Source organism: Diceros bicornis, chromosome 26 (assembly GCF_020826845.1).
Source record: "Diceros bicornis minor isolate mBicDic1 chromosome 26, mDicBic1.mat.cur, whole genome shotgun sequence".
Lineage (NCBI taxonomy): Eukaryota > Metazoa > Chordata > Mammalia > Perissodactyla > Rhinocerotidae > Diceros > Diceros bicornis.
The window spans coordinates 38,225,316-38,344,692 of NC_080765.1; the positions used below are offsets into that span (position 1 = coordinate 38,225,316).

At 47.8% G+C, this 119,377-nt stretch overlaps 2 protein-coding genes and 1 long non-coding RNA gene across 7 annotated transcripts; 2 read left to right on the forward strand and 1 right to left on the reverse strand.

The window, feature by feature from the left end:
* The first annotated feature begins 2,022 nt into the window (after nucleotides 1-2,022).
* TXNDC11 (thioredoxin domain containing 11) lies at nucleotides 2,023-61,163 on the forward strand. 4 transcript variants are annotated; one of them, XM_058570039.1, is made up of 12 exons: nucleotides 2,023-2,358; nucleotides 7,556-7,772; nucleotides 10,959-11,056; nucleotides 14,682-14,811; nucleotides 25,273-25,366; nucleotides 41,127-41,239; nucleotides 43,412-43,612; nucleotides 49,258-50,050; nucleotides 52,378-52,520; nucleotides 53,126-53,235; nucleotides 56,170-56,250; nucleotides 60,472-61,163. In XM_058570039.1, exons 1-12 carry the CDS (start codon nucleotides 2,117-2,119, stop codon nucleotides 61,112-61,114), a joined length of 2,865 nt encoding a protein of 954 aa, XP_058426022.1. In that variant the 5' UTR covers nucleotides 2,023-2,116; the 3' UTR covers nucleotides 61,115-61,163. The 4 variants fall into 4 exon arrangements, with proteins under 4 accessions (XP_058426022.1, XP_058426024.1, XP_058426023.1 ...); XM_058570041.1 differs by lacking the exon at nucleotides 60,472-61,163 and adding an exon at nucleotides 58,318-60,451; XM_058570040.1 differs by lacking the exons at nucleotides 25,273-25,366; nucleotides 41,127-41,239.
* On the reverse strand, nucleotides 61,157-71,549 carry SNN (stannin). The gene is made up of 2 exons (XM_058570043.1): nucleotides 71,479-71,549; nucleotides 61,157-64,374 (listed from the first exon to the last, which is right to left on the reverse strand). The coding sequence occupies exon 2, from the start codon at nucleotides 64,284-64,286 to the stop codon at nucleotides 64,023-64,025; it is 264 nt and encodes an 87-aa protein (XP_058426026.1). The 5' UTR covers nucleotides 64,287-64,374; nucleotides 71,479-71,549; the 3' UTR covers nucleotides 61,157-64,022.
* A 329-nt stretch (nucleotides 71,550-71,878) lies between these two features.
* LOC131422647 (uncharacterized) lies at nucleotides 71,879-90,176 on the forward strand. 2 transcript variants are annotated; one of them, XR_009224127.1, is made up of 4 exons: nucleotides 71,879-72,439; nucleotides 72,965-73,340; nucleotides 87,094-87,217; nucleotides 89,693-90,176. It is a non-coding gene; the product is annotated as an uncharacterized LOC131422647 (long non-coding RNA). The 2 variants fall into 2 exon arrangements; XR_009224128.1 differs by lacking the exon at nucleotides 89,693-90,176 and adding an exon at nucleotides 87,737-87,995.
* The last annotated feature ends 29,201 nt before the right edge of the window (nucleotides 90,177-119,377 follow it).

Here is a 119,377-nt window from a genome sequence, read left to right on the forward strand (position 1 = left end):
ATTTATCATTGTTTCAGAACATTCTGGTGCCAGAACAGAAGCCAGATGTCTAAAAGGGAAGAGGAAAGGAACCATCCTTTTACTAATCCAGGGTGGTTTCTGGCCTGTAATTACGATGCTGCCCTACATTGCCGCAAGGTATTATGGGTCTCATGAGATAACCCACAGGAAGAAAAAGTACTTTGAACCTTGTGAAGGCCTGTGCAAACGACAGGTGTCTAACAGAAGTGGAGAACAGATTCTGTCCTAGCAACCTACAGTGAATAGAGACTGGTGATTTTTGACCATATTTGTTTTCATTAGTAATATACCATATAACTCTAATCTACACAAAGAATTCAAGAGAACTAGAAATGGTAAATAAGGAAGTTAATATAAAAAAAGTATATTTTTTCTCTCTAAGCAAGATTATACAAAACAATATAACACTATTATTTTGTTACATAATAGATAAAAAAAGTAATCATAACACAAAAAAGGGAGGAAGGAACAGCTATATTGGAGCAGTTTCTATATCTTACTGGAACTAAGTTAGTATAAATCTGAAGTAGAAATTCTGAAATTCTCAAAAAATGTATATTGTAATCCCTAGAGCAACTGCTAAGAATATTTAAAAAAGTTTAAAAGCATTAAAGGAATTGATAGTACACTAGAAAATATCCACTTAATACAAAAGAAGGAAGTAAAGAAGGAACAAAAAAGACGAGAGAGAAAACACAAAGCAAAATGTTGGGTGTAAACGAGCTGGCAGCATCTCGGGTCTTGGTGGCTGACACTGAACGCTCTGGTCCAGCTAGCAAGGCAGCTGTTGGTAGTTGCATTGTACATTGCTGGAAACCTTGCTCCAGGGTCACATAGCTGACGGGTGGCAGAGGTGGGGTCTCACCCTAGCTCTCAGCCGTGCTTCTTGTTTGTTTCTCACCTGGCATCATATTGCTTTAGTTCCCTCCGAGTTTTATTTGCCTAGTTTGTAGTTATTGACAGTGGAAGTCTAGTCTTGATCTGTAGCCCCAGCAGCTGTGTAATCGACATTCACTTCACCCCAGCTACACTTGTCCCTCTCTCTCATGGAAACAATTCCTTCCTGTCACTCTCAAATCACATTTCATCCCTCACCGACTTGTCCTTTTCAATCACAAAACTTACTTAGGAAGGACTTCACATTTAGAGTCAGAGAGGACTGCGAGTCAGCAGTGGGTCGCTGGAACCGCTTCTTAGCCAGGGCGGCTTGCCTCTGAGTCTGAATTTCTCGCCTACTAGCTTTGTGGCCTCGCTCAAGTGACTTTCCCAAGCCTCAGTTTCCCCAACTGTAAAGTGATGCTCCCAGGGCTGTGGTGCAGGGAGATGCTGCTTGGGCACACAGCACTTAACCGATGCAGGTCGTGGACACCGGGAGACAACAGTAAGATTTCTTGAGCTCTCACGACGGGCCTGGCACTTCCCATGAATTACCTCATTTAATCCTCACACAACCCTGTGAGAGAGGTACTGCTGTTACCCCCACTTAACAGATGTGTAAACCGGGGCCGAGGGCCCTCTCCTGCCTCACTCCTGGGTCCTTGGGCACTTCTCGCCTCTGCACGTGTTTTCCTTCAGTTAAGCGATAATAAACAGCACCTACGTCCTCCAGAGCCTGTAGTGAGGCTAGTGGGTACGAGTGCTGTCATCACCATGGCTCTTAAAACCCAGGCGGCCAAGCCAGCACTCTCCCAGCCAGGCCCGAGACTCAAGTCCGCAACAGGATGCTGCCGGGGCAGGGGCGACCGGACTCTCTGGCCGGCCCTGCGCAGACTCGGTGAACGAGGGGCGGGGCCTTGAGACGAGGGCGGGGCTGCAGGCCGTGCGACAGGAAGGGAGTCTGCGCAGGCTCGGTGGACCAGGGGCGTGCCCCAGGGCGGGGCTTCCGGGCGGTGTAGGCGTCCGCGCAGACTCCGGGGGCGCGGGGGGGCGGAGTCACCTGTAAGGGGGCGGGGCGGTGGCGGCGGCGGGGCTGACGTGGAGGGTCCGGGTTAGCGGGCGCGTTGAGCTGCGGGATTGGGGAGCGACGGGCCGGGCCGGGCCCTCGGGCCCGAGGCGGCGGCGGCGGCGGTATAAAGCCGGCGACGGGGAGCATGTAATGTCGGAATGCGGAGGCCGCGGCGGCGGCAGCAGCGACGGCGCCGAGGCCGAGGGTGGCGGCGGCGGCGGCCCGGCGGGCTCCGGCTCCCTCAGCCCGGCCCCGGCCGGGGCGTCCTCGGCGGGCCGGCTCCGCCGCGGGCTGCGCAGCGCCTCGCTCATGGCGCGCCGGCGGCCCGAGCTGCTGTGCGGCGCCGTGGCGCTCGGCTGCGCGCTGCTCCTCGCCCTCAAGTTCACCTGCAGGTGAGGCGGCCCACCCCCGGGCCCGGCTCGGGGCCCTCCGATCGGGGGTCCAGCGGCCTCCCCCGGGGGCAGTCGGGCCTGACCCTCCCCCGCCTGCGGCCAGGCCCGCGCTTTCCCCTCTCCCCGGCCGGCCGGCCATATGCGAGGTTCCCTCGGCGCCCTTCGTCCCATTTTAGTACCGCGGGAGGTGGGCCAGGTGCTGGGCTCTCGTCCCCTGTTGTCGGGGTTTCCTGGGGGTGCACCTGTCACTCCTGCCCAGGCTGTCGGACCCGCATTTACCACCAGTGTTGTTTCCTTCATGCCTCGAATGTAGGATGCACAACCATTAGAGTCCCAGACACTTCGAGAATTCACGCACTGATTGATCTAACGATTATCTAGCAGCACCTACTATCCAGCTGAGCCGTGAAGATTAATAAAAGCCCCCGCTCTCCCTTCCCGTCGGGGGGACGGGCGGTAAATAAGTAAACTCAATGTAATTTCACAGGGCTTCTGTAAGTGCTGTGCAGGGAATAGAAGCGATGCGGGTGGGGCAGAAAGACCTTCCTAAGGAAGCGACATAGGAAGCCAGTGCAAGAAGGGGAAGGGGCCAGCGTTGGGAAGATCTGGGGGAAGAGTGTCCAAGGTGGAGGGAGCAGCAAGTGCAAAGGTCCTGAGGCTGGACAAGTCTGGTGTTTTCCTGGAATCCCAAAGGCCGGAAAAGGCTGGAGTATAGTGAGCAGGAAAAATGAAAGTTAATGTGCCTCTCTTTGGGAGAGTATACAAGTACAAAATTTACTTTAAATTTCAGGAGTCCATTTTGGCTTCCCAAATCAGTGTACCTCCTGGGACTCCAGTTTATAAGTCCACTTGGCCACTGACTGGCATGTTGGCCAAGAGGGAGATTTCAAGTCGAAACATTTTTATTGAGTATCTGAAGCACGGTATGTGGCCCCTGTTAAAGAGATGTTAAAGGACTGGGGATTTTAATGGAAAGAGGACAGATTCTTTGAGCATCTGTCATGTGCCAGGTGCCGTACTTCCAGCAGGGTTTCTCAGCCTCCGTACTGTTGCTATTTTGGGCCAGATAATCATTTGTTGTGGGGGGCTGTCCTGGTCATTGTAGGGTCTTTAGCAGCATCCCTGGCTGGTACCTACTAATGCCAGTAGCACACCCTTCCACATGTGGCAACCAAAGATGTCTCCAGACATTGCTTTGTGTCCCCTGGGGATCAAAATTGCCTGCTTGAGAACTACAGCTTACATGAGTGCGTTTATTCATTTAACACGTCTAAGAGCCTGGTATGGATCCCTTAAATCTCAATCCCGTAAAGTCTGGGTATACTTTTATCCTTCCTAATTTACAGATGAAGGGGTTAAGCTTTGGTCATGTTACAAAACTTGCCCCAAATCACGCCCGCCTGTTAAGTGGCTGAGCTGGAATTTGAATCCTCTAGTGTCAGGTACTAGGCTCTTAACCTCGCTCTTTGTCTTGTGCCGCCCAAGGAAAATAGACAAAGTATTTTACAGGGTAGAATATTGCAAGGTGGTATTGGGTTCAAATCAGGAGGAGAAGTTTTCCCCCTTCCAAGGGTGGGGAGCTTACTTATATCAGTTTGTCCATTTATAGATATAATGCTTAGTGTTGCTCTGAGAGAACGTGACTTCATAGATACGAAAGTCCTTTGAGATTTCAGGAAGAAGGAAGAGTGTAAATCCAGTTCCTAGAGCAGGCAGAGCAAGATCCCTGCCTGCTTCAGGCCAGGAGTAAGCCAGTGAGTGGCTGTCTGCCTGTCCAGCTCCTTTCTGTGTCCCTGGCAAATTTGACTGTCTTTTAATAGACTCAGATTGATTTTTTTAGTCTTGTTTGATTGAATGGTATCATGATACTATTTTATCACTGTGCAACTGACTCTGACATTTCTGGCCCCCTGTTCCCGTTTTACCTTTAACAGCTTCACGTTAATGAGGACAGAGGCTTCAAGGAGAGTAGGATTTTTTTAAATTTAATTTTTATTAATAGCTCCAGGCCTGAAATAAGTGACAGCCCTCTTCAGTGTCTGTTGCTTAGCAGAGTTCAAACCAGAGAGTATAAAAAAAACTTGATTTGGTGGGCCGGCCTGATGGCGTAGTGGTTAGGTGTGTGTGCTCTGCTTTGGCGGCCTGGGGTTTGCGGGTTCGGCTCCCTGGGACGGACCTATGCACAGCTTATCAAGCCATGCTGTGGCAGGGGTCCCACATATAAAGTAGAGGAAGATAGGCATGGGTGTTAGCTCAGGGTTAATCTTCCTCAGCAAAAAGAGGTGGATTGGCAACATGTTAGCTCAGGGCTAATCTTCCCCATACACACAAAAAAAGGTTGATTTGAGGTTAAACACAATAATTGTGCATTTCTGGGCATTTAATCTCTATCCTGCTTGCCTTTCTATGCATTGAATCTCTATGATTCCATCCTGCTCACTTGCCTTTTACCCTGATTTGGAGGGAAAGAATTATGTGTATATGTATCTATATATGTATGTGTATATATATTCATTTTGCTTTGTTGCATTTTGCAATTTCAGAGCTGCTTCAGATCCTCTTCAGAAGGAATGTAGGGTCTGAATCTCATCTAAAAATTGGGAGTTGCGACAGGCCTTTCTTGTTTGCAACCAACTCTTGAAGGTTTTTTATACCTAAAACTTAGACTTCAAAGCTGCAGGAAGTCCTTGATCTAGGTATAGTTTCTCAAAAATGTTTAGCAAATTTAAGAGTTAAATGGAAACTTGCGAATGTTTCTGCTGGAGCAGAGGCACGTGTCTCTCTTCCTTGGCTAATGTTTGCTTTCTGATGGGCCATGTATTTTATCTGGCCCGTTTACTTTAGGAACTGCTCTGAACACGCAGAACGACAATACCAAGTTGATGATTATCCTTTGTTTGGCTGTCACAGACCTACATTTTCCCTCAGGTTGCATTCTTTAACACTTACCATGCAGTTTGAATAGTAGACATATAATAACTCCAAAGAGCAGAATTTTGGAGCTCTGGAACATGTATCGCTTTTTCCTTTCTCACCTCTTTGCATGGCTGCCTTCTTGTCATTCAGGTCTCAGTTTAAAAGATACCACGCCGACCACCACCCCATGGGAGGAGCTTCCATGTCCCCTGTCACATCCCCCTGTTAAATTCTCCACATAGCAGTGATCAGTTTCTGTGTTTTTATTGTTTGTTGTTTACATGTTTGGTCCTTTGCCTGTCTTCCTCCCTGAGAAAGTAAGCCTCTTGAGAACATAGCATGCTCGCTGCTGTGGCCTCGGTCCCTGTAGTACAGTCCCTATAGTACGGTGCCTGAAGCACAGTAGCATTGGCTCAGTGAACATTTTTTGAATTAGTGTGTAAGTGACTGAGTTTTTTAGGTTTCGTAGATGTTTTACATGACAAAGCTCCTGATTGAGGGGTTAAATGTTAGAGTGAATAAATAGGAGATTTGTTCCAACTTTTAACACCACTACTTTATGATGTTAATAATTTTTGGTTAAAGTAGGGAAGTAATATATTTAAAAGTGTTATCTTAGTTTTTGAAGCCAACACCTAGCTGCAGAGGAGGGTGTGAGACTCTTTCCCCTGTACTACATGACCCAAGGCTCTTAGAGTAGCTTATGTCTTGGGTGTTTTTATGTGGTTTTTTTCCTTTGGTTCTAAACATCTGGCTGACTGCTGGATGTCTCAGAGCTGGCAACACCTTCCTTCATGTTCCTCCTTCCTGCTCCTTTGCTATTTTCTAAGAAACCAGATTATCAAGTTCATTTGAACACATGTAAAGTTAGAATGTAATTAGGTGGCCACTCGAATCATCCCTAATAAAGCAAATGGGCCTTCTGGCGCTTGGCTTCTTTCAGACTATTCTTAATAATGTATGTCTGGATGTATCTATCTTTAATTTGCTTTCACATACGTTCAGATGAGGTAGGTAGGGTAGGTTTGTTCATTTCACAAGTTACTGAACTTCAGAGTTCCTGGAACTGCACAACAGTGAGGATCTAACAGGGAAAAAGAGGCCAGGGTGCCCGCCTTCATGGAGTGGATGATGTGTAGAGCAGACGCATGATGAACAGGTACAATAGGTGAGTTACAGGTTGTGGTTGAGGGCTGTGAAGGCAACCAGTAGGGAGCTGAAAGGAAAAATGAAGGCTACCTGCTTCAGGTAGGGTCATCAGAGAGAGCCTCACTGAGGAGGTAACCGACTAACCAAGCTTTTTCTCGTCAGCTTCATTGTGGTATAATTTACATTCAGTAAAATTCACACATTTTACGTGTGCAAATCGATGACTTTTGACAAATGTAACGACCTCCATTTGCTCAATCAAGATATAGAACATTTCCTTCTTTCCAGAACATTTCCTCAGTTCCCCTCTGTAGCCAGTCTCCCTGCCCCACTCCCTACTCCAGACAATCACTGGTGTGATTTATTTCATTATAGATTAGTTTTGCCTATTTTGGAATTTCATATAAAGGCATTCATGGTATATGTATTCTTTAGTGCCTGGCTTCATTCATTCAGTCTGAGTGAGCTCACTGGTGGCTCTGAAGCCCTGGGCGTCAGTGGCTCCTGTGGAGAGCAAGGCTCCAAAGAGATAAGGATGGAGTCTTTTGGATGTGGAGGCAAGAATATGGATTATTCAAAGATATCCTTCTCCTCTGCTCTCCACTGCCCTCCCACCCACACCTGGGGAGAAGCATTTTCAACATGTTATTCATGTCTTGCATTCTCTCAGCCAGTGGTTGCCTTAGCACAGGATGTTACTTTTTTACTCTTGGACAGTGTTTTGGGAATTCCATTTTCTCAAAAGAAGACTCCTTTTTTTTTTTAATCATACCTACCTAGACCCACCTCCAGAGATTTTATTAGTTTGGGATGAGGCCACCAGCACTGGTATTTTTTTTTTTTTCCTTTTTTCTCCCCAAAGCCCCAGTAGATAGTTGTATGTCATAGTTGCACATCCTTCCAGGTGCTCTATGTGGGACGCTGCCTCAGCGCGGCTTGATGAGCGGTATGCAGGTCCGTGCCCAGGGTCTGAACCAGTGGATCCTGGGCCACCCAACTGGAGTGCACGAACTTAACAGCTACACACCGGGCTTGCCCCAAGAAGACTCCTTTTAAACTTCATTCTCCTTCCACACAAAGGTGTTGTTAGAAGATAAACTAAGCAATCTTGTTTGTGTTCACTCTTTTTCAGTCGAGCAAAAGATGTGATCATACCAGCAAAGCCACCCGTCAGCTTTTTCTCCTCGAGGTCTCCGGTTCTTGACCTCTTCCAGGGGCAGCTGGACTATGCAGAGCATGTTCGCCGAGACTCGGAGGTGGTGCTGCTGTTCTTCTACGCCCCATGGTGTGGACAGTCCATCGCTGCCAGGGCAGAAATTGAGCAAGCGGCGAGTCAGCTTTCAGACCAGGTAATGCTGACACTCAGCCTAAGAATCAAATGACTGTCAGTCCCCATGTGCAGGGCTGGTTTTCACCATAGAGACACCTTACCCAGCTGGCTAATTTTGCAAAGGTGAAGGCCAGGAGCCTTACTTTGTAAATTGTAAAGCTTTCTATAAAGAAACAGGATTTCTGACTGTCGTGGTTGTGGTTAGAGGCAGATTCTGCATCTCGTGATGCAGGCCAATGCTCATCTCAGGGTGCCATGCTGTTTGGTTTCAGTGCTAAAGGAGGAGGGGGACTGAAAATCCTAGTTGAATATCCATTTCATATTTGCTGATTAGTTATTTTATGTAAGAGAAATTTATGTATCACGACTACAGTGTAACAGGCCGATCTTTTAAATACTTGGACCAGAGCTATATTCAACTGATATTTAATGGGTGCCACTTTTGTGCTAGATAAGAGGGATATACAGGCAAATGAGTCATCTGTATGGCAATGTTTTTCAACCCAGTGGATCCTGATCGCCCTTTATAAAACAAGTATTTTATGATGTCCGTTTTTCTGTCCTGAAAAGGAATTCATAGATGATAAAACTTTCCTACACATATAATTTCAAATAATCAATGTAATGCACTAATTATAACATAAAGGTGGAGAAAAAAAGGAAAAGTAATGTATAATTAAATCCTATTGTGTTTCAGTTTGTAAATACTTGGGCAAAAAGGTCCTTGTACCTTTGTGTAGAAATACTGTGAATAGGAAGGTCACAAATGCAGACCAATAAAGGTGTGATGTGTTGGCGACTCAAGATACTACGGGGGCATTGCTCTCAGTGATTTGATTTTTCTAAATGGTGAACAGCTCTTGGTCAAGTTGTGACCCAAACAAAGTACTTTCTGCCCTCAATTTACACAGAAGTTGCCTTCCTGAGAAATTGAGGGAACACAAAAGCCATGCTTTGGATTCACATATAAAATGGAGGTAGATTCTGGGCTTGGATGATAACAAGTTTTCCCCGACATCAGTGGGCAGGGCATTTATAACTGCTCTGGGATGATACAGCTGACTCTTCCCTGGGCAAAGCAGTTCTGAGCATTGTAGGATATCCACCACAGCCCCTGCCCACTACGTGCCCTGCAGCTTCCCCCAGTTGTTGGCAGCCAGCAAAAAGCATCCCACAGATTTCTAAGAGGCTGCTGCTGAGAACCACTGATCAGAGGTAACTTGTGCAGGCAGCTGAGTTCCAGAAGTTCATTTAGAACTCTCAGTTGGCTTTTCTTAGAAACAAAGTTATAAATGGTGGCTAGGCTTCCTGCCCAGCCTAGCATAGCCTTTTGAACCGTAGAATATCCCTGAACTATACTTTTCATTCCTTGTAACACTGATTCAGAGGGGGTTGTGATTTTGTGTTCTAACTTTGGACCCATGGAATTGATCTATTCTCTGTCTTCCCTTTACCCTCCCCTCCCACCCCCTTTAAAATGACTGATCATAACCAAACTGGTAGATGCTCCAAGTAGGAAACAGGAACTCTTAACAGAGCAATGGGAGGCAAGCTGTATGTTAGCATAAAACCAGTCACCACTTTGTGAGTCATTCCCCGGGTTTTCTGAATTCAGAGAACAGGTGGGGAACAAGGGGAGAGTCTGTTGTATTTCACGATGTCAGTTAGTTGTTAACTGTCAACTGAAGCGTTTGTCCTTCAGAGTGATTACATAGTATCTTGGTGTGCCAGGCCCTGTGCTCTTCCTCGAGGCGGGTCTGCAGGCTGATGCTGGTGTCCCTGTTCTTCTGAAGCAGAACTTTCAGGCTTAGAGGGTGGAACAGTTTGGTAAAGATCACACCAGAAGTGGTGGAGGTTACAGTGCCATCCACAACTGATGGGCACTTTTCAGATTTCTTTTCCAGCTCCTTCCAAGTTGAAAGCTTTCTCTTCTGTGTTCTCGGTAGGGAAAAGGAGTGGATTTATTTTCAGAAACAGGCAAACATCTTTTTAGCCACATTGCTTAATAAAATGAGCAAACGTGGTAGATTGTGCCCTATTTTTGAGTAAAAAATGAGATGTCAACCTTAAGTCAAGATATTGTTGCTTTTCTTTCTCATAAATAGACTCTAAAAGGAGCTCTATAGAGTTTCCACTAAGTTTTGAGTAGTATTGCTATCTACTAAGTATAAGTCATTTGAAAGTGACTTTTCATTTGTAGTCTTCATATTTTTTCTATATTTTATTATAAAAAATTTTAAACATATAGCAAAGGTGAAGGAATTTTACGTACATCCGCCACTTAAATTCTACTGTTACCATTTTATTGTGCTTGTTTTATGGTGTATTTATTCCTCTTACCATCCCTCTAATCAATGGTTCTCAGCTAGAGGCTTTTTTGTCCCCCAGGGGAGCTTTGGTACTGTCTGGAGGTGTTTTGGGTTGTCTCTGCCTGAGAGGGGGATGCTTCTGGCATCTAGTGGGTAGAGGCCAGGGATACTGCTGAACATCCTACACCATCCTCCATCTAGTCTGTAGGAAAGCCTCCCCTAACAAAAATAAATAGAACTAAAAAACCCCGTAACAGTTCAAGCCGAAATGTCAACAGTGCCAAAGTTGAGAAATTCTGCTTCAATCTAACTATTAATCCAGCTTATTTTTGGTACATTTCAAAGTAAATTGCAGACATAGGGACGCTTCTCCTTAAATACTTCAGCATCCACCTGTAAATGTATCTTTAATCCATATTTTTGTTGTTCAATACTACATTTTAGAGTGTAGCTTTAATCATCTATTATCTTTATTAGTTTTTAATATAGTCATTAAAAATGGTCCTTTGAAATTTGTGATGTTTTATTTGTAGGTAAAGTTTTTTCATTCTCAGATGCTCGATTTGGCTATAAAAAGACATATCCTACTAAGTTTTAGTGTAATCATGCTTAGAAAAAGCTCATTGGTGCTCATTCACTTTAGGATTCAAAACAAATCATTTTCCTCTTGGGCCAGATTCCAAAATATTCAGAGTCCTAGCTAGACGCTATAGATGAGAGTCTTTCTTTTTTATTGTAGTGGTAAATGATGACCTTCTTTGAACACTTGAAACAGGTTTTTTTTCCTGCTTTCTGTTTCAGAGAGGAATAGTTCCATTTCTAAATTTTACCTTTTAAATCTTGGTAATTTTTCAGTTGTTATTCATAGTTGTTTGAAACCTTTTTTGGCTCTGCAGGTGTTGTTTGTGGCGATTAACTGTTGGTGGAACCAGGGGAAATGCAGAAAACAGAAACACTTCTTTTATTTTCCTGTAATATATCTGTATCATCGGAGGTAAGAAATTTTAAGTAGTGTTTCTAATTCCAATTAAGTTTTTCAGTTTCAAAGTGAATTTTGTTTTTTTCTGTTTAAAAGTGTTAGATATTCACTGTACAAAATTGAGAAAATACAGATAAGCAGAAATAAATAAATAAAAAGGATCTGGATAATTTTATCAGCCATACATAATTACTATGTGCTTTGATTTATATCCACCTGTGACTATATCTATCCATCCCCCTTTTTTAAAATTAAAAAATGGGATCATGTAATAATACTCCTTCCTAAACTGCTTTTTCTTTGTTTTGTGAACATTTTTTTATTTCGTTACATATTCTACAACATTGTGTTTAATAGTACCAATTACTCCATTGTGTGGCTGTACATTTCAGATATTCTAAAAGTGTTTTATGGTATAAAAATACACAGAAGTCCTTATCCTGTTACCTGCCAGCATAGCGTAGTCAAGAGGGTATCTTACCATCGTTTCAGTTGGGAAGAAAATTACTACAAGTCCACAATCCTTTATCCATAATTCTGAAATCCAAAGAGCTCTGAAAATCTGGAAGACTTTCATAAATTTTGTCCTCAAATACATTCATGTGGCCTGAAGTAACAGGAGGCTGCCTAGGTCTTTATCGCATTTTAGGAGCCACTGTATTCATTTTGCTGCAGAAATATTGGTGTTTGATTCTGGAGTACTGTGCAGAGCTTGCTGTGGGTGTGAATGTCTAAAATCTGACTTGAAGAGTTTTGGAGACAGGAGATGGGATTTTGGACTTTGTTCAATGTAATTGGCTTAAAGTTTGTTAATGAAAGTAAAATGGGTCAAGAAGATTTGATTAGTAAGAGCTTTACTTTTTAGGTTGTATTTTTTCCCTTCCTCTAAACTTCCTGGGCCTTAATCAATGGAGATTTATAACAAACATCAACAAACTATCATTTGTGGATTATCTGTGACATTCCATTACGCTTCCATGCCTCTAACATAAAATATTGTGTGGCACATAGTGTTGTTTCTCAGGAGCTATTAGATAGTATTTGGGCAAAAACATACTTTTCTACCCCATCGCCACTCTCACATTTTTCTCTAGATCTAAGAATATTTTCTCAGAGTAGCTTTCTCATGGTTACTTCGTTTTTTTTTTTTTTTAAGGTAAGTGTAAGGTGTTATACTTGAAGGTTCTAAAACTCTGTGCTCTGTAATGGGGTGATGAACTTGCTCTACTGAGGTCCCTTGCCTGGGGCACAGATGCTTAGTGGGGAGTATAGGCTTTGCAACTATATGTAAGCAAGCCAGCTGCCCTGAGGTGGACTTAACTTGATGTGACATTAAAATCAGACAAGTTCCCTTGGATTGAGTACAAAATGTCATTTTGGATATGCAGGTATACTATGTTGTCTTATACTGTTTGTTTTCTTAGTTTTATAGAAAGATTGAAAGGATATGAAAGAAATATCTAGTCCACCCTTCTCATTTTACAAATGAGGAATTTGAGGTTGGTACTCACTTTGAAATGCTTGCCCCTCATCTTTGCCTGTTCAAGTTTTACTTGTTTAAGTCAGTTCGGACCAATTTATACTCATTTCAACACTTATCATTTCCAGTGTTCCTAAAACAGAAGGCAGCACTGAAATACCTAAAAGGTAGCTTTTTCGTATTCTATTTAAGAATCTGCAAGCCTTCTGTTTTATACATGCACATATGAATGAATGTGTTCCTTCGACTAAACTCTGTTGTGAGCGTTTGGTGGTCTTGAGGTTCTTTGGTTAATAGTGCTTTTAATCGTGGCCCTTGAGTCTCCTCACTGGGCAGACCTGTGCTGTTTGTGTGTTGCTGCTGCTGTTTGCGTGATGGCTTATCTAGTAGCAGCTGCTTAAAGAAATTCATAGGCTGTTCTGTTTCGTGAGAGTAGCTTCCATTTCTTGGCTTGCACTGATATCAGTCACAAAGAGGGTTTATAAAAGGCTCTGAAGCAGAGAGTAGCTTCTCAAAACACTCTCTACGAAGCTCAGCAGCCCGAGAGCAGCTTGTGCTGTGGCGTGCTGGCAACCACCTTCCACATCCCGCATTTCTGGGACCTTCTGGGCTTTATGACAAGTCACTGGGACCCTTGCAACAGCACGGCAGGAAAACTCAGCAGGGCCTGTTTGCTTGAGTACATGAGGTGTCCACATTGGTTGCCTCCTTTTTGCTGAACAAAATGCATTATCGGATGATTTTTTTATTTCTTCCTTTAAATTAGAATTTGTTGGTGGTTGATGGGGTTAGTGGTGGTGGTAGTTTTTCAACTTGAATTAGTTAACTAACTAGTTGTAGTAAGTCTTCACTTGATAGAATTGTTAACTCTGTCTCCCAGCTGTGAATGTAGATGTTATTTTTCCTTTTTTCGTGATAATGCTCCTTTGTCTGGCTTCACATTCGGCAGTGCACACTGAAGAATTGTGTTTATCTCATCACATTATATGTGTTTGTGTGTTAATTTCTGTAACCATATATTATAGTATTGTGATCACAGCATTTATATAATTCTTTACTATGCTGTCTGTTGTTGCTATTAACAGTAAGCTTAATGTCAATTTCTATTTAGAGAGAAGAATGGTTATGGAGTTGCTGAATTTCATCATACTCCCCTACTCCTGCCACATACCATACAGTTATATTTGAACAATGTCTGTATTGTGTGAGAATTTTAAAAAGCCATGTCAAGATTCTGATTAACTGAAGAGGATAACTGAATGTTGGTAGTATTGCTTTGCAATACTAAATCAAATTCCTGTGCGTCCCCACGTACAACTGGGGGGAACAATATGGAAGCTCATTTATACAGGTTCCTGACTTTATACCTTCACATAATTTTTTTGTTACAATAAAGCTTTTTTTTTTTCCGAAGATTTTATTTTGTTTATTTTTTCCCTCCAAAGCCCCAGTAGATAGTTGTATGTCATAGCTGCACATCCTTCTAGTTGCTGTATGTGGGACGCGGCCTCAGCATGGCCGGAGAAGCGGTGCGTCGGTGCGCGCCCGGGATCCGAACCCGGGCCGCCAGCAGCGGAGTGCACGCACTTAACCGCTAAGCCACAGGGCCGGCCTGCAATAAAGCTTTAAATAGGTTTAAAGTTCATTTAGTGATCCTTTGTGTAAGTGCCTATGGGAATATTTAATAACTACTTTTTAGTAGGCCAACAGCCTACTGCTCCGTTTGTTCCTGATTTCAGAGTGATGTAAAGGAAAGTCTGCCCCTTACATCGAAGTGTGTAGTTAAGATCCTGGAATCCTTTAGCATTTGGTCAGTGTCCAGTGTCACCTTTCTGTTTTGTTTTGTTGTTTTTTTTAAAGAAATATTATTGTGGGAATTAATTTTTTTTTTCAGAGACCAGAATGAATATTCTTTGCTTTGAAATTCAGTTTGCATTTGAATTAAGCTCATAAAAGGGTAACAGCTGCTTGTACCTCTCCTCCCATAAAATGCTTATTCTTAATTGGCCCTGCAGTCACCTCCTGAGACAAAGAAGGCTACTTACCTGTGAACCAGTCAGGATCCTAAAGCAAGACATTTTCATTTTGTGGTGTTGATGATTTCAGTTATACATTACAGGTTTAATGCATGGTGTATTATTTTTATTTTTTTGGTACTAGTTTTGGACCAATCGAATACAAAGGCCCCATGAGTGCTGTTTACATTGAGAAGTTTGTCCGCCGGGTGATGAAACCACTTCTCTACATCCCATCTCAATCAGAATTACTAGATTTTCTCTCGAACTACGAGGTACCTGTCTTTCATATCTCCTCCTGTTCCCAAAGCTTCACTGGGTTGTATTGGATAGTTTGTATTAGAAGACTTTTTTAATACCTCTTGATTTGTAGCAATTAAAAAATCACATGACAGATAAGCCCCAATTAAATGCTTTTTGAGATACTTGATTATAGGGACCGTTTGGCCAAGTGAGTTTTAAGACAGTAGAATACTTGCAAAATCTTGTCTATTTTTTGTTTGGGAATTTTCAATAAACTTTCAGTTTGTCTCCCAATTAACTTAGAGTATGTAAGAATTAACTTAGAATTTATATGCTACTGCAAATTTCTAAAAATTTTATTTGACGCTTTATGGCATTTTGCTATGAGATATCTGGTTTTTCTTGTCAGTTGTAGTTTAGCTTTTTTTTAAAAAAACAACCGAGAATACTTCCTGTCTGTTTTTTAAAGTGCATAACTATTTCAAGGTCTTATTAACAGAAAGTTTCCTAACATGGTTTCTCTACTGCTTCCCCATTGCCAGCTTCAACTCCTGATAAATTAATTTTATAGGATATTCAGTGCACGTTTAGGACAGCTTATCATTGAGAGGCCATTATAAAGCTTAAAATAATTTCAATAAACTATAAAAATAGTTCCACAAAAAAATTCATTGGAGCAAGTGTAAAATCTTACTTAGGCTTAAGTAAAAATGATACTTAGATACAACAAAATCAGACCATAAGTACCTAATAGAGATAAAAACCGTATGAATCCAGACCTTACTAATTGAGAATTTAGTAATTGTGACTGGGTTGAATTTTACCTTTTGCACTATGTAGATTTTATGTAGATTGGATATGGATTTCTTTCACCAGAACATCATTTATAGCTTTTTCAGTCATGTTAGAAACACTATTTATGTGTCAACTATGAGCAGATTCCCCAAGCAGCAGTGTTAATATCTAGTTACGCTGCTTGTAGTTTTTAGATGTGCGTTAGACTGAATGCTTCGTTACTCTTATGTGGATAAAGGATGGATTTCCATGCCCCTCATGGGCTTGTCTCCTCTTCTGCCTGGACAGGCTGGTGGGCAGGAACTACACTGGAGGCCAGGCACCTGGGTGTAGACCCTTTGGCAGCACTGATTCTGACTTGGGGCAGGTCACTCACCTGCCAGGCATCAAGGGTCCGGACGAGGGTATTCTTGAGAGTCCTTTTAACTCTTAAGTGCAATAATTGTGTGATGAGTGGGTTTTCACATAGCTTTGCAGTAGGTGACAGGCGGAGTCACTGGAGGTGGTATAGCAAAATGGGGAAGAATCAGGACTCGGACAGATGCCAGTCCAGGCTCAGCTCCGTCACTTATTAGCTGTATGGCCTTGGGCCAGAAACCTCTTTAAGCCTCTGTTTCCTCATCTATAAAATAGGGATAAACATGACATGAAAATGCCTAAGATGTAGTCCCAATAAACGAAAACTTAGTGGAAGTGATGTCATGGAAAAATCCTGGATACTTAGCACTATGGAGAGAACTTAAAATGTGCATAATACCTGCCAGAATTCCCTGCCTGTAGAAAAAACCTCTGTGTGTTTTGTAATTAAGGTGATAAAAATGGCCTGCAAGGGCCCAGGGATTTGCCTCCACTTATGCTCTGTTGGGACTTTTATAGGACGCTTTGCTCAGTTTTGATTGATACTCTGTTTTTTCCTTCAGATTTTCACTCAGTTGCTTCTAAAAAGTAAAGAGAGAAATGGGAACATCAACAAATACCATATAGCATGTGTCTGCCCTTCCAAAAAATATGTGAAAACAGTTGAGATCGTTTAGCCTGATAGTAAGAGCACGAAGAGGCGGCTTCAGTGTTATTTTCAGCTCTATCAGAGATTTGTGTCCAGAGAGTTCTGAGCCAGTTTTTTTGCTTCAGTTCTTAGCAGTTCTTCTTTGCTTAGTTCTTAGAGGTCATGTGATAAGGAGAAGGACTCAGCTAGGATTCTAGAGACCTGGATTTTAGCCCTGACATTAACAAGTCTCTGATTTCTGAGTTTTATGCGGATTTCTCATCTCTAAAATATGGGAGTTGGCTCAGGTAATTCCTCCTGACTGTTTTGGCTTTGGTGAAGTTTAGAGGTTGGGACGAGGCAGACAGAAGAAGGCTTCTTAGTTTTTGGTTGGGAAAATATGTTTGAGACAATGCCTTTGAACATCTGTCTCAGAGATCTTGCTAATCCTTTTTTATTTATTACCTCTAAGATGTTTGCAGTGTTCTTTCTAGTTGCATCTGCAGGAGAGACAGGTGCATGTTTATGACTGAGCAGCAAGGATGAGTCCTTTCCTTCAACCTTTGCATTCTTCAAACCTGCTTTTCAGCAGTGCTTTCAGAGATTATGCTCCCAGTTTGACATTGAGTTCACATCAGACTCACTGATGTGCCAGTGGTGTTACTCAAGCCCACTTAAATTATAATGATGTATGACTATGATTAGACTGGGTTTAAAATGGGAAGCAAAAGAATGCTGCCAAGATGGGACCCCCATATAGCTTCTGTCAGCTTAAAAAGGAAGCCCTTTTTAAAAGGGCTTCCTCCCCAAAGCTGTAGATAGCTTTTACCCTGTAAGTATCATCTTTTGCTGGGCTTCTTCTCACTGAGATGAAATTGTCTGGTTGGCAAGAGACGGTGTTTGATTAATTGTGAAAGAACTCAGGAGTCAAGCCCAGCATGGCACTTGTGAAACCATTTATCTTGTGAAACATACCAAATACTGCCTAGAAAAAAGTGATGTCAATTTCATGCACACTCTCTGTAAGATAACAAAAAACAAAATTCCAGATCCAGAAATGAAAGCACTGTCATGGTTTTGACAGTTGACTAAATAGGAAAGTTTAAGGAATTTTTGGAGGCCCCTCTCTAGAGCACAATATACTTTTGGACATTCTTCTAAATCGAGGTTTCATAATCTCAGCATTATTGACATTGGAGTCAGATAATCCTGTGTTATGGGGGCTGTCCTGTCCTGTGCAGGGTGTTTAGCAGCATCGTTTGCCTCCACCTACTAGGTACCAGTAGCACTTCTTCTCTCCCTTAGTTGTGACAACCAAAAATATCCAGGCATTGCCAAATGTGGGGCAAAATTGCCCCAGTTGAGAAACCACTGCTCTGAATTATTCAGTTTCCCCAAATAAGGCCTTAAGATGATGCCTCATAAGGCAAACACATCTTTTTTTCATGTAGCACACAGAATGCCACAATAATTGTTGCAAGTTTATCTGCTTATAACAGTGGCAGTAGAGAGAAGAGGAAAATTAAGTTCTTTGACTAGAAAATTCTGGAGTGTTATCTTTGGGGAACTAGAGCCAGGAGTGAGTTCTTTTTTTTTTTGTGAGGAAGATCAGCCCTGAGCTAACATCCATGCTAATCCTCCTCTTTTTGCTGAGGAAGACCGGCTCTGAGCTAACGTCTATTGCCAATCCTCCTCCTTTTTTTCCCCAAAGCCCCAGTAGATAGTTGTATGTCATAGCTGCACATCCTTCTAGCTGCTGTATGTGGGACTCGGCCTCAGCATGGCCGGAGAAGTGGTGCGTCGGTGTGCACCCGGGATCCAAACCCGGGCCGCCAGTAGCGGAGCGCGCACACTTAACCGCTAGGCCACCGGGCCGGCGCTGGGAGTGAGTTCTATTGTCATCAATAGAGCTGTCCCTGATACTCAACTTTTTACTCAAATTGTTCGTCCATACCAAAAAAACCATGATTCTTAAACGTGTTAAGGATTTTGCTAATTAAAGAAATCTTACTATGAAAGATACTTGTTTTGATCAAGAGCCTTATTTCCTAGTTTATGTTTTTTATAAATAGGGGTTTCAATGTCAAGTGTGTTTAAATTTAGTTATACCAAAATTAAGCTGAAGTAATTATTTAATGTTTTTGTGGCACTTCTGAGGTTTGTTAGAATGACATTGTTTTTTGCTTATGTCTCTAGATGTGTTTGTGACATTTTGTAGGAGTGCATTTGATAATTTCCCCTCATTAAAAAAACTATATTGATTATGTTTATTTGTCTCTAATCCAGATATTTGTGAGCAGTTTAGACTATCATAAAATTGTGCAGTTAGTGTTTATTACTTGGAAAGTGATGATATCCTGAAATTAACGACTTTCTGTACTGACATAAACTTTTATTATTTGTATACTGAACTCTATTCATTTCTGCTTATATTGCTGTCATAAAAGAGGAATGCTCTCATTGTACCTTGGTTTGAATTTTTATGTCCTACAGGTGAATCCTTTCAAAAGCCTATTTGAGATGATTAGATATTGAATTACCTAGAAGAGTAGAAATTTTTAATCAATGGAAAATATTTTATTTGACTTAGATATCTCAAACCTACCCAAATCAGATTGCTAATCATTAACCATAGTTTTATGTTTGGAAAATATGACTCTGAGCCAGATGCAATTTTTAGAAGAAAACAGTTTTGCCTTTAATTTACTGAACATCACAGAAAGACATTAAAGGGTGACTATTATACATACTTGACTCTGTAAATTCCAAAATACTTTAGTCATTATTAGCAAGCAAATAATGAGTTAACTCTGTATTGGTAAGTGACCTCTAGTTTTCAAGTACTTTTCCTTCTGATCGTCCCAACAACCATGTGAGATAGATGGAAATGGTAGATTCTTTGCACAGATTAAGATAAGGTGATTTACCCTGAGTGGAGAGCAGACTATAGCACAGCTCTCCTGGCTGCCTGAATTCTTCCTTGTACACAAAGAAATGTTGATGGTCTGAGTTAAAACTTCTCTGTCTATCTAGAGGTTAAAATGTTGAATATTTGACTATTTTATGTCATTTTTCAACCTTTCTCTTTCATGATAGAAAAATTTTGAAGGTGTTTGTTTCTTAATTTGACTGTAACTTTTTTTTCTTCATTTTTACAAATGGTTTCAAGAGTAAATAGTGATAAAGGATGGGTCTGTGGCTATTGACTTACTGTTAAAGCAGCAGAGTTTTATCATTTCCCATTATTAATTGGCTCATTAGCATTTAATGCAGAACTGGGAGTGTTCTATGTATGATAATCACGATATTGAGGTAGTCTAGAATTTTTTTCCCACATATGCATTAAAATAGTAACCTGTCTTATAAATAATGAATATAGCTAAAAACTGAAGTGAGCTTCCAATAGATACTACAAAGGGAGATCAAGAACTTTAAGTCATTTCATTGCAAACCATGTTAAGAAATCCTGTTTTCTTCATTTACTCCAATTGTAGAATCCCTCTTACTCAAGGGGTCTTCCCACCCATTTAAGATACAGATAGGAAAATGTAGTTTCTTACTTGTGGACAACATAGTCAAACAGAACCTAGTGTCATTTTTATTTTAGTGGACATTAAGTTGATTGGACAGGGAATAGGACTAAGTAATGTCACTTTCAAAGTCACTAGTTTTATGGCTCTTCTGATTTTGATATTTTTTAGGCATCATTTGGTAGCTTCTATGTCATTAAGGCTTGTTTTTTTTATTTTTTAAAGCACATGGTAGAATCATCTGATTTGTACCTTGTACTTTTGCCCACCAAATGCCAACAGTATTATTTAGAACTCTTATCTGTATCTGCAGCCAAAATATTTTTTAAATCTTTTCACAAATTTCTATAATTTATCCATTTAAGAGCAGTGATTTAGCATACATCCATTCATTTATTCTTAGCAGTTTTGGTAAACCAAATTGTTTTAAATTTAAGTGGGATGGGAAAAGGATTGGGAATCTTTTGGAGTTGGGGAAGCAGGGTGTTAGGTAAATTGCCAGGTGACAGAAAACCTGAGCATCTTGGAGAAAAACATAATAGAATGCCTGGCACCTGGTATTATCCAATTGTTTGTTAGTAAAAGTCTACTCTGAATGTTGAGAAAATAAATAGATACTGTTTCTGTCAATTCATAGTTTTATAGCACTGTAAATGAGATAGTTTTAAATTTTCTAGGTGTGAGTTAACATTAATGCAGAAATATTTCAATTGCCATTGAGTAAAAACACACAGAGGTGACTACTCTCATGGCCACTAGAGGGGGTGTACACTAGCTACTGAAATTTATGCTACACGGCAGATGGTGCTCACTTAGGAAAGAAATATTTTATGCCGATTTGCTGGCCTCCTATAAATGTCCTATATTCAACCTCCTCATTATAGCAGATACTGAATATACTGTACATCATGGAATGGAGTTAAAAACACACAAACTGGGTCAAGTTATAATCCAGTACTCATCATGTTTTGTTCTTTGCTAAGTTGTAAACTTAGTAGAGGAGCTTTGTCTTATTTATCTTTTTATTCCCATTCATTCATTAACAAATGTTTATTTTGTGCCTGCTCTGTGCCAGGCGCACTCTGAGCTGGAAACGTAGTGATGAACAAGAGAGAGCCTCTGTTTCATGGAGTTATAATGTGGAGATAGACATCAAACAGGAAATAAATAAACAAGGTGTAGGGGTCTGAGTAGTGCCTTCCCGAAATTCATGTCTGCCTGGAACCTCAGACATGGTCTTATTTGGAGGTAGGGTCTTTACGGATGTCATTAGTTAAGGCTCTCAAGATGAAATCATCCTGGATTTAGAGTGGGTCCTAAATCCAATGACTGGTGTCTTTATAAGAAGAGGAGAAGGGCTGGCCCTGTGGCTTAGGGGTTAAGTGCGCACGCTCTGCTACTGGCAGCCCGGGTTCAGATCCCGGGCGCACACCGACACACCGCTTCTCCAGCCATGCTGAGGCCGCGTCCCACATACAGCAACTAGAAGGATGTGCAACTATGACATACAACTATCTACTGGGGCTTTGGGGGGGGGGGGACAAAAAAAAAGGAGGAGGATTGGCAATAGATGTTAGCTCAGAGCTGGTCTTCCTCAGCAAAAAGAGGAGGATTAGCATGGATGTTAGCTCAGGGCTGATCTTCCTCACAAAAAAAAAAAAAAAAAAGAGGAGAGGACACAGAGACACAAAGAAGGCCATGTGAAGACAACGGCAGAGATTGGGATGATGCAGTCCCAAACCAAGGAATGCCTGGAGCCACCAAAAGCTAGGAGAGAGGCAAGGAAGGATTCTTCCCTAGAGCCTCAGAGAGAGCGTGGCCCTGCTGCCGCCTTGATTTTGGACTTCTAGTCTCCAGAACTGTGAGAATAAATTTCTGTTGTTTTAAGCCACCAAGTTTGTGGTAATTTGTTGTCGCAGCTCTAGGAAACGAATATACAAGGTAATTTCAAATAAGAAGTGCTACAGGAAAAATACAGAAGGGTGCTATGATAGATTTGAGGATACAGAGGTAGGGTGTAACTATTTTAGAAGACAGAGAAGACCTCTCTTGAGAAAATGACATTTGAACAGAAACTTAAAGTGATGCGACCCAGCCCTTAGGAAATTTGGAGAAAACACTCCAAGAGGTAGGAACAGTAAGTACAAAGGTCCTGAGGAAGGAACAGGACTGGTTGGGCTAGAGGAGGAGGGAGAGTGGTAGGGGATGAGGTCACAGAGGTGTCTTGCTACCGTCATGTGTCCTGATTAAATTTTTGATTAGTTGGACAAATGAAGGAGTTGAGTTCCTGTGACTGTTCACCTAGTAGCTAGCTAAGCATCTGGGAGTGGACTAACAGGAACACTGCAGTTAGAACCTGGGGTTGGATGATCTTTATAGATTGGTAAGCATCAGAGTGAGGAGGGACATCTGTGTATCAGTAGGGCTTGCACCCTGACGTCAACCCAGTGTCAGGCTGGCCTTTGTGCTTGTCTAGCTCATCTGAAAGAGAGCCTCAAAAGGATATTAGGCAGGCTTAGAGTTGTCTGCTTTGAACCAGCCCCTGGGTTTATTTTCAGCTGAGCAAAGGGGCCTAGACCTGGAAAGGTCCATGTATGTGAATATGCATGCATTTTGTTCCCCTAACTCCCCTTTTTCCAGATTTAAGAAAGAACTGTGAAAGAAACTGAAATATATGATCGTTTCTCAAATACAGCTTCTGTTGGGGAGACATTGAAACTTTGGGGAAATGGTTGCAAAATTTGTCTTACCCAAAGTACAGCCAGAGCTAGTTTAGTAACTTTTAAATGATAATTTGCAATAGAAATAAATAATTATCACTTCATTTTATTTCCTCTTTTTATTATTTTGAAATACTAATTTTAAGTTACTTTGTCAAACATGCCAGTTTTCAAAATTTAATACAGACCATCACAGTGTTGTGAATATTTGAAAAATAGCACTGAAATAGTTTTAAGTGCCTTGTATTTTAAATAGTTAGTATTTTACAATTTATACAGCCTTTAATCATCTCATATAGTTGTTGAATCTTATGATCTTCATTTCTTTGACAATGAAAAGTGAAAATAATTTTGCTTGTGGGTTGTTTGCTTTGCATTGTTTGTGAAATTTCTTTGGTCAAACTCCTTGAAAATTTCGACACCAGTCCTTCTGCAGCTACATAGAGGTTCCTTCGTCTAAGCCACAGAGCCCCTTGGAAAACTGCAGCAGTGATGCCATCGACCAGAATAAACTCTTACACTGTAGGAATGTCCACAGTGGACCCCTGCAAACGGTCCAACCTTTATTCATCTTTAGAAGTTTAATTTGGGTTTCCCTTGAAGACTCAGAATTCAAATTTATTTTACTTCCATTAATGTGGGTACCTGTGTGCATATGTATACATAAACACATATGTAGTTGCATACATACATGTTTATGGACCATACGTCCACTTCTGTGAAGCCACCTGAGATAACATGGTGTGAGAAGAAAGCTGAAATTTACCTCATTTAATTTTTAGCCATGAAACATATATTAATGTTTAGGATGAATTTATTCCATTTGGTTTTGGTTTCGGAGATTGGTCAGAATTTAAAGAAACTTAAGTAAGTCTGTTTTCTTTCCATTTGTTTCCATTTGTGTTCTCTTGTGTCCAATATTAACTAAGTGACTAGAATTTCTAAAGATTTTGTCTGCCTTTGTTCTTGGTGGAAAGGCTTATTACAGCATCATAGCCTGGTTTGAAACCTTAAGAACCCAAACACTATGTAATTCTACTTTAAGCCAATTCTGGATTGGCTTGTTAAAAACATTTTGAAGGAGTTTAGCAAAAGAAAATCCTGTTTTCAGTAACTTTGCTTTCTGATATCCTCAGTTTGAGAAATTGGTTATTTCTTGGATTTTTTTTAGATGTTAGGATTAAACATTCTGACTATCTAAGTTTCTACCAGAATGAAAACCAATTAATTTATTTAAAATTGAATCTTATGAGAATAAGCAAGTGATTTAGATTTGAAAGAGATTATGTTTCACTACAGATCAGAAATTCCTCTTTTATACAACATACTGATTTTAAACTTTACGAACAGATTAAATTTCTACTTTACCTTTTGGATCTGATTTTGTCCCAGTGATCAAATCACCACAATTATTTATTAAGAGCATGGTGTTACGTGCTTTAGGGCTAGAAAGGATTTGTTACATTTGCCTAGTGATTTATAGTTCATCAAGCTCATTCTCAGTAACCCCATGATGAATCTTCTCCATTTGCCAGATAAGGAAACTGAGGCTTCCCATTGAAGGGTTCACCCAAGATCATTCAGCCATCAGACTTGAGCTTAGGTCTTCTGACTCTGAGCTTAGCACTTTCCTCAGGGACCTCACAGTTTGTCTTTTAAGACAGATGACAATTATTACAAAACAAAACCAGACAGAATGAGTGGCCCAGGGCCTTCAAAGAAGGAAGCAATTATTCTGAACAGGAAGGCAGAAAGTATCTGGTAGGGGACAATTAATTGGTTTGGCAGAACGGAGGGGCATTGTGTGCTAAGCTTGGAGGAATGGAACGAGCAGGTGGAGATAAGTTTGTGGGGGTGGAGGAGCAAGAGGGCAGGTTGGGGTCCTCTGCAGACTGACCTGACGAGAGAGGAGGGTTGCCATCGTGGAATGCTGGGCTCTGGGGGTGTGTGGGGGAAAGAGTCCCTGGAAGGATGCCCTTGGAGCCAGTCAGATTTAACCTGATTTCCAGTAAATGTGAAGATATGTTTGGAGTGAGTGAGAGGAAGCTATTGAGGAAGAAATCTAAGAAAGATTACAAAGAAATTATTGATATAGCTTGCCTAGAGTTGCTAAACAAAAGCAAGTGAGTACTTGAACTTGATGGTGAGGTTTCGAACTAGGGACCTAGGAGAACTGTCAGCAGAGGATGGAAGGACCTACTTTGGGAGAGAAAAGAAAGTTTCAGCTTTGAATTGTGCCTGTAAAAGCTGCTGCAACTCCATCCCTTACCCTGTTTGTTGTCTAAATGAAGGGAACAGTCAGCCCTAACCTGCAACTTTGTCTGTACTTAGGCTTTTTTAAAAAATGAAATGCAACAAATTGCCGTTGTTAAATTATAATGGCATGTCTTTCTTGTTTTAAAGTTTCCCCCCTTACGCAGTGACTAACACCTCAGTCACCTAATCCTGATCTTGTTCCTGCAGCCTGGAGTACTCGGGTTCTTTGAGTTCAGTGGCTCGCCCCAGCCTCCTGGTTATTTGACCTTCTTCACTTCAGCATTACATTCATTAAAGAAAGGTAAAAATGATCCATGTTAAGACGTTAATACTTGAACAGAAATGTATGCATATTGATATCTTCTTTTGCATATGTTATCTTTATGATTATATATTTTAATTTTCTTGATTCCTTTTCTCTGTATTTGTATTAAATAATTACACTGTTTTATGTTCTATTGGCAAACAGAAAATTCTGTGCTATTTCAAATACAGTCTCTTAAATGTTTAGCTTTTTAAAAATGTAGCTTGATCATACTGTGTCTGCAATTATATATTGTGCACTTTAAAATGTATCTTATATCTCTTTTTTTGTGTGTAGTTATAAGTTTTGGTCAAAGTTTTTAGTGGTTGTACTGTCAGTTGGATGTAACCACAATTTAGGAATACATTTCCTTCAAGGAGTATTTTTGCAAGTACAAAAGTCACGTCACATTACAGCATAAGCCTACTGCCAGTTTCACTTTGCTCAAAGCCATTTTTTTTTCTTAGTTGAATCATTTATTTGAGGTCCTACTTTGTAAATTATCCTGCCCATTTTTCCATTTGCTCCATGTTCTTTCTTCATATCAGTCATGACCTCCTGTCAGTTTTCTGTCGGATATGCTTTCCTCTGCTCACTTGTCTCCATCTCCTTTGTTACTGCACTGGTCCAAACCCCTTCCCCCACCCCTGGACTAGACCACTGGACATGTAGCTAGCATCCGTTCTCACGCCTTCTTCCTCACACCAGAGCCTTTGCATGTGCTAGTCCTTCTGCCTGAAATGTGCCCTCTGCCTCCCCAGCCCCTAGGGCTCAGCTCTCCACCTGTCAAACCCCTATTTATCCTTCAGGGTCCAGTTCAAATATCACTTCCACAATCTCCTGCAATCTCAATTGGGTACCCTGTTGTTTTCTTTCATAGCACTTAACATAGTTTGTATTTATGTATGTAATTATGAGATGATTTGTTGAGTGTGTCTTCAGTTGAGTGTTCTTTCTCCAGCGTCTGGCACATAGCAGGGGCTCAATCAGTATTTGCCAAGTGAGTGATCAGATTGATGGCCATATCATCTTTCCCCCAGTAGATCAACCAAAAATATGTAACCATCCTTCTGTTACTGGATATTAGATTGCTTCAGTATATATATATTTTATATTATAATAGTATAGTATTAATACATCAAACAATGGTATGACTGGCCATTTTAATGTATACATTGTCTTAAGGTTTTATGCATAGACAATCTATTGTATTCACATTTTTCATCCAGGGGACATTGGGAGAGGAAATCAAGCTGTCACATAAGTATGTCTTCTGTCCACTTGAAAGACTTTGAGCTTCACAGCCTCAGGTGACTAAGAACACTTAGTGAGTCAAAGTTTGAATTTTGAAAACAAAATACTGCCAACTTAAATAAGCTTAAGAGGCAGATATTCAAAGCTTTTCTTAGAAGACTAAATAAAGCCCGTTGAAGAAGATCTTCAATGATCTTCTTCAATGATCAATGAATGATGGTAGCATTCAAGTTCTTGAGTTGAAGAAGATATTTCAGGAGTGTGGAAAGATTTTTTTTTTTTTTTTTGGTGAGGAAAATTAGCCCTGCACTAACATCTGTTGCCAATCCTCCTCTTTTTGCTGAGGAAGATTGGCCCTGGGCTAACATCCACGCCCATCTTCTTCTACTTTATATGTGGGACGCCTGCCACAGCATGGCTTGATAAGCGGTCCGTACGTCCGCGCCCAGGATCCGAAGCCATGAAACCCCGGCTGCCGAAGCAGAGCACGCAAACTTAATCACTATGGCACCAGGCCAGCCCCTGGAAGGATGTTTTATTATCTATTAGATTATATTGTGTGCTAATAATTCATCTTAAATTCCTTTTTCATTCAAAGGTTTACAAAATATTGCTTCTTTTTGGAAAAACGTTTCCAAGTACAAGATAGTAGTCTTTTCCCCTGTTTTTCTTTTCTTTTTTTAAGCAAAGGAAGGTGATAAATGGGTGAAAACTACTTGAAGATACAAAACAAACCTCTTTGGTCAAATCACTAATTTTGACAAATGATTACATGAAATTTCTTCTAGGAATAAATCTAGTCTGATTTACCTTTACTGCGTTTCTTCCCTATCTTGTGTTTCTAGCTGGGTCTTGTAAAAATCTTGTTGCATACGAACATTGCAAGAGCTGAGATTCATTCTGATTAATCATTTTTCACCCTATTTTTGTGGGTAAGCTCCCACTTAAGCTTATGAATCATTTTTAGAAGAAAAAGATAAATTTGGAATGATGATTTTCCATAATATGTGCACTATGAAGGATTACCTAAAATAAATCTTGCCTTGGGCATTTGGGTTTTCTCCCCTTTTCTTTCTCCTATTCTGAAGTCAAATGGTATTTTACTTTTTATTAATAGCAGATGTTCTGTAAGAGAAACATGTGCACACTTTTTTTTTTTAATGGTACAGTTTGAAATGTAAATTCTAGTCAATGTTGTGTTTAGGTTGCATACACAAATTGAGGCCTGAGAAACATTTGACACACTTAACATTTGGTTACAGAGAGCTTAACTGAAGAAGTGTTTAGACTGTTGTGGTAGAAAGCAGATGTCCCAGTTCAGCAAGCCCCAAGCGTTTATAAATGCACGTGTCTTTCCGCCGCCTTAATGGTTTCTTTTAATTGTCTTAGAGATAGCCAGGACGCTCTCTGATATTTATTTCTTGAAGCTTGCTGGCCATTGTTCTACAGAGATTTTGAGAATGTACCGTGTATGAAGCATCACACCCAGGTGCTGGGGTGTGCTAAGAGGGGAGTGTGTTCCCACCCTCAGGAATGTGAGAGTTTAGTTGTAAAATCTGGTTCTTTGGTACTTTGCTGCTTCCTTAAGACTATTTATCTAATGTTTGATGTTTTTATACATTATAATAAAGGAAATTAAGGAACATTCCCTTACCACCTGAGCAGTTAACAATAACTGCTTTCTCTTTTTGTTGTTTTAACTATTTCCTGTCATCTCAGTTACCCACGTCCTTTACACGTTGATCTCAGTCTTGGTGTTGTTTTGTCAGTTTACAAGGTGGCTTGGGCACTAACCCTTTGTTATATCTCGGTCCATTATTTTCTTAACTGATTTACCTTTTTTTTTTTTTCCCCCAAAGCCCCAGTAGATAGTTGTATGTCATAGCTGCACATCCTTCTAGTTAGTGCTGTACGTGGGACTCGGCCTCAGCATGGCCGGAGAAGCAGTGCGTCGGTGCGCGCCTGGGATCCGAACGCGGGCCGCCAGTAGCGGAGCGTGCACACTTAACCGCTAAGCCACAGGGCCGGCCCAGCTGATTTACTTTTATCATTATTTTTATATAGCAATTCTATATTTGCATGTAGTTAAATCTGTGGTTCTTTTTCTTGATTTCTTCTATTTAGTTCTAAAAATCTGATGACTAATTGTTGACTTTCTTCTTTTTAAATTGAAATGTTTAGCACTTTACACTATGTGGATTTACTTTGACTTAAAATACAAAGCACAATTGATTTTTTTCCCGTCTTATTAGATTAGCAGTTAGCACCACTTACAAAATAATGCCTCCTTTCTCCCTCATCTTGATGATGCCTGCTTTATCACAAAATATATTCTTACATGTAATTGGGTCTATTTTTGCATTGTCTCTTGGTCTAGAAATCTCTTTTTGTATGAGTAAATATAATTGTATTTCTTGCTTTGTGAGTTATTAACTGGTAAAGTCTGAACTCCACCTCCTCTAGTTCCTGTGTTTTTAAGGAATATTCTTTTGTATCCATCTGTGCAATTGGCTGGATTTTGGTTGGAATTGTGTTAAATGTATAAATTGACTTAGAGGTAATTGACATGTTCATAACATTTAGCTTCCCTTTCTAGGATCACAGCATGATTCTTCATTTATTCAAACCTTTTAATTTTTTATAATAGGTCTTACACATCTCTCTTAATGTTTAATCTTTTCAAAGTGCTGAATGATTAATTATGGGCCGGCAGTCTGTGTATGTTTCAAGATCCTGAAGGAAACCAGCTCTCTTGTACTTCTCCACTCTTCCCAGGCTGCAAAGCCTATTTCTCTTTGAATCTTTTCACATTTGATCTTGACAGACAGCTTCTTTCTTCTTTTGCCTAAAGAAAATTTGGTGGAAGGGTCCATATTTTTAAGTTGCTTACTTGATTTTTTCCTACCTCATGATTATTTCATCATTTGCCTAAAAATGTGTTCTGGTAAAATGTTATATTCTGCTGTGACTCAGTGACTTGTTTAAAAGAGAAAATTTACAGCAAGTTTTGATCCTGTTTTTTATTTGACCTACAAAAGGGAAGGAGTGCTGTCTATGGGGGAGAGCAGTGACCTGGGAGCCAGCAGTGTCTGGTCCTTATCCTTTGTCTGCCCCTGACGAGATCTATAAACTTGAGCAAAATATTTAACTTTTCTGTATTTGAGTTTGTCTATCTGTAAAATTGGAGAGTAGAGATAAGGGTAAATGCTTGTTTTATAAGGCCACATCATGTGTGAAATACTTTGTGTGTGAATAAAGTAATGACCTTAAAATCTATAGTAGTTTAGTTAGAAACCAAACCACCTGGCTGAAAGCACTTAAAATAATAATTGTGTCTGTTTTCTTAAAAGCAACCACACCAGATAACATGTAACTTGACTGACCAGTGGACACAGGTCTGCCTCCTCCCTTACCTGTTGCCCTCTATACCCATTTCTGTTTGTGCTCTATGGTATTCTCACTGTAGAACTGACTGCATCTCTCTCCCACCAGAATATGAGCTGGTTTGTTCAGATAATATTTATTGAGTCCCTTAAGGCCAAGGTTTTGTCTTGCTCCTGTGACTCCAACACCCTGCTTAACCAATGTTGTAGCTAAAAGATTGAATGAATGACTAATAAAGAACACTTTACCTTGAAATTGCTCAAGTGAGAATATTTTAGCAGTGGGATATTAAATCATTTTGCACCCCCTACCACTTTTCCTCATGCCTGGCCTCTCAGCTTCCATAGACCAGTGTGTAGGAATCACTCACAACAGGACTGGATGGAGCCCCTGCCTGGTCCATTCCTCTTACTCTTTCTTTCCATGGCCTTCTCACTGTCCCCTGACACTAGAATCCTAATGAATTGAACTGAAATTCACATGACATTTAAATGTCACCTTGAAAATACACTAAACTATTAACCTAAGATATTGTTTGCTCTCCCTCCTAAACTTAGTTGACAAGGGAACCTTGTGGCATTAGTTTCCCTAAGGAACATCCTTTGGGAAACACTGTTGTAATGAAATTTTTTAAGAGGAATTTATTAGAGAAAGAACTAATTCCAGTGTAAGGTCCCTCTGCTCCACCAGGTGGCATCTGATGATGCTGTGATTTGCTGGTAGAATTAGGTGAGAACACATAAAAAGCGCCCTCCCCACATCCTTATTCATGAATAAAGCTTTTTTGGAGCACTTCTCTGTCAGATTGTGAAATTTTAAACATCAAGAGGTCTGAAAGGTAGAATTTTCTTACCCTGTAGGTGACATTCTTGAAGGCATTGAAAAAACAAGGGACTGACTTTTTAGGCAACGTTGACTCTGAGATTGCTTTATTTTCTCTGATTCCTGGGTCTAATTCTTGGGAATTTGGACCAGGCGTTGGGTTTAAACAATTTTCCATGAATGGAACAGATTCTAGGATTACTTGGTTTTCTCTGATACTCTCATTCGTCGTCATTATACTCAGTCATAGAGGGAAATCTTTTTCTAACTATCTGCCTGTGTTCTGAGTCCCTCTGGGTGCTGACTAATACACATTAGAATAAACATATTAGAAATTCCATACCTTTTTTCCCCATATGTAAACTGGCTTTTTAATTATGTTGCTATTATGTTAGCAAATATGTCATCGTATTTCATAGGAGATGCTTTTATTCCCATTATGACTTATCTCTTAAGCCTTGTAAATGATGCTAGATAAGAACTAAAGCCAAAACAGACCTCCCCATGCTTTAAGTTAGATTCAGAAACATGACTTAACTCAACAAACATTTGAGGATCCACTATGTGCTACAGCTATAAAGATGAATAAGACTTGTTTCCCACCATTAATAGTGCCACCTGCTAGTGTGGCCAATAAGTAACCTTGCCCACAACGTGAGTACAGTGACAGGTCTTTTACAGGCTTTGCTCGAACGTGGAGCCAGGACACTCAGATCAGATCAGGGAAGATTGCTTAGAGGAGGTGGGATGGAGAGGGTTCCCAGGAGAACGAGGGGTCAGCCTTCAGGTAAGTGTGTAAGGAACTAGAGAGTGGATGATAGATGGGGTTGGGGAAGGCAAAAGGCACGAGGGTAATGCAGAACCAAATTTAGTGGTCATTTGTAGATATTTGGATTCCGTGAACCCATGTATTTGAAATTTTGCACCATCTTTGCTTTCTAGTTGTTTTGTGATATTTTCTACCTTTTTAAAGTTGTCCTGTTTTGGGGGGGGGTGTGTGTGTTTTGATTATATTTCTTCAAGGTTTTTTTTTTTTTTCCTTGAAGCTGAGATAAGCTTCCTAGATAAAGAACCGAAAACATTAAAATCTTGAAAAACTCGGAGATCACCTTCTGTAATAAAGTCACAGCTCATAGTGAAATAACTCAGTGCAGACAAACCCAGTTCTGGTCTCTACTTGACCACTTTTTATGGAAAGTTGAGCATGATAAGCTGATACTGGACTGAGCCCTTCCGTGAGTCAAGCACTTTACCTGGATGATGTAGTCTTCACTGCCACTCTTTGAAGTGGGAGCTGTTATGATCTCACGTGAGCAAACTGAGGCTCTGAGGAGGTTGTTAACTGACTCAAGGTCACTTCAGTAGGCAGAATTAATGGATCTCTAAAGATGTCCACATTCTTATCACCAGAACCTGTGAATATGATACGTTATGTGGCCAGGGGGAATTGAAGTTACAAATGGAATTGGGTTGCTAATCAGCTGACCTTGAGAAAGGGAGATTAGCCTGGATTATCTGAGTGGGCCCAGTGTGATCAAAAGGATACTTAAAAGTGGAATTGAGAGGCAAAGAATAGTGTCAAAATGATGTGATGTGAGAAGGACTTGTCCGGCCATTGCTGGCTTTGAAGATGGAAGGGGCCACAAGCCAAGGAACGCAGGCAGCCTCTAGAAGTTGGAAAAGGCAAGGAGATGGATTCTCCCCTAGAGCCTCCAGAAGGAACGTGCCCTGCTGACACTTTGATTTTAGCCCAGTGAGGCCCATTATGGACTTCTGACCTCCAGAACTATTAAGATAAATTTATGTTGTTTTAAGCTACTAAGTTTGTGGTAATTTGTTGCAGCAGAAATAGCAAACTAATACAGTCGCATACCAGTTGAAGAGGAGCTGGGATAGGAAACCAGGACGACGTTACTCCCTTTACTGCTGTGCTTTCCTGGGATGAGGCAGGTGGCGCAGTGTGGGGATTCCTGCCTCCTGGCCTTTGCCCATGGTGCTGCTTTAAATATAATGCCTTTCCCTTGTTAATATCCACCTTCCTAATTTTTTTTTTTTAATTTTATTTATTTATTTATTTTTCCCCCCAAAGCCCCAGTAGGTAGTTATATGTCATAGCTGCACATCCTTCTAGTTGCTGCATGTGGGACGCGGCCTCAGCATGGCCAGAGAAGCGGTGTGTCGGTGCGCACCCGGGATCGAACCCCGGCTGCCAGCAGTGGAGCGCGCGCACTTAACCGCTAAGCCATGGGGCCGGCCCCACCTTCCTAATTTTTCAAGGTCTACCTGAAGTTCTGTGGGATTTATAAATATTGCCTAGCTAGCATGATGTCGGGTGCTTTGTGGACATCAAATGGAGATTTCCATACCCCTGGCTCCCTTCTTGAAACTCCCTTTGCACTGGTTGGCTGTGTCTCCTACTTAGCAACTAGCATTATTTTCTAATTTTCCCTTGGACTTTAGTGGTATCTTCCTAACAAGAAGTTCCTGTAAGCAGGGACTAACTCTCCTGATAAGTCATTTGTGGCAGGTGTCTTGTGTGACTGTGCCCACCTAGTCAGCCCTGCTCACTGGTCTTCAGGTTCCCCATCTGTAAGATAAGGGAGCTTTGCCCTAGTTGCCTCTGAAGGACACTTCAGCTTGATAATGCATTGGCCCTTGGCCTGTTTTTTAGGCTTGGGAGCTAAGAATTGTTTTTATATTCCTAAAGGGTTGTTTAAAAAAAAAAAGTGACCCTTGTGCTAGACCCTAAGAGCAGCCTAAAAGGGAGTGGAGGAGGGATTTCTAAGCAGGTGTATTTCTTTTGTGAAGTCCTTCCTTCCCTGAGGGTTTTTTAAAAAAGGAATTTAATTGAAATACAAGGAAAATATTTAAATTGATCATTTTAATATTGTGCTTTGGTTAAATGAAAGAGGATGGTGTGAGGTATTTAGTTTACTATCATGTTAGTATATGTGACAGTGCGTATTTAGCTCTATAGTTTATGTTCCCCTAAAATAATGTATTTGGAACTACATTTCTCTTTCCCTCCTCTCTAATGTACAAGAAAGAAAAAAATCACAGCTAAGCAGTTACATGTTTACTTAGAGTGTGGCAGTATCTTGGCAAGCACCAGAATGTGCACATTGTATCTATGGTGCCCAAATGCCAGACTTTTTTCTAGATAATTGCTTTGTGCTTTATATTAAGAATTTTGTAAATATACAAATCTCAATGTCACATTTCTAGAGAAAAAATGTAAGTAATAGCTATAGTTCAGACTTTGAAAACAAATATTTCTATAATATTTTACATTTCTCTGAAGGTTTTTTCATTTTCATGAGTGTATCATTGGAAATGTGTGAAGTCATCACCTAGTGAATGATTATGAATCACTATGTAAGTGCTAAGTAACATTGGAGGTGTTGTTGTTATCCTTCTTTATATAATCCTATTGTTTTCCTTTTTCTTCCTTGTCCAAAACCTTGGAAAGAAGAATGGGAAAGTAGAAGTTAATAAAAATGGCAGAGTATAGAGTAAAATGAGAGTTGTTTCCGGGATGGAAGGTACTATGATTCAGGTTTGCCTTTTGGCATGTCACTACTTCCCAGAGTAAGGAAGAGAGAGAAATTTTCCCCAGGAGTAAATGAGTTCTTAGCTGTGCTAAATAGAAGCCGTGTGACTTAAGCCAGTGGGTTTTTTTTTTTTTTTTGCGAGGAAGATCAGCCCTGAGCTAACATCCATGCTAATCCTCCTCTTTTTGCTGAGGAACACCGGCTCTGAGCTAACATCTATTGCCAATCCTCCTCCTTTTTTTTTTCCCCAAAGCCCCAGTAGATAGTTGTATGTCATAGTTGCACATCCTTCTGGTTGCTGTATGTGGGACGCGGCCTCAGCATGGCCAGAGAAGCGGTGCGTCGGTGTGTGCCCGGGATCTGAACCCGGGCCGCCAGTAGCGGAGCGCACACGCTTAACCGCTAAGCCACAGGGCTGGCCCAAGCCAGTGGTATTTAGTTTTGAAGTATGTCATGCTTTATTTGTTGCAGTTATCTTTGTGAGTATTTTTCTTGACCTGATATTCCATTTTGTTCCATGATCCCTGAGAGATTAGCTCACACAGAAGTCTCCCGGAGAACAGACGGCCAGTCCTGATGTAAAAATTTCCACATTGTTCAGCTCCAGCATTTCTGTTCATTCTCTCAGTGTATCCTTGGGTGCCTCACTTTGTAGTACACCAAGTGCTGTTTACTCTAGGCCTCTGGGAGAGAATTCGTTTCAGAAGCTCAGCAGTTTATACCTAGAGTCGCAAGGTCTAGAGCCCCACTTGTTCCTTTCTAAAGACTTTTTTTTTTAATAATTTTTATTTATTTATTTTTTTGCCCCCAAAGCCCCAGTAGATAGTCGTATGTCATAGTTGCACATCCTTCTAGTTGATGTATGTGGGACGCGGCCTCAGCATGGCCGGAGAAGCGGTGCGTCAGTGCGCGCCTGGGATCCGAACCCGGGCCGCCAGCAGCGGAGCGCACGCACTTAACCGCTAAGCCACGGGGCCGGCCCTGTTCCTTTCTAAAGGAGAGAAAAAGGCACATTCTTAAAAATAATCATTCTCTGCTGTTGGAAGAGGTTTCATGAAAAAATAGGAAAAATATTGTCCTATTTATTCTTTTCAGATAAATTGCCCATTATTAAAATTTACTGGCTACTGGATTTATTATTGCAGCCTAATTTTCTACCTGAGTTAAGTGAATCTCACTTTTTCATCATTATCACCCTGGCACAGTCCAAAGAAATATAACATGAACCACATAGGTATTTTAAAATTTTCTGGTGGCTGCATTAAAATTTAAGAAGAAATAGGTGAAATTAATTTCATAATATATTTTATTTAACCAAGTGTGTCCAAATTGTTATCATTTCAAATGTAATCAGTATTAAACTTTTGAGATATTTTACATTCTTTTTTTTGAACCAAGTCTTATACTTTTACACTTAATAGCACATCTCAATTCAGATCCTAAATTTTCATTGGAAATACTTGATCTGTATTTAGACGTCATAAAATTTACAGTTGAAAAAGTGATTTACATACCCAAGTTGTTTTAAACACACTTAAAAGTTTTCCAATAACTGTGTTGAATATCGCTTTAAAATTAAATTAATTAAAATCAAATAGAGTTAAAAATTGAGTCCCTCAGTTGCTCGTATTTCAAGTGCCCGTTAGCCATATGTGGCTAGTGGCTACCATAAAGGACAGTGCAGCTCTGGACATAGGCCTCGTTTCCCGGTGTCCCAGGGAAAAGCAGCTGTTTCATAAGACACTGAGTCTCCTGCAGGCACATCCTTGAGTAACATTTCGGAGTGTGCTCCTCGTAGTCTGAGTTGGTGAGTGTGAGTTGTATAGCTTTGCTTCTGGCAGGACCTTTTATTATTAATTTTAAAGCAAATTAAAAATCTCTTTGCTAACAAAAGAAACTATTCTTATTCTTTCTGGAATGTTTGAGAATGTTAACATCTTGCCTCACTGAGGTAGTTCTTGCCTCGGAATGTGTGTGCTTTACCCTAATACTAAACCGAAGTTTTAATATTAAAAATTGACTTTAAGGCACATGGTTTTAAGCAAAATAAAGTAGTCTGATAGTAAAACGTTATGCAAAAGGCCAAAAACAAAAAACCTTGATGCAAACGAGAGAGATCATGAGTGACCCAGATGAATCTGAGTGGAAACCAGATGGAATTTCAGATCCTTTCATTCTTGATGCGTCCTTGGTGGTTGCCATGAGAGAAATGGTGACCATGGTGTCTGGTAGGCACAAGAAGGCTAATGGAAGCTATATCTAGGGGGATCTGGGGGGCAGGGATGGAGCATTCTGTTAGTGGCAGAGAAGAACCTCAATACAAGATAACAAGGGGTAAACCTGCATAAGTGCCAAAAATAGACAAGAGTTAATGGATTAAAGCAAGGCCGTTCACTACTCAAACACACAAACAGCGAATCAGCATGATAGTGTTGGTTCCCTCACCCTGTGTCCCATGGGGGAGATGATGCAGTGGGCCTAGATGGTAGCCATGTGCACAGTGGGTTGCCTTGTAGCTGAGGGACACAGGGCCAAAAGCTCAGCACCTTTTGTAGCACGTGGCGGACAAGCTAGTCTTGATGCTGTGGTCACCTTGACCTGCTTAGCTGCCTGTATGACCAGCTACAGAAACTGATCTTTCAAGATCTCATTACATCTTGTGGCGGTCTTTCTGACACCTTTCACTGGATGGTTAATAGAGACTTTAAACTGGCCAGTTACCTGGCTAACAGCATTTATCGAGGGTTTTTGGTTTTTTTTTAATCGAATAGGATCATGCCATTGTTGGACCTTTTTTTTGGTGGGGGAGAGGAGAGAGCATTATTCTGAATTTATTTTTAATTATTCAACAAATTCAAAGTCCTTAACTAAAATATTGAAGTTTCATTACTCTTAGGACAAAATTACTCATTTTATAAATGACAAAGACTCCTATTGTAGAAAGTCCTGGAGCCTGCTTAACAGAGAATGTTCTGGGTATAGAGATAAGTGTTATTTTCTTACGTCATTCTTACACCATAAACTTCCTCTGCTAATTCAAGTACTCTTTGTACACATGGGACTGCAAATTTAAGCTGCTTCTCCAGCAAGATTTCTACTATATGCAGGAACTTAAATAGTTATGTGATTTTTGTAAACTTCTGTGTGTGTGAAAAATACAGTTTTGAAACTGTAATATGTTTTGGGCATGTTAGAATCTATTCTGTACGGGCTGGCTGTCCATTATAATAAATGCAGTTAAACAAGTTTTTGAATGGCCCCTTTCAGCTTTTGGGTCAGGCTGTCACTTCTTATTCCTCTGTTCCAATAAATCATGTTGGTGACTTCGGCAGACTATCAAATGAATTTCCTTACTGGCTTCTTTTCCTTTTCTTCTTCTCTTTTTAGCTATGGCTGTCCACCAAGATTCAGCCCTCTCCTGGAGAGGGGTGTCTTTTGATTCTAGCAATTCATATCCTCTCTTAGGTCCTGCTTTTTCTTCTGACAGCTTTGGGATCTGAACTTATATGTTATGCCATTTTTTTTTAATATAAATTTTCAACTAATTTTATACTTGCAGAAAAGTTGCAGAAATAGAGCAGAGAGTTCTCTAATTCCCTGCCTTCACCTAGCTTCCCCCAGTGTTAACATATTATATAACCGTTCATAATGGTACTCTTGTCAAAACTAAGAAATTAACAGTGGTAGAGTGTTATTAACTAAACTACAGACGTTATTTGAATTTTGCCAGTGTTTTCACTAATGTCTGTTTTCTGTTCCAGGATCCATCTGGGATCCCACATCACATTTAATTATTTTTTTCTCCTTAGTCTCCTCTAACCTATGACAATTCCTCAGTCTTTCCTTGTCTTTCATGACCTTAACACTTGTGAAGAATACTGGTCATTGTTCATTCTCTTGCTCAAATTGTCCCAGCTTTGGCCATTAGGAGCATCTTGGGTCGGCTCCTATGTCCTTTGCACAAGTTCCCATCCTTTTATGAGCACTTCTTTACTTCTGACACAAGAGGTTTCAGGCTCATCTTGTACTTTCCTTGCTCCAGCTCTGGAATTAGCCTCTTCTTCAAGGAGCCCTGGTTTCTTTTATTGGAGAATAATAGCATTTAGAAACCAAGATCTGGGTGCTAGATGTGCTCTGTGGTATCAGGTATCATTACTTCTAGGCCTTTTGAGCAGATAGAGCTAGGACGTACATGTATTTTTACCCACACATATGCATACCTCTGTAGTTCTCTATCTATTGTCTGTGTGTGTGTGTGTGTGTGTGTGTGTGTGTGTGTGTGTGTGTGTGTGTGTGTATTACAAGCCATAAGTTTATACTAAATTCCCTCTGATTCCAATATAACACCGCAGAGTTCATTTTAGCCTTCGCCTCTTAATATATGTCTTCTTCCTCCCACTCCCAGAATCCTGGATCTCATTGTCTTTAGTTTTATAGTATTCAGTTGAGATACTGTTTCCAGTTACTCCGTTCTTTCTCCCCACCCCTCCAGCCCTTCACTGTGGTGTGATAGATTTGCGATACAGTTGGGTTTATTTGTTAGTGCTTGTATTCCACATTGGGTTCTCCCACATCTTGGTTTGTGTAATGATTTTATAATTTTTTATTTATTTATTTATTTTTTCCCCCAAAGCCCCAGTAGACAGTTGTATGTCATAGCTGCACATCCATCTAGTTGCTGTATGTGGGATGCGGCCTCAGCGTGGCCGGAGAAGCGGTGCGTCGGTGCACGCGGGGTATCTAAACCCGGGCCGCCAGCAGCGGAGCGCGCGCACTTAACCACTAAGCCACGGGGCTGGCGCTGTGTAATGATTTTAGTTTGTGGGTATGTGAAGGATGTGAAACGTTGCCATGGTTCTGAGAGCCCGATACAGAAAAGTCTACCTGGAGGAGGAGGGCCAGGCGCCTCATCCCTGGTCTTTGGTCCCCACCTCTCTTCCCCCTTTGCCACCCACCCTGTAAGTAACCAGTCTCTGTTGTTTCTGCTGTATTCTTCCCATCTTTCTTTGGTTTTGTGCCATTTTAAACTGATCAGATTTGTATTAAAGCTTGTCCAGCATGGAGTTAGGGGCATAGTCACTCCCACTTCACCCTCGGCAGCCACTCTTCTGAGAGAAAGGGGACGTACTGCAGGAAGGTGGGGCTCGTGTGGTTAAGCTGGAAACTTTGTGTTTAGTACTTTAACATTTTTGTATTTTAGCTACTTGGATATAACTTGGTAACATTTCAAGTTTAACTGATATTTTATTTAACGTCTGCTAATAAAGCAGAAACCGGACAGGAAAGAATGTAGGGTACCTTTTCCTACACCGTCTTATCCATCTTCCTTTAATACTAGATATTTTAGTCAATTTTTAGTCACATGAATATTACATTATATATACTCCTTTGGGGAAAAAAAGAAAGCTTCACACGTAAGGATAAAGTCCCCTTTGATCTCCATCCCCCAACACAAAACTACTTTTGTTATCCATGCAGATTCTTTATACATTTCTAAACAGATGTGCCTGCAGGCAAAAAAAAAAAAAAATTCATTGTTTTGTAAGTGTGAGGTTTTTTTTTTTTTTTAACTTAAAAGGTATACTTTCTCTTTCTCCAGCTGCTTTTGCACTCACGTCTTAAAAATCTATTCATGTTGTATAGATAGCCCTGCCCCGTTGTTTTTAACATCTGCAGAGTATTTCTTGGTGACTCTCCTTGTTTGTGTGGCTCTTAGCACACGTATTTGGATATTAAGAAGTGGAATTGCAGGGCTACAGGCTCCGTCCGTGTTTCATTGTAATCAGCACAGCCAACTTGCTCTCCCAGGTGGCTGCTATTTTACCTGCCCCACCAGCATTTTATACAGTACTCATTTCTCTACTGGTCGTCAATACTTAATGTTTCCTGTGTCTCAAAGTTTGGGCAATTTGAGGGTGAAAAGTAATGTTATGTTTTAGTTTACTTTCATCTGAAATAGTGAGGTTGAGTGTATTTTCATGTAATTATTAGCCTTTTACGTTTCCTTTTCTGTGATTTGCCCATTTTTAACTGCTTTTTATTACCAATTTGTGTGAGTTCTTTGTATATGCTAGATTTATTCATTTAACCAATATTTATTGATCTCTTACCATATGCCCAGGCACTGCTGTAGGTGCTGGGGTAACAACAAATAAACAAGGTTTCTAATTTCACAGAACTTAGGAGGAAGTTGGACCAAAGAAAATCTAAAGAAATCGATAAGGTTATGCAGATGTTAATAAATGCTATAAGAAAAACAGAGTGATGGTAGAGAGTGCCTGAGTGGGGAGGGAGCCCCAGTTTCCCCTTACAGATTTCATCCTCTGAGTATTTGCCCTGAGGTGGGTGGTTGGAGAAGGCTTCTCAGAGAAGTGGGGTCAGAGCGGAGATCTGAATGATGATAAGGAGCCAGCCATGGAATTGTCCAGACAGAGAGAGAACAGCATGTGCTTGGACTCCGAGGTGGGGCTAGTGAGCGAGGGGGACGAGGAGGTAGCCGGAGATGAGGCCAGATCATCTCAGACAGACATAACCAGCAAGTGATTGTCAGAGACGTCACTCGGGAGTAGATGTGAGGTCTGTTTCAGGAAGAGGTTTCTTCAGCTCTTCCTCCTTTCCTGTCTAGGCGAGGTGACCATAAAGAGCTTTGCTCTGGGGAATTTGTGCATCAAGACTTGATCATTGGATTTTGTGGTTGTTTTAAGGCATAGGCTCTTTCTTTAATAAAGGAAAATTTTCTGTTTCAGATTACCTAGGAACAGTACGATTTGGGGTTATCACAAATAAACATCTTGCGAAACTGGTATCCTTAGTACACTCTGGAAGTGTGTATTTACATAGACATTTCAACACATCACTTGTAAGTATTTTGAAATCACGTTTATATTAGCGCAGTGGTTCTTAACCTTGTTTAGGTCACAGACTTCTTTGAGAATTGGATAAAATCTATTGACACTCTCCCTAGGAAAGTGCACATGATTTTATATGCAAATTGAGAGCTCCTACAACCCTACTCTTGAGCCCTTGCCCCTGGTTAAGAACCCGTGCATTAGAGGGCTCTTGAGTTTAACATCTAGAAAGTCTTTGTTTACATTCTTAGATTCTGATACAGCCTTGTTAGTTTTCCTTCTTGAATGAAATTGCAGAATTATTCTGTTGGAGAATTGTCACTCTAGGCCCATGTTCTCAGAGGTTAAAGCTTCCATTAGGCCACCTTCTTTGTGCATTTGTTCATTTATCAAGGGTAGTAATGTGACCTGCCTTTTTCCTTAACTGATGTCGTGGATTTTGAAGTTCTTGTCAAGTCACAGTGAGAAGTTGATGGCTTCTCACTCCAGAGAGCCTTGGTTTTCCATTGTTGTCTTTGTTATCTGATTTCGTTTGCTTTGGGTGGACCAAGCCCAACTCGGCTCTTTCTGAGCTTTTGACATGTATCCTGCTTAGTCCTGTGCTTCTGCCCTCTGTACTGCTACTTCCTCAGTCCTATCACTGAGAGTTTATTTTTCTTAAGTATTTTCTATCGCTTACTTCATTGACAGTGTCGATGACTTACAGGTTGAGTAAAGACCAGTACCCCTGTGCTCAGTGTACCCAGCCCTTTAAATCTGTGCTCGCCTCGGCTCAGTGCGCGAGTCTCGTGCCGTCAGAGGCACTGCTAGGCCCTCTCCAGAGGATGCCCCCTCGGTGCCAGTCACCCTGGCTTCTGCATAGCGCTAGTAGCCCAGATGTTGTGCTTTACTTCTTGCAGTTTATATTCCAGCAATCAAATGTATTTTTGTGTTTTCCAAATAGAAATGTTTATTATGATGTCAAACTCCCACTGTCCCACTTTGCAAATCACAGCTGTGATTGTTTCTCCACCCCCCACCCATTCTCCTCGTGCCTCTGTCTAAGCTGCTTTTGACTGCATCTGCTTTTGCTGTCTATCATTTTCCCTCATCCTTATTTCATAGCATGCTGTACAGCCAACATATATCATATTTATTTACAGTAAAGGGTAGTGAGGAAGAAATTTAAAATAGATGGAGAAAAGAAATTAGGACTGTGAGAATTCCACTGAAAACCATATTGGGTTTACTGCATCAATTCCATAGTTTTTAAGGTTGGTTGGTTGGTTGGTTGGTTGGTTGGTTGGTTGGTTTAGCAGCAGAATTTCTTTTGTCAAATCAGATATTATTGGGATACCAGTATTTTGAAAAATAAAAGCAGTAGACAGTCTTTGTTATGAGGCAATTTAAATCTCTGTTTTGGGAGTTATAAAATATCTTATTTTGTGGAACCCTCCAAAGCACTTTTTTGGGAGTTTTGTTTGAAACCTAGTGATTTATATCATTGGAATTTCAAAAGTAACTTTATGCTGACGTACTTGGGAAAAACAAAGAGAAAAAACCTAAGTGTCTCTTTCCTTCATTCTGTACACATAAAGTGTGATCTGTGGCCTTGTACAAGTTCTAGGTCATGCCTGGGTTCAGTCAAATATTTATTGAGTTCCTGCTCTGTGCCAGGTGTTCTTCTAGTCCCTGGGGATACAGGTGAGCAAAACAGATACAAACTTCTGCCCTAGCAGAGGGCCCACTCCCACCCTTCTGAGCCAGCTTTTGAGGGACCAAGGTAAAAATTGAAATGATCCTTGACCCCATAATTTCTGTTCCCTTAGGTATTCATTGATGCTTTTATAAAGACCTAATAACGTTTAATCGCTCCCCTTGGACAGGGTGGTCGAGGTCATTGTTGCCAGCAGCAGGCAGGGAGAATTACTTCTTGCTGGATGAGTCTGTCTAAAAGAAAAAGATGAATCACATGATATGAAGGTCACCTCTTGCAGCTGCTTTTGCTTTTTCCAACCACTTGTGAGGAAATGCTGTGTCTGGAGAAGCAGAGCCAGGTTTTAGCTGCACAAGCAAGGGCAGGTCGTGCTGCTGCTCTGGGCCTCGCTTTCTTCACCTGTGGAGTGCTGGGGTTGACTGGACCCCTTGAGGACAGTGCTGACACACTTTGATCCTTTTATCCTCTGTGCGTTTGTCCTTCACAGGTCTTTCCCAGGGAGGTCATCAACTACACAGCTGAGAATATCTATAAGTGGGCCTTAGAAAACCGAGAGACACTCCTTCGATGGCTGCGGCCACATGGCGGCAAGAGTCTCCTGCTGAATAATGAGCTGAAGAAAGGACCAGCACTTTTTTTATTTATACCTTTTAATCCCTTAGCCGAAAGTCATCCTTTAATAGATGAGGTAAGAGTCATAATCTTAAAGGTATCTCATAGGAACTAGGAAAACCTCATTAACTTGGACTTTTCTCATTCTACGTTCAGAGTCATTTCCACTAGTAGCTGAGTGGCTGCCAGGAATGGCAGCTGCATTTCTGTGGCATTACTCCTCTCTCCTATAAATGGGCAGAGAGCCCGTGCCTAGAATAGGATCCACTACAGCCTCTCTGGCCACATTTACTGACGGCTGCTCAGGTCTGGGTGAGGCAGAGGAGACAGGGCAACCGAACCATGCCTCTCCTGAGAAGGACCAGATGTCCCTCTTCCTGCAATGACTGATGTTGGGGAGTGGGACAAAGGGAATGGTCAACAACACAGGGTTTAGTGTGGCCTAGGAGATGCATTGTCATGGGGTTTTGGCCAGACTGCTGGCCCTTGCGATCCTCAGCCCAGGAGCAGCAGGGGTGACATTGGGATTCCTTGTTTTTCTAAACCTTTCCTGTCACGCAGATAGCCAGAGCGGTTTTCAGAGACAGCTACTATCAGGAGTCTGCCCTTTCCTCCTGCTTTTTCTGCTTTGTCTGGTGCACTCCCTCTCTCTGGGTGTGAGTTTATTTTATACATGGATCACTTGGAGGCACTTAGAGAGAGCAATAACACTCAGCAGAGAGCGCCTGGGAGTGCTAAATTGGATTTACTGGGGGTTTTATTTTTTCCTTCCCTCAAGCATCCCTTAATTGGCCAAAACCAATTTCAGACAGCAGTACCACTGGCCAGGCTAACGAGACCCTGCCTCTCCCCAGCCCCTCTGCGTGTGCCTGATGGTCTGCCTGGAGGGCCCGGGGAGGCAGGATTCTTGCCCAGCCAGACCCCTCACTTTGCTGCTCTGGAGCCTGTTTGTTAAAGTTATTATCCCCGCTGGGGGGCATTCTGAATGAACCCCACTATCCTGGCTGAGAGGAAGAAAGAAGGAGAGAGAAAGGAAATAGCTTTGTTTCTTCTTCTCTGATTAGAGAGGACTTGAAGTAATAAGACTTAATTTCTTTAGAAAATCTTCACTACACAGATATTTTATGAACTAAGACACTCTTTCAAATTACTAGGTCTTTTCTGCTTCTAATATTAAGAGCCTTAAAGCTCTTTGTAGGGAAAGTGGGGTTTCCAACCAAGGTGTTAGCTATGGTTGTAGATTTTTACTTTAACTTTTAAAGTTTTCTTAAACCATGTCTGGTTTGGGCATGACAGGGTCCTGGGTGGGGTGGTGTCTTGTGACAGGAGCCCGTTTCCTCTGTTCAGGGGGTCGTGGTTGGATTTAGGCAGCCAGTGGGAGGCATTTGCTTTCCAGCCCTTTGTTCCTGGGTAAACTGACTGCTCCCTCCGTGGCCAGGCCTTTTCTTCAGTCTTCCTGTGGCTCCTTTCCTCAGGGCCGGCTCGTAATGTCCCTGGGAGGTGAATGGATTCCCTTAACCTCGGCGTATGGTTGAGGTTGCTGAAAACCAGACGGCATCTTAGCAGTATTGTGGACTCCTTAGCCAAGTAAAGTGTTCTGTGCAGTACATTTCACTCTTCATTTCAGGTCAGTTTAGCAAATGTTTATTAAGCACTATGCCAGGGAGGCGTCGGAGAGAAAGATGGAGAAGACACAGCCTTGGTCTCATGGTCTCAGAGGCTTGTCCAGTAGGGGAGCAAGAGCCTGCTTATAATTCAGGGCAGAGGAAGGGCAGCCACAGGCCCAGGTGGGGAGGAATTGGAGGAGAGAGGGCTCTGTCCCAGGAACCTGGGGCCTGGTCAGAGGAGAGGTTAGGAGAGGCTGTGGGAGGGGTGAGTATTTGAGACAGACCTTGAGGGGTAGCCAGGATCTTGGTGTGCTAAGAGAAGCTGAAGGGAAGGAGCAGCCTGAGCAGAAGTAGAGGGGCAGGGAAGTTGCAGCAGGTTTAGGGATTAGGTAGTAGTACAGGTTGTATGGTCCCCATAAAGGGCTGATTGGAGAAGACCCAGAAAAAACCTTTGGAGGAGAGGCCCTTGGGTGCTTCTTTGAGGACTTCAGGATTAATCGTAGTCCTCAAAGTCTCATTGACAGTGAAGACATGTCAGCAGATGGTAATAAAATGTTACCATTATTATTGTTTTTTTTTTTAAGATTTTATTTATTTATTTTTTCCCCCAAAGCCCCAGTAGATAGTTGTATGTCATAGCTGCACATCCTTCTAGTTGCTGTATGTGGGACTCAGCCTCAGGATGGACGGAGAAGTGGTGCCTCGGTGCACGCCCGGAATCCGAACCCAGGCCACCAGCATCGGAGTGCGCGCACTTAACCACCAAGCCACGGGGCCAGCCCAAAATGTTACCATTATTAAAGTTTTCCTGGCAGCAGTGTTCCAGAAAAGTGAGAAGTAGTAAGACCTTGAACTTGGATGGTGGCGGTAGGGGTGGGAAGTGGGGCATGTGACCAGGGAAATCCTGATACAGGACCAGAGGTAAGGAAGTCATCGGAGTTGGGCAGGGTGGGAGGAATGAACACCACGCTTACACAGGGTTAGTTCTAAACTCATCGGTTCCTTGACCGTGAAAGAGTTTAAGCCTTAAGCCTTATTTTTTCATTACCGCCTTTAGGCCTAACTTTGGCAAACGGTCGAGGAAGCTTCCATTGTTGAGAAGAGAGAGGTCATCACAGAGTGAGGTAGTGGAGTTGGGGGCTTGCCAAGCAAGGACGTTTGGAGCAGCTGTAGTGGGGAATGTGGTGAGGGTCAACAAGCAACGGTCATGTGGTGGCCATGCCATGAGGCCCCGGCCAGGACCAGCAGCTGCTCTTACACACGTACACACTCCCTGCACTGGAGAGCACAGCCTGCACTGCACGTAGTGTCAGGCTACTGACCTCTGGCATCTCTAGATAGTTCTAAGAGGTCACAAGACAGCTCAGTGTGCTTATCAAAAGAAGTGCTTACCACAGCCAGCAAAGAGTTCTTGTGACTTGTTTTCAGTGTTAACAGCACTGCTTTGAGGCATTCGCAGCATATGAGTCCAGTAAGCAAAGGCATGGTTGTCTTTTCTGAACTTAAAATTTCTCTGATTAAAGAAAATGGAAGGAAGCACTTACAGTACAAATGTTTAAAGTTATTCATTAGTTCACATGAAATTAAATATGACATCAAATGGTTCACATACAAGATGTAACTGGAGTTATATTTTCAAAACTGCCTGTTATGAAAGAGGAATATAAAAGTAAAAGCTGCAGGGCCAGCCCAGTGGCATAGTGGTTAAGTTCACACGCTCTGCTTCGGCGGCCCGGGGTTCACCGGTTGGATCCTGGGTACAGACCTACACAGTGCTCATCAAGCCAGGCTGAAGTGGCGTCCCACATACAGCAACTAGAAAGATGTACAGCTATGACATACAACTATCTACTGGGGCTTTGGGGGAAAAAAGGAGGAAGATTGGCAACAGATGTTAGCTCAGGGCCAATCTTCCTAAAAAAAAAAAAAACCGGTTCAATTTATAAGAGAAAAATAAGAATTCCTCGTTCTTCAAGAGCCTTGCTCTATACAAAATATTTTCTTCAACTAAAAATATCCTTTACATGGCTGCTTTGTTTGTGAGAGATAATAAGAATGAAAGAGATAAGGAAGAAAGACCTTTTAAGGAATTTTGCTGTCCTTAATGTACTCCTACTTGGACTTTTTGTAAAAGACTACAGTAAATACTTGAATTTTTGTGAGTTTTTTTGGGGGGAGTGTGAGTGGGAGTGGTAATCTACTATTGTCTTTGAATATAAAGCATACCAAGACGGGGCCAGAGGGCAGCTGGGCTCTGTATGGATTATATAGGCTTGACTTTGTTGGTATAATGTGCTGTCAGAGCTTATCCAAAAAGGCATGAGATGCTTTTGTGGTGGGAGAAGAACCCAAAACACTGGTTTTTCATCTAAAGTGACCTTTTTTATACCCAAGAACTGTTCAAACAATTTATTTTTCTACACATATATGTCTTGCATTAACTCTCTCTGTAAATATCATATGTTATAAAATTTGGGATTTCTTTGAAATTGGAAAAACGCTCATTAAATGATTTTACACACACACACACACACGCACACACACTTATAATGAAACAAAATCCTGAGTGACTTAATGTCTGTTAACTGTGTCGAGATTTGATCCAAGTTAGCACACTGTTCTATTTTAGAGAGTAAATGCCTTTGGATTATAATGGCTTGCTTGTCTTTCTTATGAAACTGGGGTGGGTGGTGGGTGATGAAACATATTCAGTTTGGAAGCAAGAGAGTCTTAGAATGAAATGTAAATCTAAATGGCTACTACTGATCTGAGGGTAAAGCAGTTAATCTCACCAAGAAGCGGGAGCGTGTGCATTACCCTGAGATGCCGTTCCTTCACCATCGTTTACTGAGCATTTACTATGTGCCTGGCTCTGTGCTAGGCCCAGGGGACAGCAGGATAAATCACACGTGGTCCCTGCCCAGGCGGATCCATAGCTTGTAGGGAAGAGGGCCACCTCAACAGACAGTCGTGAGACTCTGGGAAGGGCTTCTGGGACCCAGAAGATGCAGAACCTGACTTCCCGGGATGGGGGTGGGGTTAGCCTTACTGAAGCAGCCACCCTGGTGCTGGATCTTGGGGACAGGATCGAGGTTTGTCAGATGGAGGAGGTCTTGGCCGGCCAGGCCTCTAAAGGTGTGGCATTGTGAGAGGGCCTGTCCTGGTCTAGAGAGAGGATGCCAGAAAGGCAAACTTGGGCCAGGTTGTGTTCGGTTTTATCCTCCAGGTAACAGGGAGCCATCAAATGTCATTTGGTAGAGCAGTTTCATGCTTAGGGTTGTATTTTTAAAAATAAGTGGTGGCAGTGTGGAGGCTAAGTTAAGATAAGGGAAAGAAAACAGTGGTGGTCCGTGGCGACCAAGGGCCTGAATTGAGGCAGTGGCCCTGGGGATGCAAAGGAGGGGGCCTGCTTCTCCATGCTGAAGTCCAGAGCTGGCTGAATTTGAGGCTTGTGGTGACACAGAGGAGATGTTGAGGATCAACTGATTTTTCTAGTCTGATGATGCCATTTTCCTGGAGAGGCAGGTATAGGAGGAGGAAGAGGTTATGGGGGAAGGCAAGATGGATGAGTATGGTTTGGAACAGGGTGAATTCATAGCCTCCTGTGAGGCATTAATTTATTTGGAAACGTAGGTGCTGTGAAATATTTTGATCCACTCATTTGGTGTTTAAGAAGGTTTCAGACTATTAGTTAAGATGAAGATGACGACATCATATGAAGGAGTTTTAAAGATGTAAAGGAAAGTGCACTCAGCTGGGGGTTGAGATTTCAATTCTGTTTCTGGTTCAACTACCTGGATGTATGTCGTAGGGTGAGCGGCTTCACCTCTCCGAGATTTATTCTTATTATATGGTAGACTAAGACATCTATGTCTAAGACCCCTGCGTCTCTAAACTACTGGTTTGCTATTTGGTAATGGAGTGACATGTTCTGAAAAATTACCCAAGCCTCTTTATTAATAGCTTTTGGTGTGACAGCTTCCTATTTGACGCAGTGCTTCCTGCCAGGGTTCCTTCTTGTGAATCAGACTAGGGTGCTTTCCAGGCCTCACAGCTGTGGGGTCTCTCCCTCACTCATCCCCATGCCTCTCACGAGCTCCGCCCTGTGTTTCAGATCACCGAAGTGGCCTTGGAGTACAACAACTGTCACAGGGACCAGGTGGTGGAGCAGCTCCTTCAGCACCTGCGGCGAGTGGACGCCCCGGTAGTCAGGTCTCTGGCACCTGAGCCCCTGGTCCAGCTGCCGGACCCACCTCTGATCACGGCGTCCCCCTGCTGCAATACTGTGGTGCTGCCCCAGTGGCACTCCATCTCCAGGACCCACAATGTCTGTGAACTGTGTATCAACCAGACGGCGGGGGGCATCAAGCCAAGCTCAGTCAGCATGCCACAGTGCAGCTTTTTCGAGATGGCAGCAGCTCTGGATTCTTTCTACCTCAAGGAGCAGACCTTTCATCATGTGGCATCAGACAGCATAGAATGCAGCAATTTTCTAAGTTCCTATAGCCCTTTCAGGTACTACACTGCATGTTGCAGGACCGTAAACAGGGGCGTGACGGGCTTCATTGATTCTGAGCAAGATGTCTTTGAAACCCCGACCATTGCATTTTCTTCCCTCGAGGGGAAATGTGAGGTGGATACCCCAAGCTCCGTTCCTCACATTGAGGAGAACAGGTATCTCTTTCCGGAAGTGGACATGAGTAGCACAGACTTCACAGGCCTGAGCTGCAGAACCAACAAGACCCTGAACATCTACCTTTTGGATTCGAATTTATTTTGGTTATACGCAGAGAGGCTGGGTGCTCCGAGCACCGCTCGGGTGAAGGAATTTGCCGCAATTGTTGATGTAAAAGAAGAGTCTCACTATATCTTGGATCCGAAACAAGCTCTGATGAAGTTCACCCTAGGTACTGTAGGCGCCGTACTCCCCCAAGCATCAGAAGTTTTGCTTAACTTAACTTTTATTCAGGGATCTCGTTACGTTTCATCATGGGGATGATGTCGGCTCTTTAGCTTGTTTGAAATTTTTAGACTGCAATTGGTCATAATTTTAAAAGAAGCTCATTTTGTCTATTAAATGGAACAGAAACTTCTTAACTCCAAATTTTGTATAAGTTTGTCATTTAGCCCTTGGAGGGTAAGAGTCTAAGGTTCCAGGTTGGCAGTTCCTGTCTCGCTTCTCAGGTAGAGTGAGCTACAGTCAGTGGGAATCTGGCCACCGTGACGGGCAGGGTGGTGGAGAGCTGTTGGGGTGGGAATGTTCCAGGGGGCTGATGAATGTGAGCCCTAACAGCAGCTTCATTCCCAAGGAACTTAAACAGAAAGCAGTGAAACAGTAGAACCACCTGTCCTCCCTTTTTGTCTCAAAGGTTTAAATGTATAAGTATCAAGGCCACCAGACCTAATTTGTTCTGCTGCTGTTTTATGACGCTTTGAGGAATGCTGCTGTGACCGTTGGTGCTTAGATTATAACAAACAAGTGTCAAGTGCAGTAAACAAGTGTCAGGTTGCAAACCAGCAAAAACCACTGTTTGAGGGGTAAGACCCCATTATGGGAAAGCATCTGAGAGCTTGCTCTTGGGGCTTGGCAGCAGCAGTGAACTAACCCAGGCTGTCCTGTTCCCAGGACTTCGCTGATGTCGTTGATGTACACGCAAGGAAGTGAGAATTCTAAAGCCATGTTAGTTCAGCCTCACTGGAAACACGGGGGCAAGTCAGTGTCTGCCAAATGGAGACAGGAGGAACTTGATGGGGAGGGAAAGCTTTTATTTTCAAGTTTTAGAGAGTATGAGAGCAGGAGTAAACTCAAAGCCTCTAATTAATAGTGCTTTTAGCCATCTGCTTGTAAGTCCAGGTGAAGCTTGTTTCTTACAGTAGACACGTTTGAAAAGGCTTATGTAAATGTTGATTTTTTTCTATATCAAATTATATATTATGAACATGAAGGCTCCTGAGTGTTTAAAGGACCCTGTGACCAGTCATTTTATGAAGTGCGTACTCTATTGATATTACAAATTGCTTCTGATTCAAGTTTTCTAAAGTTACATTTTGGTGTACTGAGTTTTCTTAAAGTGAAACAAGCCTGTATTTTTTAAGTAAGTGTTTAGTGGATTTTCCAGAATTCTGTTCAGTAATACTCACGCATTCGATGAGCTCATAACATGTTCACTTTGAATTTAAGAGTGATCTGAAAGAAGCCTTCTTCAGATTTCTTTTCATCTTCTGTATCTACTCTGGAAAATCTAGCTCACTTTTTTGTCCTGTAGTTGGTGACAAAATTTTGTAAGGATCCTTGGAAAGAAAAAAAAACAATGACTACTGTGTGTCATTGTTGGTTTGGAGAATTGACTCAGGTCAGCTGTATCTGAAGCAGTTTCAGAATGTAGGGTTCATTCAAATTAGGAAATAATTCTTGGTTTTATGTTTCAAAAACATAGCCGACTAAGTGTTATTCAGATGCTGATAATGAACTCTCTTTAGTGTTCACATGACATTCTTCACTTCCTCCTCCCTCTGCAGAGCATTTCATTGTTCATTAGGACCTCAAAATGCAGCGAGAGAAAGAAAAAGAAGTGAAACTCAGATTAGTGCTGCCTCAGATGATACAAAGGAATCTGAAGACAGTGGAGTTTGTGGGGAGGCAAAAACTGTTGGTTCAAGTTAGGTTTTTGGATTTATTATGGGTTTTATTTACGTGTTTTTCCACTAAATATAATTGAGTTTATTTTTCTTAACCTTTTAAGAAAGAAACTTGAAGAACTTTAATAAAGGAAACAAAAAACGGAGCTCCTTATCCTCAAATTAATGAGTATTAGGCACCTTCCACATCACAGTAGCTTGTGCAATTACTGCCTTTGTAGTTATGCTTAAAGGTCTCAGTACTGTAGGTTGAAATCTGGTAAAGATTGTGGCATGTTGATGATTTATGCAGTCTCAGGTGTCTATTTGTGTACCAGTCCTCTTAGAAAAAATAGGATAGAATTCCTAGTCAGAGTCTTAGAGCCTCTAACACTGCATGGCGTTGATCTAAATTACTCTCTGCCGCGTTAATACTACCGAAGCTGAACCTGCTGCCACCCTGGGCAGCTTTGTTCAGGGTTTTTGCCTGTAGGTGAAGTGTTAAAAATGTGAGCCTGTGAAGCCATCCCATTTTTTTAAATGTAGAGTGTAAAGTAGGCCAGCTACTCTCCTTGTACTCAGAGAAGAGTTGATCTCATTTTCTCTTTACTTTTAGAGTCTTTTATTCAAAACTTCAGTGTTCTCTACAGCCCCTTGAAAAGGCATCTTATTGGAAGTGACTCTGCCCAGTTCCCTTCTCAGCATTTAATCACTGAAGTGACAACTGATACCTTTTGGGAAGTAGTCCTTCAAAAACAGGTATGGAATCATGAGAGGGGCAAACATCCAGCCATCTATCCCTATCAAAATAATTTCCAGGGGCTGGCCCGGTGGCGCAAGCGGTTAAGTGCGCGCGCTCCGCTGCGGCGGCCCGGGGTTCGCTGGTTCGGATCCCGGGCGCGCACCGACGCACTGCTTGGTGAGCCATGCTGTGGCGGCGTCCCATATAAAGTGGAGGAAGATAGGCACAGATGTTAGCCCAGGGCCGTCTTCCTCAGCAAAAAAAAAAAAAAAAGAGGAGGATTGGCGGATGTTAGCTCAGGGCTGATCTCCTCACAAAAAAAAAAAAAAAAAAAAAATAATTTCCAAAGCTGCAACTGTTGGGGGGAGTGGTTGGTTTTGAAGTACAGAAGATTAACCACATGACAGTCTTATTACAGAACGCGCATGAATTACATGGTGGTTTTCTAATTGCAAAAAGTCTTTAAGAAAGTACATAATTGGAAAGATCTAAAGATTAAGTATGTCACTGTAATTTGCACATAAGCAACATTTATCCAGTGCCTGCTGGGTTCTCAGCACAGTGAGGACCTGAGGAGCCCGTTTCCCAGGCTCCCGTCACAGCCCTCTTCTCCTTCCCACAGGATGTTTTGCTGCTTTACTATGCACAGTGGTGCGGCTTCTGTCCATCCCTCAATCACGTCTTCATCCAGCTGGCTCGTCTCCTGCCGTCGGATACATTCACCGTGGCAAGGTGAGGAAGCCTGCTCTGCAGCCCTTCGGGTTGTGGGCCTGTCTTCACTCCTCCTTACAGCTTAGCCGAATGGTTTGCCAGGGTCTGCCCATTTTCCATTGACCTTGGGTAAGACTTGGTTGAGTTTAATTGTCAGCTTAAAGCACGAGCAAAACCTCGTTGAAACCAAAGTTTTCCTGATGAATGCTGAGTTTTCCTTCCATGATGTTGAGTGTGTTTAGCCCTGATTGAATTCATAGGAGGGTGAGTGTGGTTCTGTGGGAGCAGTGCTGACCTGGTTGCTAGGACAGCCCCCCAAGTGGCCGACTTCCTGGAATACCACGGGAAGGGTGCCCCCAGAGTTGAGTGGCACTGGGTCCTTGGCCCAGCAAAAGGGGGCCAGTCCCTGAGGTGCTGCCAGCCAGCCCTGGGACCTGGAGCAGATCTCTCCACCAGGCCTTGTTTCCCTCCTCCTTCCTAAAATTAAGAGGTAAGATTGGTTAGATATGAACGTGTTGGATAAGTGAAATAAGACACAAAAGGACAAATAGTGTATGATGCCACTTACATGAGGCATCTAGAATAGTCAGATTCATAGAGACCGAAAGTAGAATGGAGCTTGCCAGGGGCTGGGGGAGGGGGAGGGGGAGTTGTTTAATGGAGACAGAGTTTCAGTTTTGCAAGATGAAAGAGTTCTGGAAATGGGTGGTGGTGATGGTTGCACAGCAATATGAATGTACTTAATACCACTGAACGGTACACTTAGAAATGATTAAGATGGTAAATTTTATGTATATTTTTCCACAATAAAATAAAATTTGGGGGGAGAAAAAGACACAGCTGAGAGGGACTCCAGTGTGAAGAAAGGACATGAGCAGGTTTCTCATGTAAGAGGAGAGAGTGAATAAACAGTGGAGAAATTATCTCATAAATAAAAACAATAACAAAGTATGATTTACACTTATTAAATTAACAGATGCTTTTAAGTCACAGAATCTTGTGTTGATAAAGTAAAGTAAAAGTAGCTAATAGAATAAGTAAATTGGCATAACTTTTTTGGAAAGCATTTTAACAACATTTGTAAGAAATTGCAAATTTTTGACCCAGTTAATTTCACTTTGGGGAATTAAGGAAATAGGACTTCCAGAGAAGCATGAGCTAGTCACTGTAGCATTATTCATATCCAACAGTAGAAGAATGGTTAAGTAAATTATGGTTGGGCATTTGATGGGAATTTTACCCATTCATTAGAACAATGCTTTTCATACAAGTAATTGAAAAGAGTAGAGTATGAAATATATGATTACTGCTCTTAACAATATGTAGGCATATACACCAAGCCTGGAAGAGAATCCCAGAAAGAAGGTCTCGATTAGCACAGTGGAATTCTGAGTGGATGTTTACAAATGTTTTTCTTTTAATTTTGCAGTTTGGTCTTTCTTTGAAGTAAAAATCAGGAGGAAAAAGCATTTGATTGTAGAATAAAGTGTTCAACACCACTTGTTTAAAAAACAGAACTCTAGGGGCCAGCCTGGTAACATAGTGATTTTAAGTTGGAACACTCGGCTTCGGCGGCCTGGGGTTCTCAGGTTCGGATCGCAGGCACAGACCTACGCACTGCTTATCAAGCCATGCTTTGGCAGGTGTCCCACATGTAAAGTGGAGGAAGATGGGCACGGATGTTAGCCCAGGGCCAGTCTTCCTCTGCAGAAAGAGGATTGGCAACCGATGTTAGTTCAGGGCTAATCTTCCTCACCAAAAAATAAATAAATAAATAAAATGTGGAACTCTAATATTTTAGGTAGGCTGTCACAGGCAGAGGCAGGAGGGCCGTTTTGTTAGTAAAGCTATTTAAAAACCACTATAATTTGGTTATGTCATTTTTTTATTTTTTAATTTTATTTATTTATTTATTCCCCAAAGCCCCAGTAGATAGTTGTATGTGATAGCTGCACAGCCTTCTAGTTGCTGTATGTGGGACGCGGCCTCAGCGTGGCCGGAGAAGCGGTGCGTCGGTGCGCGCCCGGGATCCGAACCCGGGCCGCCAGCAGCGGAGTGTGCGCACTTAACCGCCAAGCCACGGGGCCGGCCCTATGTCATTTTTTTAAAAAGTGAATTTCATCCTTTTGGACAAATGCATGGCACATGGATCACTCCCTCCCCCCATTATACTTTCTGAAAACTGTCAAGTTAATAATTCGAAACATTTCCATCTTTTGTATGCACTATTTGTGAGTATTTACATCGGAGCCTCCTGGCTGAGCAGCCCTCCTCAGGCTGCTCCCTCCTTCTAGGGTGTTCTTTTTGCTCCATCTGAGAAGCCCCTGGGGGTGGGGGGACTTGCTGCATGCCCAGCTCAGTGCCAGCTGCAGGAAGAGCCGCCGCCAAGTTCAATAGTAATCAAGCACAGGTTGGGTTATTTAACACAGATGTCATTTTCTGTATTAGAAAATTAATCTAAAAAAAATTTTTTTTAATCTGCTAAGAAAATATACCGTTTTTGGCCTCCATTCAGATTTATAAAATATAAAATAGAGTCTAATCTTTCTTTCCTAGTTTTCTTTCATCTTCAGAGAGGCTTGATATATTTTGTGCAGTGATTTTCTTTCCTTTTCCAGAGCTAATTCAGAGATTAAAGTACTTCCCTGAATCCTGTCAGGTGGGTGGACTACTCCTGAGGTGTCAGTAAGGCATTGTTTTTGGAAGTTTATTTTTACTCTCAGGACATGGCATTTCCCCTCAGAAAGTGAAGTGGAAAGTTGCATGTCCTGGAAGGATCCGTGTTTCTTGCGTGAGCTGCGCCCCGCTTCCCCCTGGCAGTGCACTCACCGAGAAGGGGCCAGGCAGTGTGGGCCACAGGAAATGCTCCAGGTGCTTCCGTTTTTCAGAAAGTTCTTTCAGGTTGGAGTTTTCTTGCGCTGATCTTTTATTTTTTCTGTTCTTTCCCTTTGCCAGGATTGATGTATCTCAGAATGATCTTCCTTGGGAATTTATGGTTGACCGTCTTCCTACTGTCTTATTTTTTCCCTGCGAAAGGTAATGCTGAATTTTTTCAATATTTGGGCAGATGAGATTCTTTTGCTGAAAATGAAGTGGGTTTAAGATACTTCACAGAAGTGAAATGTAAATCATTAGTTATTACTAAACTATTTCGAATAAAATGTATTGTTCAAAAACTGTGCCATTAGGGAGCAAGGGTAAAAGGGCTTTGGTGTCACAATGTCAGGTGTGGTGTTTTTTTTTGTAAGAAACTTGCCTCTCCCAGAGTGTGTGTTTTACAGGAGCATGAATGTGGCCATCAGGAGTCGTTTGCTTTCTTGGCCTTCTGAGCATGCAGTAGATTCAAAGATTAACAGCAAAGAGCCCCATGTTCCTCTGGGGCAAAACAACAGCTTCTCTGTTGAGCCTCCGGAGTGTCAGGCCTGCCCCAAGCTTTCACGTGTGTCATTTCTCATTGAGCCCTCCCGATGACCACCTCATCCCTCCTGTGCAAGGAGGAAATGGAGGCTCTCCTGCCCACTGCACCCCCTTCCTGGATTCAAGGAGCCTTCTCCCCAAGTGTGCAGCCTTCTGTGAACCTCTCCCACGGGGTTGTACCTTGATCTCGTCACACTTGTCTGACTGGAACTCCAGGTTCAGTGATTACAGCAACTGCCCGGAAGGCCCAGCTGGCAGGGACGGGACGTTAGCCGAGGGGACGCACACTTGGCAGTTAGTGACTGTGGGTGTGGATGTTTTGGTGAAAAGGGAAATTAACTCTTGGCCTTTTAAAGCCTGATAAACCAGATATTCTCTCCCTTTTTACAGATTCTCTTTTGGGATTTTTTGGTTTTTAATTATTTTATTGAGGTCATATTGGCTTATAACATTGTGTAAATTTCAGGTGTACCCCTTTTGTTTTTGACAGGATGGGTCCTCAGGGACTGAGTCGCGTGGCTTTGACAGTATCTTTACAGGGAAAGGCATTTGTGGGATTATTTTAATGAGGTGCCTGGCTCGCACCTGGGGCGCATGCTGGTTTAATTTCCTGTGCCCGCTTTTACTGCTTCTCGCAGCTGCTGCTGCGCTTTTCTTGTTTCTCCAGGAGAGTGCTTCCTCCACATATACTACGTCATTTCCTTGGTTTTCCTCTTTATCTCAAAGAATTTCTGCTGGAATACTTCCTGTGGTAGTAGGGTCTTGTCAAATCATGCACTAAAAGCAGAGTGTGACTCACCCTGTTCTACTGCTGACTATGTCGTGACCAGCCTTTTTCTTTCTAAGAAGCATTTAAAGCGCCACACAGTCAAGGAATCGGGGACAATAACACTAGCAATTTCATCTGTGTGGGACAGAGGTTGGGCATGAAGTTTAATGAAGCATAATTTTTGAGTTCCAAACATAGTTTGGAAAAGTATTACACCCAGCACATGCCTTTGCATGAAGTTCTCAGCAACGAGAATACATGAATATGTACTGAGAGAGACACAGAGGATTGGTGGCAGGGGGTTGTGTGTTTGGGGGCCTGAGTCGGATTGAGTACCTTGCATTCTCAAGCTGCCTGATGTGGTCAACGTGGAGATGAGCTCGTTGTCCAGATCCCCTGTTGGCGGTCAACTGTGGCCCTTTACTATTTTCCTTGAGTTGAAAAGTCAAGAATGTAAATATTGACTATGAGAAGACTGTCCAGTTGTATTTTAATGGAAAGAGCTTACTGGCAAGCCTTACTGGTTTGGAATGGAATTTTTCTTATCTCCTACAAATAAGTGGTAGTCAGAAGTGAAGTAAGCTCCTCATTAACTGGTCCAAAGTGAATGCTCAGTTTACTCAGAAGGTAAATGGGCAAAGGATATGAGCTGACAGCTTGCAAAAGAGGAAATGAAAAAGACTGTTTGGATAACATGTAATAAAACTATTTTCACGGTGCATGTGCTTATGTTATTTTTAGTGAAAAGAATATGAAAGTATATATGCATTTTGATAAAACATAAATTTGCATATGCACTGGGTTAAAATGTGTGTAGAAGGGAAGATGTCAGGATGTTGACAGTGATTATTTTGGAGGAGTGAGGATTACAGGTGATCTGGGGGACGCCTCTTGTATGTTTTTTACGTCCGTTGCAGATTGTTCACAGCGAGCGCATCTGACTTGATAACCATGAAAGAGAGAAACCATATGAGAGAGCTTGTCCTCTGCCACAGTGTGCGACCTGGGCCTCCTCCTGCTCCTAGCAGGGCTGACTTCCTGTGCAGGGGCATCTCAGAGCCACTCTTCCTTCCACCACTCTGTGTGACATTTGAAAGTGCAGGTGCTCTGACCCGGCCCTGGGTCGGGACATCAGAAGTGGGGTTCATTCTAATGTGCCCCCGGGGGAGGACCTCACTTCTTTAGAGGAGCAGCCCTGCCCTCCCTTGGGAATATAGCCCCTTCTTTGGAGTAGACACCTTATGCCCCATTTGCCATTTTTATGTGCTAGAGGTGCATGAACATGCTCCTAGTGGATTTAGAGGAGAGCCAGATAGACAGTGGGGCCTTCTGCCACCACACTTGAAATGAGTACTGTTTTGGAAGCAACTTATTGACACTCTGTGTCCTCGCTACTTCTAAAAACATTTTAGTATACCCATTAGGTAGATTCGTGGAGACTGTTCCAGGAAGTCGGAAATAGCATGCTTACAAATGTTATTTTCTGTCCTGTAAATGTCTCTAGGTACACGCACTAAGGTAGCTCAGTGGCTTGTTCCTGGGGGTGATTCACATGTACTCTCTGTCCCAGACCAGGTTTGTGCTGCAGAACTCGGTGGCAGATCGAGCCTCTCTTGTCCTTCCTCACCCACACTTCACAGGGGCCAGGAGCTTTTTAGCTGTTGATTGAATGGCTGGGAGGCCCCGCATGAAGAATGCTTACATGTTAAGAAAACTATGCTTTAAAGGAGGGCGTAGTTATATACTTACCCCCAAAATGCTTGAAATTATTCCATTTCCCTGAAAGTTTCCATAAATGTTGTATAAAATGAGGCAACTCTGATTGTAGTTTCCTTGTGATTTTTATCTCATAGGGAAGGCCTACCCGTTAATAGCACACCTTTCTTCTTAGATATTTGGCCACTGGCCCTGTGTGTGCAGAGGGCTTGCAAGCTTTCAATGAGCGGTTTTTGGTTGGTTTTTTAGGGAACAGTGTGGTTTGTCTCAGCTAACATTCACTAGCATTCAGGTAGCTCAGGTAATCCTGACAGCAGTCCTGTTAGGGGGATGGTACTCTCATGACTGCCTTTTATAGGTGAGGCAGTGCAGGGGCGCACAAGAGTCCTTGTGTGGGAGCTCATGACGGAGCAGTAGCCCCGTGAGTCTGCCCAGGTGGGCAGGCTCCAGAGTCCCTGCTCTTCCTCTCCACTCCTGTATCCCTCAGAGGCCACCATGACCACTGTTTGCCCACCTCACCCATAAAGCCGGTGGTTTTGATTTATTGCAGCTGGATTGTGTATACATGGGTCAGTGTATCTGTGGTAGAAATTTTGGTTGTCAAATGACAAGTTCTAAAAAGGAATTTTCTACATCAGGACTTGCAACAAAGCTTTGGAGAAAATGCCCTCATATGTCATGCTCTTTCCTTATTCTGTGCTCTCAGGGCTGGGTAGCCTTAATTCCTCAGAGTCTCTTGGTTTGTCTGTTTATTAAGGACCAGGGCTCCAGTAACACCTTCCTCATCATGGCAATAAAAATGTCTCCACATGTTCCATATGTCCCTGGGGGGTACAGTCACCCCCAGTTAAGAACTCCTGCCTTGGATAATGTGTAATAAATGCTTGCCAAGTATTTCAAGTTTTTCCTAATTCACCAAGCACTCTTGATGGCCACAAGTGACATGGGTGACAGTCCTGCCCCAGGACGCCCTCCCTGACACGCCACTGGGCCTGTCAACACACAGAGGCCCTCTGCCCACGTGCTCCCAGTGCCCTGCGTCACTGGCTTTAGGCTTGGGCCTGGGAGCTCTGGTCTCTCTTGGAAGGTTGTGAACAGAAACTGAGCTCTTTGTCCTCAGGAACAGACACACATTTGAGATAAGCCACGTGAATTACAGAATGAGGATATGGGACATCATTAGCTTTGTAGAAAATTTTTTGCCCAGATAACATTTTCCTTGCTGACTTGCAGTAAGTAAAATCCTCGGAATGTCTTTTGGTAGGAAATACACGGCCTGACCTTCAGTAGCAGTCTGGGTTTGGACTGAGTGTTGGTGTGACTCTCATCTTGGACTCCTCTCCCTCTCTCTCCAGAAAGGACCTCAGTGTGAAATACCCCGAAGACCTGCCCATCACCCTCCCAAATCTGCTGCGGTTCATTCTGCATCACTCAGACCCTGCTTCTGCTCCCCAGGACTTGGCTAACGCTCCCACCAAAGAGTGTCTCCAGAGTGAGGCAGTCTTACAGCAGGGGCACATCTCCCATTTGGAGAGGGAGATCCAGAAACTGAGGGCGGAGATCAGCACCCTTCAGCACGCGCAAGTGCAGGTGGAGGCCCGGCTCTCCAGCGCGCGCAGGGACGAGCACCAGCTGCTGCGGCAGAAGCAGACCCTGGAGCAGCAGCACAGCCTGCTGCAGCTGCACAGCGAGCAGCTGCAGGCCCTGTACGAGCAGAAAACCCAGGAGCTCGAGGAGCTGGCCCGCAGGCTCCAGGAGCTGGCCGACGCCTCGGAAAACCTCCTCACCGAGAACACGTGGCTCAAGATCCTGGTGGCGACCATGGAGCGGAAACTGGAGGGCAAGGCCAGAGCTGAAAACCCCGCTCCCCCGGAAGAGGCGCACTCTGACCGCCCCGAGCCCTCGGGGGCCCCCCGGTTACCTGGCAGCACTCCTCCGCCTTCCAGTGCCAGCTCCGCACTGGCGTCGGACAGGAGCCCTGAGAACAGGACAGACTAACTTTTTAAATGACGTGAAGAAATCAGAGGTGAAAACTGTACATTGGGAATATATTTATGCAAATTTTATTGAAATTTATTGTAAATAAAGATTTTCTCAGTGGTCTAGAAAATCAGTTTGAATGTCATTCAGCTTTTATTGAATAGGGACGACATCCCTTCCACTTATTGCACAAACTTGGTAGCTTTGAGACAAAAACAGTAGCACAGTCCACTTGAAGATGTGTCTGAGAAATCAGTCCGTGTTTTGGTGGCTCAGTGTCAGAGTGTCTCCCCATGCCCCTCCTTGCTTCTGTGATGACATGTAGGATGAAAGTTTAATTTTGCCTGACTAGTCAGAAAACTTGAACGCAACAGTTGGGCTATTCAGAAAGAATTCAATGAGAGGTCATAACTAAGCCATTTGAGTGTGTGGCTCTGGTGTCTATGCTAAAAAAGTAGCTACTGATAAACAAGAGCAGTGAGACCTATTATGTGGCTCTTCACCAGTTCTACAGGCACCTTCACTCTCCTCCCAGAGACCCCATGAGTGCCCCTCCGTGCCTGTGACCCTCACCCGGGCCTGGCCTGACGCAAGCTGTAAAGATGTCGTCCCCCACAACCGGAGCTGGGATAAGAAACCTCCAGAGAGAAAGGAGAAAGTGACATTTCATCATTTCAAAACCAAAACTTCACTGGCACAGTTAAAACCCTCAGGGCAAGTCTGATAGTCAAGCGATGTCATTTCCGGGCTCAGGCTCAGAGACTGAAGATGCGTGTCCCAGGTGCTCCTTGGTTACTGGGTGGACACAGCTAGGTGAGTGGTGCTGGCTGTGGAAAGTAGAGGTAGAAAGCTTGGAAGTTCTGAAATGCAAGGGGAATGGATCAAAACCCCTCCACCTTCCACGTATTTCTTGAGCATCCTTCATTAGAGAGCAAACCCTCTCCTTGATCTTCCAGTTGGCACCTTTGGGACTTCGTCGCCCCTCCTCGCCCATACCCTGTCCTGCCCACTCCAGCCTGCAGGGCCTCTGCTGGTTTGCAGCCTAACTCTCAGGCTTGGCCATCCCATTAGGGGCCAGAGACGTTTCCTCTCCTGTCCTGAAGCCCAGCTGCCTTCTAAGGGCTCCTCAGTAGCCCATCCATGGTCCCTCAGTCCTGCCTGCAGCTCAGATTGCCTAACCAGCTCCCCCTCCCGCTCCCCAAGCTGGCACTTAATGTTCGATCCCCAATTTAGGTGTATGCTGCTAAAATAAGTGTTCCCTAAGCTCCCTCCTTGGGGTTCTAGAAAGCAGATTAGTTCAACATGCTTTTAGAGGACACTTGGATGAGGCCAGAGGAGTGGCCTTCAGCCTGACCAGGAGGCCAGAACTTTGGGGGGTGCTGGTAGCCACCTGGGAGCTCCCTGCCCATGCTGCTGGCACGCAGCTGAAGTGCTCAAGGGCCAGCGCTCCGAGGTTGAGCCAGGGCTGGCTTCCCATTTATCACCAAAGATGCCAACATAAGTCACGTTTTAATCATGACCATTTAGAATGTGCTTACAGTGGTGGGATTAAAAATCGAAGCGAGTTCACTGAAGTATGCACAAAGGTCACTTTGGAGATGCAGGCTATAGGGGCGCTGGCCCCACGGAGAGCCACCAACTCCTCATCTTGGCGAAAACCAAGTCCTGAACTTGAAACTCACTCTCACTCATCGCCACCCCAGTGCCCACTAAGCACGGGCTGTTGGGGAGCCACCTGGGGGCTGCTGTGTGCACGTGCACACAAGAAATGACCTTCCACCACACTCGGTGCCCTTAGAGCGGGGTCAGGGGGCTCCCTCTAGGTGACCACCGAGGAAAGTGAATCCAGCACCCAGCAGGTGGGTGGTAATCTGAGAAGAAAGGAAGCTAATTTGTGAAAAGGGAAGGGGGTAAAAACCCTCAAGTCCCCTGCCCCTGCCCTCCAGTGCAGAAAATATTAAATACAACAACAAATAAAAAACACAATTTTCTCTTTCTTGGGCCAATTGGGTTTCAGATAAAGGTCGCCTCCATGGACTCTGGTGTTTCTAGCGAAGCCTGCGCTAAGTAATGCCAGGTGGGGGCAGCGGGTGGGGACGGCGACAGGGGAGTGCTCAGCATGCTCAAGACCAAAGGGGCAAGAAACTGCTCTGCCACTAGGACGCCTGGCAGCCATCGGGACTCGTGTCCTGACTCGTCCTTCACCGGCCCCCAGGCGGCTGCAGTAGCTTCCTTGCAATAACTCCACTATGAACAGGAACTGGAATTTAACGACTGAATCTAGCTAGAGAAAGAGGGGGGCGTGGTTCTTCTCTCATCCATTGCTAACCAAGCAGAAATCACCAACGCCCCCCACGGGTCAGCCATGAGACCCAACACTGACGCGTCACGTCCTCTCGTCCTCTCCGTACGCAAGTTATATACATTAGAGACCCCCACCAAGTGCCCCTTGGGCCTTACATGTCTAAGACCCTCCCCCATAGCCATCATTAGTACAGTCAGTCCCATGTGCTCTATACAATATTTTTAAAAATCAGCAAAAAAGGCTTAAGTACGTGCTTCTGGGGCCTATTGACAGTTCACAGGTTTGTGAGTTCACGCGTTACAGTAGTAGCTCCATCAAAAACAGGCTCAGCTAAACATTCAAGTAACAAAAGCGCTACGGGGCCGTCAGCCCCAGCAAGGTCGGGCCTGCCCACTGCCTGCAATGGGCAGCCCCACCAGGAGGCCGAGGGGAGCCCAGGGCCACCGAGGCCCGGCTCAGGACAGCTGGGGCCCCGGGAGTCAGTGCATGCGATGACGAAGCCTGGCGAGGCCATGCCAGCAGTGTCAACCCTTCCTCTCAAATGGCAGCATGTCTGTGGTTCCGCCCCTCCTGCGCCTCTCGGCTGGCTGCAGACGGGCCCAGGAGCCTCCGCATCTCAGCTCAGCCGTGGACTTCTGGACCGTTGGGGGTCAGCTTGGCCTTCCTCTCCACGCACGGTCCCTTGGCCGAGTACTGCACCAGCAGGAACGGCTCCTTGGTCTCCCCATCCCCCACGATGCTCTCCTCGTCCTCCGACTGGCTGATGCGCTGCAGCCGCAGGTAGCACCAGCAGCCCAGGATCAAGGCCCCCAGGGCAGCGATGGCGATGAGGATGACAATGACCGTGACCACGCCCGTGGTGGGGCTGTGGTCCATAATAGACATGGTCAGCGCTTGGGGAGGCTGGCGCCGCACGAAGCTCTTGGGGGCAGCTGGCTCAGAGAGGCTGGAACTCAGGCAGGAGACCAGAGCCCTGAAAGACAAAGCAGGGTGAGGCTACCTCGGGGACTCCAGCGGGGACCCCGCCAGCTCATGAGCCGGGGTCTATTTTTAATCCGTTCTTAAGCCTGACCGTCCGGCCCTCATCCTAGTGGAAAACATGCTGGTTGGCTTTCGCTGTTTGTTTGTTCATGACATCACCCCCTCTTCGCTCACCCCAACCCCCTTCCATTCACCATCTTTGACACCCTCAGTGCTTCTGCTTCCAGGCAGGCAGTCACCCTCACTCAGCCACGGAGCCTGAGAGGCAGGTGAGGGGGGCACCCACGACCTGTGACCTCACTGCAGCAGAGGCTGCAAGAGGGTCTGTTTAAGGTGAATGTTCTGGAAGGCTCAGGGACTGAAAGGAGCCAGTGCTTCACGATGGCCAGAGATGAGGGATTCGATAGCAGGGAAATGACATCAGCCCTCTCACAAACAGGCGACATATATAGCTCAACCAAGTCTTCCGGAACACCTGTGAGCGGGTGCAGCCAACAACAGCCTTTGCCCACAAGGGGACTGCAGCAGCTGGGGAAGAGCCCTGAGCCACCACACACCCTCTGAGAGGGACGCCGGGCAGCAGAGTCCTGGGAGATGGAGGCACTCGGGAGAGCTCTAGGAAGGGCGGGGAGAGCGGGACAGACCAGACCCTGCCCTCACCGAGCTCAGCGCCTGGCACAGGAGCCAGACCACAGAGGATCAGTACACTGAACGCCTGTCACTACAAATGCGGGAATGCGGTGTCAGGAACACAGGGGACCGGGTGCCATGATACTAAACTGGTTGTGGCAGGTGATACTCAGGGAGGCGATGCTGACACTGACACGTGCAGGAAGAGCTAGCCCTCGGGGAAGAGCAGTCCTGGCAGGAGACCTGCATCTGCTGAGGCTCTGAAGGTGGGAGAGGGCCTGCTGGCGAGCGCGAAGAGCTGAGAGCCCCGGCGGCTGGAGCTGGAGCATCAGCCGGCTGGGTGGGGGGCGGGGAGGGGGCGTATGCGGGGGACCACCACTTCCTAGTCTCGTCACCTCAGACAACTCCTTCCACCTCGCTGAGCCTCGAACCCTCCTCTGTTACTGGGGCTAGTGAGGGGCAAAGGAGAGCGTGGCTGCAGGAAGCACAGAAGATACAAAACACCCCGACTCGAGGTCTGACTCTAAGTGACACCCCAAGGCCCAGCCAGTGACACCCACAGAGGCTGGAGGTGCTAAAGCTAGCAGGCTCTCTGGGGTCCCAAGACCCTGTACTTGTTTATTTCTCCTGCCTTGCCGAACACGGAGCAAATAACAGTAACTAACACCCAGGTGGTTACAAGGCTGAGAAAGAGCCTGCGACACCTCGGGCGTGGGGCGGCATGAAGTGGAAGTCGACGCTCAGGAAGAGCTAGCTGTGGGAGTTCATTTTTGTGAGAAGACTGACATCGGCATAGGTGGACAGCGCTGGAAAGGGAAGGTTTTCCCTCCAAACAGGATGGAGCCCCTCATCCTTGAGCAATAACTGCCTTAAGCGGAAATGATTCTTAGCCACACCAGGGAGTCTCCCCACCTCACCCAAGGCCAGGTTGGCCTGAAGGTCGGTCAAAGGCAGCCAAGTTGAAGCCCCTGGAGTCTGTCCAGGGAGCAGGCCCTGGGAAAACGCTGCAGACCCCGGAGCGTGGCCCTGCAACCATACCCACGTTTGCAGAGGGGTCCTGGGCAGAAGGGGGCAATATCCCTGGAGTCTGCCCGCTTCTGACCACCTCCAGGGTCCAGCCGCTGCCAGCACTCTCAACAGGCCCCCTGGTCCACCCGTGCAAGCCCACTGCAGCCAGCGCCCTGACACTCAGAGGAAAGGTGCCCAGTCCTCAGAGTGACCTAGAGGACCGGACACAATGCGTCCCCACCCCTGCTCCCAGCCGTAATGACCCCTCCTGCCTCCAGGCCTCTGCCCAAGTGCTCTGCTCCCCTGACCCTTATTCCGTGGTCCTCAACTGGGGGTGACTGTGCCCTTCAGGGGACATCTGGCAACGTATGGAGACATTTGTGGTTGTCACAACCGGCGGTGGGGGTGTTACTGGTATCGAGTGGGTAGAGGCCAGGGATGCTGCTCAACGTCCCTCAGTGCACGGGCGGCCCCACAACAAAGATCCGGCCGCAAATATCAGTAGTGTGGACGGTGAGAGACGCTGGCCTAGTTAACTCGAGTTCAGGCAGGGAAGCCTTCCTGACCCGCAGTCCAGGAGGGTCTCTGCGTCCCGCGACTGCCCTGCTCCCTCCCGCTGGGCACTGGCCTCAGTTTGCAACACTGGTTTCTGTAGCAGGACCATCTGGTTAGCACCTACCTCTCCCATCGGACTGTGCGCTCCATGAGTGGCCTTGCACACTTCTGTGCCCCCAAGTGCACAGATCATCCTGGCCTCTCCTCTGCCACCATCAGGGCTGCTATCAGCTCCCACAACCCCGCTCAGCCTGTCCTCTCAGGCCTCCAGACAGGACAAGTGACCCCCGAGCTCCAGAGAGCCTGCCGGCTGCAGCTGGGTGAAGCTGTCCCAACCTCTGTGCTCACTTCCTGCTGAGACACCACGTACCCGCCTTGTCCCTCGCTCTCCCCACCTGGACCTCTGGTGTCCAGTGCCTGCTGGGGCGCCTGCCCTCCCACCAGGCTCCTGGACAGGAAGGCCAGTCTGGATCAATTTGGAAGGGCAAGTGTGTCTCTTTGGGGAGTGGGGGTGGTTCAGAGGCAGGAAGTGGGAGATCAAACAACAGCAGCAAGACTGGGGAGGGGGGGACCCCAGGAGGTGCCCACGAGTCCAGGGGGAAGCCAGCGGTTCCAGGGCTAATGCGGAAACTGAGGCAGAAGCAGCCCCAGCTCAAAAAGACCCTCTGAGAGGAGTGGTGACCTCAAAACCCTGTCTGCTGCCCCACCCCCAGGCCAGGAGGCGTGGGCAGAGCCAGGTGACCAGGCCATACTCATGCCTGGTCCCCGGTCCTCCCCTGAACGCACATGTGTGTTCGTTCACTCACTCGGCAAGTATTTCCTGAGAACTGATCTTTTAAAATCTCTGATCACGTCATCCCCTGCTCAGAACCATCCCCGGCATCAGCAGAGAATCCAAATTCCCTGCCTCCTCGGGCTTCTTTACACCCTCCCCGCCTCCCACCTCAAGGCTTCTGCACTTTCTGTTCCTTCTGCCTGCCTGGAATGTTCTTCCCTGACTGTCCTATGACTGGCTGCTTCCTATTATTCGGGACTTTCTCAGAAGGAGCCTCTTGGGGGATGCCTTTCCAGACCACCCTGGCTGCAGATGCCCCTCCGCCCCACACTCGCCCCCCGCCGCCCCCCGTGCTCTTTGCTACCTGGAATTGTCTTGCGTCAGGCAATGTGTTTCCCTGGCTGCTGTCTCCTCCCTGCAGTGGACTCGGAGCCTGTAAGAGGAGGACACCGTCCATCTTGCCCACTGCTGGCTCCCCAGCCCTACGATCGGCACACAGCAGGTGCTCCATCAGTGTCTGCTGAGGGTTCCGAGCCCCGGGATAGAGTGATGAGTTAGAAGAGACCATGATCACCCTTGGCGCCCTGCCACCCTCAGCCAGCTCCCTAACCTCAAAGCCACTTCCGGGACCCTGGGCATGGGTCCCGTGCCTGTCCCAACAGACTCAAGGAAGCTGGCAGCCTGCGTGGGAGGACAGGCCGCAGCCTGCGGGCAGGCGCAGGAGCAACACGTGCAAGTGGATCCTGGGCAGGCCGGAGCCCACGGAGGGGCAGCTGTCTCCACGCGTGCTGTGGGGGAGAGGAGGAGGCCACCGAGAAACAGAGCCCACACGAAACCTGAAGCATGAGGGCGGCCGGCCCGTTCCCCCTGGACCCCCTTGGCTTGGGCTGGATGCCAACCGCTTGCTTTGCCTCCCCTGGGCCTCCCTCATGCCCCTCTGAGCCCAGGTGGCTCCTGCAAGTCAGCTGACCCCTCCCCCGGTCCAGAAAAGCCCAGAGGGTGGGACAGGGAGGGCCGCAGCTTGGGCTAGGTGGACGCCCAGGGCGGCACATGGGACGCCTGGACCCCCTCAGAACCATCATGGAAGTAGTTAACGTTGATTCCATATAGTCAGTTAATCCTCAACAACCCCTCGGCTAATGCTATTCACTGTGACCACCCCCATTTTACAGATGAGCAAAGTGAGGCACAGAGAGTTTGAGTGGATTGCCCAAGAATAAACAGATAGAAAGCAGAAGTGCGACCCAGCAAAGGGAGGGGTCTTCCAAGTGTCGAGGGTGGGGCCAGCCTGGGGGCCAGAGCACAGCCAGGGGCCTGCGGTCTCTGGGCATCCTGGGGGTGGATGACGGACCATTCTCCCCCACCACCTCTGTGGCATCTCCTTGCCAGCTCCCTCAGTCAGGACAAAGGCTGGCACTGGAAGCCCAAGGCCACTTGGATCCCCCCAAACATACAGGGCCGATCCTTCACCCTCCCTACACCCTCCTGCACTGAGGGCCCTCAGTTTTGCCTTGCTCAGATCTCACCCACCGCTCCTGGAGAAATAAGCTCTAAAGGCCAGCCTCGCCCGTGAAGAGGCCACCCTCTGAGGCCCCCACCCGCTGCCCCCTCTGCCCACCAGTGGGCTCAAAAGGACAGTCCCCACCTCAGCCACCAGTGAGCTGAGGGCGGGCGTCTCCCACTGTCCCGCTGTCCCTCAGAGGCCCCCAGCTTAGCTCTTCCCCAATGTCAGGCGGCGTTCCAGTTACTCCTGCCTCTTCATGGGACCCCAAACTAAGCTTTAACCCCACTTCACAGGCCACTCCACACGCTCAAGGCCCAAGGAGGCCACAGCCAACAGCAGCGCAGATCTGAGTCCTCTCCTTCGGTCCACCCCACCCCTCCACTCGCTACTGTGAGTTGTTTTGACCCAGCCAAGCAAGCTGCTCCCAATGGCCTCGATTGCTCAGTGTGCAAAATGGGAATGAGGCCCTGACTTCCCCAGCCAGGCTGTGGGGAGGATGAGAAGAGATAAGAAATGTGGAAACGGAAGGGCCATGGGCCACCGGGTCTGCATGTCACCAAGCACCACGGCTTCCTGGGTGCCACAGGGAGTGCAGTGAGCCCTTAGGATCTCCCCACCCCCCCACAAGGACCTGCCTCCCAAGAGGGCACGAGGCCTGGTCCCGGCCCAATGCCACGAAGAGCCTTCCTCAGGGACACACTGCTGCCTCTTCTCGCTTAACTGGGCATGTCACAAGTGTCACCTGGCCCAGCAAGACGCCAGCTCGCCACTCCTGCCCTGCAGCCTCCACCTTCTGGGGCTGCCCTGCTTACCAGAAGCCAATCTATCCCTCAGGGACTTCCAGCACCGCCCCTAGGGGTTAAGCCAGGCCCCCTCCCCCACAAAGCCATCTGCAGGGTGTGCCAGCAAACCAGGTTCCGCCTCTTCAGGGGACCCCAGTTCACAAACCAGAAACATTTCCTGCCTGGGCTCTGATTAGGAACATAGGATTGTAGGGATGACGGGGCACTGCTGGCACAACCAGGGCGCAGCCAAATGTCTGCTCTGTGCCAGGCCTGAGCAGGTACTGGGAGCCAAGGACCTGAGCATCACCCAAGACCCCTGCCCTCCAAAAGCCAGGACCAAGAACAGCGGGGATGCCGATGGGAGACTTAACAGTTACTGGGCTGTGCCCAGCTCTGCGGCCAATATCATCTCAGCCTCCACCCGCCACCCATTACACCCCCATCCTCCCAAAGAGGAAACTCACACCAGAACCCCCCAGGTTCCCCAGTGCAGAAGAGGAAGCTGGCTGGGGCAGAGCCCGGGGAATGCCCCAAGGTCAATCTGGGCCTCCTGTGGCCCAGGCCTGAGGCTCATGCCCCCACCCTGTGAATCAGCCACTGGTCATTCCCACAGGTTGCCCCCGGGGTCAGCCCACTTGGCCAAACAACTTTGGTAATAACAGGAGATGCCTGACAAAAGTTGGCGATGATTACTATGTGCCACTCTGAGCTAAACACTTCACACAGATCATCTCTTTTCAGCCTCAAAGCAACCCTAGAGCTGAGTTATTACTATGCCCACTTTGCAGCTAAAGAAGCTGGGGCTCAGAGAAGTTAAGTCAATTGCCCAAGGTCACACAGCTCAAGAGTAGTTGCGCACGGATTCAAACCCTGGCAGCCTGGATCCAGAATCCCAGATTTCAACCTCGACACTGAAACGTCGTATTCTTGACCCCCACCTCCCCACTCGGGTGCCTGAGGGTCCAGGGGACAGGTGAATTCCACTCCGACCCCCTCCGGCGCAGGCTGGGTGACCGGGGCCGAGGGCTCGATGCTGGGGACACAGGGATGACAAGCGCCCCGGCAGCTCCCGCGTGCCAAGCGCGGGCGACGTGCAGGCGCGGTGCCAGGCGCGCTCCACGCACCCTCTCATTAACCCCGCCAGGCGACGCCGCCGCCTCCCCCACGCTACTCAGGAGCTAAGCGAGGCCGGAGGGAGGAAGGGGCTCGGCCCGGGGGGCGACAGCTGGAGGGAACGACAGCTGGAGAGGCAACTCCAGTCGCCTGACTGGGGCGGGGGGACGGGGGACCACGAGACCCGGTCATGCCCACGCCGCGCAGTCACCGCCGACGGAACCCGGCACCAAGCGCTGCGGCTCGTCCTCAGTTTCCCCACCTGCGAAACGGGCGCCAGACACTGCCAGGACTCCCACCCCTACCCGCCGGGACCCTCCTTATCACCCTGGGCGCTGCCAGGACCCCCGCCTCCTCCGTTATTTTTAAAAATCCTGAAGCGTCCCGAGGAGCCCGGCAGCCGGCCCGGGGCGCGGAGCTGCGGGCCAGATGCGCTGGGGGGCGGACACCCGCGCCCCGCAAAAGCAGCCGCCGCCCCCCGCCGCCTCCTTTGTCCGGATCTCGCCGCAGCGCAGCGGACAAAGAACCCCCGCCCGCGGGCGCGGCCCCCCGGAACACACCCTCCCCCCGAAGCCGCGCCCCCGGCCGGGCCGCCCCTCCCCCGCCGCAGAGACCCCAGCCCGCGGCCGAGCCGCCCGGCGCGCGCCCCCGCCCCATCCGGGGCCGCCCCTTCCCCTCCTGGAAGCCCCCGCCGGCCGAGCGCCCAGCCCGCCCGGCCCTGCTCACCATGGCGCCGCCCGCAGCCCGGTCCGATCGCCCCGCAGCAGCCCCGCGGGCCCGGCTCCGCCCGCCCGCCAGCCCGGTCCGGCCGCCGCGCACCGTCGGGACGCAGGAGCCCCGCTCTGCGGCGGGCGGGGCAGCTCCGGCTCCGCCCAGGCGGGGGCGGGGCCCTCCGGCAAGGCCAATGGGAGCCCGCGCTGGGACGGCGGGGCGGGGCGGGCCGAGTCACGTGCGCGCGGGGTTGGCGAGCCCGGGCCGGGCGGGGGCTGCGCGCAGCTGGTGGCGCCGGGGGCGGGGGGCGGGCTCGGGCTCGGCGCGCGCGGATTGGGCGCCGTGGGTGCGGGGCCCCGGGCTGGAGCCCTTCCTCCAACCCCGGGGGCCGCCCCGTTCCCGCCCTCGTACAGAGGGGGAAACTGAGGCGCGCGCGGGTGAGAGTGCTGCCTGGCGCGGAGAGCGGCGGAGGTCCCCGGTAGGCACAGGAGACAGGCAGGACCCCCGAGCTGGACGTCCTTGCTTGGGGAGCGAGCCGGTCGTACACTCGTTCGTTCCCTCACTCATTCAACATTGAGGGAACGACGACCGTGTGCCGGGACGCCCGCCGCCGCGGCAACAGCCACGAACAAGACATACAGGGGCGCTGCCCTCACGGAGCTCTCACTCTGCTGGTCTTGAGGCTGCGGGGAATTTACAGCCTCTTGGTCGCTTATAATCACGGTTATTTAACGTAATAACCCCGTGAACAGGCCCCCACCACGTGTCAGGCCCATGCTGACCGCTCGACACGTTTTATCCAGACGACCTGGAAAGGAAGAACCATCCCGTTCTTCCGATGAGGAGCCCGAGGCTCCAAAGAGCTGAAGTACCGCAGCCAGCTTGTGATGGAGGCAGGATTCGAGGCCAGGCCTGGCTGTCTGGGAACAGCGAGGAGCCAGTTAGCGCAGTCGTCTCCACTCGTCCACGCAAGAAGGTAGTCCGGCCGGAGGACACCCTCTTGTGGCCAGCTGGGGCCCACAAGAGGGGCGAGGGTGGGTGCTTTAAGGCCCCTGTGGCCCAGGTACGCTGGACCACCGCCCCTGGCTTGGAAGGCAGGAGAGGGCAGCTGGAGCCCCTTATCCTGGGAGCTGGGGGCCTTGTGGGCTGGAAACGTCTTTCTCAGCCTCAAGCAGACCCTCTAGGAGAAGACAGAGGGCCCAGCTCTCAAGGCTGTGGTGGCCAGGCTCTCCTTACTCACTCCACTCCAGCCTGGCTGGTCTCTTTCCTGCTTCAGATGCACCAAGCTGTTTCCCACCTCTGGGCCTCTGCCCAGGCTCTTTCCTCCAGCTGAAACACTCCTGGACTTCATCCGTCAGATCTCGGCTTAGATGTCCTTTCTCAGGAGGGCCCACCCTGATCTCTGCTCAGGAGCGGTGCCCTCTGTTACTCTCTCTCCTGTGCATTGTGAAATTGTACATTTTCGAGGGTGTGTGATTAACTTTTGGTCTGTCTCTCCCAGGACTAGGTCTGTTCTGTTCATTGCCACGTCTGCAGAACAGTACCTGGCACACAGTAGGTGCTGAAGACATGTATGTTGAATGAATGATCAGACTGCAGAACTACAGGCCTGGCCCAGCTGCACCCTAGCCAAGAGGCCAGACCCAGACCGTGAACTGGAGATTGAGCAGGAGTAGGGTACAGAGAGGCAGAGGGAAGCCCAGCTTCTGGCTGGCTGCCCTGGAGGCCGGCTCAGAACAGCTCCTGCTCCCAAGTCTGCCCAGCACTGCCCTCAAAGGCTCCTGCCCCGCGGCCCCACCTGGGAGACCAGAGGAGGAACAAGCAGTTCCAGTGATCTCTGCGGTCACAGCATCAAGTTCGCAAAGACCTCATTAATGGTGAGGATGTGGGAGTAGCAGGCTCGGAGCCCCAGAGCCAGGGCTGGCCAAGCAGTGACAGGGGAGGCAGGGGCACTTTGGGGAAAAAGATTCTGGGAGAGAAAAACAGTGAAGGGGAATGCAGCATGACATAGAAGTCAAGGGTCAGACTGCAGGCTTCAAATCCAGCCTTTCCTTCTGGATAGCTTTGGAAAAGCAGCCTAGCCTCTCTGTCCATCAAGTTTGTCATCTGAAAAATGGGAGTGACAGTAAGGTGGACCTCACAGGGTGGTTGTGAGCCCCTCCGGTGCTTGGTGCAGAGGAAGCCCTCCGGCCCATTCACTATTCACGTTAGTAATCGGGCCAGACAGCTATGGGGGTGAACTTGGCCTTCCCCATTTGGATCTTGGGCAAGTCACTGCACTCTCTGAGCCTCAGGCTCTTCATCTTCATAGTGAGTCCTATGAAACCCACTTCTGGGGTGCTGAGAGGAAGGAAGTAGCCCTGCTGGGCCCAACCATCATCTTGCCCAGAGTGAGTTGCCTCAATAATAACAGTAACGCTAATAGTAATAGCAGCAAACAGTTTTAAGCACTACATCCGCATAAACTCATTTTAATCCCCATTTTACAGGTGGGGAAACGGAGGCACAGAGCAGCACATGTGCACAGAAATCACCTGGAGTTCTTGTTCAAATGCAGATTCCGGCTTGGTAGATCTAGACTTGAGATTCTGCATTTCTCACACGCTACCAGGCGGTTCGCATCCACACTTTGAGCATCGAGGTGCTAAGGCACTTGCTAACGGTTACACAGGTGGTGAGCACGGAGCCCAGATCTGAACCCACATGGTAGGCTGCAGAGTGCTGTGCTTAACCTTGACACTGCCTGCCTGCCCCCACCCCAGGTTTCTCCCCTACAAAGAAGTGGCAGGAAGCACAGCTCCCCTCCCCAAGCCCATTTCCTCTCTCAGGGCTCCTACCATCTCCCGCCATGGTGACATCTGGCCTATAGAACCTCCCTGCCCCCAGCGTCCCCGGGGTCCTCCCTGTTGATGGCGTGGAGCTTCTCAGATGCTCGTTAGCCAGGAAGATAATTAAGGGCGAGAGATGAGCTCACCCTGGCTCCCTGCGGCTTGCCGGGGCCCAGCTGGGCCTGCCCTGTGCCAGCCTGGCCCCGTACGTGCTTCCCTCGGGGCACTGGAGGAGCTGGGACAAGGGAGGAGCCTGCTGGGGAGTAGAGAGGGCTCAGCCAGCCTCAGGGGAGACTCCAGGCCGGCCCTCCCTGCCCAGCTCACAGCCACCGGGCTGGGCAGGCTTCTGCTCCTGGAGCATCCCCATAAGGGTTCCAGGCCTTAAAACAAAATGAAAACTGCTCGGCCAGAGGGGAGTTCCCCAAAGTGTGAGAGGTGACCCCCTGGTGACTTCTGCAGGTTGAGGTTAGGTGGGACACAGAGAGGGCGTCACCCAGCCATGAATCACACAGCAATTCTCCTTCAAGGGGTCAAAGCCTCACTTGCTGTTATGTGGCTTTACCATCTCTCCAACACTGACTCAGCCCCCTAATGATCAGGAGAGAGCAGACCTTGGTTTCAGAACCTTGGGCAGTCCACCCTTGGGCTACAATTGAACATGTCATTTTCTGCTTATTTATGTTGACATACCTTCTATTTTTGGCACAGGTCTTGCTTTTCCATTTATGATAGTGACATACCTATTCCTTTTTAAGTCAATCTATTTAGGGGGAGAAAAAGCGAGTTAAAGCAAAGTATAACGGAAGTAACTGTCGAGGTGGTACGGAGAGCTGGAAGCGGTGGGGACGGTGGCAGACAGATAGCTGAAGAGGGGAACCTGCTGGAGGTGAGCCAGACAGCCGCTCGCAGCCCAGGGACCCCACAGTCATCTTACCGCAGGGCCCAGCAGAGCCCCCAGCCAGGAGATGAGACATCCCCAGGGCTCCTGTGTCCACCAGAAAAGTCCCCCTGGGTTGTGGTGGGTTGAGTGGGGCCGGGTCGGCTCTGGTCTTCATTCCTGGGATCCATGGTGTCAGTGTGATGAGGAGCCGACTAAGGGAGGGGACGGCAGGCCTAGCCTCAGGTGCTCCCCACCCCCAGCCTGCCCTGCATTTCTGTCTCCAGTATCCACACCCCCGAACACACACACCCCCCTGACCCCGGAGCCCATCAGTCATCCATTCACTAAATCGCTCATTCATTCCCTCAGTTGTTCATTCATTCAGCCAGTCTTTATGGAGCACCTACTCTGTGCCAAGCACTGTGGTAGGAGCTGGTGACCAGACAGGCAAGACTCAGCCCTCACGGGGGTTACATCCTCCTGGGGGAAAACAGACCATAAACACAGAAGCAAGTACGATATAAGATGGTGTACGTGCTGTGGAAAAATGGAAAGAGAATAAGGGAAGGTTTGGGAGCCCGGGGCGGGGGCCTCTCTGAGAAGGTGTGCCAGCGCTGGGGTGGATGCAGCCTAGTCCTGGCGCCAGAGAAGCTCCCAGGCATGGAAGCAGGCAGGCGATGAGCCAGCACTGGGCAGGGAACCCTATTATTTGTAGTTTTTAGTAATCTTTTAGAGAACTCCAGGTGCACAGAATGACGGACCGTTCATAATGCAGATCACGGCGTCTTCTCTTCCTTGGTCCTCATTTGACCTGCTTTTATTAAAAATGCCCGTGGTTATTTTATGTAATATGTAATAGACACCAGGTAGCCCATCGATCAAAACAAGAGCTAAGACCCAACAGAAGCCAACATCCAATCTTGCGGTCCCCCCATCCTGTCCCCGCCTGGAGTCCCCATCACCTTGACTCCTGTCTTCCTCACTCTCTGCTTGCCTTCTTGTATAGTTTTATTATACCCAACTCCTAAAAGTATATTTTTAATTTTAATTTCTTCTTAGCAACTCTGTTAAAAGGGTATATTAGCTTCCCAGGGCTGCTGGAGGAAACTACCGCAAACTGGGTGGCTTAAAACGATAGAAATTTATTCTTTCACAGTTCTGGAGGCCAGAAGTCCAAAATCAAGTGTTGGCGGAGCCATGCTCCCCCTGAAGGCTCTAGGGAAGGATCTGTTGCAGGCCTCCCTGCCCGCTGCTGGGGGTCGCCAGCAATCCTTGGCTTGTAGATGCATCACTCCAGTCTCTGCCGCTGTCGTCACATGCTGTGTGACATGGCCTCTTCGATTGTTGTTGTTATGTCTGACAAGTCGACTCTGACTCCTGGCGACCCTGTGAATGAGTGCTGTCCACAATGTCCTGTCCTCAACAGCCCTACTCAGCTTCTGCAGACTCATGCCTGTGGCTTCCTTTATGGAGTCAATGCATCTCATATTTGGTCTTCCTCTTTCCCTGCTGCCTTCTACTCTCCCAGCATTATTGTCTTTTCCAAAGAATACTGCCTTCTCATGATGCGCCCACAGTAGGACAGCCTCAGTTTTATCATTTTTGCCTCCAGTGATAGTTCAGGCTTAATCTGCTCTAAGACCCATTGTTCATCTCTCTGGCAGTCCAGGGTATCCGCAGAGCTCTCCTCCAACACCGTATTTCAAATGAATCCATGTTTTTCTTGTCAGCCTTCTCCACTGCCCAGCTTTGGCACTTGTACAGTAACTAGGAACACGAGGGTGTGGGTGACCTTAGCCTTGGTCTCTAATGACACTTCCTTACACTTGATGATCTTTCCCACTTCTTTCATTGCTGCCCTTCCGAGTCTCAGTCGTCTCTTGATTTCTTGGCTGCAGTCTCCATTTAAATTGACGACTGGACCAAGGTAGACAAAATCTTTAACAATTTCAGTGTCTTCGTTATCTGTGTTCAAGCTGTGTAGTTCTTCTGTAGTCATGATTTTTGTCTTATTGATGTTCAAATGGAGGCCTGCTTTGGCACTTTCTTCTTTCACTTTCGTCAGAAGTCGTTGTTTCAAGTCCTTGCTGCTTTCTGCCGGGAAGGTGGTGTCATCTGCATATCTTAGATTGTTGATGTTTCTTCGACCACTTTTCACTCTTCCTTCCTCTGAATCTAGCCCAGTTTTTCGTATGACATGTTCTGCATACAGATTAAACAGGTCGGGAGATAAAATGCACCCTTGTCTGACACCTTTGCTGATAGGAAACCATTCCGTCTCTCCACATTCCGTCCTGATGTGGCTTCTTGTCCACAACAGGGTTGCACATCAGGACAAAGAAGTGCTGAGGCACGCCCATTTCTTTCAGGGCAGCCCAGAGCTTTTCATGATCCACGCAGTCAGAGGCTGTACTGTCATCTATAAAACACAGACTAGCCTTCTGAAATTCTTTGGAGCACTCCAGTAGCCAAGGAATAATTGCAGTTAGATCTCGTGTGCCTCTCCCTTTTCGAAATTCAGCGTGAACGTCAGACATTTCTTGCTCCATATAAGGTCAAAGCCTTTGTGGCAGCACCTTGAGTATCACTTTACTTGCACAGGAAATTAGAGCAGTGGTCCCCTAGTTACTGCACTCCTTGGCATCTCTTTTCTTGGGGAGTGGGATGTTTGTTGAGCGTTTCCAGTTATTCTCAACACTATTGAGGAATAATTGACAAATATAATTATGTTTAAATGATGATTTGATATACGTATACATTATGGAATGATTACCCAGATTAAGATGATTAACACATCCACCACCTCACGTGGTTAACTTTGTGTGTGTGTGGTGAGAATGCTTAAGACCTACTCTCAGCCACTTTCAAGTACACAATACCGAATTATTCACTATAGTCCCCATGCTGTACATTAGATCCTCAGAACTTACTCTTCTTATAACTGAAAGTTTGTACCCTTTGACCAGCATCTTTCATTTCCCTCACCCACTGGTAACCACCATTCTATTTTCTGTTTCTATGAAATCAGCTTTCTTTCTCTCTCTTTTTTTTTAGATTCCACATATAAGTGATATCATACAGTATCTTTCTTTCTCTGTCTGGCTTATTCCACTTAGCATAATGCCCTCTGCGTTCAGCCATGTTGTCACAAATGGCAGGATTTCCTTCTTTTTTATGGCTGAATAATATTCTGTTGTGTATGTGTACCACATCTTCTTTATCCATTCATCCATTGAAGGACATTTAAGTTGTTTCCATATCTCGGCTAATGTGAATAATGCTGCAGTGAACATGGGGGTGCAGAGAGCTCTGTGAGATCCTGATTTCATTTCCTTTGGATATATACCCAGAAGTGGGATTGCTGGATCATATGGTAGTTCGATTTTTAATTCTTTGAGGAACCTCCATACCGTTTCCCATAGTGGTCGTACTGATTTACATTCCCAACAAAAGTACGTAAGGATTCCCTTTTCTCCACATCCTCGCCAACACTTGTCTCTTATCTTTTTGATGACAGTCATTCTAACAGGTGTGAGGTGATATCTCGTTGTGGTTTGATTTGCATTTCCCTGATGATTAGTGATGCTGAGCACCTTTTCATGTACCCACTGGCCATTTGAATATCTTCTTTGGAAAAAATGTCTATTCAGGTCCTTTGCCCACTTTTAATTGGATTATTTGCTTTTTTTGCTATTGAGTTGTGTGAGTCCTTTGTATATTTTGGGATACTAACCCTTTATCAGAAATATTGTTTGTGAATATTTTCTCCCATTCTGTAGGTTGCCTTTTCAATTTATAGATTGTTGTCTTTGCTGCACAGAAGCTCTTTAATTTGATGTGGTCCCACTTATTTATTTTAGCTTTTTTTGCCTGTGCTTTTGGTGTCTTAGCCAAGAAATCATTGCCAAGACCAACGTCAGGGATCTTTTTCCCTATGTCTAAGAGTTTTATGGTTCCGGGTCTTACATGTAAGTCTTTGATCCATTTTGAGTTAATTTTGTGAGTAGTATAAGACAGGGGTCCAGTTTTATTGTTTTGCATGTGGATATCCAGTTTTCCCAACATCATGTATTGAAGACACTATCCTTTACCCATTGTCTGTTTTTGTTGCCCTTGTCAAAAGTTAGTTGACTGTATATGTATGGATTTGTGTCTGGGCTCTCTATTCTTTTCCACTGGCCTATGTACTTGATTTTATGCCGATACCATACTGTTTTGATTACTATAGATTTGTACTATAGCTTGAAATCAAGAAGTGTGATGCCTCTCGCTTTGTTCTTCTTTCTCGAGATTGCTTTGGCCATTCGGGGTCTTTTATGGTTCCATAAAAATTTTAGGATAGGTTTTTCTATTTCTGCAAAAAATGCCATTGGAATTTTCGTAGGGATTGCATTGAATCTGTAGATCGCTTTGGGTGGTATGGATATTCTCACAATATTAATTCTTCCAATCCAAGAACGCAGGATAGCTTTCCGTTTATTCATGTCTACTTCAGTTCTTTCATCACTGTCTTATAGTGTTCAGTGTACAGGTCTTTCCCTCATTGGTTAAGTTTATTCCTAAGTATTTTATTGCTCTTGATACTATTGTAAATGGGATTGCTTTCTTGATTTCTCTTTCAGATAGTTCATTGTTGGCGTATAGAAACACAAATGATTTTCTATGTTGATTTTGTATCTTGCAACTTTACTGAATTCATTTATTAGTTCTAACAGCTTTTTGGAGGAGTCTTTAGGGTTTTCTATATATAAGATCATGTCCTCTGCAAACAGAGATAATTTTACCTCTTCCTTTCTGATTTGGATGCTTTTTATTTCTTTTTCTTACCTAATTGCTATGGTGAGGACTTCCTCCTGTTCTCATAAGTATACTAGTTATTGGATTTGGGGCCACCCCAACCCAGTATGATCTCATCTAAACTTAACTGATCGCATCTGCAAAGACCCTATTTCCAAATAAGGTCACATTTACAGTTCCTGGGAATTAGGACTTCAGTATATCTCTTTGAGAACATAATTCAACCCACAACAAAGGGAATCCAGAGAACCAAAAAAGGGTATCCAGCTGTATGAATCTTCTGGGGCTTAATTCTTCATGTAATAGTATATAGCTAAGATCGACCCACCGTGTGGTTTACTTGTTTTGCCTGCTGTGTCGTTTTCCACCAGGTCAGTGTACCACAGTTGACCCGTCTGCTCTCCTGTGGCTGGCCTTTGGGTGGTATCCAGGCGTCTGCTAATTTGAAGCGCTGTTTGAACATTCTCATCAGTGCCTCTTGGTGCACACATGCAAGAGTTTCTCCTGGGCATTTACCTAGAAGTGGAATCGCTGGGACTCAGAATATGTGAATGTTCAACTTCAGGAGATAACAGCCAGCTGCTTTCCAAAGTGGCTGCACTAGTTATACTCCCACCAGCAACACATACTATCCACGTCCTCTCTGAAACTTGGTATTATTAGATTTTAAAATGTTTGCCACTTGAGTGTAAAATTGTTGCCAGTTGACATCTTGATTTGCGTTTCCTTGGTCACTAATGATGCTAAACATCTTTCTCAACCCTAAGATCTAAAATATATCCACCTATATTTTCTACTAAGGCTTCTGAAGCTTTGTTTTTGACGTTTAAATTCATAATCTCTCATCTTTCCCAACACCAAGGTCTAAAGGATATTTACCTATAATTTCTACTGAAGATTTTAAAGTGGTTTTGTTTGTTTGTTTTTGGCGCTTAAGTCCTTATTCTGGAGTTGATTTTTTGTGTGAGGAGGGATTGGTCGTATAATCTTAGGAGCTTTTGTAGGGTGACAAGTGTTTTTTGGGGACAATGGGACAGGATATTCAACTGGGACTCTTGAGTGTACTAGAAATTGCTCACTGGATTTTGAGTTCAAATTCTGCTCCTCCCGTGGACTGCCTATGAGATCTTACCCTTCGTCTCTGTGAGCCTCAGTTTCCTCATCTGTAAAATGGGAATTATAGTAGTTATTGCTTGGTTGCCATGAAGAGTACATGAGATAAAGTATGCAGAATGCATCCCACCTTGCCTGGTACACAGCATAAGAACACTAACTAGCATTTTAACGTGCCAAGTGCTTTCCATGTGTTATTAACTTATTTAACCCCTAGCAACTCCATGAAGTAGATGGTATTTTCCACACTTTACAGATGAGGAAACTGAGTCTCCATAGGATAAGTAAATCCTCTGAGGGTACACAGCGAGCATTCGTCAGAGGACTTGAGCCCTGGTGGTCTGGCTGCAGAGCCCTCATCTATCACCACCACACATCAGAGCCATTTCCTTTCCCTTCCTCCACCCTCCAGAATCCAGTCTCCGGGCCCAGAGAGAGAAATGGCTGCTTCTCCAGGAAGAAGGATCTAGAGGTTGAAATGGGGGTGTGGTAGGCAGTGGGGTTGACCCCCAATACCCTATGGCCCCTACCTTTGACTCTGAGGCTGGTGAGAGGCTGGGAAGGGAGGGAGGTGTAGGGCCTCCTGGTGGGGGAGTCCCTCCATCCTCCCCCTCCGCAGGCAGTTGGCGGCCACAGTGGAGATGAATCACTGGCCACAGTGCTCCCTGGTGTCATTCATTATTCACGGCCGCCGTCCTGGGCCTTGGGTTGCTTGGGGGTCAGGCAGGAATTATTCCCAAGGCCAGGCTATTAGGGGCTTTTATCCGCAGTGGAGCCTAGCACAACCAACCCTCTTCCCTAGACCTGAGGGCTGGGGGCTTTCTGCCCAGGGAAGACAGAGACTCCAGTGTGAGCTGCAGGCCTGCGACCACCGGCAGACAGAGGGCTTTGAGCTGCGTTTGAGCCCAGCTCTGCCTCTTCCCAGTTACCTTCTCTGAGCCTCGGTGTCCTTATCTGTAAAATGGGAATAAGATTTAGAAATACACAAGAGGTGTGAGTAGCCCATAGCTGGGCTTGATCACTAGAGTTGCTGTTATTATATTCGCTCTCTCAGTGACCGTGTCCCAGGCCCTGCTGGGGATGTGGAGATGCTATGACCCCTGAGGGAGTTTGCAGTCTCCTGGGGGAGACAGGGCCCCAGTGTATTAGAAGCCCTGCAAAAAGGGCTTCCGATAAGCCAACGTGTCCCCCTAAAAAAGCTGGTTAAAGGTGATTATTCATGGAATAATCAGCTGCTTATTGAACGCCAGCTATGTGCCCAGCAAGCCGCAGTAGTGAGCAAGGGAATCATGTCCCTGCATCCATGGACCTACAGTCCAGTGTCCCCGGAAAAGCAGGGGCTGCTGGGCCCTGTTAGAAGGAGACCCCCAGGGTCAGTCTGCGGCTGGTCTGGGGCTCAGGTGAGGGGCACAGGGCTCCCAGGTCCGCCCAGGAGTGGGGTGGGAGCTTATGCACACCCATCCCCAAAACCATACAAAGCTCACGTCTCTCCTTGCCTGTTGGAAGGCCCTGACTGAGGGGCAGGGATAAGAGTGGAGCCCCTGGAACCACCCAGACCTGAGTTTGACTTCTGGGGTGTATTAATTATCTATCACTGCATAACAAATGACCCCAACACTTAGCACTATTTTCTCATAGATTCTGTGGGTCAGAAATTCAGGAGCGGCTCAGCTGGGTGGTTCTGGCTCAGGGTGCCTCATGAGGTTGCAGACAAGATGCCAGCCAGAGGTGCAGTCGCATGAAGGGCTGACAGGCTGGAGGACCCGCTTGCCCGTGACTCACTTATGCGGTTGTAGGCAGGAGACTTTGGTTCTTCACTGTGAGGGCTTCTCCACGGGGCTGCTTGAGCGTCCTCACAACATGGCGGCTGGCTTCCCAGAGAGGGTGACACCAGTTAGAGAGCAAGCAGAGTGCCTTTTATGACCTAGTCACAGAGCTCAGCCTCCATCACTCCCACCATACTCTGTTCGTTAGAAGTGGGTCACTAAGTCCAGCCCACACTCAAGGAGAGGCTCCACTTTTTTTGTGTGTGTGTGTGAGGAAGATCGGCCCTGAGCTAACATCTGCCAATCCTCCTCTTTTTGCTGAGGAAGATTGGCTCTGGGCTAACATCCGTGCCCATCTTCCTCCACTTTATGTGGGACGCCGCCACAGCATGCCTTGATAAGCGGTGCATCGGTGCGCACCCGGGATCAGAACCGGCGAACCCCAGGCCACCACAGCAGAGTGCGCACACTTAACCACTTGCGCCACTGGGCTGGCCCTGAGAGGCTCCACTTTTTGAAGGGAAGAGTGTCAAAGAATCTGTGGATAGATTTGAAAATCACCGCTGGGTGAGCTTGGGCAAGTCCCTCCTGTCCAAGCCTCAGTTTCCTCATCTATGAGATGGGGGTAATCAGTCACGTCTCCTACCTCGCAGGGCTGTTGTGAAGATGAGATGAGAAGATATGCATGGAGCACTTAGTGCTGGGCCTGTCACGTTAGTTACACCTCCAGTAAACACCAGTTGCTGTTATCAGGGTGGTTAATTAAAGAGACTTACCCAGGGCTAGCCCCTCTCCTCCTTGCCCAGTGGTTCTCAACCCTGGCTGCACGTGAGAATCACATGCAGAACTTTAAAAACATACCTCCAGAAACACCCAGCCTATTTTCTGATTCAGTAGGTCTTGAATGGGGCCTCTAGGCATATTGTTTTTTAAAGCTTACCAGGGGCTGGCCCAGTGGCGTAGTGGTTAAGTTCGCACGCTCCACTTCGGCAGCCTGGGATTTGTGGGTTCGGATCCTGGGCACAAACCTACGCGCCACTTATCAAGCCATGCTGTGCTGGCATCCCATATAAAGTAGAGGAAGATGGGCACGGATGTTAGCCCAGGGCCAATCTTCCTCAGCAAAAAGAGGAGGATTGGCAACAGATGTTAGCTCAAGGGTAAACTTCCTTAGCAAAAAAATAATAATAATAAAAAAATAAAGCTTACTAAGTAATTCTTATATGCAGCCAGAGTTGAAATCACTGTCCTCACCTGGAAATTCTTAACAGTGATCCATCAACAGATAAAATGCAATGAAGAAATAAAAAATGATGGAGGGGGCGTCCCTATAATTCAGTAGTTCTTGAAGTGTCGTCCCCAGGATCATGTGAGAACTTGTTAGAAATGCACATTCTTGGGACCCCCAACCCGCTGAATCAGGAACTCTGGGGGTGGAGCCCAGTGAGCTGTGTTTCAACAGCTCCTCCAAGTGGGTCCGGGGCACACAAGCGTGAGACCCACTTCTCACTCTCTTGCTCTCCCTCCTTTGCTCGCTCTGATGAAACCTCTTGCCATGTTGTGAGCTGTCATGTTGGAGGGGCCCACATGGCAAGGAACTGAATGCTGCCAACATCTACTGAGTGAGCTTGGAAGCAGATCCTTCCCCAGTCAGGCCTGCGGATGAGACCACAGCCCTGCCGACACCTAGATTGCAGCCTGTGGAGACTCTGGGCCAGAGGAAGTCATGCCCAGACTCTTGCCCCACAAAAACTGGGGTAATCAACATTTGTTGTTTTAAGCCACTACGTTTTGTGGTAATTCATTATGTAGCAAATAGATAAGTAATATGGTGGATATTGGCAGGAGCGGGAGAGATGGGTTGGGGGATAAAGGGACCTGGAGTAATCTAGAGTCTAGGTTAAAAGAGATTTAAGTGTAGACTTTGTTTGGATCCTAATTTGAACATGTTAACTGTTTTGGTTTTTTTTAAGTTGCTACTTGGGAAATGTGAACACTCAGGGGATCCTGGATGATATTAAGCTGTTATTGTCACTTTTATTTGGTGCGATAGTGATATTGTGGATATGTTTTGAGAAAGAGGCTGTATTTTTTAGAGAAACATATTGAACTATTTACAGATGAAGTGATATGCTGCTGGGGATTTGCTTTCAAATAATCAGGGTAGAGAGGGGGTGTATGTGAAACAAACTGATTGGCCATGAGGTGATGGTTGTTGAGGGGAGGGGATGGTATGTGGAGACTCCCTTGACTATTCTCCTTGTTTTTGTATATGTTTGCAATTTTCCGTAAAATTTTTAAAAATTTAATTAAAATTAAAAAAAAGTTTTTTTAATTTTCCAAAAAGTTGGAAAAAAAAAATGGAGGGAGCCCAGTGTGCCCACTTTACAGATGGACAAAGCAAACCCCAGCAGCAGGTAGGGGAATTTGGGGGAACGGGGGGCCTTAGGTCGTTGACGCTGGGGGCTGTCTCTAAGCCAGGCCCTGTGTTTTGTTCGTCCTGGGGAGGGGGCTTGCGCAGGGGACCCTGGGGCTGCTTCCCTGCCTGAGCCTGGGGTGTGGAGAGGACTCTCCCCGTCTTCTGAGACTCACAGCTTTCCAGCCGTTCCTGGCTGACACACTCCTCCATCTGACGGCCCCTGGTGGCTGACTATTATGTCCATACCTGTGAGAGACATCCTTTAAGTGTAGGAGTGCGACTGTCATTTTGTCTTCATATATTAAGTCATCACAAGGGGTGGGTTTTGTTGAATTTTATTTCAGACCTCCTTTTTTTTCTGAGGAAGATCAGCCTTGAGCTAACATCTGTTGCCAACCCTCCTCTTTTTGCTGAGGAAGACTGGCCCTGGACTAACATCCGTGCCCATCTTCCTCTACTTTATATGGGACGCCGCCACAGCATGGCTTGACAAGTGATGTGTAGGTCCGTGCCCGGGATCTGAACCCGTGAACCCCAGGCCACCAAAGCAGAGTGCATGAACTTAACCACCGGGCCAGCCCCTGCCCCGCCGTTTTTTAAGAAGATGCTTGCTCTTGGTAAAATCAAAGGAGTACAGTGAAAAGCCAGTCTCCCTCCCCCTGTCCTCCAGTCATTTCCCAAAGACAACTATTTGTCATTTATTCCACAGATATTTTTTGAGCACCTACCACATGTTTTGCACTGTGCTAGGCTCTATTGTCCAACAGCAATATGATGCGTGCCACAGATGAGAGCCGCCCATGAAATTGTAAATTTTCCTCATTTAAAAAGGAGAAAGAAACAGGTGATGTTAACTTTGATAATATATTTCTAAAGATTATTAATGAGGTATTTTACTTTTTTTTTTTTCTTATTGTATTAGTCGGCTCAGGCTGCTATAACAAAATACCGCAGCCTGGGGGGCTTAAACAATAGAAATTGACTTTCTCACAGGTCTGGAGGCCGGAAGTCCAAGATCAAGGTGCCGACAGGCCTGGTTTCTTTTGAGGCCTTTCCTTGGCTTTCCGATGGCTGTCTCCTCGCCGTGTCCTCACATCATCTTTCTCTGTGTGCGCCCCCAGTTTCTCTCCGTGCCTCCTAATCTCTTCTCATAAGGACACAGATTGGATCAGGGCCCGTCCTGAGGCCCTATTTCACCTCAGTCACCACTTTAAAGGCCCTGTCTCCAAATGCAGTCATATTCTGAGGACATGGGGGTTAGGGCTTCAACATATGGACTTGGCGAGGGGAGACACAATTCAGTCCATAACACACACCACGTCTTCCACACCTGGTGTGTACTTGGCCCTCACATCACATCTCTGTTCTGACCAGCCCCATGCTGAGGGTTCAGCTGCCACACGTGGCTGGTGGCTGCTGCATTGGACAGTGCAGTTCTGGGTGTGGGAGTCACAGTGCAAACCAGCAGACATCCCTGCCCTCATGGGGCTCCCGTTCAGCTGGAGGAAACGGACAAGTAATGAAGAACTAAAATGCATTGTCTGCCACGTGTGTTCTACAGAGAAGAACAAAGGAGGGGGAGGAGAAGGGGGGAGGGGTCCAGGGGGGTGTCCTTCCAGAGAGATCTGCACAAGCACAGGAGGTAGGTGGGTGGATGGACAGATGGAGGGATGGTATAGATACATCCCCATTTTAAAAAACACAGATGGTATTATTCCATACATGCTGTCTCTTCTTTGCTCTTCTCACTTGAAAATATATCTCCAAACTCACGCCCCATCATCACACATAGACATGCCTTATTCTTTTTGATCTCTTGATTTTAAGGAATAATTTGAAACATATGGAGACACGGCGCTGCTGAGCTAGAGTAACGGAACCTGGCGTCTGTCGAGTGCTGACCGTCCCAAGCGCCAGGCACCTCATCTGACCCTCCCCACAACCCCGTAAGGTGGGTGCTCTTCCCAAAAAACGCTTCAAGGTCATGGGCAGCTTTTGTAAACCGCTAACTTCAGAGAAATGTCAGGCCCTGGATTGCAGTACTGCCAAATGGTAGGGTCTGAGAGACTTTCCTGTCGAGGTTAACAGAATAATAAAATACTAAAGGATAGTATTATCATATTACAGTAATATGCACCAATATTATAATTTATAGCAATATATTAACATAATATATTAATATATAGTAAAGATAACTAAATAATTTATTATAAATATGTTTAATACATTATACATATATAAGTATAATAAAATATATAAAATATTAATAAGAGGACAAGAAATAATTGAGAGAAAATAGTGGGAAAAGAACAAATCTAGGAAGAGCCGAGAAGTTCCTCATGTAGGAATCGAGACTGCGGCCAGCAGCCCCAGGGCTGGCTCTGGGGCTGTGCTTGGGGAGGAGGCCGTGGATGGAGCACTGGGGTCCAGGGGTCCGGGCGGGACTCTGATCCCTCAGATCTCACTCCAGGCAGGGAGAAGCTTCCAGAAAGGAAAGCAGTGCCAGGAGTTAAGACTGAACCTGCCTGCCAGTCTCCACGTATGAGATGAGAGATGGGCAAAGGGTACATTCCCGCCACAGCCCACCCGCCAAGCCCCAGGACCCTCTGTGCCCCTGTCAGCTACTCCCTCCCATTTGCAGGGATCCCTAGCAGCGAGCTCTGTCACCGCGTCCTGGGGGCCTCTGCAAGTGCTGGGGTTCCAAGCAGCGTGCCGGCCCTGATGGAGAGCCCCCGTGACCCTGGATAGGCTGATGGGGTGACCATAGTACCTGCCTCTGAGGCTGAATGAGATAACGCGTTCATATGTGCAGAGAGCTTGGAACAGCACCTTAGAGGGGTCGCTGATGCCCTTGTGATCATCCTGAGCCCTGACAGGCCCTGTGCTGCTCGAGGAGGGGGCTTTGCCCCGAACCAGACGTCCCCGCCTGGAACTGGCCCTGTAGGGAACATTGTTCTGGGCTCTGAGTCACACAGTCAGGGTTCAAGCCAGGCTCTGCCTCATCCCAGCTCTGAGACCCCACCTCTCCAAGCCTCCGTTTCTCCATCTGTAGCCTAGGCCGGTACCTGGGCAGGCGGAGCACTTGGTAAGAACTCTGGCTGAGAGGGATGTGCAAGAAAACGAGAGTGCCTCCCGGGGCTCCCTGATTCCTGGGAAAAACCACCCGCACTGCCCTGGGCCCCGCCAAGCCCTGTCCTGCTCCTCTGGCCCCTGAGGGAAGGGGCTGGAGCCTGTCAGCGTATCTCTGGCAGGTTCTGACCTGTCCTGGCTGGGAGACCCGAGGGGAGTGAGCGGCTGAGGCAGGAGGGCAGCTGTGGGTCCTGAGCCCTGCTCGGACCCTTCAGGCCTCAGCATCTCCATCTGCCTTGTGTCCTCTGCCCCCTCCCTCCCTCCCGACATCGAGGCCACATCAGCCACAGCAGTTCCCTGACGCCTCCGTCTTCTCCCGTCTCCGGGCCTTTGCACAGGCTGTTCCCACAGGCTGTAGTGTCTCTGGTCCCCAACAGGCTGTGAGACCCCTGAGGGCCGGGAACGGGTCTGTGCAAACTTTGCAGCCCAGCGAGAGCGGATTCTCAGTAAATGCTTATTGGAAGCAAATGCATGAATGCGCGAAGGAATGAGCGTGTCTCCCTGGCCCAGACTCTGAATGTCTCTGAAGGCGGGGACGCTGCAGGGTGATTCGCATAATCGGTGCTCAGTAAATGCAGGCTCATGTTAGCAGTCTGGCCCAGCCTCTCCCACAGGGCCAGGTGTCCCCCGATGTGGCTGGGCTGGGGTTAGGCCTCCGGAACTCACCGTGGAGGCACCTGGGGCAGCAGGAGACGGGCCCTGAATGGTGACGGGGCGGGGGGAGCCTCTAGCCGGGGCCAGCTCCAGCGCCCGTGTGATTGGGGGCTGGGGCAGGGCACACAGCCCCCAGTAGCTCTAGGCCCTGGCTTTCTGGCCCAGCCCATGTCTGCTGCACGGCCCCCACCCCATGCCTACCTTCCTCCTCCCTCCATCGAAGGACTCCCCACCCACCCCGTGCCACCCCCTCGGGAGATGCCCCTTACCTAAGAGGCAAGAGGAACCTAACATTTGTTGAGTGCTGTGCGAGCACTGGGCTAGACCCTCTACCCTCTCTCACGTAATCATTACAATAACTCTAGGAGTAGATGTTATCCCATTTTGCAGATGGGGGAATCAAGGATCAGAGAGGTTATGTGACTTTCCCGAGGTCATTCAGAACAGGATTCAAACCCAGGTCCACCTGAGTGCCCTGAGCCTGCACCCCTCATTCCTTCCTTCAACAACCCTGTACTGAGCTCTGCAGGTGGGCCAGTGCGGTGCTAGGAGAGATGGGGAAGAGAGGGTTCCTGCCCCCAGGGCATTTGCAGTCTAAGGGGGAAGCAGATGTTAAACAAATAATTATCTAATTATCCCACAGTCCCTGAAGACGGTGTCCTGAGAGTGTGTAGCAGGGGGATGTGACCTGGCCAGGGGCCTGAGATGTCCTGGAAGAAAATTTGAGACCTGATCTGAAAGCTGAGAAAGAACAGAGAGAGGCAGAAGGATCTTTTCAGGCAGAGGGCACTGCCTGTGCAAAGGCCCAGTGGTCAAGGAACGCCCGGAGGGGAGCGCGTGAGAGACACTGCAGGCCGCAGGGATCAGGGTGGGATCCAGACCCGCTGGGTTGGGGCAGCGGGGAGGGTGGCTGAGCTGTATCCTCAGAGCAGTTCGAGGCCATGAAAGGATTTTGGCATCCCTGGGGAGATGAGACTCAAATTAAATGTCAGAGAGGGGGCTGTGTCTGCCTCGTGGAAAACAAATCGGAGGGGCCGGGAGCAGGGAGGAGGCTCCTGGAGCCGCTGAGCGACTTGGACTGAGGCAGGGAGGGAGAGAGGGGACGGGTTCAGGGGACTTTTAGCAAAGAGCCAGCAGGCCCAGCCATGGCCCGGGTCTGCGGAGACAGGAAAGGGAGCATCCAGGCTGAGGCGTAGAGTCCTGCCTGAGCAGGGCCCGCCAGCTGGGAGCAGCCTGTTCCCAGGGTCCCTGGCCACCCACCGGCCACCAACCAGCCAGAGTCCCCTGGCCAGAGCCCTGGGCCTGGGGGCAGGAAGGGTGCTGACCCTGCCCGCAAGGAAAACACATCCCAGGAGCCAAGACCTTTCTCTCTGCTTTGTGCCCCGCCCTGGAGCTGTGAGTGACCATCTCTGGGCCCGCAGCCTTGCCTGCCTTCTGGGCCCAGAGCCTGAGGGCTGTCCCCAGGGCCCCAAGGAGACCTCCTCCCGGGATGCCCCTGCCCAGGCTCAGCCCACCCCCACCCGGGAATGTCCCTTCAGCCATTCAGGAGGCACAATGCCAAGTCCTGGGGACGGAGCGTCAACAAGAAGACTGGACCCTTCTCGCCCGCGTGGAGCTGACATTCTAGAGGGGGAGACAGGGAACGCGAGGATGCGTGAATCAATGGCGTAGTATCCTTTCAGAGAGCGGTAAATGCTCTAACGAGCCACGTGACGGAGACTAAGGGGGAGGGTGGGCTGGGGCTGCATTAGAGAGGGGTCAGGGTGGGGCCCTCTGAGGACGCAAAGAAGCCAGTGGCCAGTGGCGGAAGAGCATTGCAGGGGGCGGGGGTACAGCCAGGGGAAAGGCTTGTGGTGGGAGCCAAGAGGCGGGGGGCGGGGGGGGGGGGCGGGAGGGAAGAACTGGTCGGAGGAGGGGCCCAAGGCGTGGAGCAGGCCTGGTGAGCTCGATGCTGGGGAGGCACCGCCAGAGAGGTGTGGCGGGTTTCAGGCAGGGGTATGGGTTCCAGAACCTCCCTTCTCCCTCAGCCTGGAAATCCCCTCGCCCTGAGTTCCCTGTTTCAGCCCGTTCCCAGGGTCTTTCCAGTGTCTCTGCCTCGCTCACCCCCTTACAGGTGCTCCCCAAGCTGGAAATTCCCCAGGACTGCAGCCGACGGGGAACTAAGGCTCTTCCTTGAAAAGGCCACGTGCGTGGACCTCTGCTGTGTGCCGGGCCTCACGCTGGGCGCCCTTCGGCCTGAGCCCCCGGGACCCTCACCAGCGACCCCTCAGGTCTTACGGGCCCCATGTTATAGACCTGGAGACCCAGGCGCAGTGTGACTCACTCAAGGCCACGTGGCTCTGAAGCAGGAGGATTGGAATCAGCTCAGTCTCAACCCAAAGGTTTGTGACATCTCATTCAAGCCTCGTGACGGTTTTGTGAAGGTGGGAGTTACAGATTCTTTCCCTTCCCTACCTGGCTCCCTTCCTCCTCCCCGTTTTGGTAAATGGTGCCACCAGCTCCCCACTTGCTGAGCCATTCTGGATTCCTCTCCTTCCCCGCCCCTTCTTCCAGGGGCCCATCCTTAAATGACCCTCCACGGGCCTTGTAGCAGCTTTAACACCCACCGCATAGGCAGTAGTTATCACTCCCTCCCTCTTGAGGAGAAAGGAGGAAAGTAAATTGTGGCAGGCTATCATCGATCTAGAGAAAGCCACACTGAGGTCTGTGGGCACCTTTCTCTAAAGTCACACTTCACGTGATTGCAGTAAACACAGTATTTCTGGAAGCCAGGCCAGCTGGCGGTTTCCTGGTCCCTAAAGGAACCTGCCAGTTGTTCCCACCCCAGAGGAGCCGCAGGGAGGTGGTGCTCCCCAGCCCCCCTCTTCTGCCAAAAGAGAAGTCACAAGAGGGCTCAGAATCACTACCCCGCCTTCCTTGAAGCAGTGCCCTGTTTGGGGAAATGTTCTAAAATTGATTGTGGTGCTGGGTGCATAACTCCATGAATACACTAAAATCACGGAATTGTACACTTGAAATGGGTGAATTGCATGGTATGTGAATTATATCTCAATAAATCTGCTAAAAAAAAATTAGGTGTCCTGTGTCCTCCTCCACAAAAGAGGGGGTCCAGATCTGCTCAGACAAATGAAAAGTAAGAAAATCATGAGAACACCCGAATATTACTAGTAGCAATAATCTGTGCTAACATTTCTTTAGTGCTTGTGACACGCTGGGCCCTGTTCTCAGTGTTAACTCTTGTGACTCATAACAACCCTATCAGGCAGACATTATTATCCCCCATTTGACAGAAGGGGAAACTGAGGCACACAGTGGGAGGGTGACTTGCCAAGGTCACACGCAAAGAAGTGTCAGAGGCCAGGTTTGAACCACACTGTCTAGGTCCAAACCCCTACATTCCCCCGTGATGTACACAAAAGTAAAGAAGATAATAGTATAATAATCAGCAAGGGTCACCACCCTACAGGGGGCCAACGGGCAGGTCCTGCCATGTTCTCATGAGCACCAGTAAACCGCCAGCTGGCCCAGTTTCCAGACACACTGCTTTTACTGCAAACGTGAGGTACAGTCACGCGTCCACAATGACATCTCATTCAGTGGCAGACTGCATAGACGACGTGACCATGAGATTAGTACTGTACAGCTTAGGTGTGCAGCAGGCTGTACCACCTCGGTTTGCGTAAGTACACTCTGTGATGTTCTCACGACGAAATCGCCTGATGACGCATTTCTCAGGGCGTGTCCCCATCGTTAAGCAACACATGACTGTTCATGTCTTGAGAAAGGTGCAGCTTCCTCTAGAAGATCTTGTTCCAGCCCTACCCCCACCCACTTCCCCGCTCACCCCCTTCTAGTTGATTCCATTGTAAATCATACCATCGTAGCATTTCATTCATGAATTCTCCAGAGTGTATCTCTGTGATAAGAACTCTTTCTTAAATTACCACATTTTCATTTAATCACCATTTTCACACCTACAAGAAGTGAATGATTCTGTAATATGCTCTAAAATCCCCTCTTTCCCCTGTTGTCTCTCTCTTTTTTTATAATTTTATTTATTTATTTTTCCCCCCAACGCCCCAGTAGATAGTTGTATGTCATAGTTGCACATCCTTCTAGTTGCTGTATGTGGGACGCAGCCTCAGCATGGCCGGACAATCAGTGCGTCGGTGCGCGCCCGGGATCCGAACCCCGGCCACCAGCAGCGGAGCGTGCGCACTTAACCGCTAAGCCACGGGGCCGGCCCTCCCCCGTTGTATCTTACATGTATTTTTATGAGTGGTTGGTTCAAATCAGGAGACAAAGTCCATACATTGCATTTGGCTGGTGTCTCTCTTAAAATTCCTTTTAAGCTATAATGATTCTCTTTTATATTTCCTTTTTTAGTGGTTGCAAAAAGTGCAGAATCCTTGCTCGTAATTATTGATTTGCTGCCTCTTAAACAGCTTCCAGCAGAAACCAAAGTGGTGGGGGTTCGGGGGCGTGGCCCAGCTTCCAGGCCTCTGCAGGGAGAGCCTGGGATTCCCACCTAACTGATTCTCTGAAAAGACATAAATTAGGCTCAGGCAGAAAAGGGAGGCACATTGATGTTGGCAGCAGCTGAATATATTCATTTGTCCGTTTCGTTACCAGAGCTGTCAATCCCACCTTCAAGGCACGTCTGGAATCTACCTGCTTTTCTCTTGCACAAGGTGGATTGAGGGAGGCGAGGGAGGAAGCAGGGAGACCAGGGGGAGGCTCCCACTGTCCGGGCGAGAGCTGATGGTGGCCTGGGCCAGGGTGGTGGCTTTGGTGAAGAAGAAACACATTCCAGGAATATTCTGGAGGTAGAATTGGTCAGGTGCAGTGGCTGTATGGATGCGGAGGGCAGAAGTCGTCCAGGGGGCTTTGGACAGCAGGCTCCTTTCTCGCTGGGAAAGCAGCCTTCTTGCCTCGAGCTCGTGTACTCGCACCCCTTCTCCCAGCTCCCAGCTGCAGCTGGGGAGATGACACACGCAAAATGAGAGTGACTCACTCCTCAGCATGGCCCACCAGCACCCCACGCCCGGCCTTCCAAAGAGGAGGAGCCAACAGGAGGAAAGAGAGTGGAACAAGGGCACGGATGCCAGAATCAGCCGCTTCCCAGCTCCTGGAGCTCGCACCGATACCTCTCCGAGCCTCGGTTTCCCCATCTGGGGAGTGGGAATGCCCATTCCTACCTTGCTGGGCATCGTGAGGAATTAAATGGTGAGCCTTGCTCTCACATGGTGGTGTTCAGGGAGAGAGCCTGGGTGGCCCCAAGCAGGTCAGAGGATGTGAGGGTGGCCAGTAGGGAGGCTGGACATGCTGGGAGCTTGGTCTGCAACTGACCAGGATATGGGGCGGAGCACATCCCAACTGGTCCTCGATCCCCGTCTGCCCTACAGACAGAGCTGAACCAACGACGGGGGAAGCGACTGGGGGTGCCGTCTGTGGTTCTAAACACACCCCTAGACTGGCCTCTGCCAAGACTCGGGCTGTTTTCTTTACTTTCCTATTCTGCTTTGATGCTGAACATCTACATGAATGACTAAGGGCATGGACCCGAGAGTCAGACGGCTTGGATTCAAATCCTCACTCAGCCACTACCTACCCGCTCCGTGATCTTGGGCAATTTACTTCATCTCCCCGGGACTCAGTTTCCTCATCTATAAAACGAGCATAATCATACAACCCTCCTACTAGGCTTGTTGTGAGGATGAAATGAGATTAAGTAATTTTCCTAAGGGTGAATTAATACTTGTAAAGTGCTTAGAACCACGCCCAGTAAATTGGGAGCCCCTTCATGCTGCACCCTGCGTCCTTTTGAAATGACCTCAGTAGTCTTGGACGGTTTCTTTGATTTCTGCATGACAAGTCCCAGGATCATCTTATACACTTTCTACCTGGAATCAGTGCGTCTCACAGGAGCCCTGTTCCTTTTGGCGATAAGTGGGAGTTAGGGACCACAATCTAGGCATTAGGGGTGCTCATTGCTCCTGGCTTATCCTTGCATCTTGGCTGAAAGCTGGAGAATGACAATTCTCATTCACATTTGATGACAAAGTTTTCATTTAACTTCTTTGATTTTGTTTTGTATCTCTTTTTTCTTACAGAGAAAATCTCGGTTCCTAACAACTCTTTTCTTCTTTATCCTATATTACAGAGCTAATCGTTTCAACACAATGATACCAAGATAATGACTGAGTGCAGTTGAGGATTTCATTGTGTTTCTGTTTCTTTGTGGTTTTGTGACCTTAGGAAAAAGCCCATTAGGAATGTACAATCAAAATGCTGTTTTAAAGTCACTTCCAATAATCCTTTTTAGTGTGGTTGCCAAGTTGACTTTCAGTCAGATTTATTCATTTCGCTTGGTTTTTTTTAATTTAAGGGATTGCTTTTTTTTGGTCTTTGCTTTATAATTTTGTAAACTGTTTGCATTTACAAAATAAACACTCTAAAACAAGACACACTCAGAGAAGTCTATCTTCCTCTCCCGTTCTCTTCATTCGTTGCCTCCTTCCCTCCTCCACAGGTAACCATTTTTGTTAGTTTCTGCTTTATCCTTCCATTGTTTCTTTTTGAAAGCATAAGCAAATGTATACACACCCACACATATTCAGAAGACAGTATGCTTTGCTTACACAGTTCTGCTCTTTGGATTTTGTTCTTGTTTTTTCACTTAATCATATCCTGGAGATCACTCCTGGGCAGGATTGGGAGAGCTTCCTCGTGCCTTTTCACAGCTGCATAGGACTCTTCTGTGTGGCCATCCACAGTTTATTCAACCAGTTCCCTCTTGGTGAATGTTTGGGTTGTTTCCAGTCTTCTGCTATTCCTAGCAGTGCTGCCACAAAAAACCTTGTGGGTACATGATTTTGTATTTTGGTCAGTGTATTTTGGGGATAGATTCCTAGAGGCCTTCATGGGATTTTTTTTAAACTCTCTTTTAAGACTATTTTTTTAGAGCAGTTTTAGGTTCACAGCAAAAATGGAGAGCAAAATGGAGGATTAAAATCACGGGATTTTTGGGGCCGGCCTGGTGGCGCAAGTGGTTAACTGCCCACACTCTGCTGCGGCGGCCCGGGGTTTGTCAGTTCGGATCCCGGGCGTGCACCGAGGCACCGCTTGTTAAGCCATGCTGTGGCAGGTCCCATATAAAGTAGAGGAAGATGGGCACGGATGTTAGCCCAGGGCCAGTCTTCCTCAGCGAGGAAAAAAAAAAGAGGAGGATTGGCATTGGATCTTAGCTCAGGGCTGGTCTTCCTCACAAAAAAAAAAAAAGAAATAAAAAATAAAATAAAAAAATAATAAAATCACGGGATTTTTAATCATAACCGTGATACATACTACACAGGAGTTCATGGTGCTAGGAGGGTGTATAACAGGGGCTTTGCCCTAGTCAGGGCAGTCATTGAGGGCTTCCTGGAGGAGGTGGTGGTCATGCTGAGATCTGAAGGAAAAGCAGAGGTGAGTAGATGAAGAGAGGAGGAAAAAGTGTTCCAGAAGGCAACATGTGGTAAAGCCTTATGGCAAGAGTGAGCAGGATACATTCAAGTAACTGACAGAAGGCTGGAGCTCAGAAAGTGAGGGGAGTGATGGGGGGGCCACACCTTCATCTGGGGTGAGGTTGGCAGAGATTTGAAAGAAGTAGATGAATTTGGGTGATAATTAACAAGTGAAATGCACAGAATCTGATGATTCCCTTAGTTGGGCTATAGATTCTGTTGCCACTTCAGAGACCCAAAGTAACTGGTTGAGATGAGAAAGGACTATATTTTCCCCTTCACATGCAGTCCTGGTGTAAGCGTTCTGGTTCTGGTTTGGCTGCTCCAAGGCATTAGGGACCCAGGCTCCTTCCCCCTTGTTGCTCCGCCATCCGAAGCTATTGCCCTGGTTTTTATGGTCCAAATAGATCACACCATGTCCCGCACTCGACTAGTGGGAAGGGGAAAGGAGAAGGGAAGTTAGTGAAGGAGGAGGACCCACCCTTTCTCTTAAGGGCACAACCAGGAAGCTGCAGGCATCACTTTTGCTCACATCCCATTCACCAGAATTTAATCACCTGGCCACGCCTAGCTGCAAGGGAGGCTGGGAAATGTAGTCTTACTACTGGGTGGCCATGCCCAGCTAGATATTGGAGTTTCTATTACTGTGGAAGAAGGGGAGGGCGGAGATTGTGAGGGTTTGGAGGTGGTGGAGGGAGGTGTAAGGAGGCCTCCTCGCTCTCCGGCTTGTGCACATGTGTGGGTGGAGGTGCCACTTGCTGAGACAGGAAGCACAAAGGGGCTGGCTCTTTCAAATCTTGTATCACGTGGTTTAAGAAGTGAGCTGACCTTTGTGCATGGTGGAGGGGGCAGGATTCAGGGTGTTGGGGAAACCGAGGCTGAGGTCTGGAAGAGCATACCTGTGGCATCAGTGCTCTGGTTTCAGCTGACTGGGGAGACAGGGTGACCCCAGACTGTTCTTGGAGAAGGGGGCAGGGGTGGGTCTGGCACCCTGGCACTCCCAACTCCAGCTCGCCGTGAAGGGACTGCCTGTATCCCCAGGCAGGGAGCAGGTAGGGTAGGGGATCAATGACCACCCCTGCTGGCTGGTTGCATCCCCTCAGAGCCCTGGCTTGGCCGTCCCCCTGCAGGCCTGGGGAAGGCAGCCTGAACTGGCCCAGACCTGGGAGACACAGTGATCTGGGTTCAAATCCCAGCTCTGCCCTGTGACCTTGGGCAAGTTGCTTAACCTCTCTGAGCCTCAGTCTCCTTTTCTGTCCAATGGGGATGAGACAGGACCTGCCTCACTCTGGTGAGGACACTGTGGGAGGGAGCACGTGAAGTGCCTGGCACAGAGTAGGTACTCAGGGCTGTCTCCCCTCTGACAACCCTGCCACAATCTGCTGCTCCGTGCCAGTGCTGGGCTCAGCTGTTGGGAGCCCTGGTTCCCACCTCTGAGCTGGAGCAGCGAGGATGCCCTGGCCCACGTTACAGGGTCAAGTCTGCAGGGAAGGTGGCTGGAGAGGAGTTGGCCACACTCCAGCACTGCAGCGTGCCCCTCACTCCCACCCAGGATGACCCAAGTGCCCAGTTCACCAAATGCTGGCAGGAAAGTCCCTCATGCAAACAGGACCCTTCACAACCAGAGGAATCTTGTGCCTGCCTGAGCCACGTCTAGGGGTTCCCACAAAACCCGCTTCTTACTTGTAGGTTGTGGGGGAACCCAGAGGCGCAGGTTCAAATTCTGGCCTCCCCACTTCCTCTCTGACTTTTTTTACCTCTCTGATCCTCAGTTTCCCCATCTGTCAAATGGTAGTGATGAGACCACCACCTTGCAGAAGTGTTGGGAGCTCAGACCTTTAAATTGCTCAGTCCAGTGCTGGGCATGGCATAAGTGTTGACCAGTGTCACATGAATCCTGATGGTCTGGGCAGCCCTGCCTGCGGGGGCTGTTGTCTGTGGTCAGCTGGACAGGCCAGAGACTGGGGCACGAAGGCAGGGGCCAGTGTGCGTGCAGGCTTTGGAGCCCTACCAGGGCAGGCACATGGGCACTGCTAAAGGATCTTTTTTTCCTTGAAGTAAACTCGTGACTCTTACAAATATGAAATCTTTGCACATGTGTCAGGGATTCTCTTTGCCTCATGAATTTATGAGGGAACTAATAAGATGTTGCAGCCAATTCTAAGGAGCATGGAAAAGCACACACATGTAGCTAATTAGAAACACTGAAATGGATTTACGAATAGGTGCAAAAGTGGTCAACACGCCTAGGGCGATAATCAATTGCATCTCCACGGGATGCAGTGCATCTGCATTTCTGTGCAGGAGAATAATTTGCATTACAGTCAGTTTTCTACAACTTGTAAGATAACTTGAAGATGATGAAAGGCCAAGATAACCCAGAAGGTGCACCAGGCACCTTTTTGCCCATTTCAAAACCTTTCATAATTTTCACACACACACACACACACACAGTCACGATCACTCACAAATGCAGTCATTCACACACGCCCACATCACGCATACACGACTCACGCTGTGTGTGTGTGTCTCAGTCTCGGACTCGCGCTCTTTCAGAGCAACGTTGATTCAGCTCCTCCCTCCGCGCCTTCGCTCAGGCTCTTCCCCCTGCTAAGCACACTCCCCCGTCACTTCTCTGCCCGCTGACATCCAGGCCGTCTCTCAATGCTCCCTCCAACGCCTCTCTGAGCAGGGATCCCTCTTACCCCCCCCCCCCCCCCCCGCCCCGTCCTTCCTCCCTCCGCCTTCCACGCCCTGCACGTGGGCGCCCATGCAGGGTGGAAGGAGCGTGCGCTCCGGAGTCGTTCAGTCTGGGTTTGAACCCCAGCTCTGGCACTTCGCAGCCAAGAGACCGTGAGCAAGTCACAGCATCTCTCTGAGCCTCAGTCTCCCCACCTGTAAAGTGGGGTAATAACAGAACCAACCTCTTGGGGGTTTTTTGTTTTGTAAAGATTAAATTAGCAGAGGCAGGGAATGCGCTTGGCAAGGGTCTGACATGGAGTCAGTGCTCAATAGATGTCAGCTGTCATTGCTGTTAGGCAGATAGGGCTCTTAGTCCCATCGAGGGGGTAGCTGTGAGGCCCTGCAGTGGCAATGCCTGTAGGAGGACTCTGTCAGCCGTGTCGGCGGGGGGAGGGGCGGCCTATGACAGCTGGGGTCTCCTTGGCTCCCGGGACCTGCCCCGCCCAGCTGCCATGGGGAGGGGCTGGGTTCAGAGCTGGGATTAAGTGGAGAGGCTGCCCGGAACCCCAGCCCCAGGAGGGGGTGCCGAGGCCAGATGGCCACAGCTGGACTGAAGGCCCGGGGGCTGCGGTGATGGATGGGGGTCGGTGGGTGGAGGAAGTGGCTGCTCCATGACAGCCGGCCACACACTGATGGATGCCACGGGGAGCAGGGATGGAGGGGGACCGGAGAGTCTGGGGGCTGAGGAAGGCTAAAGCCCGGATCCTGGAAAAGTCTGCCTGGAGCTCAGCTAGAGGAGCAGCCGGGTGGCCCTGTTAGGCACAGAGGGCATGGGGGGTGGGGGGGCACTGGAGGCCTCGGGCACTGTGTGTCCTGGACACTCCCCCCTCACATCCCATCATGAGAGGGACCTTTAAGCAGCCCAGGAGCTTCGCCATCAGGCACTCAGGGTCCAGGCTGTGTGATCCCTTTCCATCCTCACAACCACCTGGGAAATGTTTTACTCTTTTCCTGAGTTTGCATATGGAGACCCTGAGGCTTAGACGGGGTGAAAGGAGCCAAGATCTGTATCAGAGCAAAGCCTTTTCTACTTCCCCCGAAGCCAAGAAGCCCTCTGAGTGCCACGCGGGTGTCATCACCGCTCTGACTTGTCTCAAGTCGTTCATTCATTCACCCATCCACCAAACCCCAGCTGACTTCTTCCTCTGTGCCAGGCCCTGGCTAGGTGTGGCGGATACCTGAGTCCTCGGACACAGTCCTTGACCTCACAGAGCTCACAGTCCCCGAGGGCAGGCAGACCCAAGGCAGCCTACCCCAACCCAGGACCGTGGGGGTGCAGGGGTGGTCAGCCATGGCTTCCTGGAGGAGCTGGAGCCTGGGCAGAGACCTGAGGACAAGACGAAGGAGGGACCCACTCTTCTCTGGGCAGGGCAGGGAGTGGGAAAGAAGGCTTTTCAGTGGTGGGGACAGTTGAGCTGCATCTTGAGAGACAAGTATGGACAGAGGTACAGGCAAGCTCTTTGGGGGTGCAGAGGTTACAGTGAATTCAGTATGCAGGGGCCCAGGAGGGAAAAGGAAATGGTGAATGATTGGATCAGAGACAAGACAGGGCCCAGGTCCAGAAGTGTGTTTTTTTCCAGTTTTTTTGAGACATAATTGACATCTAACATTGTATTAGTTTTAGGTGTACAACATAACGATTTGATATTGTACATATGGTGAAATGATAGCCACAATAAGTTTAGTTAACAACCATAACCTCACATAGTTACAAATTTTTTTTCTTATGATGAGAACTTTAAAGATCTACTCTCTTAGCAACTTTCAAATACACGATACATTATTGTTAACTATAGTCACCATGCTGTACAGTACACCCCAGGACTTCTTGATCTTACAACTGGAAGTTTGTAGCTTTTGGCTACCTTCACCTTTGGTCTCTGGCAACCACCAGTCTGTTCTCCGTCTCTATGAGTTTGGCTTTTTTAGATTCCACATATAAGTGAGATCGTACAGTGTTTGTCTTTCTCTGTCTGACTTATTTCACTTAGCATAATGCCCTCAAGGTCCATCTATGTTGTTGCAGATGGCAGGATTTCCTTCTTTTTATGACTGAATAATATTCCATTGTATATATATGACTTGTGTGTGTGTGCGCGTGTGTGAGGAAGATTAGCCCTGAGCTAACATCTGTTGCCAATCCTCCTCTTTTTGCTGAGGAAGACTGGCCCTGGGCCAACATCCGTGCCCATCTTCCTCTACTCTTTATGGGACGCTGCCACAGCATGGCTTGACAAGTGGTGCAGTGGTCCGCGCCCAGGATCCGAACCTGTGAACCCCGGGCCGCCAAAGTGGAGCACATGAACTTAACCGCTTCGCCATAGGGCCAGCCGCTGTATATACGACTTTTTAAAAAAAATCTACTCATCCGTCGATGGACACTCCATGTCTTGGCTATTGTAAATAACGCTGCAATGAACATGGAGGTGCAGATATCTTTTTGAGATAGTGATTTCATTTCCGTTGGATAGATACCCAGAAGTGGGATTGCTGGATCATATGGTAGTTCTACTTTTAATTTTTTGAGGAACTGCCATACTGTTTTCCTAGTGGCTGTACCAATTTACATTCCCAACAACAGTGCACAAGGGTTCTCTTTTCTCCACATCCTCACCAGCACTTGTTATCACTTTTCTTTTTTTTATAACAGCCATTCTAACAGGTGTGAGGTAAAAGATTTTGAATTCTGTGAAGGATGTGACTTTATCTTGAGGGCGATAGGGAGCCATTGATTGTTGCAAGCAGGAGAGTGACTGTGTTTTAGAAAGAGAACCCTGGCTGCAGTTTGGCGGGTGGATTGGGGGTGGAGACCGGGGGCCATCTGAAGGACTGGGCAGTGATTCGAGAGAGGCTGAGGGCAGGGAGGCATGGGGGGTGATGACAGTGTTGAGGATGCAGAATGGACAAGGCTGGAGGGTAGTCATTTCCTGGGCAAATGTTATCACAGAGACACATAGAGCTCTCGGTCACCTCTTTATTTAGCCAGTTGTTCTGCCCCACTCGGTAAGGGCTGCAAACACAGCTCGGAGGAAAGGAGACTCTGCCACTGTTTTTTTTTTGTTTTTTTTTTTTTTGTGAGGGAGATAAGCCCTGAGCTAACATCCGTGCTAATCCTCTTCTTTTTGCTGAGGAAGACCAGCTCTGAGCTAACATCTATTGCCAATCCTCCTCCTTTTTTTTTTTTCCCCCAAAGCCCCAGTAGATAGTTGTATGTCACAGTTGCACATCCTTCTAGTTGCTGTATGTGGGACGCGGCCTCAGCATGGCCAGAGAAGTGGTGCGTCTGTGCGCGCCCGGGATCCGAACCCGGGCTGCCAGTAGCGGAGTGCGTGCACTCAACCACTAAGCCACCAGGCCGGCCCCTCTGCCACTGTTGACCAAAGTGGGAGAGTGGAAGAGAAAAGGACACCGGAGGCCACTATGGACCCCTTTGCTACGCGCTCAGTGGTTTGTTGCACACATGACTCCCTCTGATCCTCATCACAATCCTATGAGGAAGGCATTACTATCATACCCCTGGCGGGCAGTGTCAGAATTCAGGCTAGTGGCTGCATTTGGTGGAGAGGAGTGAGCAGTGACCAGGGAGTGAGCAGCATGGGGTTTTCTGGGATGTCCATGAGGCTTCAGTTCTTGCCCTGGGTTCAGGGGTGTGTTTTCTTTGTGAGAATTCGGTGAGCTGTGCTCTTAAGATGTGCACCTCTATTTTTTTTCTGTAAGGGTTTTATGCCTCAACCAAAAATAAAAATATAAAAAATATGTTATATGCATTTTGCAAATGACAAAGCATTGCGTTAAGTTTTGAGGGGCTCCATGGCACACTTAAGGTTCCATTAGTAGGTGGCAGTTCCGAGATAGGAACCCAGGAGTGCTCAAGTCTGGAAACCTAGTTCTGGTCTCCCTCTTGGTGGCTTTCCACCAAGCGGCCCTTCCCCGAATAACCTGCAGGGGGAGGCAGAGAGCAGGGGACGCGCCACGGAGGTCAAGAGGCACCCGGCCAGAAGGGGGCGCTGCTGCCGCAGGCGGCGGGCTCGGGGAGGCTCCAGAGGCAGGCAGGACTGGGCAGCCTCCGGGGAGTCAGCCCCTACCCCATTTTACAGAGGAGGCCCCACAGACCCAGAGAGCAGGAGGGGCTCTCCCAAGGGGTGAATCAGCATCTCAGGACTCCCCTAGTCCAGTGCTCCTGCCTGGGGACCTGAGCTGCATTTCCCAGGTCTGAGGGCGCCAGAGAGACCTTACAGGACAACAGTGGGGTCCAGGAGCCCCAGATCTCCCCTTCAGAGTAGGCCCCCCTGGTTTCACGGATGCCCAGCCCAGCCCTGCTAGGAGGCAGGGGGGTGATGGAGATGAGCCTCAGGGCGTGGTCCAGGGGTGAGCCAAGACTCCCTGAATGAGATGTCCAGCCTTCTCCTGTGGGTGGGCGCCCACCTCGCCCGGTGTAAAGGGGTGAGGGAGGGCCGACGCCAGGTGGCGCCCTTCAGGCGGGGGCGCCGTGCAGCTCGTCTAACCTTTTAATTTCTAGCTCGATGTTTCCAGAGCAGCCGTGGGAGCTCTCTGAGGTTGTTCACCCGTGGGACTTCTCCCCGCGGGTGGTGGTGCCCCATGGGGAGAGGGCGGAGGAGCCGGGCTGGTGTAATTACCCGCTTTCTGTGGCCTGGGTTTCGTCCTGCTCACCAGCAGTTAGCTTGAGCAAGCACAGCTTAGGGGTGGCTGGGGAGGTCGGTGGGAAATGGGTGGGTTCAAACCCTGCAGCTGCCGCTCACACTGTGTGACCTAGGGCTTGTCACTCTGCCTCTCTGAGCCTCCTCTCTAAATTGGGGAGGCTGAGCCCCGTTTTGCCAGAAAGCGGCCTCTTGTGTGAGATGAAATGCCCAGGGGGCTCTTCTCCCTCTGGGGGACCCCATGTGGCCAGCTGGCATCTGCTGTGGGGACAGCCAGAATCACGGGCTTTGCTGATAGTAAAATCTTAACTGGGGGAGGAGTGACTCTCCCAAGCAGAAGAATTCCAGATAAGTCGCTTTGGTCAGCCAGGTGATCGAGGTCAGCACCCACAGTGACAGGTCATCTTGAGAGCATGCACCCTTGATGAGATTGTGATGAAAATGGCCCTTCACCTCTGAGGTCTTCCTCCCAAAACACAGCCCCAGTCTAATCGTGAGAAAAACATCACACAAATCCCAACTGAGGGGTATTCTACAGAACACATGACAAATACTCCTCAAAACCATCAAGATCATCGAAGACAGGGGAAGTCTGAGAAACTGTCACAGCCCAGGGGAGCCTAAGGAGACATGAGGATTAAATGTGATGTGGCGTCCTGGATGGGATCCCAGAACAGAGAAAGGAATTAGGGAAAAACTAAGGAAATCTCAATAAAGCACGATCTTTAGTTCATAATAATGTATCAATGTCGGTTCATTAACTGTGACAAATGCACCACATAGGATGTTCATTATAGGAGAAGCTGGATGTGAATATATGGAACTCTCTGTACTACTTGCATGATTTTTCTCTAAATCTAAAACTATTCTAAAATTTAAAGTTGATTAAAAAAAATGTTGGGGGGCTGGCCCCATGGCATACTGGTTAAGTTCAGCGTGTTTCACTTTGGCAGCCCGGGTTCGCAGGTTCGGATCCCAGGCATGGACCTACACCACTCGTCAGCCATGCTGTGGTGGTGACCCACATAGAAAGCAGAAGAAGATTGGCACAGATGTTAGCTCAGGGCTAATTGTCCTCAGCAAAAAAAGAAAAAAAATGTTGAGGGTGGGCATGAGACTGCTAACTTTTTATTTTAACTGATGAAAACATTGAAAACCTCCCCAGCTGCCTCCCCTCCCATTGTTTCATAAAAGAAAGGATGTTTATAACAGCAGGAAGACTTCCATCTCGGAACAAAGGGCAAGAGTTGAAATGGAGTAATCCAAGTTAACGAAGAATTCAGACTCATCACTTTTTCATCTTGCCAAAGACCCATGAGAAGCTGGGGGCTGGCACTAGCCGTGGAGAAAAAGGGCCATGGCCGAGAGCACCCCTCGACCAAAGCCGGAGTGGGATTCGGGAGTGCGAGGTGCTCGGGGAGCAGGGATGTGTGGCAGAGATGGCAGGCGTTGAGGCTTCAGGGCCAGTAGGGTGACCACTGCCCCAGTTTGCCCGGGACCAAGGGGTTTCCTGGGCACTGGACCGTCAGTTTTTAAACTAGCACAGTCCTGGGCAAGCCCGGATGGTTAGTCACCCTAACCAAGCAGGTGGCCCTGGGGGCGGGAGAGAGTGCAGGCCTGTCATAAGGAGACGGCACCAGCCCTCAGCAGCTGTCCCTCACCTCCTGCAAAGGGACAGGCAGGCCCTGTGTGGCCACATCTTGTGAATTTTATTATTTTCTTCGAGAGAAGCTAGAAGTCTGTTTTTATAAAACACAAAAACTCCCATGTTTCAAGGTGGGCAGCTAATTCAAACAACTGCAAAATGCGTTTCTGGCCAAACCGCACACAGGGCCTTCCATGTTGGCCCCTGGGCCGCCAGTTTGAGACCTCTGGGAGCAGCTCTGATTTGGATCCTTGAGCTGGTCCCTGGGCTCCTCTGAGCCTCAGTTTCCCTGACTGTGAGATGGGGACAATTTTGTCTCCTATAGGGCTGTGCGATCTGTCTGCAAGTCAAGTGCTCAGGCTGGCACGTGGGAAGCTGTCAGTCGACGGGAGTGCCATGCAAGTGGCACAACAGAAATGTCCATCAACGGATGAATGGCAAACAGAATGTGTCTGTCCATACAATGGAATATTATTCAGCCTTGAAGAAGAATGGAGCACTGATACAGGCTACAATGCAGATGAATCTTGAAAACCTTGTGCTAAGCAAAAGAAACTACTCCCTAAAGACCACAGGGTGTATGATTCCATTTATATGAAGCATTCAGAATAGGCAAATCCATAGAGACAGAAATCAGCTGGTGGTTGCCAAGGGTTGGGGAAATTGGGAGAAAACAGGGGTGGGGGGCAGTTGCTGATGGGAATGCTTTTTTGGGAAGGGTAAGGAGAATATTCTAAAGTTGACTGTGGTGATAGTTGCACAACTCTGTGAATATGCTAAAAGCCACTGAATTGTACACTATAAGTGGGTGAATTATATGGTATGTGAATTATATGTCAATAAAGTTGTTAAAAAAAGAAAAGCAAATAAGGTAGTCCTCCTTCGCTGTGTCCCAGCTCCCAGTGCAGCCTTGAGCAAGGTGCTCCCCCTCTCTGGGCCTCAGTTTCCCACTTGAGAGCACAGGGGTTGAATCAGCTACATTCTGAGGGGGCGTCCAGCTCCGAAAGCTTATGATTTTGTTATGACAGATGCTCGTGTATGTGCCAGGGCCGCCTGCCCACCGAGACCTGGGATAATATGGGTCGGGGGTGGCCCATCAGCTTGGAAGGCTGTAAGGCCGCCCTCATCTGACAGACCGCAGGGACGGGAAGGAGCCAAGTGGACCCCAGTGGAAACGCACAGATGTTTGCAGTTAACAATAGACCCGTCAAAAGATGCAGTCAGTGAATTTGCCTGCACTTGTTGCCTGTTTACCAAAACCCCCTCAGAGACGTTCACCTTCAGCTCAGAGAGGGGGCTGCTTGGGCCCACAGTCAGAGATGTCTGGCTCTGATCCACTTACCTGCTGTGTGGCCCAGGGCAAGTCACTCGACTGCTCTGAGCTTCAGATTCTGCATGTTTGAAAGGGAGGTGGTAACACCTCCTTCGCAGGGTGGGGGCGAGGATTCAAGATGATACGGTGACAAGCCCTTGGTGCGGTGCCAGCAGGAGATAGGGGCCCATCAGTGGCAGCTGTTCTGATTCCTTACCTTCTCTAAGCCTCCGTTTCCCCATCTGCAATCCAACAGGGTTTATCTAGACCAGTGGTTCTCAACCAGGGGGGATTTTACCCCCCAGAAGACATTTATGGTTGTCACAACTGCAGGGCAGAGGGTCGCCCTAGCATCTAGTGGGTGGAGACCAGAGATGCTGCTAAGCACCCCACAGTGCACAGGATGCGCCCCAACAAAGAATGATGCAGCCCATGTCAGCGCAGCCGACGTTGAGAAGCCCGGGACTCATGACCCTACGGTTCCCTCCAGCTGTGGGGGATACCGAGTTCCGTCTGCGTTGCCTCGTGCTGGGCAAGGCAGCGGGAGCACGCAGACCCCCGCTGGGCCGCGTGAGGATGGGCCGTGGGCTGGAGCACGTCCTCACCAGAGATGAGAGCCTGCTCGTCTCCTCGTTTGGGGATCTCCTTCCCTGTGTCAGACCCAACATGTGCTCCGCGTTCTGCTTAAGCACGTGCGTGTGTCACGTGGCAGCTGGCCTAACCCTGCTGTGTCTGTCCCCTGTGGGGAGGGGCGGGTTCTTTGTTCTGCACACGAGAGGGGTGCACGCAGGCCAATGGCCCTGCGTCGGCTGCCGGGAGGGACCCCGCTGGTCATGGGGAACCGGTAGATTTTCATTATTTATGTGGCGTATTGTCTGTTTCTCCCCCACTAAAATGTCAGCTCCAGGGACCGTGTCTGTTTCGCTCCTGGCAGATCTTCAGTGTGTAGCACAGTTCCTAGCACACAGTTGGTGCCCAATAAATACTTGTGGCCTGAGTGCATGACCCAGCTGTCCTGCTGGGGGGGAAAGGATGGAGGGAAGAGGTCAGACTCCCCGCTGGCTGACGGAAGATCTGCCCCCTCCCACCGTCTTCCCTCCTTCAAAGTCTCAGGCCAGGAGGGAGGTTGTGGGAGACCCGGGGACACCCGGTGGGCTCCTCCCCTGTGGGATGCTTGTCCCCTGGGATTCCCCAGGGGGGCTAGGGAAGCCACTGCTTCTGGTCCTCAAGGTCTGAGGCCCAGCTCCACGGCTGAGTCCCGGGTGCCCTGGGCCTGGTTCTTTCTACGACATTCTCAGCAGTCACAATCCTGGTTTCAGTCTAACGTCAAGAGCAGGGACTCGGGAGCCAGGCAGGGGGCTGGCTTCCTGGGCGAGTGTCCTCTTTGTGCCTCAGTTTCCTTGTCTGTACAATTGCGAGAATATGAGTGCCTCTTCAATAGAGCGTTGTGAAGAGTAAACAAGTTAACGTTGCACAGGGCCTGGCGTGGAGGAAGCCTGTATAAGACGTGCTAGGATGATGGGTGGAGTTGTTGGCTACGTGTTTACTGAGGACCTCCGAATATGGATGAAGACCCAAGAGTCTTTCCCCTACGACCCAGTGCTTCCACTCCTGGGTGTGTGCCCAAGAGCAGTGGAGACACACACAGAACCTGGCACAGGAAGGTCCGCAGCAGCGTTATTCATAACACCGAAAAGTGGAAACAACCCAAGTGTCAGTCAGCTGGATGGACGGATAAACAGAATGTGGCATGTCCATACGAGATGTTATTTGTCAGTAAGTAATGAAATACCGATACGTGCTACAACGTGAATAAACCTTGACAACATTGTGCTCAGTGAAAGACACAAAAGGCTCCCATTGCATGATTCCACTTACATGAAACTTCCAGAACAGGCAAATCTACAGGGACAGACAGATAGGTTAGCGGTTGCTTGGGGCTGTGGGGGCGGGATGAGGGAGAGGGAGGTGATAGCGAAAGCGTACAGGGTTTCTTTTTGAGATGATGAAAATGCTCTAAAATTGACTGTGGCGATGGTCGCACAGATCTGTGAAAATCACTGAAGTGTACACTTTAAATGGACGAATTGTATGGTATGTGAAGTATATCCTGATGAAGCTGACTAAACAAAAAAGATTCCAAAGCTCTCAGCTGAGCCAGGCCCAGTTTTCCGGGTATTTCTCTAACCATCACGCCCTTGGCCTGCAGGGGGCTGCGTTCGGCTGGTGAGAAGCGTTTTTGCTTCTGTTCTGTGCTCTGCAGTCACACACATTCCTCCATCCGCCTCGCCCGCATCCGGTGCCAGCATTTCGCGCGCTCCTCGCCTGCTGTCTCATGCTCTGCGTAGTTGTCTGGGGCCCCCGGCTGTGTCTCCATCTGCCTCCAGGCTGTCTGTCCATCTGTCCATCCCTCAGCATCAGTCCCTCGTTCCAGCCCCATATACTCCTTGCAAGGGGCTCCGGGGCCGGCGGGTCAGGCAGGCCCAGGGCAGGAGACTGTGCGTGTGAATAGAGGGGCTTGAACTTGGGGACCAGTTACAGTGGTGCTGGGGGGGCCAGAGGCCTGGGGCAGGGGCGTGGCTGCAGCCCCGAGTCCTTGGCCCGGAGGTCACAGTGTGGGTACCTCACCTGCCCCTGCCCAACTGTGCCAAAGCCAAGACTCTCTTGCTTGACCCTTTAGAGACGACGAAGGAGGCAGCCGGGCGCAGAGGGAAGCGCATGGGTCCTGGAGATGCACTGGGTTCCAGTCCCGCCTCTGCCAGCCCCCGACGGTGGCCTCTGGGCAGGCGGTCTCCCTTCTCCAAGCCTCAGTTTCCTCATCTGTAAAACGGGGCTAACAACAGCACATGGCCCTAAGTTTGTTGTAAAAAATGAAAGGCAGTGGCGTGTTCTGAGCACTTGGCGTGTGGTGGAGGGTGGTTTCTGATCAGTTGGAATGCGGTGGGTGAGGCTCCGGAGTTCCAGCCCCGCAGTAATTCTGGCCGGCTGTGTGACCCTGAGCAAAGCCCTCAACCTCTCTGAGCCCGTTTCTACGTCTGTGAAATGGAGATAACAGTTCTGCCCGTTTCACAGGGGTGCGAGTGAGGATGAAGGTGGCCCAGCACATTGTAGGCGCCTCGTGGGCCGAGCTGTTCCTGGAGTCATGACTCAGTTCTCTCCCCTCCACGCGAGCCCGCCACGGACCAGCTCTCTCCTCTGGGCTCGCTTGCTCCCTTCCGCCCCGGCAGGGTCTTGCCGGGGAGCAGACCTGAATAGGGCTGGGCTGTGTGGAGGGGAGAAACGGCGGATGGGTGTCACGGTGTCTGGTTGTGGACAATGCCGTTCTAGCCCTTGGCCGTGACTCAGCAGTTGGGAGGCAATTTCCCACCCCGTGGGGGTCCTGGTGACCTGCCAGAGGGGCCGTCGTGACCCCCCATCCCGGCATCCAGTGAAAAGACCTCGCGGCCGGGCCCTCCCGCGGCACACAAGGGTGACTGTGGCCGTGATGAAGGGTCCTGATTCGCGGAGCCCTCAGCTGCCTGCGCCCGGGGCTGGCGGCAGATCAAAGAGGGAGTCTTCTGGAGCATTGCCTGTGTCCCCTCATGAAGTATTCCATCGCAGTAACCTCCGTCGTGTATGTGACCACTACGTATGTGACCTTGAAGTCGCCTCATCTCAGCCTCAGTTTCCCAGGCTGCAAAACGAGCATCGGGACGAGACCCCGTTGGCTCACTTGCTCATTCATGGATTCCAGCGTTCGGTCATTCCACACACGCTGGTTGAGCACCTACCAGGTGTGCCTGTGGGGTGCTGTGCTAAGTCCGGGGATCCAGCCGTGAGCACCTGATGAGGTCCTGGCCCTCATGGAGCGGACGTTCCAGCAGGGGGACAGTCAACAAGCAAATCTAGATGGACAAGTTGTGGGGCGTGCCACCAGAGAAGAGCTACGTGCTGGGAGCCAGGGAGGCCGCCGTGAGGACTGGCTGTGGGCTGAGACCTGGAGCGTGAGGAGGAGCCGGCTGTGCAAGCAGAACATTCTGGCAGGAGAGCAGAATGTGCAAAGATCCTGAGGCAGGACAGGGCTTGCAGTGTCAGAGCTCGCTGGAGGGTGGGGGCTCAGGGGCCAGGAGGAGGGGGTGGGGGAGATCTGCTCGGGGTTACGACAGCCTGAGGAGTTGGTGCTTCATCCTCGGCCCAGGGGGAGGCCATCACAGCACCTTTGGCTGGGGAGGGATATGATTGGATCTACCCAGGAAACCATCTCTGGCCCCCCAGACGTTTGCCATGGGCCCTCCAGTGTCCCGGCCACTGTGCTGGGCTCTGGCACCAGATGATAATTGTGATGGTTAAATAGTGTTGATCACTGACTCTGTGCCAGGGACCGTGGTGAGCCCTGACATATATTAATATGTGTCTGTGTGTATTTTAATTAAAAACTCACTCCGACCTCATGATGACCCTATGAGATAGGCCTATCATGATCCCCATTTTACAGATGGGGAAACTGAGGCACGGAGAGGTCCAGTGACTTGCCCTGGGTCACTCAGTTGATGGTGAGGGGAGGGGTTGGAGAGAAAGGGGCTGAGGCTGGAGACACTTGTGACCGTGGAGGAAGCGTGGTCAGGCTTGAGGTGTCTGGCTGGGGGACTGGCGGGCGGTGATGCCCTCAGGCTGGGGGGCACGTGGGGGAGGAGCAGCTCTCTTGGGTAGAGGAGCTGGCGAGTGGCACGGTGCCCTCCCTGAGTTTGTTTATTGGTGGGGAGCAGCACCCAGGTTTCTGGCCCTTCTTCACAGAGGCAGCTGAGAGTGGTTGTCAAGAAGACGGGCCCTGAGCTGTGTGACTTTGGGCCAGTCACTCAACCTCTCTGTGCTTCAGTTCCTTTATCTGTGAAATAGGGGAAGTGATGATAGCTCCTCCCTCAAGGGTGTGTAGGGATGAAATGAGATAATGTTTGTGTGGAATCAGCACCTGGAACATGCTCAAAATACGTTAATAAGGAAGAAAAAGGCTCGGGCCTAGGGAGGTAGATAGCAAAAGGGCCCCGAACCAGGAAATGCCCCCCAATAAGTTGCTGACAGTTGTGACACCTGGCCCGGCCTGGCCCCACCTCCCAGAGCTCAGATAGCCCCACTGCCCTGCTCCCTTTGGGGTAAAGACCCAGGGTGCCCGGGCCCTGACTTAGCTGCACGCCAGGCTCCAGCAGTAGGAGGGAATGACTGGCACTTCGGCCAGAGTCCTCCCAAGGTCTCCTTCCTCTGCAGCAGGGACCAGAGGGGCCAACCCAGTGCCCGCCCAGTCAGCGCAAGGGCCACCGCCCACACCGGAGGGTCAGGAGACTGTCACGCGGCGCCTCGTGTTTTCACAATGACTATCCTTTTGGGGCAGAGTCGTCTGCAAACAGGGAAACCCCAGCCAGAAACTGCATGATCCTGGCAGGAGGGTAGGGGACCCTACTGGGCCACCCCGATTCCTGCGGACCCCTCAGGCAGCCTGGCGAAGCCTATGCCCCCCTTCCAAAATTATGTTCTGTTTTGTTTTTTAAGATGTACCTGGATTTTATTTCTGTTGATTTAAGACTGGATATTTCTTCTCAAAAATAATTTCATCATATGAGGATTTGACTTTATTTCCATGTATCTTCAGCACTGGTTCGACAGTGTATCTCTCAGAGGTAATGACCACGAGAAAAATGGGAAAAGAACATCCCTCCAGAGGTAAGCAGACGGCAGCAGTTATGCCCTTCCAGGCACATCCACGTCTGGCCGGCCACTGACAGAACAAGAGCAGTTCTAGAAGCACAAGGGAGTGCGTGACTCTTGGTCAACTTCTCAGAATTGTCACCGTGGGCACTTCCTGTGCAACAGTCTTACCCAGTGGAAATGTGATTAATGTGAGCCACACATGTCACTGTAATTCTCTCATAGCTGCATTTAAAAAAAGCAAAGAGAAGCAGGAGAAATTAATTTTAACAACATATTTTATTTAAGCCAATACCTCCAAAATATTGACATATAATCAATACTTTTAAATATCCCCGAGATATTCTCTATTCTTTTTTCTTGTACCAAGTCTTCAGAATCCGGTGTGTATTTTACAGCACACCTTAATTCCGACCAGCCATATTTTAACCGCTCTGCAGCCGCGCGTGGCAGTGGGCACCACGTTGACCGTACAGCTCTAGACATCGAACTTTCCTTACAGGGAAACCTCGATTTTTTTCTCCTTAACGTTACAGTGACTTAGGACCTGCGTTATGTGTCTGTTTCTTGTTCGTTTTCTTCTCTGTATAATCTGATTTTGATAAGGACTCAATGATAAAGATGATCGTTTAGATGAATCTTCTTTTTTTTTTTTTTGAGGAGATCAGCCCTGTGCGAACATCTGCCAGTTCTCCTATTTTTTTTTTTTCCTGAGGAAGACTGGCCCTGGGCTAACCTCCGTGCCCATCTTCCTCCACTTTACATGGGACGCCGCCACAGCATGGCTTGCCAAGCAGTGCGTCGGTGCGCGCCCGGGATCCGAACCAGTGAACCCCCGGCTGCCGCAGCGGAGCATGCACACTTAACCGCTTGCACCACCGGGCCGGCTCCTGAATCTTCTTTCTTTACTCAGACTTTGAATGTCCTTTTCTTTCTCAGTTTCATCCTTTTCTCTCTTTTAAAAATCTTTCCCCCCAACATTTTATTGTGCAAATGTTCAAGCATACAGAAAAGTTGAAAGAATTGTACAGTGAACACCCATGTACCCATCAGCCGGGTGACATTTATTGTTTACTTTATCACTTACCCCTTCATCATCCATTCATCCATCTATCCATCCATCCCTCCCTCCTTCCACCCTTCCCTCCCTCCCTCCCTCCATCTCTCCATCCATCCATCTCTCCATGCTCCCGTCCATCCATCCATCCCTCCATCCCTCCATCCATCCATCCATCCCTCCATCCCTCCATCCCTCTGTCTCCCCATCTCCCCATCTCTCCATCCATCCATCCCTCCCTCCATCTATAAGTGTATCTATTCATCTTATTTTTTATGCATTTCAAAGTACGTTGCTAATATCAGTACCCACTCCCTTAAACACTTTGGCATGTATTTTAACAACTAGAGCCGAATATTCAGAAAATCTTTTTCAATGCAGAAAATAAAATATACAGGTTACAAAAGAAGTCACTATATATGTCTGCAATGATGGTCAGGGGATATAAAAATGTCAGTGATTCCTGTTGGTGACAAAGTCACAGGTCCAGCTAACACTACCGTGGGTATTGCTACATTAGGAATTGAAGTCATATACTAAATTTCAGTTGCAGGCTAGTGAAAATAAAAAAGGAATTTTTTTTCCTAACCTAATCTGCAGATCCTCTGAATTTGAGGACCCCTACTCAGTCTTATTTTGTAAAACCCAAATACATCATACAGTTACTATGTTAAGGCAAATGCTACCAACGAGAAATACTTCCTGAGCGCTTGTTATGAGCATTATCTCATTTAATCCTCACAACATCCCCATGAGGATAAAAGAAAACTGTTTCTCTACTCACAACACTTCTGACACCAAATGTGTGGGATTTTATTTCCCACGCCAACCAATTCTCCCATCTCTGGACGCCAACTGGGTGTCTTACAATTAAACTCAATTCTGACAGTAACTACTCAGAGTTAGTGACGGACCCCACAGGTTCGGGGCTCAGTCTCACAAGACTGCCCCCACTTCAGATGCCAGTCACAAGTATCGGGTCCCCAGGGTACCCCCGCTTCTGTCTGACTTGGCTACAAAGGTAAGTGCTCTCATAACCCTCCCCCATAGTTTTGATAATTTGCTGGAACAGCTCACAAGACTCAGAGGAAACACTTACATGGACCAGTTTGTTGTAAACGAGATGATAAAGGAGATAGATGAGCAGTCACATGAAGAGATACACAGGGCGAGGTCTGCAAGGGTCTTGAGTGCCGGAGCTTCTGTCCCTGTGGAGTTGGGTGTGCCACCCTCCCTGCACGTGGATGCAGTCACCAACCCAGAAGCCCCCCGAACCCTGAGGTTTAGGGATTTTTATGGAGGCTTCATCACGTAGGCATGATGGACCATTAAGTCAATCTAGTTCCTCTCGCCTCCACTGAGGATGGAGGTGGGGCTGAAAGTTCTAAGCTTCTAATCACGGCTCCGTCTTTCTGGTGACCGAGCTCCATCCAGGAGCCCACCAAGAGTTACCTCATTAGAACAAAAGACACTTCTCCCACCCAGGAAGTCCCAAGGGATTTAGGAGCTCTGTAAGTTGCTCCTGTCACCCCCATCCCTCAGGAGATCACAAAGGTTTTTGGAGCTCTGGGTCAGGAACTGGGGGCAGAGACCAAATACCCATTTCTGATTATGTCCCAGGGGGTGGAGAACTGTTATCAGCCCATCTTACAGCTGAGAAGACTGAGGCCCAGCGAGGTCGTGTGATGTGCTCAGGGTCCCGGCTAGCAGATGACGGATCTGGACTAATACCATGTTAATAGCAGCTTTGCCAATGTGATCTGAGGCCTCCAGTGGATTATTTCACTCACTCCTCACAGCAGACTCATGGGGCCGTGGAGGAGCCCTCGTCCCCAGCTGCCAGCAACAGAAACAGACCGGCGGCTGTCAGCAGGAAAGGAATCCACGAGAAGAACACTGGAGGACTCTGCCCCAGTGCTGACTGCCGTCTAGAAAGGGGCAGCAAACCCACGCCTGGGACCTTTCAGGCGGGGCTCCGTCCCGTCCCGTCCCCAGGGCTGCAGCCTGGCCCCGGATGCTGGGTGTCCCTCCCCCTGCAGTGGAGCCCCCCTCCCTGCTTCTGGTGGCACCGGTGCCCGCTCTCTCTGGGGGTCGTGTGCCCGCATCCCCGCTGCCGGGAGGCTGGGGAAATGCAGGGCTGCCGGCTGCAGCTTTCCCCGTGGGAAGCAGGGCTTTCTCCCACTGAGGCTCCTAAGGTGGAAATTTCTCCAAGCGAGGGACGGGGTGCGGCCCGAGGCCCAGGGCCCGGTGCAGGCGGTGCTCTTCCTGCCCCGCACAGCCGGAGGCTCGGGGAGGTGACCGGGCTGCGGTGGCCCGCTGTCTTGCTCTGCCCTCCGCCTGCCTGTCCCGTAAGCGCCCGGGGTCTGCGCTGCGCGGAATCTGCCCGGGCCCCGCGTGGCGAGGCGGGGCCGGCCACAGGCAGGCCTTGGAGGAACAAGCAGGCCGGAGTCCTGGATCGGAAGTGCCCCTTGTTGTCCCACAGACGGAAGGTCTCAGTCCACAGTGTCAGGTGGGGCGCTGATGACAGAAGGGGTCCCACTGGGGGCGCTGATCCCTGAGGGAGGAGGGAGGCGGGGGAATCTGTTGTAGTTGGGGTTTTTGTTCTATTTTTCCTGGCGAAAGAGGGAGTGGGGGAGAGAGATGGGAGGCCGTAGGGGCCCCTCCTTCTTTCCAGGCAGTGCGGGCTCAGTTCCTGACCCCAGACCCCCGACCGGGCAGGGCAGGGGGCAGCGGGCGCTCTGGGGGGTCTGTGGTCAGCCAGACAGAAGCCAGCCTACGTGTGACGGCATGTTGTAACCCGAGAGATGACACAGGTGCCTCTCGAGGGACAGGGAAGGCCTCTGGTCCCCATGGCCACGCCCAGGTGTGTCCTGTCCACAGCTGCAATGGGGGGGCGGGTGTGGGAGGGGAAGCAAATACAAAGGGGGTGAACGGGCCGCAGGGCCGGCTGGAGGGTGTGAGGCCGACATTTCCCTGTGTTGGTTGGTGTCTGGTGCATCCATGTGTGTACATGTGAGCACATGTACACGTTCTTGCACATGTCACCGTGTGCGCACGTCTGCATGTGGTGTCCACACCTCCATTTTTATATTGAGTGTGCATCTGTGTGCATACATGTGTATGAGTGCCTGTGTGTACACACACATGTGTCCATGTGGCTGTGTCTGTTTGCACGTGAGCATTTGTTTGGGGTCACATATGTCCCTGCACACGTCTCTGTGTGTTGGTAAGTAGCCTCCTGCATACCTGTGCCTATGCTAATAACCACAGCAAACATTTATACGGCACCTCCTGCATACCAAGGGTTTACGTGTATTAACTCAGTTGTCCTCTCAACACCCCTTTGAAGTGGGTTCTATTATTTTCTCGATTTTCAGATGAGGAAATTGAGGCACGGAGAAGTTGAGTGACTTGCCTGAGGGTGCAGAGGTGGGATGTGAACCCAGTCCGGCTTGCTCTAAGTCAGCCCTCAGGCCACACCAGGTCTGTCCCCCAGTCCTGGGTTGCCCACATCCACGTGGTGCCCCTCTGGGAACCTGTCCACCGAGGTTCCATCCCAGCAGGAGGTGCGCGGGGGGGAAGGGGTGTCTGCACACCCGCGTGCGTGGTCAGGCATGTGTGTGGTTCCTGTGTGCACGTATGGGGGATATACATATGTGTACGCAGGTGTGATGGGGGCAGAGGCCTCCCTCCCCAGGCCCACAGTGGGGGCTCCAAGAGGGGTCCATGGGTGCCAGACTGGGGCCATCCTTTCCCTTCTAAGAGCAAATCTCCAAATGGCAGCCCCAGTGTTGGCCCCCGGGCCCTCCCACCCCCCAGCCTTTGTTCCTTCACTGGGGGCCGGGAGGGGGCGCCCACTGTGGGAATGCCTGTGGAATTCTAGGCATTCGGCCTTTCAGGGGTGAGGAGGCGCATGGAACACTCCAGCCACGGTGGGGCTGAGGGCACAGCGTGGTCACCCGCGTGGAGGCTGGACTCTCTGTCCTCGGAGGGAGCAGGCTGGTGGCCTTTGCAGAACCGAAAGCAGGGCCTGGGTGGCGTCTCCCTGGGGCCTGGAGTCCGGGCAGCAGTCCTGGTCTGGGCCGGGCCAAGGGACCCCACGCGCCAGGACGTAGGCCCGAGGCCCAGAGGGACAGGTGGGGCTGCGAGAGGCTCTGGGGGCCACAGAGTCATCTCAGCTGTCTGTCTTGAGCTGGGACTCGCGGGAGCCTCACGTCCTCCCTGGCTCTTCCTCCTCTGGAAGCGAGGTTTCCGGCAGGAATGGAGCCTGGTGGCCTTCTCTGTCCCCGCTCCTGTCTATGCCTCCCCCGTCTCCCCCACTGCTCAAGCCAGCCTCTCATCTTTCTCACCCCCATGGAGGGGGGCAGCTGATTGCTTAATCCTGCTCTCTCACTGTACCTGTAGTGGGTTGATAGTGACCCCCCCAAAGATGTCCACGTCCTAACCACCGGTACCCATGAATGTGACCCTATCTGGAAATAGGGTCTTTGCAGGTGTCATCAAGTTAAGGATCTGGAGATGAGATCATCCTGGATTTAGGGTGGGCCCTACATCCAGTGACTGGTGTCTTTATAAGAGAAAGGAGGGGCAGATTTGAGACCCAGAGATGCAGAGGAGAGGCCAGAGACTGGAGTGACGCAGCCACAAGCCAGGGAACACTGGAGCCACCAGAAGCTGGTGAGGCAAAAAAAAAGGCAAAAAAACTTACCTGTAAGGCCCCCAGGGGGAGCGTGCCCCTGCCAACACCTTGATTTCAAACTTCTGGACTCCAGAACTGTGAGAGAATCGATTTCCATTGTTTTAAGCCACCCGGTTTGTGGTAATTGATTACAGCAGCCCCAGGAACCTGACACACCACTTACAGCCGCCTCCCTGGGGCGCACTCAGCTCGTTGTTGCCTGGTTATTTATTGTCTGCATCCTGGGCTCGAATCCCTAGTCCACCACCTGCCTGGAGCCGGTGACTTGAACCATGTTAAGCTTCAGTTTCCAAAAATGTAAAACAGAGACAATGATGTAAAAAATACTCAGGCCGTGCTTAGCCGAGCCGGACTCGATGAGAGCAGCAACGACTGCTATTGTTGTGGCTGTTGCTGCTCGTGGGGTGGTAACCGTGACCCGCGCATCAGAGGCCGTGGCAAACTTTAATTGGATGGGGAGGTGTACATTATCAATAAATGTATCTTGGAATGTTTGGCCATCACAGATCATGGTCAAAATCGGCTTGGGGGACAGCGTCACTGGCTAAGCATGGTGCTTGGCGCCATGTTAGTGGATGTGATTAGTGGTGGCACCAGATCAGCCACTGGCAGAGGGGACTGCCCACCCCACTCATCAGCCTTCATTCATTCATGCCACACCCGTTTTTTGAGCAACTACGGCGTCTGGCACAGCTGACACCAAGTTGATCAATCCCCAGGGCTGCCCTCAGGGGCATTCAGTCTTGTTGGGAAGGCAAGTGAACAAGGAGAGAGATGGCACAGAGTGGGAAGATGGGAGGGGAACAGGAAGGAGGGGCTCCCCCAGAGGGCGTGGGGTCAGGGAAGGCGTCCTGGAGTCAAGGGAGGCCTGAGGCAAGAGCAGAAGGACAAGTGGGCTTGGGGGAGGTAGGGGAAGGCATTCCGTGCAGCGAGAATAGCACGTGCAAAGGCCCGGGGGCAGGAGCTCATGGAACAATAGGGACTCGTAGGTATTTTGAGCAGCTGGGGCATAGGAGGTGGGTCATGGTGAC

Bases quoted from the DNA above. Each gene is read 5' to 3' on its own strand.
- SNN (XM_058570043.1), bottom strand. From the start codon at position 64,286: ATGTCTATTATGGACCACAGCCCCACCACGGGCGTGGTCACGGTCATT.
- TXNDC11 (XM_058570039.1), top strand. From the start codon at position 2,117: ATGTCGGAATGCGGAGGCCGCGGCGGCGGCAGCAGCGACGGCGCCGAG. The intron at 7,773-10,958 runs GTAATGCTGACA...TTGGCTCTGCAG, and splicing joins CGAGTCAGCTTTCAGACCAG to GTGTTGTTTGTGGCGATTAA. The intron at 41,240-43,411 runs GTAAGTATTTTG...TGTCCTTCACAG, and splicing joins GACATTTCAACACATCACTT to GTCTTTCCCAGGGAGGTCAT.